We start from the raw sequence: 142470 nt of genomic DNA, 5'->3' as shown, positions 1-142470 counted from the left end.
CTTGGAGACTTGGCCACTCTTTGCCACCATCTTCAATGCACAGTTCTCATATCTGTGTCTCATTTTAGGTTTCTTTGACTTTCTCTGAAGAAAAAAGTAACCCCTGGATCCACAGTTGTTGTCCAGCTCTCTGCAGATCCAAATTCTGCATGTGCTCGGTGTGTGACCGATTCCAGCCTCCAAACCGTGAAGCCCTTTCTCTAGTTTTGGCGTGATCTAGTAAGTGGTGGGGAACCGTCTTCTCTTTGTACTAATTTAGGTTGTCATGACCATTTGGTGGGTATCCCATAGTTTCTCGAAGTTGTAGTTTGTGTGCGTTCTAACAAAGTTTTGAGCCACGGCTAACCCTACATTTTCACTCCAGCTCTACAACGTTCACAGCATCCCTTCTTACGGTTACAATGTTGCTGGATTTGATATCAAAGATCCCGAACTCCCTTGTGAGGATCCAGACAAGCTAATGTCCTACAAGGGAAGATATAAATTTTCAGTGAGCGGTGGGACAGAAGGTGATGCCTATAAAAATCTTCGGGTAAGTAGATGATTGACTAGGGTAACTTTGATTTTTTTGAACAGTTTGTGAAATTGTGACATTTCTGCTTGTTATTTTTTTGATGATATGGCGAAAAATGGATTGGAGAAGGATCTCTGCAAAGTGAAGTAGAGGAAACCTCAGCCTAAAAGGTCAAAGTTTGTATTTTGTTTTCATGTCTCAGTCAATGGGGACACATATGCCTCAAGGTAAGAAAACCTGAAGTCTGTGCTAAGAATCCTTCTCCTCCACGTATCAGTTACTTGGAGGTATAAGTAATGGTGAGTCCTTTTTTTGGCTTTATTGTAGTGTAATTTTTGATGTTTCATGGTGCAGTAATAAGCTTCTTGACTTGGGTCTTACAGATGGTAGTTTGAACTTTGGCAGCTTAGAAATGCATCCTGCAAGTTCCCTGGAGGCTCCTACATGGATTGTGGTTCCTCTTGAGTAAGTATGTTCAGTTTCATGACATGACTATCTGACTATCTATCTATCTATCTATCTATCTATCTATCTATCTATCTATCTATCTATCTATCTATCTATCTATCTTATAACATTGACAGGAATGGGTGTGATGTTTAAGTAGGAAATATACAAAGAAAATTTTATTGGTTTCCCAAATTAGTTTCGGACTTCTTGACCAATTTTGTTTCCAAATTGGATGAACTCCATAAACTTATCCATTGAATTGTGCAGGTTAATAGACTCCAAGGTTCTTCCTAGATCTTCTGGGAATCTTATCAATCACGTGACTTGTTTCTTCTGTATAATCGAACTGTTGGAAATTTATCTCCTTGTGGTTTTGACTCGACCAATCAACTGTCTTACAATTATCGCCTCTCTTTGTTTAGCGCTGAACGGCGAGCCGGTCGATCACTGAAGGTTACGGAGACGCTGAAAGTTTGGCAAGGATTTGTTTAACGCACCTCCGAAGAAATCGATGTCGGTATGATCCGGGATTTGGCTTCTTTTGCAACAACATCTCCATTCTCCATTGATCTCTTGGTGCCACGTTCTTTTCTCTGAGGATAAATCTTGGTTGCCAAAGTTGTTGTACGCCATTCATTGTAGAAGTGTGCCAAGGTGACTGTTTATTAGAGTCTCTGAGTCTTAATATTTTATTCTAAACTATTTAGCCTATGTAATATTTTAAGGTTGTATCTGGTTGTAGACTGTACGAGAGGGGAATGTTACTTAAGTAAATGTTCTTTAATAAAATATTATGTTGCAATCTGATGGTGTCTTCTAATCTAAAAACTCAATCGTAGACTTCATCCATAGTATGAGAGCGGTTCTAGCGAGATTGGACTAAAGTAGGATTTTCTTTGTAGTCTGTAACTAACTATGGGGACACGTGGGTCTGCAGAGGAGTCGTAGATTGACAAATTTCTGGGAAGATTCTTAGTTAGAGATGAGTGAATTGTATTTGAAATTCTATTTTTGAATACCTGGCTCCATAGGAATGAATGGAAGCTGCTGATGTGTGGCTGGCATTGGGCCACTTCCATTCATTCCTATGGGAGCGAGGTATTTGAAACTAGAGTTTCAAATACTATTCGCTCATCTTGGTTCTTAGTAACAAGGGAAAAAAAATGCTACCATCCAGTGTCTATATCCACTCTAAAGCAGTGCCGCTCTACCTCTTCAAGCAAAGTCCTTCCTTAATGGTAAAAAAAGTCCCAAACAAAGTAACCTGAAAGTATTTATTGATTATTTGTAATATTTTGTTCAAAACAATGCCCGGTTTTGAGCTATGGCTTCAGCTGTTATGTATCATTCCCCTCTGTTCTCAGATGTAGTTTAATGGCCCCCATAATCTGCCGAATGGCTCCTTCTCTGCATCCACATACAGTACAATGGCCCCCTGTCAGTACCTCATTGTGTAGTATTATGGCCCCTTCAGTGGCCCACATGTAATACAGAAGTGGCAAACAGAATATTGAGTAATAAACCTGTACACTGTGGTTCTAGTACTGACTTAAGGGATGATTGCACTTATACATTAAGGATGGTGCTCTTGGCTGATGGTGGGTGTTTATTGTGGGGGGCAGTACTCAGCCTGCAGTGTGTTTATTTTGTGTAGTGTTTTTCACTATCTTTTGAGATTAATTTTTATTCCTTTTTTTTTATATTTAGATATCCAAATGCTAAAAGCTTGCTTGAGAGGGGCATGGGCTAACCGCTGATGGAGTAGGGTGCACATTGCATATAATCTGTCGTGATGCTGCTTACCTGGACCTCCTGTGCTGTTTCTACCTGCACCATGGGCAAGTGACTGTGCAAGAAGATTTCCCTGGGCACTCCTGCATGTGTTGAAAGAACTGGCCAGATGATTATTGAGTCTTTTCTGGCCCCACTGTCTTCTCCACTGGGTCTGGCTGCTGTGAGGTGATGGCCATCTTTGATCTTGCTGGCTTCTTCCTCCGCAGCTGAGCCGCACATGTCACAGAGCTGCCTCTCCTTTTCTGCGCTCTCCCAGCCCACTGAAGTCACACAAAGCGCTGGCCAGTGCTCTTACTCAGCTCCTGGGAAGCTGAAGCTCTCTCCTGGCTGGATCCTGCCACAACTCCCTCCTTCTGGGATGTCTCCCCAGGCATCTTCAGTCTCCTCCAAGCCTCTGGCAGAGCAGTATCACTTGGCCTCTATTGGCCCACAGGTCAGTCCTTTTGCTTGGCCTCCTCCGGCTTCTGTGCTCTCTGCTGTGGCCATGGATTTGTTAGCTGGGACAGCCACTCTGGTGACTTTTGAACCTCTGCCTACATCCTCAGACTCGTGTGATGGTGATTTGTGTGAGGCCTGATTTTGGGGCCTCCCTGACTGGGACCACCAAGGCCTCTGATTCTTCTTCCTTCTCGCCACCAGCCCAGTCTCCCCAGGCTTGTGCCTCAGGCCCCTCTCTGAAGTACCTCCACCCTGGTCAGATCTCTTGCCTCAGCTGACCACTAAACAGGAGCTTAAGTCTTCAGTTGCAGAAGTCACAGTGTCCTTTTTGGCAGTATTTTCCACTCTACCCAACAACCTAATTGGGTGGATATGTTACAGAATGACCATGACACTACAAGGGCGTCTGTCTGGTCCATTCATGATCCTACTTCTACATACTGAGGATCTACATGTCACCTGGGAGGCTATTTCACATTCAATTCTTCAGGAACCCTCTTCACACAAGATCAGGCTTGTTAGGGGTCATTGAGCTATCTGTCCTAAGGGTTTCACTTCTGCACCCTGTGATGTGATTTGCTGTGTGCCTGACTTCTCGCTCAAAGAGGATACAATGAGCAAAGCCTGGCAACTTTGAGACTTTGCCTATACTTTGCCTTGTAATTCATGTAGCCAATTTAAAGGAGGTTCCAGTATGTTCAGGTGACCTTCAGGACCAATGAAGCTCCCTTGACTGGCCTGGAGGAGGAGGAGTTACAGGCCTCTCTAGAGGGGGGTTGGGAACCTTTTGTGTTCCTTTGTGTGAACAGATCTACACATGTGGAGTTGAAAATGGCAGCCAAGCATCAGGGCACTTCAACCAGAGATGTATTTTCCTCTGTGCTCAAGATTCTCCTCAGAGAGTGTTTTCCTCTGAAGCTTCAAGTCTGCAAGTACTAAAGTTGACTGACCCGTTATCCATCTCGTTTGGGACCTCACATGTATCTCTCTACAAGTAAGTCTTTGGGACAAATCTATATTTAAGAAGCCCATAGCTAGTCTGACAGAATTTGAGGGTCTCCTGCTGTTGACACTCCTATTTCCTCTCCTACATATGTGTACCCAGTTTGTTGAGGACTAAGCCATCTTTACCAGTATATACAAGTTTAACTCCCCAAGCGACCACTAATGAAACTATCCAAAGCATTCCTGCTCCAAGCTCCATCACCTGCTTGACTGGACACTCCTACAGGCATCACTGTATTGTATGTGAAGAATGACTCCATGTGTACATTTGTATTAACTTTTCCTGCTAGTAAAAGAGCAACGAGTACCCCCGAGACCTGGTTGTCGTCACTGTCAGGTACCATGTGGGGATGGGTAGTCGGGGACATCAAAAAGGAGGTTTTGTGCACACTTGGGGACCCAGGGACTCTCTACAAGCTGGCCACATCTGATATATTACCCATGATACCAGGCCTGGCTCTCCTGAGTGTTACAGATGTTCTTACGGTGCCTTGTTCTTGCCTGGGTGGACCTCTGTGACCTGGAGAGCTGTCACGTGCAGCGCCTTCTTCTGTATTTTCGGCAGCATTTTTTTGCAAGGTAATAATGCTCACACATTGCTGGCTAGGACACTCAGGGATCATTGGGTAATTTGTACACCACATTCTGTTTGTTACTCCTCTGGAGTCCTTCAGCGGCAGCTGGATGCTGTGGCGCAAGCATTTCATTCTTATTTCTCTAGACTCTACAACTTGTCCTCCCTGTCCTCCCCAACTCCCTGTCCTTTACTGATGGATGCTCTCAGCTTGCTGATTATTTTGCCATTTTTTTTTTTATATTATATTTTGATATTTTTCCATTTGCTGTGACTAACCCCTGATGTCCTAGCCTGCTGTCTCTAGGACTGGATGGCTTTGTGTATTACTATTACAAAGTCTCCCAGGGAGAATTGTTTGGTCACTTTCTGAAGCTTTTTTTTTTTTTTTTTTTTTTTTTCCTCTGCGGTTCTCCAATCCTCCTGAGTATGTTGCACTTCCTCCTTACATTGATTCTCAAAACAGGTGTAATCCCTGTGTGTAGTTGAAGGCAATGATGGGTTAACAGTTTGCAGACATTGTGCAGGGGGGATGAAAGCAACTGTGTTTATTTATCAAATCCTTGGAGGATGGGAGGGGCTGCTTTGCTACCAAGACCATGTGTCCGGTCAGTCTGCAGGATAGAGGAATCACAGGTGGAAGCAACTGGATGATCTCTTGATATCCCAGAGGCTGAAAGTAAGAAGAAAGAGGAGAAAAGGTTACTGGCTCTACAAGAGGATCTGCTGAAGAGACTGGGTGTTGATACCTTCCACAAAGTATGGAGGTGCCTCCCAGCTACACCTGAAGGTTCTTTCGGATGTAACTCTTTGGCAGCTGGTTTGGATGGGGTTAGTCCTGCTGGGACTGTAAGTGTCCCACCATTCTTTTTATTTAGACTGCATCCTATGATGCAGGATGCTGCTGACAGATGATTGTAAACAGTACTGGATTTTCTGCAGTGTTTAAAATCTTCTGCACTAAGGAATATGACTCTGCTAGGAATAAAGGAGCATTGTTAATTTCTGACATCCCTCATGTGCACCAATGAATGAAGATTTTCTTCGAACTGCAGCAACTGGGCTTGTAATAAGACAATATTAATGAGTTAATGAGTTTTGTGATTGTCATACACTGTCCTAGGGATTTGCCACAAAGAATTTGCATTTTCTAGATAGGTTTATTGCTTAAAGTACCCCCTGTTATTGATTTTGTGAATGTGATTGCATATTGTACTTCACTATTCTTTTGATTAAGTTCCATATAAAAGTTTCTTTGTTTATATCACAATCCTCTGGTGTGTTGGTGTGGGCGGGGCTTTCCCTTGTCAAGTTTTGGGCAGGGATCTGAAGAAAGGTGCTGTCAACCTGGAATATTACTGCCAAGGATGGGGGCAGTGTGCTAAGCAAGGTAGAATGGCAACTCATACTTACCTGAATGCCCTGCTACCTGGGGGTGTGGCCAAAGGGCTTTTTATATGGTTAAAGATCCCAAGAATTGTGCTAGCTGTTGTCCCATAGCCCTGTTAAATTCAGACTTGAAACTTTTGACCCAACTTTTGGCTAATGGGCTTAATGCTTTGCTTCCAATTCTTGTTGACAAGGACTAGGTGGTGTTTGTTTCCTGTTGGCAGGGCTGTGATAACATCAGAAGGCTCTGTGAAGTTAGAGGTGGTCAACCCTTATTCCACCCTGGTCCTCCTCCTGAGCCTGGGAGTAGAGAAGGACTTAGATGGCTTATATTGGTCATTTAGGCAGGTTCTATTGAGAGCATTTGGGTTTGTGGGCCCTTCTTTGCAGTGATTCAGGCTCTTTATTTTCTTCCTTTCGTGGTGGTTAAACTCCATCATGTGTACTTGCTCTCTTTCCCCATCTGTAATGGCACCAGGCAGGGCTGTTCTGTTTATTCCTTTTATCTTTGCTTTATGCATAGAAGCCTTGGCAGCTAAGATTTTGTGTGACCCTGATGTCAAGGGTATCAGAGTGTAATAGGGAATTGAAAGTCTCCCTCTGTGGCTGATGTGCTTTTCACTGTCATCTCTCCTCATACTACCCTTCCTAATCTATTGTGTCTGTTAGTGGCCTGTGTTCATGTTTTGACCTATACGGTAAAGCTCTTTTGTTTTGTGAGTGGATAGCCCTGTTAGATAGATGGCAGCCTTTTGGTAAATCAAATCATATCAAATTGGCTTTATTGGCATGTCTGAATAGATATTTTGCATTGGCAAAGCTAGTAAATGGGGGGGGGTGATTTGGGGTATAACAGTCCGTGGAGTCTCATCTTCCTCTTGTTTGGTGACAGCTGGACACGTATTGGGCAGCGATCTCCACAGTGGCCTCTTCTTCTCCCAGTAGGATGTAGAGTTTCCTCTTCTGGTCTGCAGATATGAAGTCTGGGATGTGGCAGAGAGTCTTTGGTAGTAGACGGCCCTCACAGCTGAGTGTTTGGTGCAGTGTAGCAGGAAGTGGGTCTGGTCTTCTAGGGCCCCCTGGTCACAGCGCTGGCACAGTCTGTTCTCCCGTGGCTTGTACGTCTGCCTGTATCGGCCCGTCTCCATCTTCAGGTTGTGGGCGCTCAGTCTGTGCCGGCTCAGGGTCTGTCTGTGCTTGGGGTGGCGTATTCTCTCCAGGTAGGTGGCCATGGTGTAGTCCCTTTGCAGTGACTGGTACACGGTGATTTTCTTGGAGTTATTTATTGCGTGTCTCCATTCCTCGATGTACCGCTCTTTGTCTCTCTCAATGACTCCTTTTATTTGAGCCTTGTTCAGGGCATGTTGGGTGTTTTGGCTTGGCAGATGGCTGATGCTTGGTTGGGTGGCATCAGGGTTTCTCAGGGCTCTGTGGCTCAGCCAGGCGTGGTGGTAAGAGCCAGGACTGCTGCCCTGTATGTGAGTCCAGAATGATAGCGCCCTCTTCTGCATGGTGAGCCATAGGGGGAGTCTGCCTAGCTCTGTCCTGCAGGCTATGTTGGAGTTGTTGCGATGGACATGGAGCAGGTATTTGCAGAACTCCAGGTGGAAGTTCTCTGTTGGGCTGGAATCCCACTTTGACTGGTCTGGGTAGGTGGCTTGGCCCCAAACCTCACTGCCATAGAGAAGGATCGGGGAGATGACAGCGTCAAATCTCTTCAGCCAGACCCTCACCGGTGGTTTGAGGTGATACAGTTGTCTTCTGATGGCGTAGAAGGTTCTGCAGGCTTTTGCTTTCAGGGTTTCTGTTGCTGCTTTGAAGCTTCCCGATTGGCTGAGCTCCAGCCCCAGGTAGGTGTAGCTGTTGGTTTTCTCCAGTGTGGAGCCGTTCAGTGTGAATTGTGGAGCGGAGGCTTTATTGTGGCCCTTTTTGTGAAATACCTTACCTTTGGTCTTCTTGTGGTTGATGGGTAGGGCCCATGTGGTGTTTTAATTTTTTTAGCACTGACAGGCTTTCTTAGGGGTTTTTCTCGGTGGGGCCAGGAGTAGGAGGTGGTCGGCGTATAGCAGGAACTTCACCTCCCGGTCGTTCAGGGTGAGGCCTCCAGGGCTGTAGCCAGTTCATTGATATAGATGTTGAAGAGCGTTGGGCTCAGGCTACAGCCTTGTCTGACCCCTCGGGCCTGTCGGAAGTATGCTGTCCTTTTCCCGTTCACCTTCACACTGCACTGGTTTCCGGTGTTGGAGCTCTTGATGATGTGATATGTTCTTCCTCCTATTCTCCTCTCTAGGAGTTTTAGGAGTAGGCCTGGGTACCATACTGAGTTGAATGACTTCTTAAAGTTTATGAAGCCGGCGAATATCTTGCCTCTTCTGGTGTTGTGGATGTGGGTCTTGATGAGGTTGTGCAGGGTGTAGATATGGTCTGTGGTGTGTTGGTTTGGCATGAACCATGCTTGGCTCTTGCTATCTTTTTTTTGGGTAGAATAGCGATGATCAAGATGGTTTTCTTCCTGAAGTTCTTGTATTATTTTGTAACTTTGTGGTTGTTGTCTCTTGGATAGATCTGTGGGACTTAAAGAAAGCTATGTTCCAGTTCATTTTGTAGCCTGTGCATCACTGTATCCTTGCTTTGTTATGCTGGTGGGGTGGGGGGGTGTGCGTTTGGCTTTCTCATATTTCTTGCATTATTACTGGTCAGTTCCTTTGTGGTGCATTCCCATTTTGGGCTGCTATAATGGCATATACTAAGTGGGGTGAGATAGTGAAACTTTGTCTGGTGTGTTTGTGTTCCATTGTGTTGGCTTTTTGTTCCTTTTCCTCATATCTGCTTGTCCCTATTATTTTTACTTGGTCTATTTAGTCTGTGTGCGGTGTTAAGTTTTCTCTCATGTCCCCATGCACCTCAATGGTATCTATACTGTGTAATCTCCATCTCCCAGATAGTCAGATTTGTTCTATGGTCAGGGTGTGGTTTAAGGTGGGTCTATTTTGGACAGTTGACATGGTTCACCCTGTGTCGTTGGCTCTCAGACCTTTAACCTTTGTTACAGGCCATTTGAAGTTCCTGCCTACTGAGTTTTTCCACCTCTCCCAGGTGGTGCACTTTGTCCACTCCCCATATGGGTTCCCTAAGATTTCCCTCCTCCTGTCTTGTGACAAGGTTTGTTGTGCAGGTACATCTATCAGGGGGCTTAACTCTTGAACGTATCGGCTGCTTGTCTTCCTGGTGTCTGGTTCCCTTGTTGTTGATTGATTGTTCTATGTTTGGATAGGAGGAGGCAGCTGGTAAATGTATTGTCCTGGGATAGTGGCGCATTGTGTGGTTTTGTACTCTGAGGTGATTTCAGTATGTGGCCTTGTGGGAGGCTCAGTATGAAGTGATGGTGTGTTGGTACCACACTGCCTAGTGTTATTCATGCTTTGCATGTGGTGATTCTCTTGTTGGTTTGGTGTTGTGGTATTGTGGAAGGCACTTGTATCATATTTTTTGTAATTGTCTTCTTATCTTGGGCTTCTGGAGAGAGGTGAAGTCTGTGATGGTATTGTGTGTCTATCTATCTATCTATCTATCTATCTATCTATGTCTTTTCTGAGCCTTCCTTCTATACATCTATGTAGATGTCCATGTTTTTCTTGTCCTTTTGCAGTGCAGTGAAGACTTTCCTTGCTAGACATTGGAGGAGTGTGAATTTTCCTTTTGGTGTAGAGTTTTTGGCTTGAATTATGGGTGTGAGGAGTCTTGACTAAGAGATGGCTTACCTTAATAATCCTGTGGATGTCTTCTTCTGATCAGGACCACCTTGGACACATATGACACTTTTTGATGTCTTTGATTCTTGATTCTCTAGTTTCTTTCTCTCATCTTTGTTATTTCCTTTTGTTTTTGGCCTTTTTTTTTGTTTTTATTAAATGCCTTTGTTTATTTGGGGTCAGGGTAGTTAGTTTGTCTTCTTCCTCTTTGTTGTTTTCTCTATGTTATAATGTGTTTACAACTTGCAAGAAAAACTTGGGTTCTAAAATGAAAATAGCTTGCTTGAGTTTATTTATAGTTGTAATTCTTGTGCGCCATAAGTGCATTTATGACTGTGTGAGCTTCAGAGCTGAAATCTGTTTATGAAACTTTATTGTCATATACATTGGAGAGGTTACACACAGTGTCTAAAATATACACACAAGCAGACAGACATAATAGTAATAGACTGACTGACACAGTGGGGTAGAGGGCCCTGCCCAGGAGGGCTTACAATCTATGAGGGAAGGGGGGGGGGGGGGGTAGAGACAGAAGGTTATGGGGTGATTGTGTTTGTAATGAAAGGGAATTGTTAATAGTGTTAAAGGAAGAGAAGGGGTGCAGGAGGAGAACGGAGGGGTCATGTTTGGCTTTGGTAGTTAGTGTTATCATAGACTTTGATGTGGCTAATTGTAGTGGAGTGATGGGGTGGGAAGTGTGATGGAAGTTTGTTAATGAGTATGATGGGTGAGGTCTAGGTGTGTAGTTTTTGGTGGCTGTTTTTGTGTGTATTTAGAGGTGTATGGGAGTGGTGAGATGGGGCCATAGTTGTGTGAAGTGGACAGGTTGAGGGATGTTTTTGTAAGTATAAGTTATGTGGTGGTGTGTGTGTTGGTGGGTGGAAAGGATGTTTGAATTTGGAGTAGGTTGTAGAGATGGGGTAAAGAAGAGTTGATTTTGTGGATGTGTTGTGTGTGGGTTGGGTGAAGTGTATAGGAGTTGAGGTTGGATTGAGTAATGTTTTAGTAATGTTCTGTTAGTGCATGGTTGAGAAAGTCTTAAAAGATGAATAGGCAAGAATGACTGGAAGTAGGGAGAGGCATGGTATAGTGGAAGTGGGAGAGTGTGTGTTTAGTGTTAGTGCTTGTTGAAGGAAGTTGTACGTTGAGAGGAGTTGTTGTGATGTGTATGTTGTATTTGTGATGTGTGTGAATATGTGCTGAATGTGTAGTATTCGAGTCAAAGTGTATTTGCGTAGCAACTTTACCTTGTGTTGTGTTAGCTGTTTGTCGTGTGGCCTTTCCCTTCTGTCCTCTTCTGTTCCAATTCTGGCCTAATTCTGGCCTCACACTTTAAACGTTGCACTTCAAAGGCTTGCACTGACCAAGGTCTGGACTGACCTTAGGACTTCGATTTATACTAGTGGAAGGCAAGGACAGGAAATTGGAAACAGGTGTGAAAATGGGAGGAGCTACAAAACCAACCAATGGCAAAACAGCCAATTACTAGGTCAGGAACTAGGGAGGAGCACCTCATTATTAACCCATTAAGATACCACTTCAATAAAGTCACACCCACACAATACCACAACTTATTAAAACAAAATTAGACACAAAGATTACAAACCAAACCCAAAACAACATTACAATACTACAGGAACCTCATCCACTTATCATATACCACAAACTCCCAGCCTCCTTCCTTTTATAAACAATAACTCTACTTAAATTTTCCACAATCCAAAGATTACTTATAAGACAAACTACTACCCATGAGGAGCACCCACAAGAACAAATTAAATATCCATACAAAGAAAATGATGTCAAAGATTTTTTGGAAGGACAACGAAGATTCACAACAAGGATCACTTGTCAATAATTTCACCATTCTAATAACATTCTCCTTTGCTTAAACAAATGACAACCACTAGAGATAGATAAAAGCCCCATAAACAAATACCCTTTACCCTGTAAACAAAACTCAATAAACATCTCACCCTCCCCTTACCACAATCACTAGAGCACCTGACACCACCACCTGAGCCCGGACCTCCTACACACAAATAGAAATCATCAAAAACACTACAACCACAACAACATTGCCACAATCTTCAACTCCATTGACATCCCCAACACAGTACATACATACAGCAATCCAACAAAAAAGGCTAACAAAACCAGAATCTCCACTGCAAAGACACTATGTACCCTATGAATACAGCAGCCCTGGTGACAACAAAGCACAGAATACAGACAGGCTCCTCTAAGCTAACACAAATACACAACATTACACCAAATCACATGACTGATACAAAAAAGCTAATACCATTTACTGCTACCACTTTAACCCCAAACTACTCTACAAAACACCAACACATTGACCACTGTACAAAAAATGACCAACACAATCCATGTATGTATGAAAACGCTAAACTCTCCTACACCTGGAAAATACAAGCCAAGGTTACCACTAAGACCAGGGAAGTCCATATCCATGTGCCAACCTACACTTGGTCAGCACCCACCTGACCATTTAGACCTACATATATCTGGTTTGATCCTCTAACCGCATGCAACCCCTACAGTGTATTCTCAAACAAATCACACTGCCAAGTCTAGCAATGGACCATTTGTGCCTTCTTCCACTCCCCTCATAGACACCATTGTGAAAACCGCCAATGTTCTGCTGACATACTTAGGACACAAAGACAATGTGCACATACAGCTGATAAGTAGTCTAACCTGCACCAACAATCTAAACCACCATATAGAGATTTCTCTACATACATTAGATTAGGTATATATACTACAATACTATTCCGACTCCAAATAGAATATAACAAAAACCCATTAAGAATAATAGATCTTGTGGCTCAGTCAGTACAGCATGACCTAATCACACTAAATGGATGAAATAAATCACTACCAAAAAAAAATTAGACAATAAAAGTTGGCTGAGGACATCACCTTACTACTCCAAAGTTTGCCAAATATTAAAGCCACAGCACACAAGTCTCCCTAAAGATAATGTAAAAAGATTTGACATTCTATTTCACAACCTGTTATAAGTCTATAAGGAGCTGACCTTAAGTCAGCTAGTCTTTGTACAAGGTCAATCATTCCCCCCACTTACACTTTCTCATCATAATTATTACTCATTTCAGCTATTACTTACCACTATATTTTTTGGCCCAGACACTTGCCTCCATATTCTTTTCATTTCCTCTCAAACTATTCCAGATGAAGATGTTCAACCACCAATCCATATAAATCTGCCACAGAACATAATGCCACACTCCAGCACTACCTATAAGAACTTCTGGGATACAGACATTTCTTACACAAACAATCAAAGTGCAATCAAACAATCAGACGTCACTTTCCTCTTAGAGTTTTGGAGTTCAAGCACAACCCAGACATCTCAGAAAAACTGCTCAGTATTAACCTTTAGCTTTATCTCCTACAAATCCACCTTGTCCATAAATACTAAACAATAGAGGAGCTTTCCCCATGTACAAACACTATTTTATTATGGAATTCATAAGACACAATTACTGGATCTAACCCACAGAATAGTGTTTGAAGGCAGATTTTGTCGAAAACTATCAACCAAATCCACAAAACCCACCCAACTGCCAACTTTGCCTTCAATGACTGTTATGGAAGATTTACAAACATATTTCTACCAAATAACACACAGAGCCAAATAGAAACTACAAATAAATTAACAAAATACAGACACAACTCACAAGGGAATCGACAGAAAATAGAGGCAAATCAAGCCACATTCACTTAATTAATAAAGTAGAGCAAACCCCCCCCCCCCCCCCCCAAAGAAAGACGATAAAGAATCAACAATCAAAAACAAGAACTAACTCGACAACAAAATCCAAACAGAAGCATCAGCCAGTGTACAGAGCGGTGCAGACTCAACAACAAAACCTTCCACACCAGTCTGTACCTAACAAACAACTCATTTACAAGAGCAATGATTCACTCACAGGAATGGCTGCTAACAAGACTTCTACTGAAGGGAAGAGGAGTTATCTCCAAGTCCAAGCAATAATTAGTTTACACGTAACCAAAATCCAACAAGCTAACTTACAAAATGACAGAGGAACCGAGCTCAACTCGAAACGTTACCATCTAAGAAATCAAAGCCATACGATACTCCACAAGCCAAGCCAATTGATCAAAATCCCCCCTCCAATAGAGGGAAAATCAACAACAACTCAAAAAGCTATGGAGCAATGATCCCACTTCAACACATAGACACTGATACAAAGAAGAAGAAATACATGAAAACATCGGCTGTATCCAAGCCAGGAGGAAAATACCACCTGACGATAACCTTATAAGTCATCCCTATCGGAAAGGCGCACACAACAAAAGTACAAAGTACACTGAAAGTATTCTGCCATTCACCAGCAAACCAGACCTTGTCAAGATCTCTTTCCAAAAAATCAAGAGAATGTGTCCTCTGGAAAAAAGACCAAGAGTCAATGGAGGATTCTATTGATCTGAGTTCACTCCATAAAATCACAATCTTAAACAAAACAAGAACATTAGAGTTACACTGTAACATGAAAGAATTACGTATGCGCAGACAATGTCACAATTGGATACATTTGTAAAAGTCATGTTTGCTCACTCCAAATTCCAAAGACAAATAGAGAGAATCCCACAGCCTACCATCATAACACATATACAATACATTGCATAAACCTTTAGCAAGCCAGCTCTCCAGACTCAAAGACAGAATCTAAAACATCACAAGTTGAAGCACAAACCTACCCAACAATCCCAGCCAAACCCAAATGGACAATTCTCCATACCGCCATAGAATACTTACTCAAAGACCAACAAGAATAACCATTACAATTAAACCAAAAGAAAGCCAAGAGAACAGCTCAGATTTCTCTGACAGATTTTTCGGTGTACATCAAGGAGAGATCCCCTTCCCTACACAAGTCCTCCACCAACAAAGACCCCAAGGTGTCAGTAGGCTATCTCTAAATATCAGGAACTCAACTCAAAATTCCACCAAACTGCTGGACCTGGTTGGAATCACACAGGATGGAGTTTTGCTGCCTGACTAAATACATTTCAGAAATAGCCCATTAACTTTCTACAAAGACAAATTGGAAACAGCAATAGGCAGGGTGCAAAAGAGACATCAAAGACAAAGGAAGGAGAAGCATCTTAAAAGCTGCGATTCGAACCAATGAACTCCAACTTACCCCTTTCTTGTGCTGAGTCAGAAATTACGAAGATGAAAAAAACCCTTTAAAAAAGTTGTCAGTTACAAACAAAATCAAAGGAGTACATAAAATAGTCAGAAGTAAATAAGATTTGACCAAAAGATCTTTATCTGTTCAGATTGGGTCAACCATTAGCCATTATCCACCAGTAGACTGATGTTTTAGCTGAGCCTGTGCACAGGGTTGCTGCTGTATTAGACAGAATACACGTCTTCCTAGACAATCCCTATACGGATATGTTCCTCTACTGCCCTACGGCAACATTTTGTCCTACCGTTAGGGTACACGCTTTGGACTTGTTGCACTAACATTGACTTAGTTATTGAGAGACTGCCCGAGATTCACAAGTAACTTACTGTCCACATCTGAGTTTACTTCACTTGTTTTCTGAGATACCATATTGATAAGATCTATAAACTGCCTAGACTTAGCCCACTGACTATAACCAAGCCCTCATGCTCCTCACCTTCACATTGGTCAAAGACCATGACCGTAGAGAAGCCGCACTCAAGAGTCTGATGACCAAAGCCAAAACCAAAGGTTCCATTACTTCACATCCTCATTCACCTAAACCTCATGTCACATAAATCAATACTGTAAACCTTTTTATTTTTCTAATGCAGATGACACAACTCACTGGGAACGTGACAACACGCTCAAGAGACCAAAAGTACTAACCTTCTCATTGCCATACCCTTTGGTCGATGAGGAGATAGCAGCTCATGTGTCGCTAAGCATGGTGGCTGCTGCCGATATTACCCGAGAACAAATGACTACAATTGTCCAGATTGCTGTGACGCTTGTTCGCCAAATGGGCCCATGTGATAGTTTTCAATCCACAAAAGTAACAACAAGAAATGATCCCATTCCCTGGTTTGAGTCGGAACCGCACCGTTAACCGTTTCATTCTATCTTACGGGGCACCGTTGTGGATCTCCAAGCTTTGATGGCCTTTGCTAAACTTCTACCGCCACATGATTCTTCTCAGCGACATATAGTGATCACAAGGGACAGTAACAAAGTGGCCACAATGGATTGAAGTCAAGAACCGGACTGGCGCTCCATAAAACGACTCTTCCAGACACCAATAAAAACTACTACATTGCCATCAGTGGGACCAGGTATCGCATCATACAGGTCACCTTCAATAAATACACTTCTCCAGCACTATAGTATTGCTACCAACAAGGTCATGAGGCAGGGACATGACTATAGGGGGTCAGAAAAGTAGTAGCGCTCAGACCCTGATACTGGAAGAGCCCTTCCGCAACTATAAAGGCAGTAGGATTACGAGTGACATCACTTGCAGGGTTCAATTGTAGTGGCTCACAACAAGTTTGTATTGGGGTGTCCCACTGCCCTCTGCCCAATCTGCTGGATGAAAATAACTACAACTGCCACAAAACATGAACATTACACTGCACCCAATACAACCGATGGCTTCTCTATATAACCCCATATATATGCTAGGGCCTCCAACTGAGAGTCAGGACTGCTGGGAAACTCCTTCGTCCTTAAGCAGAAGATTACATAACACGTTTCTTATGTTTTCTTACTTACATCTTGAGGAGAAGATTTAGGTCAGGTTTTAATGGTTTGCAAACTTTTGGAACACTACAGTTGGGTATTACCATATATACTAGAGTATAAGACTCATTTTTCTGCACAGTTCTTGTGCGTAAAAAGTAGAGATGAGCGAACACTAAAATGTTCGAGGTTCGAAATTCGATTCGAACAGCCGCTCAATGTTCGTGTGTTCGAACGGGTTTCGAACCCCATTATAGTCTATGGGGAACATATACTCGTTAAGGGGGAAACCCAAATCCGTGTCTGGAGGGTCACCAAGTCCACTATGACACCCCAGGAAATGATGCCAACACCTCTGGAATGACACTGGGACAGCAGGGGAAGCATGTCTGGGGGCATCTAACACACCAAAGACCCTCTATTACCCCAACATCACAGCCTAACAACTACACACTTTCCACATTCAAAAAAACCTCTATCAAAGTGGGAAAATACCTGGAAACCTTCTTTACTCCCCAAATGGATGGACACAAACCCCAATTTAAGCTCAACAAACAGTAACAACCACCCCTTTAAATCACGTTCCCCATGACAACCACAAATGGAATAGGCAATGGGAATTCCAAAAGCCCTCACCCTTAACTGTCATTTTGAGTGTGTGTGTGTGTGTGTGTGTGTGTGATGTGGTAAGACCTTCCAAAATTCACTTTTCTAGCCCTTAACATGAGCCCTTCCAAACAAAGTTACATGACCTTAAGCTGAGCTACCAGCAGAGATTGAGGCCCTTGGCATGAGTAGAGCCTTGCACCAGCAGTGTTTTTGGCACTTAGGGTGAGTTGAGCCTTGTACCAGCGTGTGTCCCTTAACATCAGGCGGGCCCTAAGTTCTGCGCTTTGCACAAAAGTTCCACATTAACTAGGCTGAATGGTACAAAGATTAGTAGGCCCGAGAACCAGGAACAGGTCTTGCAATGGCTGTCGGATAACGCTTAAAGCACATTGTCCACCAGCCAGTCAGCCTCTACCTCCTCTTACCCAACAGTCTTGTCCTCCTTCCACCCAAAATTCCCAATCTTCTCAGAACAATAACCCCAACTGTCCCTGCTCCCCAGAGCTGTTCTCCCTTCCTTTGACTGTACCGCAACCTGCCCCTCCATTTCGCGATTCCACGGACCTAACAGACGAGTATCTGTGTCCAGATGCTCAAACACTAGAGTCTCCTCCATTCCATCTCCGGTCGATTTGGTGGCGGATGACCAGCAACCCACCCTCATCGACGACGATGAGACGCAGTTGCTGTCAGGGCAGCCAGTTGACATGCGCATTGTGCAGGAGGAGGAGGCGAGACAGGAGTTGGAAGAGGAGGTGGTGGACGACGAGGACACCGACCCCACCTGGACAAGGCGGATGTCAAGCTGGGAAAGTAGTGTGGATGTTGAGGCGGGTGCAGCACCAAAAAGGGTAGCTAGAGGCAGAGACATGTCCAGAGGCAGAGGTCAGCTGCTTTGCCGAAGCCAGGCCAGACCCGGAATGTCCGAAGATGTTCCCTTTTGTACCCAGCCCAGAAAAACTCCCCCATCGAGGGCACGTTTCTTGAAGGTGTAGAGTTTTTTCAAGGAATGCGCCGAGGACAGATATAGTGTCGTCTACACAATTTGCCTCTCGAAATCGAGTAGGGGCCCTGAGAAGAGCAACCTGTCCACCACTTCAATGCACCGTCATTTGGAATCCAAGCAATGGAATCAGTGGCAGGCAGCAACGGCAGGACAAACGTCGCCCGCCGTTCATGCCACTGCCTCTGCTCACAGTGCTGGCGATGCACTCCAGAGGACGAGCCAGGACATCACTTCATCTGCCTCCGCCACTTTGTTGACTTCTCCCTCATCCTCCCCTGTTTCTGTCTTATCTCCTTCTCCTGCACCATCAAAGGCACCATCAGGCGCTTCTTTACAACAACCCACCATCTCTCAGACATTGGAGCGCCGGCAGAAATACACCGCTAACCACCCACCCACGCAAGCCTAGAACGCCAACATCGCTAAACTGCTGGCCCAGGAGAGGTTGGCGTTCCGGCTTGTTGAAACTCCCGCCTTCCCGGACCTGATGGCAACTGTGGCACCTCACTATGCCGTCCCTAGCCGTCTCAACTTCTCCCGGTGTGGCGTCCCCGCCTTGCACCAGCACGTGTCACTCAACATCAGGTGGGCCCTTAGTTCCGCGCTTTGCTGCAAGGTCCACTTGACCACCGACACTTGGACAAACGCCTGTGGTCAGGGATGCTGCAGTGCTTATCTTTAATGACAGGCAGGGTGAATGTGGTGGAGTCTGTTCCCCGGGTGCAAACTGGGGTGGCCTATCTCCTCTCCCAGGCCAAAATTCATGGCAGGAGTAGACTGAAACCCTACGACGCTGCAACCTCCACCACAGCTACTAGCGGCAAACGCTAAAACACTGGTGTGGGGAGACGTCAGCAGGCGGTGCTGAAGCTCATCAGCTTGGGGGACAGACGGCACAGTGCCTCCGAGGTCAGGGATGCCATCCTGGCTGAGATGGCATTTTTTTTTCCCTGCTACACCTGGGGCCTGGCATTTTTGCGCCTGTGATAATGGCTGAAACCTGGTAGCAGATCTGGAGCTTGCCAGACTCAAACACGGTCCACGCATGGCCCACGTTTTCCAACTTGTTGGTGCCATGTTTCTTTGAAACCTACACCATTGTGCCTGATATACAGGTCAAAGTGGGGCCATTTTCGTAAGTGAGAACTAGCCTCTGCTAGGCAGAAAACATTCAGAGCACACTCCTCTCATCTTCGCACCGTTGGCTGGCGGAGGAAGACGAGGGGGTTGGAGTGGCATCTGATGTCCCTATCCCACACGAGGCTAGAGGGTGCACTTCAGTGCATCCCATTGCTTCACCACAAATGGTGTGAAGGGGAGTGGAAAATGGAGGAAATGGAGAGTGACCCTTACAGTTGGGGCCAGCAAAGGCATGCCAAGTAACACACTGGCACACATGGCTGACTTCATCTTGGGTTGCTTTTCAACACATATTTCACATCATGAAGAACAAATAATACTGGATTTTTTCAAGCCTCGAACCCCGGTCTAGGTCTAATGTCTGTTCCTTTCTTATATTAGGGGAGAGGGAAAAAAAAATTACTTCAGTGATACGTTTAGCGTACATAGACTGACTATTAATGTGTATCCCACTTAGTGTTGTTAGGGTTACACACCGTCACAACCTGGCTAAAGCTTCTATAGCTGTTAATAAAGTCAACATAACTTTACGGTATCCAAAAAGACAGCTGGTACCGACAGAGAGCAAGACAAATGTCACCCAAAGCTGTGAGCTCTGAACACCCACAGTGACTTTGGCGTCATCATCATTATAAGGGAGCGGGTGGTAATAAATAACTTGGCAGTGCCTAAAACCCAAAAAGCTTATACAACTATATTTACATTAAGATACACAAATGAAACTTTTCAGTAGCATGTCATGAGACAAGCTGATAAGCTCTTCCTTTGTGCAGTGCTATTTGAAAGTTAAACGCTGCCTTTATTTTAATTCTGGAGAAGGTGCAGACATTAGATTTAGAACATGTTGTCTTCATTGTCCAAATCCTCTATATAGGTAACGTGTTTTTCGGGCCGAGCTGTCTGGGAACGAGCTGGTGCAGCACTGACAACCTGGGTGAATATGGCAAGAGCCTGAGATGTAGGGTGAATGAATCCCCAAATTATTTGTGGAATTCCCAGTGAGACAATGGCACTGTATACCAGTATTAAAAATTGTGGGTGCACATAACCCCCATATATTCTTTGAATTCCCAGTCAGACAATGGCACTGTATACCAGTAGTAAAAATTGTGGGTGCACATAACCCCCATATATTCTTTGAATTCCCAGTCAGACAATGGCACTGTATACCAGTATTAAAAATTGTGGGTGCACATAACCCCCATATATTCTTTGAATTCCCAGTCAGACAATGGCACTGTATACCAGTATTAAAAATTGTGGGTGCACGTAACCCCCATATATTCTTTGAATTCCCAGTCAGACAATGGCACTGTATAGCAGTAGCAAAAATTGTGCGTGCACGTCACCCCAATATATTCTTTGAATTCCCAGTCAGACAATGGCACTGTATACCAGTAGTAAAAATTGTGGGTGCACATAACCCCCATATATTCTTTGAATTCCCAGTCAGACAATGGCACTGTATACCAGTATTAAAAATTGTGGGTGCACGTAACCCCCATATATTCTTTGAATTCCCAGTGAGACAATGGAACTGTATAGCAGTAGCAAAAATTGTGGGTGCACGTAACCCCCATATATTCTTTGAATTCCCAGTGAGACAATGGCACTGTATAGCAGTAGCAAAAATTGTGGGTGCACATAACCCCCATATATTCTTTGAATTCCCAGTCAGACAATGGCACTGTATACCAGTAGTAAAAATTGTGGGTGCACGTAACCCCCATATATTCTTTGAATTCCCAGTCAGACAATGGCACTGTATACCAGTATTAAAAATTGTGGGTGCACGTAACCCCCATATATTCTTTGAATTCCCAGTCAGACAATGGCACTGTATACCAGTATTAAAAATTGTGGGTGCACATAACCCCCATATATTCTTTGAATTCCCAGTCAGACAATGGCACTGTATACCAGTAGCAAAAATTGTGGGTGCACGTAACCCCCATATATTCTTTGAATTCCCAGTGAGACAATGGCACTGTATAGCAGTAGCAAAAATTGTGGGTGCACATAACCCCCATATATTCTTTGAATTCCCAGTCAGACAATGGCACTGTATACCAGTATTAAAAATTGTGGGTGCACGTAACCCCCATATATTCTTTGAATTCCCAGTGAGACAATGGCACTGTATAGCAGTAGCAAAAATTGTGGGTGCACGTAACCCCAATATATTCTTTGAATTCCCAGTCAGACAATGGCACTATATGGCAGTAGCAAAAATAGTGGGTGTATATAGCCCCAATCCTATTGCTAGGGGACTTGCAGGGTATTTCTGGGGTGAAGGTGGGGGGGCACACCGTTGGAACGGGTATCGGGGGTATATATCGGGTATACGGGAATACACTGACAGTGTATTCCATTCAGGATCCTGGGAAAGCTGGGTTGCGGCGATTGAGCCCGTCAGTGCCACGTTACACTGACAAGCTTCTCCCTGGAATTTAGCTCTTACAAGAGCTGTTGGTTGTCTTCTCCTTCCTATCCTAGCCTGTCCCTGCCTACCCAGAATCTAAGCCCTAGCTAGCTGGACGGAAACCTCCGTCCTCGGTGAATTGCAAGCTCAGAATGACGCGAACCTGGGCGGCGCTGTTCTTTTAAATTAGAGGTCACATGTTTTCGGCAGCCAATGGGTTTTGCCTACTTTTTTCAACGTCACCGGTGTCGTAGTTCCTGTCCCACCTACCCTGCAAAAAAGGCGCCAGGGAAGGTGGGAGGGGAATCGAGTAATGGCGCACTTTACCACGCGGTGTTCGATTCGATTCGAACATGCCGAACAGCCTAATATCCGATCGAACATGAGTTCGATAGAACACTGTTCGCTCATCTCTAGTAAAAAGTCCACCTCCCCTTATACTCAGATCATTACGGTCATTCTGCAATATCATAGTTACAGACTCAGCATCCAGACCGGGCATCCAGACACCAGGACAGGTGCCAGCCCACAGCGTCACCACGCTCATAGCAGAAGCGTCACAATGCTGCTCATTTCTAAATGCAGAAGTACTTCTGATAGCAGGCCCAGAATACAGCCCCCCCCCCCCCCCCCCCAACACCACCACTCCATCACACACCAGGTGACATGGCTACAGCCCACACTCAGCGTGTATCTGCATTCCAGCCCTGCTAGCAAAAGTATTGTAAGTACTTTTACAGTTTCTAATTCACAGCATCACCACACTCCTGGTAAGAGCACGGCAAGGCTGCAGCCCGGCACCCACCCCAGTGTCTGTATACCGAATCCAGATGCCAGCTCTGTAACTATAATGGCACCGCTCAGCTTCAGAGCAGTCAACGTACCAACCGGCTCCTCCACTGTCACTTTTACAGCAGTAATGCCGGAGCTCCCTGCAATTAGAGATTGCAGCCGTGAGCTCTGACATCTCCACTGTAAGTGTTACAGCAGAGATGCTGTCCAACGATGTCCAGGTCCGAGGGGCCCAAGCAGGTGCCGCCAGGCTGCTGGAGGGAGCAGGTGCAACCACTCTCTCAAGGGCGACCCTGAAGAGATGAATTGCAGCGAGCCATCGGCAGAAGGACTTCTGCCAGGGATTCCCCTCGGCGCTCCTGCTTGCATCCGGCAGCAGTTCTCCTTCGGGTCCAGACAGCTGGGGTTTCCCCCCAAAGCTCCTGTAACGGCTCCCCAGCCAGCAGTGGCAGTTTCTGCAATGCATTGCATTAGTGATCAGACCCCCTGGGGTTCAACAACCCGAGGGGGTCTAAGAAATGCAAAAATTAAAAAGATTAGAAAAAAGTCACAAAATACATAAATATCAATTAAGTATTAGTAAAATAAAGTATTAAACATGCTAATCCTCCACCTTTCCCTACAACACATATAAAACTAATACCGCTAATACAAACACATACGCATTAGGTCTCCCTGTGTCCAAAAACGCCCGCTCGACAAATCTAGACATATACTTTTCAAGTACAGTAAATTCCCTAGCAGGGAAAAAAAAAGGGTGTCTAACTGCCCCTTCCCCAAGACGTAGTTTTTTTCATCCCCCGCTTGGAATTCAGCCCGACTCCAACCAGCCTAAATATAGGGGATCTGCAGTGCCCCTCTTACATCAGGAAGGGGTTAATAGGAGCACCGCAGATCCCCTATATTCAGCCAGGCTGAGTTCCAAGTGGACGGAAAAAAACAGTCCTCGAGCTCAGGGAAGGGGCAGACAGACAACCAGAACACCCCCTCCCCTTCCCCAGCACTTACTGCACCCAAAAACTCCGGCCATTTTAATTTTGGAAATTTTCCTGTAGCTGCTGCATTTCCCCCCCTTGGCTTATACTTAAGTCAAAAAATTTTCCCAGTTTTTTGGGGGGAAAAGTAGGGGTCTCAGCTTATATTCAGGTCAGCTTATACTCCAGTATATACAGTATATGCCAGTGCACAAAGAAAATATAAAGAGATACCTGTGCGTTCCTATATAGCTGCGTCTGGACATACTGTCACTAATCACAATGTCTATAGTCTCTCTGCTCATCCTTTGATTGAGTAGAGAATCCCAATGAAATCCTGTCATGAAAGATGGAAGAAATGTAAGTTGTGTTTTTTCCTTATCACAGAGTCCACCACCAATCCAGCATGGCGCTTCCCACAATAGCAACGTTATCTCGGTTACACCACCGACCCCTCCTCTCTTACCAAAGTCCGTGTTCGTGTCCTTCATTTTACCATCTCAAAGACCGTCTTTGTATCGACGCCAGAATTTTTGACCATTTTCAATCCCATTATAACCTTTGTATCAAACAACCAACCTTCTACTTTAACCCGCCAGAATAGCAGGAAGATTGTCCCGAGTCTTCTTTGGATTTCATCAAGTTTTCTTTTACTAGATCATTTGAAACCTTTCACCACCAAAACCAACATGGAAAACTCAGCCAACAAATCTCTGATCGCCGCAAAGGAAAACCACAACGTCTGTTGAATAGACAATTTCTGTTTCTTCATGAGATTTTCGAAAGAACAACAAATCAAGTAAAAAAATAACACGGTCAATATCGGTGCAGAAGACATGAGTTGTGTTTCCATTACCCCCACATAAGATATAATATATCACCAGACTTACCTTCGGGACCTTTTGGCCCCTCCTAATAACTTCGAGATTGTCCATTGCCTCATAGAATTCTCCTCTTGGGATATTTTCCTTTGCCCGTGACTTGCCAGCTTTCCCGCTCCTATAATACTAGTAACAATCGGAACATGTTACTATTTTCTTGGATTAGTCTTTGTGGCCATTTTTGCCTATACACACACTGTTGGGAATATCTGCAAACATTGGAGACATTGGTGAATTCCCTAAGACTCTGCTAAGGATTTGCTACTCGCTCTTATTGCATTGACCTGACACTTTGTGAACTAGAACAATAAATAGCTGCTACAATAAAGGAGAATCAGTTAAGAACTTGCCTAGTCTTTGCCCCCGTCCTGGACGTCCTCACCCGTCATTGACATGGACGTGATAATATCTTTAAACCTTCCAAACGTTCGGATCCCTATTGTCTCTCAGGTCACCGAGGAACCGACAAACGTTCTCTTACATCTTTGTACCAACCATCGTGTTCTGCGCCCGAAGACCAGAGCCGCTTCTGTGAACCATTACTTGCACAATGGGAACTTTGGTTTTCCTTTGGGTGGGATTCACTGTATGAATTTAATAATATCCCATTAAACCTTTATTCATAGACTGACATAGCGATGAGAAACTTGGATTTATTGAATACCACACATTGTTATTTAGTACAAACTTTTATACTTTGTTGCAAATTATCAAATCTCTTCTCTGATATGTTTTAACATTTCATTTTTTGGCCCCAGGTGCAATGGGATTTGCATACGATGCCAGGGCTTCTCGGGAGAAGACATACAAACTGAAAGATGCTGAACACGTATTTCTGGAAAATATGTATTCGACATTTCTATTTCGAAATCTATATTTTCCCCCCAAATCTTTTGGATTGGGATCAACTATCTATCAAATCAAGTCATTTACTAAATTCGGGATTCTATCGACTATATATGTTATGAATTATTAATTTTTGGATAACAATGATATGCTGGGTATGGTTGGAAACTTCTGTATGACAGGGATGAAGCCCTACAAAGCTTTTCTACAGATGTTGTAATGTATGGAATTTAGCAATTGATCCCTTTCATCTTGGACATTCACATACTGACAATCTACAACTGAAAGAAATACAAACATGTCAATAAGAAACTGAATCTCGGGAAATGGTGTCAATAGGGTGGTGAGTCAACACACATGGCTGAGATACTTTGGAATAGCATACGAAAGAAAAATGCTTCTTTCCCCCTTTATCAAAAGGCTCCAATCCCTCGGTTAGACTTGGAAAGTCTCGCCCATATACATCGCAGATTTCAGCAGATGACTTCGATTACAAATATCTCTTCAACTCCAAGGCCAGGGAAAGGGTTGTGAGCGCAAGCAGAGAGAAATAGCAACATAAAGCAACTTAGTCAGATGCTGCAGAAATATAGGAGCTTTCTTTCACGACCAAAGTGCTTCCTACATCTCAGGACTTCGCTACATACTGTATATTCTGCATGAACCTGATGTTTCTGAGCTAAACAGTTGTGGAGCAGATTCTCCTCTACTTACTGCGTCAGTGTATAACAGTCAGTCTCCAATTAGGATCTCACGCAGAACTGCAAACTGCACATACATCCATAAACATAGGATAGTAGAGGAGGCGTCTTAAAGTGGGGACCCATATATACAGTTGTGAGACCGAACACTACACGACAGACCGTGTAGGCCAATACCTGAAGTATGTTCATGGTGGTGAAATGAAGAATCTGAAAAAACAGGGGAGATCCCACGACAGGCTAATCGCATTGCATGGCACCAGTAGGAGTGGTGTTTTTTAAGAGACGTGGCCTTTACAAAAGGGTACAGCTAAATAGAATCAGTCCCTATGTAACACGATTGGACCCCAGATCGTTACTCATTACATAAAAGAAACATTTGTTCCATTTAGTGGTCACCTGAAATATTTTATTGTATCCTCGCGGCGCAGCCAAGGAAAAACCTCAAAACACTCTAGTCTTTTTCAAGCAATGTGATGTTGAACACACTGGAGCTCGAAACTATTACAATATACTAGACAATTATATGATTAAGTAACACATTCAGATTATTCAGAGACAACATCACCTTAATAGATCCCCTGGCGCTAGCAAGCACTGCTCAGCATCTCTTCACTAATTCCGCGCATGCGCAGGCACTAACGACAAAAAAAAGGAGCCAGGTCACTGCAATAGAAAGAGGAGCATGCGCACAATGAACATGACACCACAGTTCTCTTAGTAGAGAGAATGCACGTGCACATCAGCCAACAGTGGCAAGGACGGCGCAAGCTCAATAGAAGAACGGGGATCAAATCTGGACATGTTTAAATCAGTAACAAAATAACTAACAAAGCAACAATTGGACAGGCCATGTCCATGAGCACCACCGCTCTATAATACCTTCACTCTCTTCAATCTCACTCAATTTTCACTCTCAGCAGACCTCAACCCTATTAAGGGAAGCAATCCCCACCAGAAAAACAGGGCACTAGTCAATCTGGATATCAGACCAGTCAGTCAACTGTACAGTCTGAGCCTCTTTTTTTAACAATATAACCATATAAGAAGAATTGCAGAATATTTTGCCCAAACTATATATATATAGCTGTGGTCCATCTACCCCCACTAATACATGATAAACATAGAACACATCCCAACCAAGGTCTGACTACTCATCTTGTGCCAACTTATCCAACCTGACATATGAGAGGAACCCTCAGCATCAAATAGGAAAAAGATTGGACGCGATGGGACCCATAGACAGGCGTATACATAGTAGTGAATGTGGACGCCACGATTGAGCCCGTGACTGATCATTGTAATTGGATCAGAAAAGAATCACACAATATACAATTCTTCAGAGTCAGTACAACCTCAAATCAAGACAGAATCAAATATTGACAATCGGTCGTAGAATTAGAATCCTTCTAAAAGTTTGTAGCAACCTGTATCCCCCGGCCATGTTCTATCGATGTGGACAAGCTCACAACATGTTTCGAGACAAAATTCTTAGTATCTCTAGTATACGATGGGGAGCAAATAGAAAACGCTCGCAGAACCTTGTCCGATAGAATAGCTGGATATACTAAAGACAAACTCAGGACTAGAAACCAATCGCTCGCCCGGGCGGATCAACCGATGATTTAAGAATCTCCAGTAACACATATCCAACCTACAGCGCCAAGTGAGCCATTGGGGACTTGGATTACAAAAGGTCACTTACTTTGAACAAAATATTGAGGCAGCCTGATTGGTTGAAAGCACCAAGAATGATCCGTCTATGGGAACAGAATTCTGCGCCACATATGGTGCCTTTATTGGAAGAAGCAATTGTTGTTTTGGGTTTTTTTTTTTTTTGGTGTTACGCCTAGTGTGACAGAATACGAAGAAACATTTGTGGACGATTATTGAGTAGGAATAGAGAGGAGAGTGTTTGTAGTGTACGGTGAACATCATATGGCTGAACCACACGTTCCCTATATTCATTTGGGGCAAAGCTTGTGGGGTAGGGTCCTATCTAAACATGTTGGTTGATAATCAGACCAATTTGATCAAATAGGGGACCGAGAACCTCGATTTTATGTGTCTATACATAGTAGACTAGCTGGTACCCGCGACTTCGTCTGCGGTGATTGTAGCGGTGGGTATATACAGGCGCGGGTAAGGTTTTCGTACTGTGTGGGATATGAAATGTAACTTTGTATCTTGTTTTTTCTGTAATTCAGAGAATACGTGAGACTTTTGTGTTGCAGTTACTTTGTATTAGAGCTGCTATATATACGGTGTTGTGAGAAACTTTACATAGTGACTTTGGGACAGAACCATTTTTTGATTTTCGTTTTTGACTCCCCTCCCTCTAAACCCCATAACTTTTTTATTTCTCCGCTCCCAGAGCCATACGAGGTCTTAATTTTTCCTGGGACAAATTTTTCTTCATGATGCCACTATTATTTATTCGATATAATGTACTGGGAAGCAGGGAAAAAATTCAGAATTGGGTGGATTTGAAGAAAAAATGCATTTCTGCCACTTTCTTACGGGCTTTGGTTTTACGGCGTTCACTGTGCAACCAAAACGACATGTCCCCTGTATTCTGTGTTTCCTTACGATTCTGGGGATACCAAATTTATATGGTTTTATTTACATTTTGACCCCTTCAAAAAAATCCAAAACTGTGTTTAAAATTTTTTTTTTGAAAAGTCGCCATATTCCGACAGCCGTAACTTTTTTATACGTGCGTGTACGGGGATGTATAGGGCGTCTTTTTTTGCGGGGCCGGGTGTACTTTGTAGTTCTACCATTTTCGGGAAATGTTATTGCGTTGATCACTTTTTATTCAAATTTTAATCAGAATCAAAACAGCGGTTTGGCACTTTTGACCATTTTTCCCGCTACGGCGTTCACCAAACAGGAAAAATATTTGTATAGCTTTGTAGAGCGGGCGATTTCGGACGTGGGGAGACCTAACATGTATGTGTTTCGCAGTTTTTAACTACTTTTATATGTGTTTTAGGGAAAGGGGGTTGATTTGAATTTTTAATCCTTTTTATTTATTTTTTATATTTTTTTTACTTTTTTTTTAAAAAAAATTTTTTTGCATTTTTTAGACCGCCTAGGGGTATTGACATGGGTGGGGGGTGTCGCGGATTGTCAGAGCGGTGGGGGTCGGCAAACATGGCTGCTCCGGAGCGTTAAAGAGCGCCTCCTGGAGTATCGTTAAGGTGAGGGGCAAAGTGGTAAAGTCTATGTATATGTGATTGTGTGGGGTCAGGGGCGAGGCTGTAGAGGGCAATATGAATTTTGTGGCTTGCTATGGTCCAAAGTGTGTGAGATTGCAGAGATGGTGGTGTGAGTTTGGGGTTTGTGGGGGTCCCGGCACAAACGTATGTGCGCTATTGTGACGAAAAGTAGCCTATTGTTTAATCGGGTGTATTAACTATGTTTGTGGAAAATTTCAGCCAAATCGGTCGAGCGGTTTTTCCGTGATTGAGGAACAAACATCCGAACATGCAAACATCCAAACGCACAAACCCACAAACTCACAAACTTTCACATTTATAATATTAATAGGATGTAGCAGTGATGTTCTTGGTGCTGTTACAATGTTTTGGTGTTACATAATCTATTAGATTAATTCAAGTTATTAGATTTATGGACATTCCTCACACTTCAAGGTTTTTGCTGTTTTGGCCGTATGGTAGGGGCGCCAGATGTTGGACCCTCACCTATGTCATATTGATAACCCTGGAGTAAGATACTCCTTCTACTTCTGATATATACTGGTATACCTATCTCTACTGGCTATGGGCTATTACATCTGCGGTGTCACTTGCACCAATTTCTGTTCGGATTATGAATAAAGCGGATGCTGAGAGATAGGAAAGTCACAATTTCTTATCATATAGAGCACTGTGCAGGTGTGGGGAAAACCGTAAGGAAGGATGTTGTATTGCCTCACAAAGAGAAGGGGTCAAAGGTGATTTTGAGAAATTAACAAAATGAGGGATATTCGGTCTGACATTTGCCCTTGGATTCCCATCAGTTCTTCTCAGCAATTGTAGACAAATTTTTGGTAGACCTGGCCAGGGAGGTTGTCCCCGCCACCATCTTGGAGAACTAAGCACAGATCTTCAGTGGGTATAAGCTCGCTCCAATCCGTCTGTCTCTTCATGTCCTCCCAGACAGACTGGATGATGATGAGATCAGGGCTATATCTGTGGGGGCCGGATCGTCGCTCCCAGGACGTCTTCTCCAATGGGTGGTCACGTGTCACGGAAGATGCCAATCTACAGTTGTATTTTTGGATAGAACTTACATGACTTGTCTTGCGTTGTGTTTCTTTTAGTCTGATTGTGGTGTATGGACTAGAGTCTCTTCACCGTGCCAATGTCGCCCATAACAGGAGACGCCACAGACCCCAGGGTATATAATTTACCACAATGCATACCATATTACTCAATCCAAGATGAATCCAAGATTATTCTATTTGGTTAACAAATTATTTGAAATTTTAGGGTCGTATCCGGTATCAGACAAACCAACTCGCCAACTCTTCATGTTTTTAGCACTGCGTGGCCAAAATTCTCTTCACGTGTCCAATCGATCCATGCAGAACTGGTCCATCCTTCACCCCTTTGTGTCCCCAGAACTTCATAAATGTGTGTAAAATATTAAACAAAATATTGGCCACGTCCAAATCAGAGTCTGAAATCACAAAATTTGGAAGATCTTATTCATTTTGGTGCAACTGAATGTGCTAAATATGGTGCAAAGTGGTCAACGTAATAGTAAATAGCGACCTCGGTCGTTTCTTACCGTAGGCGCTGTTTAGCAGGGGAAGGTGTACAACGCGTGAGCAAAGTCATCTGTAATGGAAAGGAAGGAAAAAGATCAGAAATTATGTGGTCACTGCGATGGTCTCAGCCTGACGTCCAGACACAAAACAAATATGGACATTACATTGAGAAAATGATTTTAATAACTGTTATCAAATAGGGACAGTCCGGGTGCGATTTGACAGTATTTACTGGGATTGAAGATGGAGAAGACAAGCAACCCATAACACTACGGGGGAAGACGAGTAACCCACCAGACAAAGGGGAGAAGACGAGTAACCTGCCAGAGTAAGGGGGAAGACGAGTAACCCGCCAGACTAAGGGGGAAGACGAGTAACCTGCCAGACTAAGGGGGGAAGACGAGTAACCTGCCAGACTAAGGGGGGAAGACGAGTAACCTGCCAGAGTAAGGGGGAAGACGAGTAACCCACCAGACTAAGGGGGAAGACGAGTAACCTGCCAGACTAAGGGGGGAAGACGAGTAACCTGCCAGAGTAAGGGGGAAGACGAGTAACCCACCAGACTAAGGGGGAAGACGAGTAACCCGCCAGACTAAGGGGGGAAGATGAGTAACCCACCAGACTAAGGGGGAAGATGAGTAACCCGCCAGACTAAGGGGGAAGATGAGTAACCCGCCAGACTAAGGGGGGAAGACGAGTAACCTGCCAGAGTAAGGGGGAAGACGAGTAACCCACCAGACTAAGGGGGAAGACGAGTAACCCGCCAGACTAAGGGGGGAAGATGAGTAACCCACCAGACTAAGGGGGAAGATGAGTAACCCGCCAGACTAAGGGGGGAAGACGAGTAACCTGCCAGAGTAAGGGGGAAGACGAGTAACCTGCCAGAGTAAGGGGGAAGATGAGTAACCCACCAGACTAAGGGGGGAAGACGAGTAACCTGCCAGAGTAAGGGGGAAGACGAGTAACCCACCAGACAAAGGGGAGAAGACGAGTAACCCACCAGACTAAGGGGGAAGACGAGTAACCTGCCAGACTAAGGGGGGAAGACGAGTAACCTGCCAGACTAAGGGGGGAAGACGAGTAACCTGCCAGAGTAAGGGGGAAGATGAGTAACCCACCAGACAAAGGGGAGAAGACGAGTAACCCACCAGACTAAGGGGGAAGACGAGTAACCTGCCAGACTAAGGGGGGAAGACAAGTAACCCGCCAGACTAAGGGGAGAAGACGAGTAACCTGCCAGACTATGGGGGAAGACGAGGAACCCACCAGACTAAGGGGGAAGATGAGTAACCCACCAGACTACAGGAGAAGACAAATAACTCTAGCTCAGCCCGTACAAGTATATCTATATACATAAAACTGCAGTAACCACATAAACACATTTATCACCTATAGAATCTAGACATGTTCATACATTACCTGCATTGTAGACATCCCGTATGGTGACGCTGCTGTTCTGATAGACTACAGCCCGTCGGTTCATGTACGATGTGATGGTGAAGCAGAGCTCGCTGTCAGCTTTCATCTGTACAATAAGTACAATGGTGACATATACTAAGCAAATAGGCGACACTCATTTCATAGAAAGACAGAAGAGACGCCAAAAGTTGTCACATACTCACAGAATTCACATAGAAATACACGTGATTGTCCTGAAATCTAACAGCATGGAGCTGGCTGGACAACATCTGAAAGGAAATATAATGGCTGAGGTTGGAGTGACATACGTCCGCTGACACTTATATATTCAGAGCTCTTAAGGATCGCACAATAGTTTTTGATTTCTTTACGAAGAAAAAACATTTTTGCATTAAACAATAATAAGAGGATTTTGGTTTTGGCAGGACAAGCTGTAGCTTCTATTTACAACATACAACTCTCGGACTTTTCTATGGTCTCCATAAAGACGCCAGACCCACTAGATGTGCTTATGACATTAAATAAGATCTGAGATATGGGAACTTTGCATCAATTTGAGCATACACCAGCAAAGGTATAGGGGTCGCAGCTGCAGAAGTTGGCAGGGTCTACAGGTCTAATACACCAGGGTGGGTTAAGGTTCTTTCATCTCCTTGCTGACTTCCTTTGAGGGCTGGCAGTCTGGATATAGGTACATGCGCTCCCCCTGCCCTCTGGTGCACTGGAGTGAGAAGATTTATAATACACAGCCTTCCACTGTCAGAAAGGAGAGAAATAACCCATTCGTGGGCAGCACGGTGGCTCAGTGGTTAGCAGCGCTGGAGTCTTAGCTTCAAGTCAGAACAAGAATAACATCTGCAAGGAGTTTGTATGTTCTCTCTGTGTTTTTATAGGTTTTATCTCCCCTACTCCTGATATTGAATTTAGATTGTGAGCACTCTAGGGGACGCCGACCACAATGTCAAATAATGGGAGGTGGGTACTATGTGGGGGGCAGTGATGGGATAACAATCATGGGAAGCCGGTGTGTGCAGACATGTAAAGGAGTCATCGTGGTGATCGGGGTCAGATAGAGAAGGAAAGGGAATCTAAATGGGGGATGGGACACAGCTGACAATTACAAGGAGCCCAACTTGATCTTTTGCACCAGGGCCCACAATCCTTAAAATATACCCCCGGTAGGATATGTCTTAGCTGAGCTGTATGTGGTTTCCATTACCCTCAATCTATTGACACTCACCTTGTAGGCTAAAGTTTGGTCAGCTGAATACCCGGTGAATTCCTTGACGTCGATCAGTAACATGTTGGATTGGCTTTCGTTACCTTTATAACTACAAAAGAACATTGTGTCATTACTTCTGCATTGGCAGTGACAATCCCTCGGGACGGCAACCTCATTGTGGGAGATGTGAGGGGCTACGAGGGCGGAGATCCAGCCCCTAAATACCCAGATGCCATGATTGCTATTGATTAGGACATCTGAAGGGTTATGGCCACGGAGTTGGAGGATCTTCCAACTCTAACAACTAGTCCCGGGTCTGAACCGTTACGTCTGAACTATTATGGCACTGAGCATTAAAATGAGTCTATCGTTGGGATTTTCACATTTTAACAGACCCCAAATTGGAAAAGACTTTATCAATCTCTTGTTTTCTATGGCCGTTTTCAGTTATTCTCCTTTCTTCTATTATGTAAATGATGCTCAGGGGGCACAAGGGCGTTCCCCCGAGCACAGGCTCGTCATCCCCGCAAGGCCGCCTCAGTTCCAATATAACTACACCCCCGTATCTTCACACATCCTCCTCTTTTACCAGATCCAAATCCCGCGCATGCGCTGTCGGCTCATGCGGTCATTGAGGCAAGATAACAGTCGGAGCCTACGCTTTTAGCTCTGCCCGAGCCTGGAGAGCCATATTATGATTATCGCTACATTGTATCATCGGGTGTTTGATACAAAGTTATGTTTTTGCTGATATTAAACACCCCATAGACCATAGAAGTATCTTGGACTTCATAGTCTCCCATTACCTGGAATATGCCAGACCTCTGGACTTACCTGGCGCAGACCGTAGTGTTAATAGCTGGGGCTGCACCTTCAATACAGGTTTCTATCTGGGTAGTAACCGTCAGTGAAAATGAGCCCTCTGTATTTGTTACCCCGGTGTTGTATATTGCGGTTAACTACAGAGAGAAATTTGAGGTCATTATTTTTAGATTTTTTGGATATAGTCTTTAAAATACCATTGGTGATTGGGAGAAGAGACCTGGTGTGTAATGAGCTGGGTTTGGGACAAATTTTCTTACATATTTGGAGTTCACCATCCTCAAATCATTATATAGTCTGGACCTCTTCTGAGGGTGCATTGCCCGGTGTCAAGTCTATGACCGTATGAAGTGACTCTATTAGAAGATATTATCAGCTGGTGGTTACTCATCTGGAAGGACATTAAAGGGTCCCGGCTCTTACAAAAACATTTTGCCATGTCACAATCATTCCTCAAATGTTTTTGTTAGTTGCCACCAATTTTTCCAGAGAAAGCCATGGCAGCTGAGGACAACATGAGACTGTCTACTGGTTGTCTTCAGCTAATCCATCCAGAAGTCTCATTCTACAGTCTTACCTGAACCAAGATGTTGCCTATCCCGCTGGTGGAAATGTTGAAAGGCCCAAATTTGTCAGACAGGATCTGTCTCTGGACCGACATCTTGTTGTCTTTCTTTACACTTATGCGGGCGGCTTCATCATCTCCCCGACTCACAACGACCTGTGCATCGGGGTCCTTGACGTATATCAGCCGACTAAACTTAGTCATGGCCTCGGTGGCCACCGCTGTGTCCTAATGGAAAGAAAAAAACATCGATCTACTTTTAGGGGTTGGGAAAATAGACGCCCATAGTATTCCAGAGGGTGCGTGGGTGGCCCCCGGATTACCTGTGAAGATGTGTAACCTCCTCGGGAGTTCAGGCACAAGGACAGCCATGTTGCTATTTGGGCAATGAAATGAATATCTTGAGATACTTTCGAGCCCTTCAGCATACCTAACATAATATTAGCCGTGATGTCCACCTCTGCTGGATGGGGAACGGGGGGCCGCGAATCATTTCGGTTTCTTGGTGGTAAGTTTTCGCATTCCCAGTGTACGTTGCCATCTGCAGGCAAGATAATATCAGATATTGATAAATAACCAATTTTGAGCAATTCAATTTTACTCCCATTCAACACATTCATATCCCCAATGAATGATAAGAAATCAGTATGCCCTTTACCGAATGGTATTCCCATTGAGCCCCAGGGGTGGGCACATATTTCCGAAATCTAAACCCTAGGAGAAGACTTTTCCTCCCCATTGGTTAGGACCTTTCACCACCATCTCCAACTCTTTGCAGAACAGCCGCCTCCACCGAATCCAACTCAGTTGAAATTTGTTACAATTTGACTTTTGGAGACTGAATGCAGAGATTGCTCAGGAATGGTGGGGGCAGGAATCAGTGCAGCGGCACCTATTAAATGATGCAAAGAATTGGAGTTGGTGGAGATGGTGAACTTTCAGGTTTGGCACCCTGCTAGACCTGGTATTAAGCCAATGGACGTGTCTTGGGAGCAGACACATCTCAAAGCTCCAGGTCCCATCATAGCTGAGATGATATCACTCACGTATATTGATTTATAATCACATGAACATAATAATGCAGTAGGATTAAGATACCCTTAGTAATGGCCCGCTCTTTCACAGTGATGTACAAGCTATCCCAGATAGGTAAATGATGCACGGCTGCGGCATGGAAGACATGGGCGAGGGTGTAGGTATTCAGCGAGCTTAAATCGGCATCTCGGAGACATTTCAGACCGTTTCCTAACAATTCAGCCTGTAAGAAATAAAGCGGATATTATGGAATATCGCCAGACAATCTGGATGTGGTCAACTAGCCAAAATTACAGTTGATCGCGCAAATTTCACAATCGGCATCAGCTCCAAAATTATGGAAAATCAGATTTAAAAATCGAACCGGAAATACCAAGATTGCCTCAACCCTACCCAAATACATTATAATATTGCCATAGTACGTTGGGTTTGGTAGCTATAAGTATTTCCATAAGTGGCCTGAACTGAGATATCTGACACAACCCATCTGTCACCAATGGAGGACAGAATAAGAGCGGAATATCAAATGGACATCAATGTCCTCCATCGTTGAGCGTCTCGGAGTCCTTACATTTATGTCGACTTCATCGATGATGAATTGGCCAGAAGTCTGCGATAAGCGTATTACCATGAATGCCGTAAACCATAAATCATTTGTCTTCTGGTCCTGGAACAAAAAGATTATTGTAAAAACATTGACTATTCGACAAATCGACGAGCAATTCCATCTACAAACCAACCGGTGTCCAAGAACTGGATTAAAATTTAGTTATTATGACTCGGCTCTGGAAGAGGCCACACGCTAGAGAGAATAGATATCTACATGAATGTGGCCAACCCTCTTGACCTTGGACGGTGATTAAAGACAATTACTAATGTTCACTTGACCACCCTTTTGGCCCAAACCAACGGCCACCGCTCAACTCGTCGGCACACATAGCGTGAGCTGGTAATACCTTGTACGTGGCTGCGCCGTGTCCACGGATTCTATGTGATATTACAGGTAAACTCCATCTGTATCTACTTATATCTATGTTTGCCGCTGTTTGACACATAGATCATGTTTTTGACAATAGATCATTTTAACCATATCCAAAAGACAGCGACACATACCGGGATGGTAAAGAAAGACCCGATGGGGCTGACGCAGCCCGTTCTCCAGTTCATGTTCCTCCGCAGTAGGGACAGAGTCTCTCCTTGGATACTTTCATCCACAAAAATAATATCCTTGATCAAACTAAATGTATAGAACGTGCTCATATCCATCCTGAAACAAAAACATCACATTGTAATCACACAACTATACAAATGCTACACTAGTGGAGATACAAAGTTGATCGATCGGGATCGGAAAAGATCAGATTCCAATCGGCGATCGGGTAAATTTCACTATCGCGATTGGAATTCCAATCCCAATCTTTTCCAGCGGGTCGGAGGTTATCTCAAGATCGGCTCGACCCGAAACGTGACTTTTCCTATAGTGAAGCATTGATTAGGGTTGAGCGATAGGATTCAGATCGGCGATCGAGCACATTTTACGATCGGGATCGGCTGGAAAATGATCGGAAATCGGATTTCTCAAGATCGGCTTAACCCTAGTGTTGCCGTTACAAACCATTAGATTTACCATAGTCGCTGTTACTACCCATCATTTTTGACCTTCACCATTTTATCGGTGTGGCCCCTGACCCGTTTAGGCGGTATATAGACTCGAAATGTATCCGTCTGCCCTTACCAAGAGTTCAGCGTATCCCAATCACGGAAGACAGAATACTGGCCCCCTCGCCTTCTGCATGCAAGATGTCGAGCGTACCCTAAAAATACATAATAACCAGTCGAGACGTTGCTTGACTTGTAGTTTAACCATTGCGTTACACTTGTAAGGTCAAGCGCATATCTAGATTATTGATACAGAACTTTCAACTGGTGGTCACTTCTGAGAAGGTTGGACTTCTTTGGCCAAGAACACAACTGTATTGACCAATCCTGACTATGTCTATCTTTGACCTGGACGGGCCAATACGTGATGTTTTGGGCTCTAATAAAGAGAGTCCATTCTTTTACAAGATTCTAGCCAAGAAGTTTTTGTATTACATATCTTTAACTGTATTTTGCATACTCTTGATGACCCAGGGATAACCTCTGCAACAACGTACCAGCAGCGAGGTGATTTTTGGCTTTTTCGTAAACTTCACCGTCTAGGCATCCGGTGTCATTGAGATAGTTAACTATATAGACAATGGGAGGCATCTGTGCCAGGCTCTGTTCACAGCTTCCGTCCGGCAACGTCAGCAGATTGTGAAGATTTTCGGCAGTGAGTCCCATCGTGTCACCTGTGTGTGTATACATATAACATTAGATAATACACCACTTGGAATGAATTAAAGGGAATTTGAAGTTTGAAAGCCGGCGCCGGAAGAAGGTGCACGGAGAGGCCTTTCCGGAAGATGGAGGCGGAGCTGGAGATTTCTCTCGCAGCATTGGGGACCGCCCCCAGTGCTGCAAGAGAAATCATTTGCATACCGAAGAAAACCAAGATTTATAGCAAACGGCGGCGCGGAGAAGCCATCTAAAGGTAGGAGAAGAATAGCCTTAATTCAGGCTATTCCTAAATGTTATCGAAAAAAAAGGCGATTTTATGATAGGATCCCTTTAAAGTTAACATTCTTAAGATGATGACATTTAATTGGAGTAAAGAGATTTCTATATACGTAGAAGGTTCTGGAATAGATTGGTGCACCATGTTTGGTTCCACATGCCCTACACTAAGGTCCTTCATCTCAGTGGGCCATGGCCTCTTCCAACTTTAATTCATACTGGGAACAGACAGTGAAAAGTTACAGAATTTGGGGACCCTACACCCTGGCTGCACCCTACTCTACCCTAGAACCTTGCAGGGAGAAAAATACTCTCAACAACATAACAAGACACCAGTATTAGGGGGAGTTCACACGGAGTATTCTGGTTCGTCATTTGGTACGTAGACGCCGCGGGAGGATTTGCGGGCCGTATACGTTCCCATTGTTTTCAATGGGAGCCGGTACCGTACACGCGGCGCTATTTTGCGGCGGCCGCAAAATAGCGCCGCGTGTACGGTACCGGCTCCCATTGGGAACGTATACGGCCCGCAAATCCTCCCGCGGCGTCAACGTACCAAATGACAAACCAGAATACTCCGTGTGAACTCCCCCTTACAGACAACACATGGTAAAGTGGTAACCCCATTAGCCATATTGTATTGTGGCCCAAGAACTTCATGTTACGATTCTGGGATAGACAGAAACAAAATTAAGAAAACTGAAGATGAACTCACCTACAACCGTTAAGTGTAACTCGTACGAATCTATTACCAAGTTATCCGGACGCTCAATCGTGACTTCATTTCCAATGGTGGAGTCTTCGAAAAACAAACACAAAGAGTTGGTTACGGCCAGAGTTTGCCATCACTTCCTGACTGCTGGGACCTCCATGGTCCTCAAAATGAAGGGACCGCAGCTTCTTCAAACTGCAAATCCAGCTTCTAAACTCATTCACCGTGTTCCTACCTTTCACAATCTTCAGGTGACTGATTGTGACTTCTCTTTGGATTCCTCCAGCCTTAGAAAAAAAAGAAGACTCTGTAATGTCCCGGTATTGTTCGTCCCATTCCCTTTAATAGTCCTTGCAGACCGAGATGGTATGGACATTTGCATATAAGGTAAAGCGTTTCCTCCCCCTTCATTTCTATTTTACCAGAGCCTGCACACAGGGGGTCTATTAATGCGCCATCTTGTGGATGTTTTTGTGAACTACACCTGCCTATACTTTGGCATTGTAATTTGAGTTGTTAGTGTGAAGGTGTGTCCAGTATAATCAGGTGACCTTCAGGACTGGCCTGGAGGAGGAGTGGTTACAGCCCCCTCTAGGGGGGTTGGGGACCTTTTGCTTTGGTTTTTTGTGTAGAGCGAGAAGACAAGACATGTGGACCTAGCAGCACATGGAGAGCTGAAAATGGCAGCCAACTCTCAGATCACTTCCAACAGAGATGTTTTTCCTCTGTACTCGAGATTCTCCTCAGAGAGTGTTTTCCTCTGAAGTTCCAAGCTCACAAGCACTAAAAGCTTATGGACCTGCCTATCCAGACATCTGGGACGTCTACACGTATCTCTCTATCCAAGTAAGTCTTTGAGACAAATCTATATTTAAGAAGCCCATAGCTAGTCTGGCAGAAATCGAGGGTCTCCCGCTGCTGGCACTTCTAGTCGCTACCCTACATGCATGTACCCAGTTGTTGAGAACTAACCCCCTGGATACAGGCCATCTTTACAAGTATATACAAGTTAACTACCCAAGCAACTACTAATTAATCGATCCAAAGCATTCCTGCTCCAAGCTCCATCACCTGCTTAATTGGACACTACCTACAAAGATCGCTGTATTGTATGTGACAAATTCCTCCATATGTACATTTGTATTACTTTGTCCTGCTAGTAAAAAGAGCAACGGCTACCCCCGAGACCTGGTTGTCTGTTGTCATTGTCAGATATCAGAGTGGGGGTGGGTAGTCGGGGACATCAAAAAGGAGATTTTGTGCACAATTGGGACCCAGGGACCCCCTGAAAGCCGGCCACATCTGATATATTACCCGTGATACCAACCCTGGCTGTCCTGAGTGTTACAACTCAAGATCTCAAACCAAATAAATTTCACAAATAACTTTTTACACCTCAGGCACCCGGGCTTTACAGAAATGGATGAAATGGTCAATTTTTTATGGTAGTGAGAGCTGCTTCTGCAATGGGGAAGGTTCACCCCACATGTGTCTGGATAGAAGCTCCAGGAACAGTGTACAATGATAGTGTAATAATAGTGCAAAAACAAACCCAGAGAAAGCAGAACCCGGGCCCTGACCTGAACTCGGAGGACCTTTGTGACCGTGTCTTTACGGAGTATCTTGTTACTGTCGATGGGTCCATCACACGAGTCGGAAATGGATGTTGCTGACGCGGACGCTGTGATGTTTATATCACCTATGAGTGATAGTAGTGAGCAAGGAGTCAGGCAGGTCGATGACATCACAGAACTAGAAGTATCAATGGCAAACAAAATCTCACCCATTGAGGTAGCGTCCAGTCTCCACTGCTTTGAGGCCCTTTGTCCTTTACATAGACAGATGTCACCATCACCACTGAGGGGATTCAGCAAACAACCATCGGACGTTGCGATATTAAGCTGGACCTGAGCAAAGCAAATGCATTCAGGTAAGAAGAAAAAAAATGACATCAAAAAATTACATTGGTCGGCTCTCCTTTGTGGCGTAGTGGGAAACATTATCCCCTTCGGGGCTGAAATGACCAGGCGACATACATGAGATGGTAAAGACTTAGTTACCTTGGTGCATCGGTCTAGGTGGTTTGTAGCAGATACGTCCACGATAACCTTCTCTCCTCTCGTGCAATATGGTGGTACTGAGAGTTCCAAAACGAAAGGGGAAAATGTGGTGAGATTTGCAGTCTGATGGGTAACGCCGACACCTTCTGTCTCTGAGATGCAGAACATGTCACTACTCCACTCATTGAAAGTGCCCGGGGCGGTGGATGTTGCCGTTCCTTTTCCATCTGACCTAAGGATTGTGGAGAAACTATTAACTAGATTTACAGTTGTAGAAGATTTAGAATTAAACATGTTTGAAATATAAATGATTCAAAATTTGGCAGAATTTTATAGATTTCCTCTAACTATCTTAGTGGTGACATCTGTCATATGGATACTTTGCCCACGGGTATGATCATGATTGCAGAAACCTTCTATGGTCTGGGACTTGTCAGTAACCCATCAACGATGTCCTTATTGTGGACAGGTTATCAGGAGAGACACTACATGTATGAGAAGATAACCTGACCACAACAAGGACCATCATGGCTGGATATCAGGAGGACACTACATGTATGAGAAGATAACCCGACCACAATAAGGACATCATGGCTGGTTATCAGGAGGACACTACACGTATGAGAAGATAACCTGACCACAATAAGGACATCATGGCTGGTTATCAGGAGAGGACACTACATGTATGAGAAGATAACCTGACCACAATAAGGACATCATGGCTGGTTATCAGGAGGACACTACATGTATGAGAAGATAACCTGACCACAATAAGGACATCATGGCTGGTTATCAGGAGGGCACTACACGTATGAGAAGATAACCTGACCACAATAAGGACATCATGGCTGGTTATCAGGAGGACACTACATGTATGAGAAGATAACCCGACCACAATAAGGACATCATGGCTGGTTATCAGGAGGACACTACATGTATGAGAAGATAACCTGACCACAATAAGGACATCATGGCTGGTTATCAGGAGAGGACACTACATGTATGAGAAGATAACCTCACCACAATAAGGACATCATGGCTGGTTATCAGGAGAGGACACTACATGTATGAGAAGATAACCTGACCTGGAGAAATGAGGCAAGGACTTCTAAAGATATCAGTTTGCTCATCCCCACTATCTATCTTCTGCGGTAACATCCCATCCCCCCATCTGATAGACCACTTTTCGATGCAGTTGTGGATGGACATTTCAAAGAGATCTCACACATAAATAGTTACCCTATGATCACAGTCTGCCATGCAAAGGTTTCATTAAAATATTTAAGAAGAGTCGACCTGTCCGGTCTACGAGGTCCTAAAAAGAAAAACAATTATAGATTGGAATTAAGAGGAAGAACGTAGAGAGAGATGCGACATCATGGTGTTACAGTGTAACTATTTAGGCGTTCATTAAAGGGGTATTCACTTTAGACAATGTATTTTTATAGTAAGTGCCCCTTAGAGGCAGAGTTCGAGGTGGTGAAAGGTCGTTTCAAATTTTCGTAGCATAGGATAAAGTATAATAAATAATTCTCACCTCCCATGTGAATCCCTGCTGCGGGGAAAACTGAAATGAAGAAGCATCAGTCATAAAACGAGGAATATATATATATATATATATATATATATATATATATATATATATATATATTAGTCAATACGTCTCAATATCTTAAGTGTCAGGCTACACGTTATAATATGATAATATCAGTGTGCACTTCCTTAGGTCCACACTACAGGCTCTGAACGTCTTCACGTACACAAGATGAGGCAATATCCAATCTTTCACCTCAGGCAGCAGAACATGTAGACTCCATCTACTCTATGCCTATGCAAAGGGGCTTTGGGATTTTGGTCGGAGAAAGATTGAACGTTTGCAATATTTACAGGTATCAACAATAATATCCTGAGCGAAATGTTACGTGTATGGGAACATCAAATGAACACATCTGGGGGACGGTATAGAGAGGGATGCTTACTGTTCGTGGAGCCAAATGAGTCTGACGAGAGAAATAAAAGGAGGACATGTCAGTCATAAAGAAGAAAAGACACAATTCATTTCATTGCAGAGATGGAGACATTGTAAGCGGCAATCTGAGAACTCACAACAGAAGCCACTGAAGGCAACGGAACAAAATGCAATAACCATCAAGATAAACATCTATTGTACTGTATCTATAGCAGGTGAAAGTGGGTTTGGGCATATATATCTCTATATTATACAAATGAATTTCTGTCTGTCTGTCTGTCTGTGCTCTAATGCGAACCAAACGACTGGACCGATCTTCACCAAATTTGGTACAGAGATACTTCAGATATCCGGGAAGGTTTAAGACGAGACTCCAACTCGCTCGGACGTACCATTGCTGAGATACAGCATTCCAAACACAGTGCCCCCCCGCCCCCTAGCCAATACAAACCTGCAAGACTTTCACTGATATTCCAACTGCAATACACACGGTCACTCCACATGCACAATACAACACTGATATCCAAGCTGAGATACACGCATCAGAGGATTAGATACACAGATCAGCACACAGTATCACACACCAGAGGATTAGATACACGCGTCTGCACACAGTCCCACAAACCAGAGAATTAAATATGCGCTTCTGCACACGGTTTCACATACCGAAGGATTAGATACAGGCGTCTACACACAGTTCCACACTCCAGAGGATTAGATACGCGCGTCTGCACACATTTGTACACGCCATAGGATTAGATACACGCGTCTTCACACAGTACCACATGCAGGAGGATTAGATACGCGCATCTACACACAGTTCCACACACTGTAGGATTAGATACGCACCTCTTCACACAATACCACACAGGGGAGGATTAGATACACGTGTCTTCACACAGTTGTACACGCCATAGGATTAGATACACGCGTCTTCACACAGCACCACATGCAGTAGGATTAGATACGCGCGTCTACACACAGTTCCACACGCCGAAGGATTAGATACGCGCCTCTTCACACAATACCACACAGGGGAGGATTAGATACGTGTGTGCACACAGTACCACACTTTGGAGGATTAGATACATGCCTCTGCACACAGTACCACAAGCCAGAGAATTAGATATGCGTCTCAGCACACAGTATCACACGGGGGAGGATTAGATATGTGTCTGCACACAGTATCACACGGGGGAGGATTAGATACGGGCGTCTGCACACAGTACCACATGGGGGAGGATTAGATACGCGCGTCTACACACAGTACCACATGCCGGAGGATTGGACACGCGCGTCTACACACAGTTCCACACGCCGTAGGATTAGATACGCGCCTCTTCACACAATACCACACAGGGGAGGATTAGATACGTGCATCTGAACACAGTACCACACAGGGGAGGATTAGATACAGGCCTCTGCATACAGTACCACATGCCAGAGAATTAGAGACGCGTCTCAGCACACAGTTCCACATGCGGGGGGATTAGATACACCTGTCTGTACACAGTACCACACGCCAGAGTCATTAGATACGCGCGTCTGCACACAGTTTCACTTACTGGAGGATTAGATACGCGCCTCTTCACACAATATCACATGGGGAGGATTAGATACACGCATCTGCACAAAGTACCACACCAACAAGGATTAGACACTTGCATCTAAACACAGTACTACACGGGGAAGGATTAGATACAGCTTTACTCCAGGTATCCATAACAACTGATCACAGGTTTTTCACTGATATCCAAAATGAGATACACATAATCACATGACGCTTATGGACATACACACAAACCGCATACAAAATACATCAGTATCAAAATACATCAAAATTGGACAATTCTTATGGGGTCAGTACACAAACATAAAATGTAATATACCCGTGCGAAGCCGTGTCCTCCCTCTAGTATATATATATATAGATATATATATATATATATATATATATATATATAGATAGATATATATATATATATATATATATACACACACATGTATGTACAGCTACAGCAAGGTGTAACCTGACTTTCAACACATTAACAAAATAGCTTAACTCGATTCTTCTGTTGCCAAGTTTATCATGTGGCAGTGAGTGATCTGACTCAAGTTGAAGATGTCAACATCTGTCTCTTATCTATCTATCTATCTATCTATCTATCTATCTATCTATCTATCTATCTATCTATCTCCTATCTATCTATCTATCTATCTATCTATCTATCTATCTATCTCCTATCTATCTATCTCCTATCTATCTATCTATCTATCATTCATATTTTCTATTCCTCTATATCTAATTTATTTATTGTTAATATAATGTAATTATAATAAATGTACAGTTATATATTGTATAATACATACAATTCTTGCACGTTCCACCTATTCTATGTGAATATTACATTTACCATTCTCTTGGATTCTATCTGAGTATCAGTGACATAGTATATATAATGATGATTACCATCTGGATCGTTACCAATTCGTTCTGAGGAGAAACAGAAATGATAAAGAATCAGTCAGAAGTAATAGAAAACATTCAGAAATTCATTACAGTTTAATAGAATTTAAATTCTTGGGTTTTAAGAGTAATTCCTGTTGCCGACCTCTCCCAACTGCCGACCTCTCCCAACTGCCGACCTCTCCCAACTGCCGACCTCTCACCACTGCCGACCTCTCCCAACTGCCGACCTCTCCCAACTGCCGACCTCTCCCAACTGCCGACCTCTCCCAACTGCCGACCTCTCACCACTGCCAGCTTCTCCCCACTGCCGACCTCTCCCAACTGCCGACCTCTCCGCACTGCCGACCTCTCCCAACTGCCGACCTCTCCCAACTGCCAACCTCTTCCAACTGCCGACCTCTCCCCACTGCCGACCTCTCCCCACTGCCGACCTCTCCCCACTGCCGACCTCTCACCACTGCCGACCTCTCCCCACTGCCGACCTCTCCCAACTGCCGACCTCTCCCAACTGCCGACCTCTCCCCACTGCCGACCTCTCACCACTGCCGACCTCTCCCCACTGCCGACCTCTCCCAACTGCCGACCTCTCCCCACTGCCGACCTCTCCCAACTGCCGACCTCGCCTCACTGCCAACCTCTGCCAACTGCCGACCTCGCCTCACTGCCGACCTCTGCCAACTGCCGACCTCGCCTCACTGCCGGGACTGATTCTATGTAAATTAATTGTATGCATATGAAAACAAGTAGCGGGCACAGACTTTGGGAGGAGTCTTAGCTTGCCTAGGCTTAAGTCTCAGCTCTAAATTCTCAGGCAGAGCATAGTAATAAAAGCTCTGATGGCCAATCTATGTCTGGGGCTCGGCTGCCAGGACCCCCGCAGATCAGCCTTTTCCCTGGTGCAGTCACTTTAATAGTTGTGGTTATCCTAGTCTGGAATGGGACAACCAATGCAGTACTCACAACTACCAGTATTAAAGGTATGGCGAATGAGCACGGTCATGGGAAACCCACTGATCTGAGGGGTCCCGGCAGTCACACCCCAGCCTGATCTTATGGCTAGGACATCTATTTTGAAAACAGATCATAGGAAGTCACAATTTATTTTAGGCTTAGTGGTAAGAGTTGGAATTGTAAACTTTAGGATTTTTTAACATACAGAAGATTAAAGACATCATTGAAAATGCTTAAAAATATGTTTAATATAAAAACAACACTTTTCCTTTAAGAAACAGCAGGTGGGGGTGTTATTACTATTAATAATTACCAGTTCCACATGGCATACGGCGAGTTTCGACGTTCTTCATGGCACAGATATTTGGTTTTCTCACCCTGAGATTGCTGGAAACCATCAGTTTGAAATACTGAAATAAGGAGACGGAACAAGAAGATGAGAGATGGGTTCCAGATAAGTTCAGATATATATATATTGACCGTATACAGCGCCATGCCTACTAAGGGGTGGTTAGTGGTATTGCAGCTCAGCCTTGTTCACTTCAATAGGACTCATTGCTTTGACCACATGGGCCATGCCATAAAGATGACTAACCAAGGGACACCACATCGGTTCTACCCCCAGTATTATGGTGAGGGGTGGTATAATGTATGTTATCCGGACCGCAATAGGACGACACCAGGCTTCACGTTGCTTCCACTAAACGTGTCTCCAAGACCTTCCGCGTGTCCCGAATTTTCTCCCATTGATTGTCAATTGTAATTAATGATTTTCCCAAATGCAACACCTCTGCGTAACATTCTTCAGTAGTTTGCTACAATGTAATGTATCGGTGCGGAGTCCAGGCAGCTTAGCTCACAGAGCATTGTCTAGACGGTTACAATTGTATCCACCAAGTATCATAAAATGTTACAATTTCCCATTCCCCTGGATAATCTATTGAATTGCTTGGAGCAGTCCCTATAAGGGAGGTGTCCCGTAGACAGACTTGGCAGGACTATCTCTTACGGCCATGTTTATCCAGAAGCACATATGTCCTACATACCGTCTTGTAGATTGTGTCGCACTCACCTGGAGTATGTTGGATATGTCCCCGTCTGTCGGGCTGCTCACAGGCTGATACTTTCTCCCGTTACAGAGCACTTCTATGTTTGGATCCTCACAAGGTGCGGCTAAATCTGGCCTACCTCCATAGCGAAACATATTATATCGCAACGCGTTATATACCTGCATGTTAGACAGAAGTAGAAGTTATTAAAAGGCTAAAAAAAACAAACAATGGAGTAGAACACAGTCACCGTGAAATGCAAAAATATACACGCCCCTCTGTATGGCATTGGTAGCGCCTATTGAAGAGCCATATCCAGGAGGCCAACCCTTTAAATGTCAACTCTTTATGAAGACGCTACCATACACCCATGACAATGGCCATTGCTCTGACTAATGGATGTGCACAGGGCCATCTTAGACTAGTGCAAGCTGGACCATTGCAAAGGGCAGGGCATGGCTCTAGTCAGTGAGTACCAGGCCATGGACCCTCTGCCATATACAATATACCACTATTCTAAATGGGACAACTCAGCAGTCCCCTGAGGTTACTGTCATCACCTAGGAGGCCAAAAGACTATGGAAGATTCCCTGGAATAACCATAGGACAACATAAGGGAGCCCAGGAGGTGAGGCAAAGTGAGGGTGTGTTATTGTTCTGCTTCTCTCCTGGGCCTCCGGTTATTATCATTTGGGCTCTGAAGACATCCCAGAGTATAATAATGGCCCTTCCGGTTGCACTGATATAAAACTGGTGGATGAACCTTGCAAATAGTTGCAAAATAAAAATGACTTTGGTTCACCCTCCCCTAAGAGGGCCGGCCCTGTTATCCTCCTCTGAGACAATCTTACGCCATAACACGTAGAAAGGTTACGTAAGGCAAAGCTGTCCAGTATATATGGGGCAGATTCTGTGAGCGAGCGGACACTTGAGCCTCTTACATTCATAGCTTCCGTATTGCTAGTATATAGTAGTAAATGGAGATGGGCATAATATGCTCTCAATGCACAGAAGGACCCGGGAGCTGCTGTTAGTTCTTGGTGAACTTCAGAGCCCGGCTCTACCACTGGTTCCTTGAAGGTCAGGGAGACCTGAAAAACATTACAAATTCGACATGAATTAAAAAATACACTGCAAATCAGAAGAGTAATAATAATTTATGGAGGAAAACCCCTTTAAATAGTCTCTGTCTTTAGAAAACTTTGCATTGTAATGTATCTTAGCCAAGAAAAATGCCTCTTTCTGCTTTTGCCAGCTCACCTCCCTCTGCTAACAGGAGTTTCACTGTGAAAATCACTTGTCTACCCATCTTAACGCGGACAGCAGGTCCCATGACCCATGTCTATAGAAGTCTACGGAGAGGGGAAGGGGAGCAGTGAGCAGGAAGAGTCAGAAATAAGAGTCAGAGAAAGCTGGATAGAAACAGCCAAAGCACTTTCCTTACATGGGTACAAGTCAGTACTTCTCTATATATGTCCTGCATGGTCCTGGCGCTGCTACTGAGTGAAAGAGAAAGGTATAGAGCAGATTCTTCTCTACTTACTGTGTACAGTGTATGGGAGCTAGTCTTCACCCACTATAAATGAACCCAAGCTACAGAGGCGCTATAGAGGGATACACTATAACCCCTCTCATTCTAGATATTGTTGCTATTGCATTTCTTGGAAAACGACATAGCTATCTAATTAACTTGGCGCATAATGAGTTAAATAAATAGTTGCACCATTAACTTGCCCTTTTTAGTGCCCAGTGTTACAAGTTATCATATCCAAGTTATACTGATATGCTACAACAAGACAATATGCTATATATCCTATATATATCCCTGTGTGGCCTCCTAATGGTTGGGTTTAGATCTATGTTATAGGGGACACATCTGTACCTTATTCTTAAAGCAGTAGTCTACCATCAGGCTCATATCGGCAAAGATTATTTCGGTCTGCATTGGGGCAAACACTATGACATATGCATTGGGCGCATAGTCAGAAGTTATATACAGGTCAATCTTGAAGGATCCTTTCCAGCCTGCAAGGGTGGAATACAAAGTTATAGCAACGTATACAAACGTATAAAATAGAATGTTACTTATTTCAGACTTCCCTCGTTATTCGTCAGCTTCGATACAATGTATATATAGTATATGACAATATATCTCTATACAAGGGGTACTCACTATCCGTCAAATCGACTTTCCGTTGGCCATGGAATACAATTGCATCCCTGGCATTTACCTAAAAAAAATACAAATGGGAAAAAAAAAATGAATGCCTTGGCAAATCAAAAATTGTAGATTAAAAAAATATAAATAAAAAAATCCTACAAAATGAAGGTGTAGTTGCAGTGTAAAGTATTAAGGTGTTGAGATAGACGCCCTTGCGCTGGCCTCACCGCTTTTCCGAAAGTGAATAGAGACTTGCACATAGGCACAAGAGGCAAGCACAACTTCATCAGAAATGAAGAGCGCCCTCCTCTGGCACAAAGGACATTAAGACTGCTGTACAAGACACCATTTTTAATAGATCCCCCCCCCCCCAATATCTCCTTGGAGTTTGTAGGTTTTCCCAGTGTTTGGGTGGATTTCGTATGACAATCCAAAAAAAAATCGAAAAAGTTTAATGGGCTTGTCTTAGAGATGGAAATTACATGGTGAACCACAATGGGAAGAGAAGAGTGCCAAGGAATATCATGGATCTATTGAGGCACTAAGAGATCTTGGAGTTGACAAAATTATGGTGGCCAACCATGGAAGATTCATAAAAACCCCCCACCATATAATAATCTGTACCATACCCCAATGTGTGCATTGGATATCTACATCAAGCCTACCTCGAAGATCGGATTGACGCTTCGTAATATTAGAAGATTCTCCAGTGGGTCCACAACAATGGACACCAAAGGTCTACCAAAGGCAAACCCCATATGGAGGTGACATTGGTGAAAATAACTTGTGACTAGAGTTTATTCCTTATGAGATTATTCCTAAAGGGCTTCAAATACCCTACATAGAGTCGGTAAGGACCTTCACGAGCACCTTGGTGGGATGAGATACGTATATCTAGTGTCTTGAAAATCTCTCACCTCAAACCTACCAAGTAATAAAAAGTTGTGGATTTGGCGCCTTTCCCAACTCCGGCTTCTGTCACTTTGTATTCCACCTCTAAGCTGTAAGTCTCGTAACACGGGAGAATTTCTCGTATCTCTTTCATTTGTAGAAAACTATCTGACTCGGAGAAATAGCGGTAGGCGATAGCTTCAGTGAAAGGATAGCCAGGATGAACGCAACTGTCTGATCGTGGGGAGTGCCACAACGACTTATCTATGACATAAAGTTGGTCTTCCTTAGGATAACTGGCCTGTGGGATAGAAAACACACAACGTACAGACAACTGATGGCAAAATAATAGCTTGATACAATGTATATAACAGTATTCTATAATGAAGACATTAAAGGGGACCTTCCACCACCTCCACCAACTCCAACTCATTGCATCCTTCAACAGGCATCGCTTGACTGATTCTGACGCAGTTGGAATTTTTTTCTATCAGTACTGTTAGTTCAGCACAATTAGGCTCTCTACTGTCAGGTGGGCGGTCCCTGCCAGAACCGCCCACTTGACAGAAGAAAACATAATGGTGCTGAAAGTAACAAAAGTGATTCCTCGAGAACAATCGGGGATGGAGAAAAAATTCCAACTGTGGCAGAAATGGTGGCACATCGCCTATGGGAGGATGCAAAGCGTTGGAGTTGGTGAAAGGTTGTCTTTCAATTGATAGAAACGATAGTAAACATGTAACCATGTTTCCGTACACCATACAGCAACCATGTAAATGGATTGTAACCCTGTAAACAACACGAAAGAACAGGACGATACTGTCACGGAGCGAAGGTATACGTCCTTCCTCCGGAGGATATCTTGAATCAACAGGGACGCAAGAGGTCGGGAGACAACAGCAATTTATTGTAATCCACAAAGTTAGTAGCCGCCGGCGGTCACATCAACCGTAATAACAATAAGTCCACAGAAGTCACAATCCAATGATAGCTTTGGTTCCTTGGTCCTGTAACTAAATTCTGGCTCTCTGCAGAGCTGTGCACAGGCCGGCTAACCCATACTAACTGCTAGCTACATACTATATACTAAGACTGTCACATCCTATATCTGTGGGTGGGGAGGGCTGAGTCACAGATCCTTCCCCCCTCACCTATACCAAGGAGAGCAGACTCCCTGTCTCCTGTGGACAATGCACCATCCGACATCTTCTTGGGGACACAATCAGATTATCTCCACCCATTGTCCTCACTAGTTAGAGGCATTTGCATACAATGTGCTAACACACTAGACCCTAATCAGCCAACTACACATTGATGTATATAACAGGTTAGAGAATACATTCCACATGAAATACACACCACACATGGCCTATAGTATAGACTCCAAACACCCCGCGACAGATACGACAGGACGGACACTTTTCAAAAATGTGGCCCAGAATTGGCAGGGTTTATTATGGGTGTGGTTTATTATGGGTGTGGTTTATTATGGGTGTGGTTTTTAATGGGTGTGGTTTATAATGGGTGTGGTTTATAATGGGCGTGGTTTATTATGGACGTGGTTTATTATGGGTGTGGATTATAATGGGCGTGGTTTGTAATGGGCGTGGCTTAGAAGTTACTCACTTTATGACACATTGATGAAACAGAAAATCACAAATATGGCGCAGATTAACTAGTGCAAAGTGGACCAGGTATAACATGGTGCAAATCTCTAAATTTACAACAACTTACTTCATATGCAATAAATTGCCGTTGTGCCACATGTTGTATACTTACACGGATGGTAATGCTGGGTTTACAATATGGTGTGGTATCTATCCTACATTTCGCCCTCCCTTGGGCATCTGTCGTTACTCTCTTGAATTCTTCTCCATCGACCTCTATGACAATAACTTCATTGACCATCGGCTGGCCTCTTTCATCTGATAGTATCACCTGCAAAACAGAAATGGCGTGAAGTACGTTACGGTGAGTACAACAAATTCAATTTTCTCGCATATTTCATTGGGGGGGACAGAACCTTGGGAAAGCAGTCCTAGAGGGAGGGGAAAACAGACAGCCGTGCGAACAATCTAGCACACAGCCACTTGCAGAAGCTTATGACCCAAGCTGGCATCGGTCAAAGCCACAGAATGGATCTGGTAAAACTTTGTGAAAGTGTCAATGGAAGCCCAGATGGCAGCCTTACAGACCTGGGCAACAGAAGCCTGATGCCGAACAGCTCAGGAGGTACCAACAGCCCAAGCTGAGTGAGCCGTCACACGGAAGGGCGGATCCTTACCCTTAAGCCGGTAGGTTTCCTTAATGGTAGACCAAATCCATCAAGAGATAGAGATCTTGGAAGCAGGCAAACCCTTGCAAGAGCCCTCTGGAGGCACAACAGAGCGTCGGAAAGAGTCAGCGAGAGACAAGTAGACCCGAACCGCCTGGACAACATCCAGACAGTGAAGAGAACGCTCCCAAGGATGCTTGGGATTAGGACAAAGGACAGCAAGACCATGTCCTCATTGATGTGAAAACAAGACACCATCTTAGGCAAAAAAAAAAAAACTGTGGAGGACGAAGGACAACCTTATCCTTGTGAAGAACCAAAAAAGGAGACTAGCAAAATAGAGCAGCCAGCTCGGAGCCCCTGTGAATAGAAGTAATGGCCACCAGGAAGGCAACCTTCCAGGAAACAAGGCAAAGAGAAATTTCCCTCAGAGGCTCAAAGGGGGGAGCCTGAAGCACCTTAAGAACGAGGTTAAGATCCCAAGGATCTACTGGTGGCCAATAAGGAGGGACACAGTGGGCCACACCCTGAAAAAAAGTCTTCACCTGAGGACGTAAAGACAGGGTCTGCAAGAACAGAATAGAAAGGGCAGAAATTTGACCAAGACCCTGATCCAAGCCCGACAAAAGGAAGGCCAAGATCCTGGCCAGAGAGAAGGAGAGAGGATGACAATTGCTATCTCCCTATCAGCGGACATAAGCCTTCCAAGTGTGATGGTCAATCTTGGCCGACTGAGGTCTCCTGGCCTCAAGCATGGTCTGGATGACAGGCTCAGAAAAACCACGACGCCTCAGAACCTCAGACAAGCTGTTAAACACAGCCGATGTAAGGTGGGATGGAACACTGGCCCTTGAGAAAGAAGGTCAACTGGTAGAGGAAGAGGCCAAGGGGCATCTGCCAGAAGAAACATAAGACCCGCGTCCCAGGCCCGCCGAGGACAATGTGGAGTTACCAGGATGGCAGGAACTCCCTCAACCTTGAGCTTCTTGAGGACCCGAGGAAGAAGAGGAAGAGGAAGGAACAGGTACAGAGACAGACAGTCCAACCTTGGAATCTCGAGCACGTCGGCTGCAAGTGCTTCGTTTTCAAGCACCACAGGGTCACTCCTTGGGTGGAACCTCGCGCGCGGTAGTGGGGTAATTGGAATAACCAGCCGCTGATGCAGCAAGCAGAGGATGGGGACTGGGTGACCTGCGAGGAATTCGATTACAGAGCGCCGCGCCTGCAAGGGGTACGGCTTGTGTGGCATAAACGCTGAAGACCCCCTGCACCGGAAAGAAAAGAGGAAAAAGGCTGTGGCTGCCTTCTACGACACTAGGATCAAAACTGCCTTAGTGCACTGTCTGTGAGAGTCTAGACCGAGTAGATGGAACAGACAGTCTTCGTTATCCTAGCGTATGCCTCCTAGTGGCCGGATCTATACCCAAGGTGCTGTGTCCCCCAGTGAAATATGCAAGAAAAGTGCTGCAAAGTAAGAATGCTTTCAGAATCAGAAGGGTTAATTGTTGATCTTTGTCAATGAATGAACAATACAGAAATGTAAATCTCATCAATAGTTGCGTAAAACTTTTGCATACTACTGATGTAAAATACAAGTAACCCATCCAAAACCAACGTATAGGACACATATAGAGTAGACTTATTAATAGATCTTTGATAGATTCATATCTTCCAATTATAGGATTATTTATACTTACTGAAAATACATAATCCAGACCATGTTTGTAAAAGGAGTTGTAGGCGCCATCCAACTGCAGATAAGCCGGCGTACTTGTCAAGAAAATTTTACAAGATCTGGTATCCACGAGCCCTGTGGATTGAATACGAGTCATTGTTGTGTCATATGTTGCAAAAATGGATGGACAGGGGTGGATTTAATATAACTCAACCCAGATTTCTCTTATGGAAATTTACATTGCATTCTGGCGCAGTGACGTCCGACTCACTTTCACTGCACCACTGGGGTCATTTATTAAGATTGTCTATTCTTAGGTCGTCAGACAACCATGGCTGTCCATTCCTGGAGAAAATACCGTTCTAAATACCTACAGCATTAGGCATTTTTTTACTCCCCGCAGGATCCCATAACCCTAACTTCCACTGTACAGTTCACCATTACCTGTCCCAGCTTCTTTTACTGTGAATTCACATTGGATCTTATGCCCATTGTCTGAAACCTGCATTTTAAAGGCGTCCATGTTCAGAATTTTGGTGAAGTTACCCGACTCCAGCTGTAATAGAAGACGTATATGTGTTATCTGTAGTCAGTCGGTCCTATTTGGTGGTATCTTACCCTAAAAATATTTGCAGGTGAAAGTCAGTCTATAATACTGGGCTGTACCAAGGCAACATTCGGAGGCTCCATAATACAGTACCATAATCTGTTCATGTGCTCTAAGCCGGCCCAAAATTTTCAGAAAGAAGTTTGAGCCTAACATTTACCTGTCCAGTGAAGTTCACACAAGTATCTTCCAAATTTCTGTCCTCAATGGGACCATACCCCGTGCTCTTGCAGCACTTTGCAGCGACGGTGCCCGGCAGTGGTTTACCATTGGAATACCTGAAAGAGTTAAATTAAACAGCCAGATTATTTTACTAACTAGACATCGGAAAATTTCGAAAAATTAGTTTTAGGGCCAATTTCCAGAAATCGTTTAGCGAATTCGATACGGACCAAATAAATTTGTACTGCACGGTAAATGCATGGATTGCCCCCCAAAAAGTTGGTTATTACACTTCCAAATGGGGCACTATGGCAATATGACAGCTGTAAACTAAGAGCGCCAGCTGATAGATGTTCATGTTGGGCATTGAAAGCAGTTTCATATGCAAGAGATAGCAGTTAGCTAGCTGTCTGCCATTTTAAAGACTTCATTAAGGATAGATTACAAAAGTTTAAAATTCACCAAAATCCAAAAAATTGGGGAAAACTAGAAATTGATGCTGAATCAATACACTCATCTCTATGACTAATATTTCGATATCCCATCCTTGAGCACTTCCTCAGCGCTAGCTGGTAAGGAACCAATGACATCACTCGCAGTGGTCATGTGGGGCAACTTTTTGTTTTTGTTTCCATACAATATATTCACATCCATTAGACATAAGAGAATGGGTACAAATAAGTTCGCCAAATGGCAAATTTCCAGTTATAGAGTCTATAAGACAATGGAGAGTTGAATACAGGTCTCCAACCAAAGCCATCTATAAGTGGAGTCCTATTGTCTTCGGAACTCCAAATAAACATGACCCTTCTCCCGGTAATAAAAAAAAAAAAAAAGCTACATACTGGGAAGAAATTTTAATTTGTGCCGATTTTTCCAAGACTGTGATTCTCATCGGACATGTGACCTTGGAGAAAATCCTTGGTAATTCTGTAATAGAAGAGGAAACAATGATCAGATGATACAAAGGAAACATCGTGTCGTAGACTTGTCAGGAACTGGCATAGAGTTCCTCAATAGCTCATGCATGAGAACAAACGTAGCAGACGGAGGAAGCGGGAAATGTGAACAGTAGAGTCACCAAAACCAGGAAATGAGTAGAATAAATACATACCGTGTCTTCCCACTGAAAAATATGTGGAAAGAGGGTAAAATTTGTCCTCGAATACGAGCTTGTATGATCCAAGAGCTGCATATTCACTTAGACGGAATTCCACAGATACCACACCGTGGTCTGATGGCAGGTCTACTATTTGTGCAACACGAGCCCCGGTTGGTTCCTAAAAAAGATTTAAAGGGATCCTATCATTAAAAGTTATTTTTTGTCCCTAACTCGTAGGAATTCTTCTCCTACCTTTAGTTGTCTTCTCCGGGCCGCCGTTCGGTATATAATCCGGTTTTCGTTTGTAAGCAAATTAATTCTCTCGCAGCACTGGGGGCGGGTCCCAGCGCTCAAACAGCACTGGGGGCGTCCGCAATGCTGTGAGAGAACTCTCCAGTGCCGCCTCCATCTTCTTCGGGAACGTCCTTTTCACGCGTCTTCAAACTTCTAGTCCTCGGGCCTAAGGCAAAGCTGACTGCGCATGCCCGTCAGTCACAAGAAAATGGCCACGGGGGCCACACGGTGGCTCAGTGGCTAGCAATTCAGCCTTGCAGCGCTGGAGTCCTGGTGTTCAAATCCTGCCAAGGGCATAAAACCATCTGCAAGGAGTTTGTAAGTTCTCCCCGTGTTTGCATGGATTTCCATCCCATATTCCAAAAGACATACTGATAGGGAAAAATGTACATGTGGGGTTCACAATCTACATTTAAAAAAAATACATAAAAAACAGTATTGTAAGCGGCCATTTTCTTGTGGCCATCAGGTATGTGCAGTCGGCTGACCAAGGCCTAGAAGTTTGAAGCCACCGCTGGAAGAAGACGAAGATGGAGGCGGCGCTGGAGAGTTCTCTCGCAGCATTGGGGACGCCCCCAGTGCTGTTTGAACGCTGGAGTCCGCCCCCAGTGCTGCTAGACATCTCATTTGAATACTGCCGAAAACCAGATTATATACCGAAGGGCAGCGCGGAGAAGACATGTAAAGGTAGAAGAAGAATAGCCTTTCTTAAGGCTATTCTTACATGGTAGGCAGAAAAAAAAATAAGTTTTAATAATAGGATCCCTTTAAGCCAGTAATAAAAGTCAGCTTAAGAAAAAGGTAAATTCTCTCAGTCTCTCTCAGTCACTCACAGTATATCACAGTCTCTCTCAGTCTCTTACAGTCTCTCTCAGTCGCTCACAGTCTCTCTCCGTCTCTCTCAGTCTCTCACAGTCTCTCTCAGTCTCCCTCAGTCTCTCACAGTATATCACAGTATATCACAGTCTCTCTCAGTCTCTCACAGTCTCCCTCGGTCTCTCACAGTATATCACAGTCTCTCACAGTATATCACAGTCTCTCTCGGTCTCTAACAGTATATCACAGTCTCTCTCAGTCTCTCACAGTCTCCCTCGGTCTCTCACAGTATATCACAGTCTCTCACAGTATATCACAGTCTCCCTCGGTCTCTCACAGTATATCACAGTCTCTCACAGTATATCACAGTCTCTCTCGGTCTCTCACAGTATATCACAGTCTCTCTCAGTCTCTCACAGTCTCCCTCGGTCTCTCACAGTATATCACAGTCTCTCACAGTATATCACAGTCTCTCTCGGTCTCTCACAGTATATCACAGTCTCTCTCGGTCTCTCACAGTCTCTCACAGTCTCTCTCAGTCTCTCACAGTCACTTACAGTCTCTCACAGTCTCCCTCGGTCTCTCACAGTCTCTCACTCCCTGTATTGTGAAGTAATTCAATGAGTATGAAAAAAAATATTGAAATGTAAAAAAAAAAATTCGAAAAAAGTGGAACTATGGGTTGTAATTGTTTAGGACTGTGAAAGGGTGAAAAAAAATTTTTTTAACTCGTTTTATTGAAGGAGATATAACAGAACAAATAATGCAATCAGGAACGTACAGACACAGAAGATGACAAAATAAAATACAAAGAAAAACTCAAATAAACAAACAAAGATCTGCCACGGGGCCATCGCACCTCAGTCCAAACCCGTAACATATACGGGGAAATACAACAATGAACAAAGCATCCCGGCAACAGTGGTCACATGGTATACAGACCCCAAGGGCCGCGGATGAAACCGACAGATACTCCTTCTCAAGGCATAAAGGCGCCCAGCCGAACGCATGGAGGGGGCAGAGTATTAGGTAACAGGGGAAGCACACCACGCTCCCCAGACCTTAGTAAATTTCTGGGGGCAGCCCCTGCCCTTATATAGAATTTGATTAAATGGGAGGATTGAATTGACCAGTTTCCACCATTGAAATACCAACGGAGACTGCGGGGCCATCCACCGGAGGGCAATGGCCTTCCTGGCATAAAATAGACCCTCCCGAAGGAAAATACGGACGTGCTGTTGCCACAACTCCTCCTCCAACACGCCAAATAAACAGACCTCGGGAGAGAGCGGAACAGGACGGCCCAAGACATCGGCCAGGAGATCTACCACCCCTCTCCAGGCCTGCACAATCGGACAACTCCACATCATATGCCAGAAATCTGCACGGGGACACGGGCACCTGAGGCAGTTCGAGCCAGGCAAACGACCCATCTTATGAAGACGGGACGGGATGAAACCTACAGAGGAGAGTCCAAAACATCCTGGAACGTCTCATCCGTCAGCTCCGGAACATTGGTGAGCCAATCAAATGTGACAAAAATACCTTGCGTGTACAAATCTGATAGGGAGGACACACCATAGCGGGACCAGGACTGGGCGTCAGGCAACCCATGGACGTCAGGTAAACCAGGGTTGTCCCACAGGGGGGTCTCCGCAGGGATGTCAGAGTAGGAAGACACTTTCCGGGCCTGCTTCCAGACCTGTGCTGTTATTCTTGATACTTTTGACATTTGGATGCGAACGATCTTTGGATGAGTCACAAATATCTTCGTATTTATATCTTGCATGTTCAAAGCTAAAAATAAAAAAATTACAATGCAACGAAATCGGATCCCGCACGCATACTGGATTGATGACGTCTCAGAATCAGTATCTCCAGCGAGCTCAAGGAGTCCCATCCTAAAGCCAACCGTACACACGGTCAAAATGGCCATGTAGATCTGCTGAATAAAGGTCGGCCATGCTGGATATTTTTGGATTGACCAGTTTTGGGTCAATCAGAAGACAGTTTTCTATAGACTCGCTGCGCTTCTTTCATTGCTAAAGGTGTTGTCCAGGAACTCGCCCGTCTCCTGTGCTCCATTGTCCACCTCCAGTGTCTGTTCAGTCTCATGCCATGCCCTTGTTTCCCGAAGTCCTGAACCCTACATGATCGCTGTGACCACTGTAAGGAACCAATAACATCACTCGCAGTGGTCACGGGGGCAACGAAGACCCGGTGCAAGACCGAATGGACACCAGTGGCAGGCAATGGAGCGCTGAGAACAGAAGAGAGTATGTTGGGGGGGTTATGCTCCACCTCTCTCAGACTCCAATTCCATTAATATTAATGGTGAGATCATTCATATGAACAATCCGATCAACATGATGGTGGTGTGAGATCTGTGATGGGTATAGGGCTGTGCAGTTATCGATTTCTTACCTCCAAGTAGACTGTGGAATACTGCAAAATTTAAGAGAAAAAATAATAAGTTGTGAATGATTTATACAAAGATATGCAGATATGTATGTGAAGAATTCTATGGGTTCTTATTTGTAACCACCAGTGCACCGACAGGTTCAATTTCAAGCCCAAGAGTCACATTGTATTAGACTGGGGGCCACATATTAGCACCACGACTTACACAAAAATACCTTCTGGTCTAATTCATATCAAAGATTATTCTAATTAGGCGTAATAAATTATATCTTATATATTAGATATTCTTGTATCGGTCACATACATCTGCCAACTGGCCAATACAGAAATGCACTTCAACATTTTCACATTTTATATATTCCAGGCTATTTTATGGGGTAAACAGGACCAACATTGAAGACATTTCACTTACTTTTTGCTTAATGGGCTTCAAGTCGCTGTTCAGACAATACAACCGACATCTGACTGCAAGGAAAATATAGAAAAATGTGATGTATTGCATGTATAGTATATGTATTGTGCAAAATGTAGATTCAAGGCACGGTGACATGTGAGAGGACACTCAATGTGGCGCCACATACTGTAAGCTAGGTAAGAAGATATAAGAATGATGTGTACAGCACCATATGGCCGTACAATAGTGAGGGTGTTGGGAGAGAATAGCTCAGCCAAAATACAATGGTGAGAAGTGGAGCCATCTGGGCTGACCCTGACACCGATGGGGCTAAGGAAAATCTTTCCCCTACAAGGCTAGCCTCCTGTAGGGCTATAAGTCATTATGTGCCACTATACTGCCCTTCATCTGGTCCGGACACTACAACTGGACTGGGACCAAGTCATAGCATCCTCAAAGAGCCACTATGGGCAACTATACTGCCCTTTATCTGGCCCAGACACTACAACTGGACGGGGACCAAGTCATAGCATCCTCAAAGAGCCACTATGGGCAACTATACTGCCCTTCATCTGGTCCGGACACTACAACTGGACTGGGACCAAGTCATAGCATCCTCAAAGAGCCACTATGGGCAACTATACTGCCCTTTATCTGGCCCAGACACTACAACTGGACGGGGACCAAGTCATAGCATCCTCAGTTGTAGAATTTTGCAGTTCCATCATGTTGGAGGTTATGAAAAAATTGCCAAAAATAATACTTTGGGAATGAAGGGTAAGACTTCAAATATTGGCCAGAATTCATCCAACCAGGGCAGAGACATCTCACTTACCTGTGTCTCCTGGTCTATAGGCTGTCTTTTCCATTTGGTCAATGCAAGCTTCTGGCGCACGGGCAACCTTAACCTCGTTCCGTTCCGTTTTCTTTACCGTTTCTCCAACAGCTGAAAAGGTCACGTAAGCCTCATGATGGTCCACTGCGGGGACCTGAGAAGACATAATGGAGGCCACATTGTAATTGGAAAATCCCGTTAAACCCCTGGTGGTCTAGGGCAATGAAGTGGTCAATGAAGTGTCTGCTTTCATCTCAAGTCTCATACTTGTATATGGGCTATGCTTGGTATTGTTGAGATGAAATACCATGCACAGCCCCTGTACAAATATGTCCCTGTTGTTTTTTTTTTTTGGGGGGGGGAGTTTAATGCATTTTTACTACTTTTATAAAACCTCTTTAATAAGACTTTCTTCGATCACCACCTCCTACGATATCACTTACTAAAAATTCTTTGCATCCAAAGAACTTTGAGTCGATTGGATTGTTGAATATAGAAACGTTGCGCTGGTCCTTCAACTCCAATGTAACCTGCAGATGGACGGACTCTTGACAGTCAATGAAGATGCAGACATGTCCTGCCTTCCCACCTTGGAGCATGGTTGAGACGGTCATGATGTAACGGAATTTTGGCTCTTTGCTTGGAACACAGAGTAGAGAATATATTGTCATCACATTTGTCTTAGTGACTTACTGACACAGGTTGTTATTTTTACTGATGTAGACAATAAGAATTGAGAAAATTGGAATCAGCTCATATGACACCTGCCTATTAGGACCTGCATCCTTGCTATGCAGAGTCTAGTTGGTGCTCCACTTCTAGGAACCATCTATTGAGCCAGGGGTGGTCATGAGCCTTCTCACCTCAAGTTGAACAGTACAAGTGTTGGCCTCTGAGCAGCTATACAATCTCCATCTCCTTTCCAAGGGCAGGAACGGGCACTTAAATAACATGCCCCTTCCTGCCATAGGTAACCTAGTCATCCCCTGATGTCAAGGGGTTGCAATGCAAAGGAGCAACTTGCAACTTTTCCCACAGCAGAACTCTAGGCTCTACCTCCGAGGAACCACCTGGAGCAACGACCATGTGATAATCTGCACCAGCCAAGATGACACCACTAACCAGTACACGTCACAGAATAAGCAACACAACCTGAGCCAAACCATGTCACACCAAGCTGAGACCATGTCAAACCATAGGCACAGTGTGAACAGCGACTGAATATCTCTCCTACTACAACTCTCTCCTGTGTCTTTCTTTCACACTCACTTCTCTGCGTATTTTAACTCCCTTGGGTTCAGCCTTAGAGCATTAGGGTAAATTCACACATAGGAGGCCGCCTCAGGTTCCAGACCAAAAACCGGGTAGCCGAAACTGAAAGCCAGTGCACTGCACCGGCCTCCAGCCGCGCGCTCTGCTCTGGATTAGGGCCAAGTCCGGAGGAGAGAGTGTCTTCAGGCCGAATCGCGAGGTGACTCGACTTGGAGAATAAGCACCTCGCTTCTTTTTTCCAGGAGCCGGAAGAAACAGCTCCTGGAAAAAACACCTGAGCGGCTCCCATTGATTTCAATGGGAGCCGTCTTTTTGGTCAGGATTTTGAGGCAGATACGGCCTCAAAATCCTGACCAAAAAACTCCGTGTGAACTAAGGACCTTTCTAGTTTTTTTTCAACCCATACCCTGCCATAGGCTCAGCACGATCAGGCTACAATAACTAAACCACCCAAATCTACGCAGGGAAACCACAGCTAAATATTTATAATCAGAGATGGCCGACAATAATCCAATAGATATTGTCATACATATAGTTCTAATAACATTGGTGGAGCTCCGGAAACACTCTTGTGATACTCAGGTTATCGGTATGTGATTTGTCGGGGTCCCATACTTGGATCCCGCACAGTATAGCTCTTTAGGCAGCTTCTTCCATTGCCCAGAGGCTGCCAGAACAGCTGATCTGTATGGGTGTCCGGGTGTCCTCAGTAAGAAAAATCGATTTGGGGCCAAAAAAAACCCCTTCACCATACATAGATAAATAATGTCTCAGTACAACCCACTATTAGAGGGATTATAACTATAAAATATTTCAGGATTTAGCTCCACTACGACCACACACTATGGGTTTATAGATATCTATACATTTCAGCAGGAAACACAACAAATTCAGGTCCACACAAATCACCGCTCAAACCCCAATATGTACCGTAACGATAGAGATGATGGGATGAAGCCACCACAGCGTGCTCATGGGGTATACAAGAATATAGTGCATTAACATCACAGCACAAGTGCGCAGAACCCCAAGGAAAACCATTGAACGTTTGGAATCTTTGATACATCCGGGGATTCTTTGCACAAGAGGCTGCTACAAATTGTCCACCCGGGCGCAGTCTTCCATTCACTGACCCGGCAATAATTGGGCGCAGGGGTGGAGGGAAAACTTGGTTGTGTGGCAAGCCATGAAAAACTGCAATGGTCGGAAACTTAATTAAATGTTGCAATTTAGAAGCCGGAACGAATCCTACATTAACTCCTTCCATTCCGTAGGATCCCTGTCCAACTCCCTATAGAAGACACATCCATCCCACTCTTCATGTAAACCACTTTACCCCCTTTGTCAGCCATCTTTATAATGCTGGAATTTTTTATATAAATTTTTACAACACATTTATGTTGCAACTAAAAACCAAATCAAAACCAGCCCCAGTACCTGGAATCGATATCTTCATTTCCCGATGAAAGAGTATCACTAAAGAGGGAGAGAAAAAATAAGGAAGAAATTGTCAAAAATAATTGCAGTATGGGTTGCTTCATCCATTGGGTTACGGTTACTTGTACGTTCTATAAGTTGTCTTGGTTGGTTAGTAAATGTCTTACGTCCTTCTAGAACTTACAGCTCGGCTTTGGCTCCGTAGAGAAGACTCCTCAGGGCGAGGCTCAGAAGGATGTACGTCCTCCACATTGTGACAGATCAGATCTGCTCCCACCTTACAGAATAGTCTTCTTATACCGTAAACCTGAGTGAAGACGTCTCAACAATTTGCATGTTTTGTCACTTTGGCAGCAAGAAATTTGTTTAGCCTATTAGATCATAGGGAACCATTGTGTAGGGCGAGGTCAAGAAAGGGAAGCATCATGGCGGAGAGGTGTAATTGTTCCGTATTGTTATTAAGTAGCTTTACTGCTATTAGATTTTAATGAAGAGTTAATTGGAGAATTTTTTGTTGTATTTTACTTTACTATTAGTTTGTAGAGATATAGAATGCAGCAGAGATGTACAAAGGGATAAAATGCAGAGTGACAGATACACAAACACACACGTAGGCAGAAGCTCCTTTATATCTGGGCTCGAGTCTCCATCATTGGTTAGTTTCAACTCAACAGATCCCATGGAACTGCCATTTTAGTGGTCCACCTCTCCATCGCTCGGGTCCACGGTGGCTTGCAACAATGGAGATGCAACGTTAGTGTGAACCTTCACATTTTGGTGCAGATACGCAGCAGAAAAAAAAATCCTGCAAGAGAGCTGCAAATACTACAATGCAGCATGTTAATCTTAGCTGCGGAATCGCTTTGCCTATATATTTAATAGGGAGAGAAATGTGCAATGAAAGGCACTGAAAAAACCCTGCAAAAAAAAAAAAAATGCAATTCTAAAAGGGAGTCTGTCAGCAGTAAGGTAGTGATAAACCTAATCCCAGAACTTTATAGAGATGATTCTACAGATTCCAGATGTGCCACTTTATCATCACTACTGAAAGGGGAATCTCCTGAGATTTGATACAACAAAAATTTGACTATCCACTTAGATTCCGGGGCAAGATTGTCAAGAATCGGAAGTTCTATTATTATATTCCAGGTCTCTACACACCCCAGGGGACCCTTGTAGTGTCTGGTGGTTCTCCGGCGTCCTCTTCTGGTTGATTGGGCCTTGGCAGTCACATGGGGCACACCAACATCATGGATGCCCAGGAGACTTGTAGCAACAGATTGTTATGTTGTTACACCGCCCTTGGGTCACCACTTATTATACATTCATGAAAAATTCACTCGGCACCAGTTTGCTCATCTCTAACCAACATCTTAAAAACTGTCCATAGGTAAACAAAGAAATATTTGCACATCCTAAAACATGACCCAGGTGGGACCAGTGACCACCCCTGACGTCTCTGCCACGAGACCAGCAAACGTAACACCACCATCTACAAACCCAATAACACAGGTGAAGAGGTTACAGTCTCCATCAATAGTGTTACAGTACAGTATGGCATCTATAGGGCGACGGCCAAGAACAACATGTGCATTGCGCTTCTATGTTCTCCCTGACTTTGTGTCCTTTACCTCCCGCACTCCAAAGACATATTGATAGGGATTCAGCTGGTAAACTCTGCTATATTGTAGGTATGGAGACCATATGGTTCCTCCGCTGCAGTGCAAACAAGCACCAAGGTATAAGGCACCAGATACATAGCTCAGCTCTTATAACTTACCACTATTCGCATTGCCTACCAAACCTTGTCCCTATAGTTCCCCGTTCCTCAGTGTTTTTCCTGCAGCTCCAGATCCAGTAACCCCTCCTGTAACCCTCACATGTTTACTACGAGCCTCTTCCTTCTTGTTTCCGATTTGCACTGCTATGAGAGTTTGGCTGTGGCTTCTGGATTGCAGCCAATAATGGGAGGCTGTTACTCTGAGCATGTAAACAGTGCACACCTCCCCCTGCCTGTGCCTGCAGATCACATTGCTTTTACTCCACGTCATTGCTCGGGCTGACTGTTACCATATTATGTAATCTCTGATGCCCCATAGTGGCCCCTGCACACAGTATTATCCCCCATAGTGGCCCCTGCACACAGTATTATGTCCCATAGTGGCCCCTGCACACAGTATTATGCCTCATAGTGGCCCCTGCACACAGTATTATCCCCCATAGTGGCCCCTGCACACAGTATTATGCCTCATAGTGGCCCCTGCACACAGTATTATGTCCCATAGTGGCCCCTGCACACAGTATTATCCCCCATAGTGGCCCCTGCACAGTATTATCCCCCATAGTGGCCCCTGCACACAGTATTATGTCCCATAGTGGCCCCTGCACACAGTATTATGTCCCATAGTGGCCCCTGCTCACAGTATTATGCCCCATAGTGGCCCCTGCACACAGTATTATGTCCCATAGTGGCCCCTGCACACAGTATTATGTCCCATAGTGGCCCCTGCACACAGTATTATGTCCCATAGTGCCCCCTGCACACAGTATTATGTCCCATAGTGGCCCCTGCACACAGTATTATGTCCCATAGTGGCCCCTGCACACAGTATTATGTCCCATAGTGGCCCCTGTACACAGTATTATGTCCCATAGTGGCTCCTGCACACAGTATTATCCCCCATAGTGGCCCCTGCACACAGTATTATCCCCCATAGTGGCCCCTGCACAGTATTATCCCCCATAGTGGCCCCTGCACACAGTATTATGTCCCATAGTGGCCCCTGCACACAGCATTATGTCCCATAGTGGCCCCTGCACACAGCATTATGTCCCATAGTGGCCCCTGCACACAGTATTATGTCCCATAGTGGCCCCTGCTCACAGTATTATGCCCCATAGTGGCCCCTGCACACAGTATTATGTCCCATAGTGGCCCCTGCACACAGTATTATGTCCCATAGTGGCCCCTGCACACAGTATTATGTCCCATAGTGGCCCCTGCACACAGTATTATGTCCCATAGTGGCCCCTGCACACAGTATTATGTCCCATAGTGGCCCCTCCACACAGTATTATCCCCCATAGTGGCTCCTGCACACAGTATTATCCCCCATAGTGGCCCCTCCACACAGTATTATCCCCCATAGTGGCCCCTGCACACAGTATTATGTCCCATAGTGGCCCCTGCACACAGTATTATGTCCCATAGTGGCCCCTCCACACAGTATTATCCCCCATAGTGGCTCCTGCACACAGTATTATGTCCCATAGTGGCCCCTGCTCACAGTATTATGTCCCATAGTGCCCCCTGCACACAGTATTATGTCCCATAGTGGCCCCTGCACACAGTATTATGTCCCATAGTGGCCCCTGCACACAGTATTATGTCCCATAGTGCCCCCTGCACACAGTATTATGTCCCATAGTGGCCCCTGCACACAGTATTATGTCCCATAGTGGCCCCTGCACACAGTATTATGTCCCATAGTGGCCCCTGTACACAGTATTATGTCCCATAGTGGCTCCTGCACACAGTATTATCCCCCATAGTGGCCCCTGCACACAGTATTATCCCCCATAGTGGCCCCTGCACAGTATTATCCCCCATAGTGGCCCCTGCACACAGTATTATGTCCCATAGTGGCCCCTGCACACAGCATTATGTCCCATAGTGGCCCCTGCACACAGCATTATGTCCCATAGTGGCCCCTGCACACAGTATTATGTCCCATAGTGGCCCCTGCTCACAGTATTATGCCCCATAGTGGCCCCTGCACACAGTATTATGTCCCATAGTGGCCCCTGCACACAGTATTATGTCCCATAGTGGCCCCTGCACACAGTATTATGTCCCATAGTGCCCCCTGCACACAGTATTATGTCCCATAGTGGCCCCTGCACACAGTATTATGTCCCATAGTGGCCCCTCCACACAGTATTATCCCCCATAGTGGCTCCTGCACACAGTATTATCCCCCATAGTGGCCCCTCCACACAGTATTATCCCCCATAGTGGCCCCTGCACACAGTATTATGTCCCATAGTGGCCCCTGCACACAGTATTATGTCCCATAGTGGCCCCTGCACACAGTATTATGTCCCATAGTGGCCCCTCCACACAGTATTATGTCCCATAGTGGCCCCTGCACACAGTATTATGTCCCATAGTGGCTCCTGCACACAGTATTATCCCCCATAGTGGCTCCTGCACACAGTATTATGTCCCATAGTGGCCCCTGCACACAGTATTATGCCTCATAGTGGCCCCATAGTGGCCCCTGCACACAGTATTATGTCCCATAGTGGCCCCTGCACACAGTATTATGTCCCATAGTGGCCCCTGCACACAGTATTATGTCCCATAGTGGCCCCTGCACACAGTATTATGTCCCATTGTGGACACCCATAAACAATTATTATACTCTGGGGTCTTTTTAGACCCCAGAGTATAATAATCGGAGACACGTGGGATAAAAACATTTAAAAAAATCTCCCGGCTCCTACGCTGTCGGCCTCCACTGGTGTTCCATCTTCAATGACGTCAGATGTCACATGACCCGGGACGCAGGCCAGGGTCATGAGACGTCAGACAACTAGGCCGAAGCCTGCCTGGATCATGGAGAGGTAAGTAACATTGTTTTTTATGTTTCTTACCTCTCCCGAGCCTCCAATCAGGCTCCGAAAAGACCCCCCGAGTATAATGATAGTGTTTGTGGGGCCCTGCCAGGATCGGTAAGTAAATAGGGCCCATTACCGGCTGGAGTAACGGTAACGGCCTATTAAGAAAAAATAAAAAAAAGCAGCGGTAGCGGCTGTCACCAGACCCCTAATGTCCCCGGCCCTGTTGCACCCGCCTCCGCTGCTTCCGCGGTAGTTACGCCACTGTCCAAGACTATAAAGATGTAGCAGAGTTAACCCCGGACAAGGCTGCAGCGGAATATCTTATCACAGAAGACAACAGAAACCAATGAAAAGCCATTGGAATTTCATTGATTTTTGTTGTGATACAATGTAACCATTTGTAGCCACCCTGTAGTCCATAGATCCCTTATTATATTGTGATATATGGCATATTATTCTCTGCTAACTTTTAGGGAAGAGTATGGTGTCTCACAGAGAGGTACATGGGTAAGTGCATTACAAACTCTGCCTTGTTGGTGAATTTATGAGCCATTATATTCTTGTTAGTATGGAGTCTATGTTACGTTACATAGAAAGACCTCTTATGTATAAGATGTCTTATGTGATCTGTTATCTGCAATACTGTTTATTGATCTTTTTTAGGGCCCCAATTCCCTAGCACTGGTATACAGTATATACATGTCCCATAGGGTTGAGAAGCAAGCTGTATACCTTGCATACGGTATATACGGTAGTAGATAAACGCTATAAATATATATATACATATACATACATACATACATACATACATATATGTTATGTTTTTGTAGTGGCCTCATAAGAATTGTCCAATTTTGCACTGATGTATTTTGTATGCTGTTTGTGTGTATGTCCATAAGCGTCATGTGATTATGTGGATCTCATTTTGGATGTCAGTGAAAAACCTGTGATCAGTTGTTATGGATACCTGGAGTAAAGCTGTATCTAATCCTTCCCCGTGTAGTACTGTGTTTAGACGCAAGTATCTAATCCTTGTTGGTGTGGTACTGTGTACAGATGTGTGTATCTAATCCTCCCCCGTGTGGCATTGTGTGAAGAGGCACAAGATATCTCCCTATATTATAAAAATGAATTTCTGTCTGTCTGTCCGTCTGTCTGTCTGTACTCTAATGCGAACCAAACGACTGGATCGATCTTCACCAAATTTGGTACAGAGATACTTCAGATATCCAGGAAGGTTTAAGAAGAGACTCCAACTCACTCGGACGTACCGTTGCTGAGATACAGCATTCCAAACACAGTGCCCCCCCCCCCCCTTAGCCAATACAAACCTGCAAGACTTTCACTCATATTCCAGCTGCCATACACACGGTCACTCCACATGCACAATACAACACTGATATCCAAACTGAGATACACGCATCAGAGGATTAGATACACAGATCAGCACAAAGTATCACACGCCAGAGGATTAGATACACGGGTCTGCACACAGTCCCACAAACCAGAGAATTAAATACGCACTTCTGCACACAGTTCCACACACTGAAGGATTTGATACACGCGTCTGCACACGGTTCCACATACCGAAGGATTAGATACAGGCGTCTACACACAGTTCCACACTCCAGAGGATTAGATACGCGCGTCTGCACACATTTGTACACGCCATAGGATTAGATACACGCGTCTTCACACAGTACCACATGCAGTAGGATTAGATACGCGCATCTACACACAGTTCCACACACTGTAGGATTAGATACGCACCTCTTCACACAATACCACACAGGGGAGGATTAGATACACGTGTCTTCACAGAGTTGTACACGCCATAGGATTAGATACACGCGTCTTCACACAGTACCACATGCAGTAGGATTAGATACGCGCGTCTACACACAGTTCCACACGCCAAAGGATTAGATACGCGCCTCTTCACACAATACCACACAGGGGAGGATTAGATATGTGTGTGTGCACACAGTACCACACTTTGGAGGATTAGATACATGCCTCTGCACACAGTACCACAAGCCAGAGAATTAGATACGCGTCTCAGCACACAGTATCACACGGGGGAGGATTAGATACGCTCATCTACACACAGTACCACATGCCATAGGATTATATACGTACGTCTGCACACAGTACCACATGCCGGGGGATTGAATACATGCTTCTACACACAGTTCCACACACTGTAGGATTAGATACTCACCTCTTCACATAATACCATACAGAGGAGGATTAGATACACGTGTCTTCACACAGTTGTACACGCCATAGGATTAGATACACGCGTCTGCACACAGTACCACATGCCATAGGATTAGATACGCGCGTCTACACACAGTTCCACACTCCAGAGGATTAGATATGCGCGTCTGCACACAGTTGTACACGCCATAGGATTAGATACACACGTCTGCACAGAGTACCACATGCCGTAGGATTAGATACACACGTCTACACACAGTTCCACACTCCAGAGGATTAGATACGTGCGTCTGCACACAGTTGTACACGCCATAGAATTAGATACACGCGTCTGCACACAGTACCACATGCAGTAGGATTAGATACGCGACTCTTCACACAGTACCACACAGGGGAGGATTAGATACGTGTGTGTACACAGTATCACACTTTGGAGGATTAGATACATGCCTCTGCACACAGTACCACAAGCCAGAGAATTAGATACGCGTCTCAGCACACAGTACCACACGGGGGAGGATTAGATACGCGCATCTGCACACAGTAGCTCACGCCAGGGATTAGATACACCTGTCTGTACACAGTACCACACGCCAGAGGATTAAATACACGCGTCTGCACATAGTACCACATGCCGTAAGATTAGATATGCACGTCTGCACACAGTTTCACTTACCGGAGGATTAGATACGTGCCTCTTCACACAATGCCACACGGGGGAGGATTATATATGCACATCTGCACACAGTACCACACGCCAGAGGATTAGATATGTGCATCTGCACACAGTACCACACCAACAAGGATTAGATACTTGCATCTAAACACAGTACTACACGGGGAAGGATTAGATACAGTTTTACTCCAGGTATCCATAACAACTGATCACAGGTTTTTCACTGATATCCAAAATGAGATCCACATAATCACATGACGCTTATGGACATACACACAAACCACATACAAAATACACCAGTGCAAAATTGGACAATTCTTATGGGGCCACTACACAAACATAAAATGTAATATACCCGTGCGAAGCCGGGTCCTCCCTCTATTATATATATACATATCTCCCTATATTATAAAAATGAATTTCTGTCTGTCTGTCTGTCTGTCTGTCTGTGCTCTAATGCGAACCACACGGCTGGACCGATCTTCACCAAATTTGGTACAGAGATACTTCAGGTATCCGGGAAGGTTTAAGACGAGACTCCAACTCACTCGGACGTACCGTTGCTGAGATACAGCATTCCAAACACAGTGCCCCCCCCCCCCCCTTAGCCAATACAAACCTGCAAGTCTTTCACTCATATTCCAGCTGCCATACACACGGTCACTCCACACGCACAATACAACACTGATATCCAAACTGAGATACACGCATCAGAGGATTAGATACACAGATCAGCAAACAGTATCACACTCCAGAAGATTAGATACACGTGTCTGCACACAGTCCCACAAACCAGAGGATTAAATACGCACTTCTGCACACAGTTCCACACACTGAAGGATTTGATACGAGCGTCTGCACACAGTTCCACATGCCGAAGGATTAGATACACGCGTCTGCACAAAGTACCACACCCTGGGGGATTGGATACATGCGTCTGCACACAGTCCCACAAACCAGAGGATTACATACGCGCTTCTGCACACAGTTCCACACACTGAAGGATTTGATACATGCGTCTGCACACAGTTCCACATGCCGAAGGATTAGATACACGCGTCTGCACAAAGTACCACACCCTGGGGGATTGGATACATGTGTCTGCACACAGTACCACATGCCAAAGGATTGGAAACACGCATCTGCACACAGTTCCACGCACCAGGGCATAAGATTTGCACGTCTGCACACAGTACCACATGTCGTCGGATTAGATACGCGCGTCTACACACAGTTCCACACTCCAGAGGATTAGATACGCGCGTCTGCAGACAGTTCTACACACCATAGGATTAGATACACGTGTCTACACACAGTTCCACACACCAGAGCATAAGATATGCACATCTGCACACAGTACCACATGCCGCAGGATTAGATATGTGTGTCTACACACAGTTCCCCACGCCGTAGGATTAGATACGCGCCTCTTCACACAATACCACACAGGGGAGGATTAGATACGTGTGTCTGCACACAGTACAACACTTTGGAGGATTAGATACATGCCTCTGCACACAGTACCACAAGTCAGAGAATTAGATGTGCGTCTCAGCACACAGTACCACACGGGGGAGGATTAGATACGCTCATCTGCACATAGTACCACATGCCAGAGGATTAGATACGCGCATCTGCACACAGTACCATACAGGAGAGGATTAGATACGCACATCTGCACACAGTACCACATGCCAGAGGATTAGATACGCGCGTCTGCACACAGTACCACATGCCGTAGGATTAGATACGCGCGTCTACACACAGTTCCACACGCAATAGGATTAGATACACGCCTCTTCACACAATACCACACAGGGGAGGATTAGATACGTGTGCCTGAATACAGTACCACACTTTGGAGGATTAGATACATGCCTCTGCACACAGTACCACAAGCCAGAGAATTAGATACGCGTCTCAGCACACAGTACCACACAGGGAGGATTAGATACGTGCGTCTGCACACAGTACCCCACGCCAGAGGATTAGATATACGCGTCTGCACACAGTAACACAAGCCGCAGGATTAGATACGTGCCTCTTAACACAATACCACACAGGTGAGGATTAGATATGTGTGTCTGCACACAGTACCACAAGCCAGAGAATTAGATACGTGTCTAAGCACACAGTACAACATGGGGAGGATTAGATACGCGCGTCTGCACAAAGTACCACATGCTTCAGGATTAGATATGTGCCTCTTCACACAATACCACACAGGGGAGGATTAGATACGTGTGTCTGCACACAGTACCACACTTTGGAAGATTAGATATATGCCTCTGCACACAGTACCACAAGCCAGAGAATTAGATACGCGTCTCAGCACTCAGTACCACACGCCAGAGTCATTAGATACGTGCATCTGCACACAGTTTCACTTACTGGAGGATTAGATACGCGCCTCTTCACACAATATCACATGGGGAGGATTAAATATGTGCATCTGCACAAAGTACCACACCAACAAGGATTAGACACTTGCATCTAAACACAGTACTAGACGGGGAAGGATTAGATACAGCTTTACTCCAGGTATCCATAACAACTGATCACAGGTTTTTCACTGACATCCAAAATGAGATCCACATAATCACATGACGCTTATGGACATACACACAAACAGCATACAAAATACATCAGTGCAAAATTGGACAATTTTTATGGGGCCACTACACAAACATAAATTGTAATATACCCGTGCGAAGCCGGGTCCTCCCTCTAGTGTATATATATATATATATATATATATATATATATATATATATATACCCTTCGTGTATACTTTAAACAAAAAAACTTATATACATCAGTTTGTGCACTCCCTCATTCTACCTGTCCCATTGAGTGAGAAGAAACCTGTATACTTTCATCCGGTATATATGGCGTTTATCTACTAACGCTGGTGCAAGGCTGAACTCACCCCAAGGCCAAAATATTAAAACACTGCTGGTGCAAGGCTCAACTCACCCCAAGGGCCTAAGGGCTCTGAGAAGAGAAGACTTACTATAAAACTCCAGTCCTTAAAAATTCCAAAATTATCTTGGAAGAAAAACTTTTCTCCATGCCATTCTTCAGCAACTCTCAATAAATCCAATGCAAATCTATTGATATTCTAACTCTAATCTATTCATATTCTATTCTAACAGACTATGGGAAAACAGAACTACTGCAGTAAATCATTGACCAGTTTTCATTTTTCTAAAATTGTGACAAGATAGGAAACATAGACACGCAAGTCACAAGTAAAAGAGTCACTCAGCAAGTGACAGATGTGGTTCTTTGTGTACACTTTGTCCCACCAAAAAGGCTAACTTGTGGGCTTACTGGCACCCCCCTCGCCAAACTCGCCAAAAACTCTGCTGGTGCAAGGCTCAAATCACTATAAGGACCACAGGTCCATCTTTGACACCCAAAACATGTAGGGCGCAGAGGGATCGGAGAGGACAGGGCTGTGGTTGGCCAGGTACTCACGCAACATGCGACACTAGGCCCCTCAGTGGCGGTAGTTTGGCGAGGGGGTGTCATTAACGTGTCCCACCCCTTGGAGAGTGTTCCCCTGGTGGGTGTGGACCGGATGGCAGTTGTTAGCCTCTTGGAGGAACTCTCCTCTCTGCCATCAGCGAGGGTTGATGGAAACATTTCCATCATATTCTGCACCAGTTGCTTGTGGCAATCATTTATGCGATTGGTCCTCCCCTCTACTGGAATGAAAGACGAAATGTGATTTTTATACCGGGGTGAGAAGATTGCAAAAATTCAGTATTGTTTGCTCTCCATGATGTGTACAATGCATTTGTCACTGGAAAAGCAACCCAACATGAAGTCAGCCATGTGTGCCAGAGTGTTACTTGGCATGACTTCACTGCCCCCAACTGTAAGCGTCACTCTCCATTTCCTTCTCTTCCTCCTCCCTTTCACCCCATCCGCGCTGAAGCAATGGGACGCACTGAACTTCCCCGTTAGCCTCATGTGTGAGAATGACATAATTTGCCACTTCATCCTCCTCCTCTTCCTCCGTCATTCAACACTGAGAAGCTGACAGGAGTGTGCTCTGAGTAGCTGTGATGGGTTTGCTCCTATCCTCGACTCCTCGACCATGCCTGGGCCCAGATGCAGCGGCGCAAACCACATTGCCGTCTCCTCTAGGATGGCATCCCTCAGCTCGGGGGCAGCGTGTTTTCAGACGCACAAGCTGTTGAGCTTCAGCACGACCTGCTGACGTCTCCCGATGCCAGTGCTGCAGCGTTTCCAGCTCGCAGTTGGGGTCTATGATACGCGGAGGAGGAGGCTTTGTGAGAACCCCTGCTAGGAATCTTGGGTGGGGAGAGTAGATAGGGCTCCCCAGTTTGCGACCCGGTCACAGCCTCCACTAAATTTACCCAGCCTGAGAGATGCAGCGTCCCTGTCCGCATGTGCTTGTCCAGGTGTCGGTGGTCAAGTGGACCTTATGGCAAAGCGCGGAACTCAGGGTCTGCCTGATGTTATGGGAAATGTGCTGGGGACGCCACACCAAGAGAAGTATTGACGGCTAGTAGCAGCATAGTGAGGTGCCGCAGCTGCCATCAGGTCACGGAAGGCCTGAGTCTCCACAAGCATAAATGCCAACATCTCCAGTGCCAGCAGTTTGGATATGTCCCCGTTTAAGGCCTGGGCATGTGGCTGGGTTGCGCTGTACTTCTGCCTGCGATCAAATGCCTGGGAGATGGAGAGTTGCTGAGAAGAGGCGCATGATGGTGCAGGCAAAAGGAGCAGAGGCAGGAAAAGGGGAGGATGAGGGTGAGGTCCCCAAAGTGTCAGAGGCAGATGTGGAGGTGTCCCGGCTGATGGTCTAGACTGCAGCGCCAGCACTGGAAACAGTGGAAGAGGCAGTGTCAGCAACGCCAGCCAATGATTGTCCTGTGTTTGCTCTCTCTCACTGAGCCCAGTGCTTGCCTTACAAATGACGGTGCATGGCTGAGGTGGTCAGGTTGCTTTTCTCAGAGCCCCTATTCAGTTTTGAGTTGCACAGTGTGCAAACCGCACTCAGTTTATCCTCCGCACATATGTTGCAAAATCTACACACCATCAAGGGACGTGGCCTTGATTGGTGACTTTTGGGCGAGTGGCTAGTACAGGGAAAATCTTGGGCCTTGCTGGCTCCGGCCTGACTTCTGTGAAGCAGCTGCCCTGTACCTCTGGACATGCCTCTGCCTCTAGCCACCTTTTTTTGGTGCTGCGCTAGCCTCCAGATCTACACTGCTTTCCCCGCTAGACATCACCCCTGTCCAGGTCGGGTCGGTGTCCTTGTCGTCCACCACCTCCTCTTCCAATTGCTCACTCTGCTCCTCCTCCTGCACATCACACATAACCACAGCCTTCCCTGATGGCAACTGTGTCTTGTCATCATCACTGAGGCCGAGAAATGCTGGTTGCAGGTCCACAACCACAAAATCGGTAGGAGATGGCGGCTGCTCCAGTGTTTGGGCATCAGGACAGAGAAATTCATGTTAGCTCCTTGGATTTGGGAAATAGTTGAACAGAGTCGAAGAGTGGAAAAGGACCCGAAAACAGCTCCTGGAAGGGGGCAAGGGTGGGATGACTCTGCTGGGAAGATTGGCCATGTTGGGAGGAAGGAGGGGCAGACTCTTGGGTAGGAACACGACTGGAGGTAGTGACTGACTGGCTGGTGGAGATGCAGCTGGAAGCGTTATCCACTAGCTGTTGTAACACCTGTTCCTGGTGCTCAGGCCTCATCAGCGTTGTACCCTGCATTCCACTTAACATTGCCATCAAGTCAGGGAGTGTGATGAGCGCATGCTAATGTTTCTTTAGCTTTAAATTTGTGTTTCTGTCCATACTATTGTGGAGGAAAGAAGGTTTCCAGGTATTTTTCTACTTTCCATCGAGGTTGTAGTGAGTGTGTAAAATGTGTAGTTGTTAGGCTGTGATAGTGGGGTAATCCTAGGACTTGGTTGTGTTAGATGCCCCCAGACATGCTTCCCCTGCTGTCCCAGTGTCATTCCAGAGGTGTTGGCATCATTTCCTGGGGTGTCATTGTGGACTTGGTGACTCTCCTGAGTTGAATTTTGGTTTCCCCTGACACAAGTATTTTTTCCCCATAGACTATAATGGGATTTGATATTCGGTCGAATAGTCAAATATTGAGGGGCTACTCGAAATGAATATCGAATATTTCACTACTCGCTCATCTCTAATCATAATGAACATCAAGAAGGTGCCCATAGTTCTGCTTTATGTGCAGCATTTAATACCTGGAAAGGATGGGGTCAGAGTTGTTGACACTTTATACCATACTAACCAAAGAGTGCCACCTGCAGTCCGGGTAAGTTACTGCATCATGGTTGATGCTTCTTTGAATAGAGAAGGATTTACTATGACCCTACTTTTTCCCCTATTTTTTCCCCTATTAATATTACACTTCCAATAAACTTGTTATATCTGCTATGGCAAATCTTCAATCTATAAGGTCAATGTAAGATCTGGATTCTTTCACGTGTCATATGTGATACTGGTGAGTTATGTGTCAGAAGTAGGGCTGAGCGATTGGAAAAGATCGGATCCCGATCGGCGATTGAGCAAATTTCATAATCGGGAACGGCTGGAAAACGATTGGAAATCGGATTTTAAAAACGATCCTGAGATCTCAAGATCGGCTCAATCCTACTCCATACAAATAGTGATCGGGAAAGATCGGATTCCAATCGGCGATCGAGAAAATTTCACGATTGTGATCGGGATCGGCTGGAGAATGATCGGAACTCGGATTTTAAAAAGCGATCCTGAAATCTCAAGATCGGCTCAACCCTAGTCAGAAGGAACTTTGGGCCCCTCTAGACCCAAATCCCCGCTGTGACTGCGACCTCTGCACATGCCCAGTACATCCCTGTATGCAGAACTTCCCCGACTTCCTAAACCTGGCCATATATTTTGGGATACTGGAGCAACAACAAAAACAAAGTGGACACAATGTTGAAGACTGAAAAGATTTTACTTTTTTTTTTGCAGGAAGTGACTGAGAACAAAAGACAAGTCGATCGTAAAAGAAGATGAAATTTCTGCCATGCCCAAAATTGTAAGTTGTTGTATTGACATTTCCGGGTTCGAGTCTTCTTCGTGCTTTTTTAAGATGATTCTTCCAGTCTTTCAGTATGCAAACTAAGATCTACGATAATTCTACGTATTTCAGAACGCCTAATATTCTGAAATGTGATCCCATGTGGAAGCCACCAAAGATTACTCCTAGACAAAAATATATAGGTCCGGTTAATGTTATGGTATCCTATATTATATGTCCCATACGGCCTATTAACATATGAAATAACCATATAATACCGTACGTAATTCTGGCACCATGCATTTGTTATCGTTGATTTTTGTCTCCTTTGCGTGACGTCCTGCACTTCTTTATTCTTTCCCCTGTTTTCTGTCCTTATCTGCTATGGGTTGAACCTGTCGCTGGTTCTCACTGGTATATGGGTGCAAGGGCTCTTGTCTAATGCAAGGTATTTGAGGTTGGAGAGTTGCCTTGACCAGTTGGGTATTATAAGATGTAGAAATGTGATTCTGGTGTCATATGAAAGATGAGATTGATTTACTCGATCTGTATCATATCCAGAGATATCACAGTTGCATGTAAATCTTGACTGTGTTTTTATTTTTTGATATCTCTAGAAGTAACACAGGTCTACAAGCTTATGGTAGTTGAGCATCAGCTTTCATAGGACACCAGAACTACCGTTCTATGTTTTACAATGCCTGAGATATAACCGTTTGAAGTAAAGCCCCACTCCCTGGGCTTTAGCTTCCTTCCATTGTACAAGGACCCATACATCCCCGTTCTCCAGAAAGTGGCGGTATACAGGTTAAAGGGGTGTTCAGGACTCTTTTAAGATAAGTATTGCAATTATTTAATAGTGTTAACGGAAGTTATTTGTTTGCAATATAATGTAATTTCTATTAGCGTCCCGTTACTGGAGTTCCTGGAACAGTCACATGATCTACCTCCTTCTTCCGGTGATGTTATGTATCCCAGGCATGGTCTATATAGTCGAACCTGCGCTGTATCTTGGAGAAGGATCAATGGATCGCTCATGCGCAGTAGATACTAGTGACGTCACTATGAGTGACGTCAAGATAAGGACAGGTCCAGACCGTGTGGACTGCGGATGGAAGTGCCTGGCATATGGGACATAGATCACATGACCACTCCAGGGACCATTACAGGAATGACATTATATTACAAAAATACTTCGGTTAACACCATGAAACAACCTGGACAACCCCTTTAAAAACCCCTTTAAAACAAAGAAGAATAAAGAGACAAAAGTGGATTCCGGCAAAGGATTTCACATAAAGGATCCAAAATTCATCAAGGAAGTTTATTACGATATTTATTCATGACCCAAATGTAACCAGAACGTGGCGGAAAAGGAATTCCTCTTCATTTTCCACTTTGCCGACGTCTAGCAATGACGGGACGCCGATGCAGTGCAAGTGGAACGATCGAGCAGGACGCTTCTTTTTTTCCGCATCTCGCTGCAATCTCTTCCTTCTATTTGAAATAATGGGAGATGGATTCCGAGAGGAATCTGCTCCGAATCGGGGGGCAAAATCTGCACCCAAATTTGCACCATATTCCTCTGTGTGAACACAGGCTCTAAGGATCAGTCTAGGATGAAAATGTTAAGGCTTTTGCAGGCTGCCTACTGGCATTGAGAGCAGTTCAGAGGATACCAAAGCATTGATGTGATTTTGGATAGGCTTTACCTAACTTGGACATCTACAAGGGGTGTACAGACAGTCTGTGTTCTCTTACCTCACTTACTTTAGGGCAGGGGTAGCGGTATTCTGCATAAGCTGCATTACCTGAAAATAAAAGCAAGAACAATTATTTACCATTACCGCTCCATACTGTGCATTGGTCGCAACCTGTCTACCAGCGATATAATATATTTTACTCTATATTGCATTGTGATGGCCAAACCTCGAGGCTGCACTACTGGGAGTTTCTGAAGATGGCACGTGTCCACGTGTGCCCAGACACAAGGAATAAGTCTGGAACTTCCTTAGGCCTGGAGTTTATTGAGACCATAAGGTGAAATTAAAGGGTTTCTCTGTGATCTCTTAGGGAGTCTGTGATTTCTCCAGGAAACCCAATGGCTCTGGCTGGTTCTGACCTTGGGTCATGCAATGACAACCGCCACCCAACCCCAAGTCGTTCCGTCTTCTCCTTTATTTTCCGTTTTTACACCTGTGCTAAACACTGGTAGATGAAGATAAAGGCAGAGCATCATGGGGGTCGGAGGTTGGTTTCATTCAGTGGCGTAACTACCGTGGTAGCAGCAGTAGCAGCTGCCACAGGGCCCGGGACATTAGGGGGCCCGGTGACAGCCGCTACCGCTGCGTTTTTTGTTTTTTTTAATAGGCCGGTAACGGGCCCTATATACTTACCGATCCTGGCAGGGGCCGGGATCGGTAAGTGACACTGCGGGCCCCACAAGCACTGTTATACTCGGGGGTCTTTTTGGACCCCCGATTATAACGATCGGAGGCCCGGAGAGGTAAGAAACATAAAAAACACTGTTACTTACCTCTCCAGGCTCCGCGCAGGCTTCGGCCTACTTGCGTGACGTCATATGACCCGCGACGCAGGGCCCTGTCACATGACGTCCCGGAAAATGGCCGACGGAGAGGAGGGGAGTCGGGAGAAAGGTAAGTAAGAGAGTTTTTTATGTTTGTATCCCCCCCTTGGGTCTCCGATTATTATACTCTGGGGTCTGAAAAGACCCCAGAGTATAATAATTGTTCATGGGTGTCCACTATAGGGACATAATACTGTGTGCAGGGGCCACTATGGGGCATAATACTGTGTGCAGGGGCCACTATGGGGGATAATACTGTGTGCAGGGGCCACTATGGGGGATAATACTGTGTGCAGGGGCCACTATGGGGGATAATACTGTGTGCAGGGGCCACTATGGGACATAATAGTGTGTGAAGGGGTCACTATGGGACATAATACTGTGTGCAGGAGCCACTATGGGGGATAATACTGTGTGCAGGGGCCACTATGGGACATAATACTGTGTGCAGGGGTCACTATGGGACATAATACTGTGTGCAGGAGCCACTATGGCGGATAATACTGTGTGCAGGGGCCACTATGGGACATAATACTGTGTGCAGGGGTCACTATGGCGGATAATACTGTGTGCAGGGGCCACTATGGGGGATAATACTGTGTGCAGGGGCCACTATGGGGGATAATACTGTGTGCAGGGGCCACTATGGGGGATAATACTGTGTGCAGGGGCCACTATTGGGGATAATACTGTGTGCAGGGGCCACTATGGGGGATAATACTGTGTGCAGGGGCCACTATGGGACATAATACTGTGTGCAGGGGTCACTATGGCGGATAATACTGTGTGCAGGGGCCACTATGGGGGATAATACTGTGTGCAGGGGCCACTATGGGGGATAATACTGTGTGCAGGGGCCACTATGGGGGATAATACTGTGTGCAGGGGCCACTATTGGGGATAATACTGTGTGCAGGGGCCACTATGGGGGATAATACTGTGTGCAAGGGCCACTATGGGGGATAATACTGTGTGCAGGGGCCACTATGGGGACATAATACTGTGTGCAGGGGCCACTATGGGATATAATACTGTGTGCAGGGGCCACTAAGGGACATAATACTGTGTGCAGGGGCCACTATGGGGACATAATACTGTGTGCAGGGGCCACTATGGGATATAATACTGTGTGCAGGGGCCACTAAGGGACATAATACTGTGTGCAGGGGCCACTATGGGGACATAATACTGTGTGCAGGGGCCACTATGGGATATAATACTGTGTGCAGGGGCCACTAAGGGATATAATACTGAGTGCAGGGGCCACTAAGGGATATAATACTGAGTGCAGGGGCCACTAAGGGACATAATACTGTGTGCAGGGGCCACTAAGGGACATAATACTGAGTGCAGGGGACACTAAGGGATATAATACTGAGTGCAGGGGCCAATATAGTGTGTGCAGAAATGCGCGGGGGGGGGGGGGGGGGTGGCGGCGGTGGTAGGGGTCAGTTGGTCGAGGTCTTCAGCGTCGGTCGGGGGGGGGGGGGGGCCATGTCAAAAGTTCGCCACGGGGCCCCGCCATTCCTAGTTACGCCACTGGTTCCATTCATATAACCAGAACCTCTGGGTTTACTGCATAAAAACTCCAGTGGACGTTTTAATGGATTCCCAGGATAACCCCTTAAGTCTGAGTCCTACAGGAGAGGTCACTCCTGTACTTTGGCCATCTCTAGCCCTCCCAATAAAGTGAATGGGAACACAGATTCAGTTCTTAATTCCCCAAGGGACACACCAACATCCAGCCAGGATTGATGAGGGTCTCAGGGGTCAGACCCTCATCGATCAGCTATTTATCCTCTATCCTATGGATACTTTTCATGCCATATTCCCTTTAAATGCATCAATCGAGGGACTGACTTCTGCTATGCTTTTGGGGGTCCTGTTGTATTGGGGTCCATTACTAAGCCTGGAGCAGCTTCTTTGATGGTCCATTCCTCCCCTGTCACTATACAGTCCATTACAGCATTACATACACACTACTATGGGACATCTTACCTGGATTATCCGAATCATGAACGGTAACGGTGCTGTTCTGGATGCGTGAAGCTCGCTGTTGAAGATACGATGTGAAGGAGAAGCAACGCTTTTCACCGCGCTTCAGCTGTGAAGACAACGGTTACACATGTAGACTTGTGAAGCCTTTTCATTGTCAAGACAGAATAGAAGACATTGGAGAGGCAAATACTTACAGGTGGCAGGTAAAAATACGTGATAGGATCAGCAAATTTAACGTCACATACTTTATCGGTGGACAAGGCCTGAAATTAAAAGAAAACATCATATCTTGGAGTTTTATCTGAGCTTATAGTGATATACTTTCAAGGACACTTTTATTCTTAAGTCCTTCAAGGCGTTGTCTACGCCGTCCGCTCCCGTTTATCCCTACTTGCACTATTTGGGCGTCTCTTGTATCAGAACATCTATGGCTACCAGATACTATTCTTTAGTACACAGAAGCAAAACAGTTTGTAAACAAAGCGGGTTCATCCTGAAATTCACCAAAAAAGTTGGGTGCAAACTTTTTGCCGTTTGACTTGCACAAATAGCTAATAGAGTAGCATATGGGGTCATCTTAGGTGTTTATGGTATGAATGGGATGAGCCCTATATTACAGCATCACAGCGAGGCGCTTCCTATTGTTTGCCAATGAGTATCACCAATGTGCAAAGTGATGACTTATTCTAAAGATAAACTTTTGTTCCGTCGACTTTTCTATCACGGCAAATGCCTACTACTGCAACTACATCAATACGTTGGTCACATTTCTTAATTACTCTCACAATTGCAGCCAACATCTTGGCACCGAGGTTTACGTTCTCTGTTCACATTTGGCTTCTAATTATCTATTTTCCACAATCTACAGACACTTACCTTGTAGACTGGTCCTTGGGCAATGTAAAACCCGGTGGGGGATCGTGCGGTAACAACTAGCGGACCGCTTTGGCTTTGATTACCGTTGTAACTGAAAAAGAAAATTTTGAGATAAAAAAGTTCATTTATTTTTGGCTTTCAGATAAGGGTTGACCTATAAGGCACTGGAAATTGTGATCAAATCAAATTCATGAACTTTCGCAATCATTATCTTTTATGCCTATTTCGAAATTTTTGCAATAACCCAAAAACGCTGAAGATAAATTGTGACAAATTTGCCTTGGCGAACACGTTGACCTTTTTGTTTTTGACAACGTATTTGCCGGCAACCAAAGTCAACGTCTTGATATCATTGGCATATACATAAGAGAGCAAAAATCGCAGCCAATATCCAAACAGGCCCTTTGTTAGTCCTTTATGACGTTGGGTTTTCCCTGTAAGGACAGGAGGGCTTTCCATAACCATTGGATTATAGGCTTATATTGTTTTTTTTTCCTTGATCCCATCCTCGATACCGTATGACAGGGCCGGCTCCAGGTTTTTATGGGCCCTTGGGTGACAAAGCCTCAGTGGGCCCCCTTGTAATGGAGGCGGGGGGAGTCGAGACACTGTGCGTCGCAGATGAAGCGAGTGACGTCACGCAGGAGTGTGGCGTCACCAACGCCATACCTCCCAATTTTTAAAGAGTAGAAAGAGGGGCAAAATGTGCGGCACGCTCTGCGCGCCGCGGCAAATTTGGCTCCACCCACTTATGTTGACTCCGCCCATTCTCATTAATTTATCATGTGCTCCCACACAGTATAATCCTCCTAGTCACCCGTAAATTATATGCTCCCCCTCCATCTCTCCCCGTTTCATACACATCCTTCCTCTGCCCCCAGTTTCATGTCCCCCCTCCATCTCTGTCCCCAGTTTCATCACGTTCTCCCCCATCATCTGCCCAGTTTCATGTCCCCTGTCTCTGCCCCAGAGTCATGCTGTTCCACCCCCCCATCTTCCCCAGTGTCATGCCGTTCCCCCCCCCCTCCATTTGCCCCCCAGTTTCATTGGGCCCCCTCCATCTTTGTCCCCAGTTTCATGCCGTTCTCTCCCCACTCCCTTCATCTTCCCTAGTGTCATGTCGTTCCCCCCCCCTCCATTTGCCCCCCAGTTTCATTGGGCCCCCTCCATCTCTGTCCCCAGTTTCATGCCGTTCCCCCCCCCCTCCCCTTCACAAAGACAAACACTTACACTCACCTCCCATCGTTCCCCCGACGCTCCTCTCTCTCACTCCATTCACATACGCGATTAAAGCAGGAGCTGTGTGGCCCGGTGTGCGTGTGTAAGCGCGATGTGATGACGTCATCGCGCCTACACGCGCAAGCCGGGCTGCAGCTATAAAGCAGGAGCTGAGATCACAGCTCCTGCTTTAATCGCCTATGTATTTAATTCAGCTCATCGGCGTCCGTCGGACGCCGATGAGCTGATATCGGGACAGGCAAGTGCTGGGGCGGGCAAGTGCCGGGGGGCCCCCAGAGGCTCTGTGGGCCCCGGCACTTTCCCGACTATGCCGTGCGCTGACGCCGGCCCTGCCGTATGACTTGGAGAACAAACTTATTGTGTGACCCAAGTTCTAGACCCTATAGTAGGGTTGAGCGATCGGGATCGGAAAAGATCGGATCCCGATCGGCGATCGAATAAATTTCACGATCACGACTGGAATTCCGATCCCGATCTTTTCCGGCGGGATCAAAGTCGGAGGTTAGTTCCCACAATGCTTGGCTACTGGCCAAAAGCTAAGATCGGCATCGGCTGGAAAATGAACAAAAATCGTATTTTAAAAACGACCCTGAAAACTCAAGATGGGCTCAACCCTACCCTTTAGCCATAGAGTAGCTACAAAGAGCACATCTTACTCTGGAGCGTCCAGCACACCCGAGCATTACGGATAGCAGTTTAATTTTATACCGAACTAGATTCCGATCCAGAAGCGCTATTATTATACTCTGGGGGGGCCCATCGAAGGTTCAGAAAAAAAAATTAAACACCGATACTCTCCTCCCTCACGACATCTGGTTCTCCCTCTTGGGTCAACTTCTGGCCTCGTCCAGCCTGTTGGGTGATGACATGGCCCTGGTGGGTCTGCTAAACCCTGTGATGGACCCATTTCATCACTCAGGAGACTGGAAGAAACCAGAAGAAGACCCAACACACCCACACTGAAGAGACAGATGCCGTGAGCCTAAGAAAGATGAATAAAGGGGAGCATCAGTGTTTATTATTGTTCCATACCTTCCGTGGGCTGAAGACGGCCCGTGGTATAATAATAACAACGCTTCCAGGTCGGAATGAATAAGTTGGGTCTTCGAATATTCACAAAACAAAATCTTGCAATAATAATGATACATGGTTAGCGACAATAAGTATAATAATGATTCATGGATGGCGATCCCAAAAATCTTGGGAATGGGCAAACCTGAGATTTTTAGAACATTTTGGAAAGAACCCAGCCCATTACAAATAGGTTCAAGCATCCCAAATAGGGATCTGTGTAAAAACAACACAAAAACAGCATTGCCCCTAGTGGTCAACCCCTGTAAATGTAGCATTTCTGAATAGTAGTGTTACCTGGTACAGATTGTAGAGTTGAAAGTCCTAATTATCTCTTCAGCACAGGACGGGGCTCGTGTAACAACCGTCAGTGCGAGTGGACTCTCTTGCTTTGTTATCTCAGTGTAGAATTCATGATTTATCTATAGAGAGAAAAATATTAGATTTTTAGGTTTGTTGGGGGGTCAGATTTAGTAAGGTATTAAATGTTATTGTTCACATATTCCTTCCAAGTATGTGATGGACAATATAAAGTCGCACTCCTACAAAGGATGAGTCTCTGGGCCATGATGTAACGCTAGTTAAATGTAATCTTCTTACCGGAACTTTCATTCTCTCATGGCGATAGTTCCTCAATGTCTCTATCAATGTTCCTTTATGAGGTCTTGTTTATTGCAGAATGAAACGTTTTATCAATGGCACCAATATTGGGTAAAAACACCCCAATCCTTGTGATCGACAAGTTACTTCCTACGTTTCGGATAAGGAGTAACTCCTTTTATTGGAATGCCCTTCTAGGTTTATTGTAAGTGTCTGTGCCAATGTGGCATTATGGATTCTATAGAGATCATTTTGGTACGTTTACACATTTAATAAAATTCGGAGCGTTCACTGCAATGTGTCTTTATTTTTCTGTCCACGTAGTCGTTTGAGGACTTGTTTTTTGCAGGAGGGTATATAGCTATTTACGTCACAGGTGTAATAGGGCAGAAAGAACATTTTTTAGAGGTAAAGGGAGACCAAATCCATCATGGTTAGTGTTAAGTTTATTCTACAGGTCACTAGAATGAGATCAGATATTTTATCGTGAATTCCTTTATAGCTTAGGCCTTTTTTTTTTTTTTTTTTTTTAAACTTTATTAAATTTACTTTTTTTTGTCCCTTGGACTCCTTATGCAGTAATCTCTTGATGGCTTACGTAACAATGTGGAATAATAAACATTTAGAGATGAGCGAGTAGTGTTCGATCGAATACTACGGTATTCGAAATACTCGGACTCGATCGAACACTACTAGCTGTTCGAAGTTTAAGGTTTGATGCAGAACCAGCGTTGATTGGCAGAATGCTATACATTCTGCCAATCAACGCTGGTTCTTCTCTTACTTTTAGAAGTCTTCTCCATGCAGCGTCCCCGCGGCGTCTTCCGGCTGGAATTCACTCTGCCTAGGCATCCGGCCTAGGCAAAGCCGACTGCGCATGCGCGGGCATGCCCTTGCATGCACAGTCGGCTCTGTTCAGGCGTCGGGCCGGGCAGAGCCGACTGCGCATGCGCGGGCATGCCCTTGCATGCACAGTCGGCTCTGTTCAGGCGTCGGGCCGGGTAGAGCCGACCGCGCATGCGCAGTCGGCTCTGCCTAGGCCCCGATGCCTAGGCAGAGTGAATTCCAGCCGGAAGATGCCGCGGGGGCGCTGCGCCGGGAGAAGACTTCATGGAGAATCCAGTCCGACCGTCACTCGTGGACTTGGTAAGTATAATTTTATCGAATTTTGCGTACCCCTGAAACGAGCATTTCCCCCCATAGACTATAATGGGGTTTGAAATCCGTTCGAACAGTTGAACAGTGAGCGGCTGTTCGAATCGGATTTCGAACCTCGGACATTTTAGTGTTCGCTCATCTCTAGTAACAATATAAAGATACTATTTATCTATTATATTGTAACACGGACAAACTACGTTATTTGTAAATTACTTTATTACTTGGCGCATGGCTACGATGGTAACCCATTGATGCCCTGCCATTAGTGGCCCTGGGCTTAGAGGGAGCCACCTCTCTACATGCGTGTTGGAGTCGCTATTAATCGTGTACCATCTAAGGGCAGGATCCCATCTAGAGGCAAGGATCGTGTGCCCATGGAATCACCAATGATGTAAATTATCATCATGAAGAATTAAAGGGTTAAAGAATCACGGTGACATCATTAAATGACGTCATTTCACAACTATTTCTAGTATATGACACGTGACATCATGCTAGACTGGGAGTACAAAAACCGAAGTGAAGAAGTCATAGCTCTGACTTGAGACCTACCGAGAGTCCAACCTTGTAACTGTATGAGGCGTGGGAACGGCGGGTGGCAGGTCTATGATGTGGTAAGGGAAGTAAGAATATCCAGTTACTCGGACTGCAGTCTTACCTGAAACGTGGGGCGGCCTTTTCCCTGGAAGGAAATCCGGTAAATCCCATGTACGCCAGGCAGATTCTTACTCTGGACCAGCATCTCATTGCTTTCGTTTACTGTGAACTCAGCAACTACATTACCTCCTACAGTCACAGCAATCTTAGCATCGGGGCTTTGTAAACCATCGAAACTTCGAGCATACTCAATCATGGCCTCAATGGCCACTGGTGTGGCCTAATGGAAAGAGATAACATTGGTCTACTGTTAAATTTGATTCTTTAGAGAAGACTTGAAAATATAAATATATAGGAGACTTTGTGTAGCCCCCGCATTACCCTTGATGAAGAGTAAAAACCATTGGAGTCCTGACAGTTACTCATCCATTGTGCCCCTCGGGCAAGCAAATCTGCAAGTTCATGAATTGGATTGGGGCCCTTCAGAATGCCCATCATCATATATGCTGTGGCTACCACTGCTTCGGACGAGCACCGAGTGGAGAAATAATATTGCCTGGCTGCAGGGTGGCCATCAGGTGTCCAGCACACTGTATTACCTATAGGCAAGACATTAAGAGATGTACATTGTAAGTTACACTGACAGTGTCAAAATGTGTAGGGATCAAGCTCCATTGACAAGGAGAATTGTTACAGTAAGTTGTCAATTTATTGACATATATTTCGTGATTTAGGACTACATGATAAACATTTACAGTACCTTTAGAAATGGCCCGACCCATGGCAATGGGATAAATTTGGTTCCAAAGTGTGTTTTGTTTAGTCTTAGTTGCAGCATAGAACATATGAGCCAATACAAGTGTATCCAGAGAGTCCAAATCAGCATTCTGGATACATTTCTTAGCACCGTCTACTATTGTAGGCTACGGAAAAATAAGATGAGATTCAGCCTTATAATCGTAATGCAGGGTCAAAATAAAAAATATGATATGGTACGTGGTAGCTAACAATAATGGGGACGATCTGAACCTCATACACAGACTACGGACAACGTTTGGAAGTTCTTTCTAATCTTGGATGACGCAACGTTTCATCATAACACCAAACCTAATGATAAAAATGATCTCCTACTAGGCTCGTCTGCTTCACTTCTCGTAGCCCAGTTGTCCATAAACAATAGACAATCTATCCTGTTCCCAGTTGTATGTCTTGTGTGCCGCTGGCTGTAGATCATCGGTATGGTTTGCAGGCATGGTTTAAGACAATACCAAATAGGAAAGGCATCAGCAATGTTTCGAGGAGTGAAGGTCCCAACGAACTCAACCACAAGATCAGACCAAACAACGCTCAGAGAAAATGTACAAAATCTTAGGAGATCCATCTCAGGCCTTACAAGCCTCAATTACCATGTGACACATTCAACTTCATGACAATACAATTAGAAAAAGCCGGAACAAATATGGCTGGTGTGGAAGGGTTGTCAGTAGGGTTGAGCGATCGGGAAAGATCGGATACCGATCGGCGATCGAGCAAATTTCACGATCGGCTGGAAAATGATCGAAAATTGGATTTTAAAAACGATCCTGAAATCTAAAGATCGGCTCAACCCTACCTATGACCTTATTGCATTTGGGGTTGAGCGATCGGAATCGGGAAAGATGGGATAAGCGATTGAGCAAATTTCACGAACGCGATTGGGATCGGCTGGAAAATGATCAAAAATCGGATTTGAAAAACGATCCTGAAATCTCAAAATCGGCTCAACCCCAGTCGTCAGGAGAAAGATACTGTCTAAAAGCAAAATGGAAGCACAAAAATCGCAACTACCAACTGCCCGATACAGTAGTGGAGAGGGATGGGCATGGGATGTGGACGGGCTTTATAGCCACTGGACCTGGGCACCTTGCAGTCCTTGGGTTGACTGTGAACTTCTCTGTATACCAGAGTATTCTAGAGTCAAATGTGAGGCCATGTATCCGGCCAAAAATGGGTCAAGCGACGGGACAATGATACCGAGCATAGCAAGAAATCTACAAGACGCCTGCATAGTTCTTCAGTGCACCCAGGGCCATACATCCCGGCTTCACTACACAAGTGTCGGAGGTACGGGGCATGCACACTGAAGCTAAGGTGCGCTCCTCTGGCTACAGTGAAGAACCGCTCTGGTGCGCAGAGTATAGGCGGAGTATAAAGGTTTCTTATTTTTATTGCAGGCACAGATGGCTTTACTGCAGGACAATTTGGGACACCAGACCCCCCCGGTCCATGAAGACCTGTAGATGGTTAGTGCCCCAAATCGACCCGATAGGTTCGCTTTAACAGAATGTCCGCCACGCTCAAAGAAGAGTTGTAAAGAAGTGTGTGCTAGAAACTGTGTATGTGTGTGTTATAGCCTGAGGTCAGAGGAGTCCCACCAATGATTCATCTAAATCCCATTAATATTTGCCCCTTGGAGGAGGAGTCCTGGAAATGATGATCCGGCCCCCACAGATATAGCCCTGATCTCATCATCATCCAGTCTGTCTGGGAGGACATGAAGGACATGAAGGACTGGAGCAAGTAACATGCAAGAAGATCTGGGCTTAGACTCCGTGTACCGAAAAATGAAACAATTACGGCTAGGTGGGGAAAAGCGAAATGCATAAAACAAAAACTGGCCCCTGTCCTGAAGGGGTTAATTAACACAACTCGCCATTTCTCCGGCCGCTTTTATGGCTCCCTCAATAGACTCTAGCCAGAGAGAGCAGGTTACCCCGGGGGTGTACACTGGTCTGTGATAAAATTACTCGGCCAAGTGCACGGCAAGGTCATGTGAATACGCCCTTACACCTGCACTGCAGATTTTATTTTTGTGAATTATTTTTACAAATATTGAACAAAAGGAAAAAGAATCAAAAATCGTTTGTTTCAAAAAATCTCACGTTTACTTACCCCAATACCGTATGATGTGTAATTGTGTAACCGTGTTATGACATAACTAGTCCAGAGCATTCCAGCATTATAATTATCCTAGGAGGAGAAGACGAATATTATCAGAAAGTGACGCAGTGACTACTGTATCAGTGACAACGGCAACCCAACCAATGTCTATGTACTATGGCACAGCAGATCTGAAAGGGAAGGTGTCACCAGAAAATCACAGATGTTTTTTAATCAAGTTAAATATATTTTGATAGACACACAGATATACTGTATATATCCCTCACTGTGTGATATACTGTATACGGTGGCGTAACTAGGAATGGCGGGGCCCCGTGGCGAACTTTTGACATGGCCCCCCCCGACCGACTCCCTCCTCCGCATTCCTGCGCGCTGTCCCTTAGTGACCCCTGCACACAGTATTATATCCCTCAGTAGCCCCTGCACACAGTATTATCCCCCATAGTGGCTCCTGCACACAGTATTATATCCCTTAGTGGCCCCTGCACACAGTATTATCCCTCATAGTGGCCCCTGCACTCAGTATTATATCCCTTAGTGGCCCCTGCACTCAGTATTATGCCCCATAGTGGCCCCTGCACATAGTATTATGTCCCATAGTGGCCCCTGCACTCAGTATAATGTCCTATAGCGGTCCCTGCACACAGTATAATGTCCCACAGTGACCCCTGCACACAGTATTATGCCCCATAGTGGCCCCTGCACACAGTATTATCCCCCATAGTGGTCCCTGCACACAGTATTATCCCTCATAGTGGCCCCTGCACTCAGTATTATATCCCTTAGTGGCCCCTGCACTCAGTATTATGCCCCATAGTGGCCCCTGCACACAGTATTATGTCCCATAGTGGCCCCTGCACTCAGTATAATGTCCTATAGCGGTCCCTGCACACAGTATTATGTCCCTTAGTGGCCCCTGCACACAGTATTATATCCCTTAGTGGCCCCTGCACTCAGTATTATATCCCTTAGTGGCCCCTGCACACAGTATTATGTCCCTTAGTGGCCCCATGCACACAGTATTATATCCCTTAGTGGCCCCTGCACACAGTATTATATCCCTTAGTGGCCCCTGCACACAGTATTATGTCCCTTAGTGGCCCCATGCACACAGTATTATATCCCTTAGTGGCCCCTGCACTCAGTATTATATCCCTTAGTGGCCCCTGCACACAGTATTATATCCCTTAGTGGCCCCTGCACTCAGTATTATATCCCTTAGTGGCCCCTGCACACAGTATTATGTCCCTTAGTGGCCCCTGCACACAGTATTATATCCCTTAGTGGCCCCTGCACTCAGTATTATATCCCTTAGTGGCCCCTGCACACAGTATTATGTCCCTTAGTGGCCCCTGCACACAGTATTATATCCCTTAGTGGCCCCTGCACACAGTATTATATCCCTTAGTGGCCCCTGCACACAGTATTATGTCCCTTAGTGGCCCCTGCACACAGTATTATATCCCTTAGTGGCCCCTGCACTCAGTATTATGTCCCTTAGTGGCCCCTGCACTCAGTATTATGCCCCATAGTGGCCCCTGCTCACAGTATTATGTCCCATAGTGGCCCCTGCACACAGTATTATCCCCCATAGTGGCCCCTGCACACAGTATTATATCCCTTAGTGGCCCCTGCACTCAGTATTATGTCCCTTAGTGGCCCCTGCACTCAGTATTATGTCCCTTAGTGGCCCGATAACTGAAAAGTACCTTTATTTATTTTATTTTTTTAAACCCCCCCCCCCCCACCTCTCCCCCAGGGACTTGAACCTGCAGTCATTTGATTGCAAGTCCCATAGACGGCAATACAAGTTTATTGTTGTCTATGGGAGATTCTATACATTACTTTTGCGGATGGTCATAGAGACCAGCCGCAATAGTAATATAGCGATGACAGGCCTAGGAGCCTTCATTAGGCTCCCGGCTGTCATCTAAACAGGTCGGCTCCTGCAAGCTCGTCACGCAGGAGCCGGCCTGCAACTTTAAAAGTATGGGGCCGGTGGCTAACTTGACCCTTTTTTTTTTGGGGGGGGGGGGGGAGGACATCTCCTTAGGCCAGGGCATCTCCGCTGTTAACTCTTACAGCGGAGATGCCGAAGCTCGCTGTTACATACCCGGCATCAGGACCCTCCGATGCAGCATACAGACACCGGGGCAGGGTCCTGGCAGAGTACTGGAAAGCGAACACCCCGCAAAGACGGTCTTACAGGCTGTACCGTGGTGAATAGGTCATTAGCCTTTGCGGGGTGTTCGCTTTCCAGTACTCTGCCTCTGACTCGGAGAGTCCGGATGCCGGGTATGTAATAGCGAGCTTCGGCATCTCCGCTGTAAGAGTTAACAGCGGAGATACCCTGGCCTCAGGAGATGTCCTCTCCCCCCTCAAAAAAATGTTTCAAGTTAGCCCCCGGCCCCCCCGGGGCTGGTCCCATTCTTGCAGAAGTTAAAAAAAAATAATTTCAAATTGACACCTATCATGGTGTGATATACTGTATATATCCATCATGGTGTGATATACTGTATATATCCATCACGGTGTGATATACTGTATATATCCATCATGGTGTGATATACTGTATATACCTATCATGGTGTGATATACTGTATATACCTATCATGGTGTGATATACTGTATATACCTATCATGGTGTGATATACTGTATATATCTATCATGGTGTGATATACTGTATATACCTATCATGGTGTGATATACTGTATATACCTATCATGGTGTGATATACTGTATATACCTATCATGGTGTGATATACTGTATATACCTATCATGGTGTGATATACTGTATATACCTATCATGGTGTGATATACTGTATATACCTATCATGGTGTGATATACTGTATATACCTATCATGGTGTGATATACTGTATATATCTATCATGGTGTGATATACTGTATATACCTATCATGGTGTGATATACTGTATATACCTATCATGGTGTGATATACTGTATATACCTATCATGGTGTGATATACTGTATATACCTATCATGGTGTGATATACTGTATATACCTATCATGGTGTGATATACTGTATATACCTATCATGGTGTGATATACTGTATATACCTATCATGGTGTGATATACTGTATATACCTATCATGGTGTGATATACTGTATATATCTATCATGGTGTGATATACTGTATATATCCATCACGCTTTGATTTACTGTATATATCTATCATGGTGTGATATACTGTATATATCCATCACGCTTTGATTTACTGTATATATCTATCATGGTGTGATATACTGTATATATCTATCATGGTGTGATATACTGTATATATCCATCATGGTGTGATATACTGTATATATCCATCACGGTGTGATATACTGTATATACCTATCATGGTGTGATATACTGTATATACCTATCATGGTGTGATATACTGTATATACCTATCATGGTGTGATATACTGTATATACCTATCATGGTGTGATATACTGTATATATCTATCATGGTGTGATATACTGTATATACCTATCATGGTGTGATATACTGTATATACCTATCATGGTGTGATATACTGTATATACCTATCATGGTGTGATATACTGTATATACCTATCATGGTGTGATATACTGTATATACCTATCATGGTGTGATATACTGTATATACCTATCATGGTGTGATATACTGTATATACCTATCATGGTGTGATATACTGTATATATCTATCATGGTGTGATATACTGTATATACCTATCATGGTGTGATATACTGTATATACCTATCATGGTGTGATATACTGTATATACCTATCATGGTGTGATATACTGTATATACCTATCATGGTGTGATATACTGTATATACCTATCATGGTGTGATATACTGTATATACCTATCATGGTGTGATATACTGTATATACCTATCATGGTGTGATATACTGTATATACCTATCATGGTGTGATATACTGTATATATCTATCATGGTGTGATATACTGTATATATCCATCACGCTTTGATTTACTGTATATATCTATCATGGTGTGATATACTGTATATATCCATCACGCTTTGATTTACTGTATATATCTATCATGGTGTGATATACTGTATATATCTATCATGGTGTGATATACTGTATATATCCATCATGGTGTGATATACTGTATATATCCATCACGGTGTGATATACTGTATATATCCAGCATCGTGTGATATACTGTATATATCCATCATGGTGTGATATACTGTATATATCCATCACACTGTGATTTACTGTATATACCTATCATGGTGTGATATACTGTATATACCTATCATGGTGTGATATACTGTATATATCTATCATGGTGTGATATACTGTATATACCTATCATGGTGTGATATACTGTATATATCTATCATGGTGTGATATACTGTATATATCCATCACGCTGTGATTTACTGTATATATCTATCATGGTGTGATATACTGTATATATCTATCATGGTGTGATATACTGTATATATCTATCATGGTGTGATATACTGTATATATCCATCACGCTGTGATTTACTGTATATATCTATCATGGTGTGATATACTGTATATACCTATCATGGTGTGATATACTGTATATACCTATCATGGTGTGACATACTGTATATATCTATCATGGTGTGATATACTGTATATATCTATCATGGTGTGATATACTGTATATATCCATCACGGTGTGATATACTGTATATACCTATCATGGTGTGATATACTGTATATATCTATCATGGTGTGATATACTGTATATATCTATCATGGTGTGATATACTGTATATATCTATCATGGTGTGATATACTGTATATATCTATCATGGTGTGATATACTGTATATATCTATCATGGTGTGATATACTGTATATATCTATCATGGTGTGATATACTGTATATACCTATCATGGTGTGATATACTGTATATACCTATCATGGTGTGATATACTGTATATACCTATCATGGTGTGATATATTGTATATATCCATCACGGTGTGATATACTGTATATATCTATCATGGTGTGATACACTGTATATACCTATCACGGTGTGATATGCTGTATATGCCCATTATGGTGATATACTGTATATACCTATCACGGTGTGATATGTTGTATATGCCCATTATGGTGATATACTGTATATACCTATCATGGTGTGATATGCTGTATATGCCCATTATGGTGATATACTGTATATACCTATCATGGTGTGATATACTGTATGTATCCATCACGGTGTAATATACTGTATATATCCATCACGGTGTAATATACTGTATATATCTATCATGGTGTGATATACTGTATATATCCATCACGGTGTGATATACTGTATATGTCCATCACAGTGTAATATACTGTATATATCCATCACGGTGTAATATACTGTATATATCTATCATGGTGTGATATACTGTATGTATCCATCACGGTGTAATATACTGTATATATCTATCATGGTGTGATATGCTGTATATGCCCATTATGGTGATATACTGTATATATCTATCATGGTGTGATATGCTGTATATGCCCATTATGGTGATATACTGTATATACAGACCTGTTTACATCTCACTTTGCTTTAAGACTGTAACTTGTAATAACATCTATTTACCAGGAAGAAATACATTGGCTCATTGAAATGGAAACAGCCAGTTGTCAAGTTTTGTTGGTTCCCCACTAGTGCCAGTGTCTTTTGTTGTCTTTCCTCATTAACATAGACCATATCCTTCATCTTCTCAAATGCCCCGAACATGTCTAGAGTCGTCCTGTAACAAAGACAACGCAGCAACAAAGTCACAAGACCAAGTACAATACACAAGAGCCTTACTTACCAAAATGGCAAGTCTGGCCCTAACAACCAATCAGATCGCTGCTTCCAAACCGGTTACTACTGCTCGTTCTAGTCTTTATATGGCGCCATGCTTGTGCTCCTGTCCACACTGACATTAGGCTACATTTGTCCTTACCTCATATTCAGCGTAGGTGTATTTAAGAACCCAGAAAATCCGCCATTCAGCATGCTGCATGCAACTACCTGGTTGTAGACTGCAAATAAAAAGGCCCGAGAAAAACAGAGCGTCATATGTAATGTAGTCATTGGATTACTCCGACAACATATTGCCGATAAGATCTCACAAAGTAACAAAGACACAAAAAATTTAGCGGAGCAGAGCACAGATCTAGGGCAAGAACACTAAAGTCTTATGCACGTGGCCGTAACGTTTCTCATACGTGGCACATGGCTGCAGTAAGGAGGCGTTTGTGTAAACTACAGCATATTCATTTTAGCTGCAGAATCACAAGTGGCTTCCAGAAATATCTAATATGGGGAGAAAAAAAAAAAATCAAAGAGAAACCCACGGCAAAAAGTCAATGAAAAGCATTCTTGAGCCAGTTTTTTCTGTAAGCTGTGTTTTGCTACCTGGGGACATAGCCTTAAGAGGTCTGTCGTAGAGGCCCGTGAGCTCTCTACTCGCCTTAGAATTCCCACGGAATCCAAGAGAAAAAATCCTGACGTGTGCCATTGGATTCCGTATGGTATATAGGTAGTCAAAGAAAATGGCACAGAGGCGCAGCACCTGTACAGTATGAAACCATAAGGCTCCCTGCAGTGCCATATAGGATCTGTGCCAGCGTCCAAGACCTAGTCTAGTGCTGCCCCCCCGTCCTTATCAAACATAACTCTATAGGCATCTAAGTCTAACTTTGACTCTATCTTATTCCGTGACAATACGGGTATATTTTGCACGGGGTCTTTGAAGGTCCTACTTACCATTAGTAAGAACTTGCTGCGCTTGTAGCACAAGTGCATTACTTGCACTATCATTTACAGCTTTAAAGAATTCCAAAAATGTCTGAATACTGATCAGTTTATCCGCGTTCTGCTCGCAGGTTCCAGATGGCTGGTTCAGTAGCTTGTCCAAATTTCCAACCCCAGGTATTACTGGTCTACCTGCATGTGATGAGAACTCTATTGTAATATATGCCTTAAGAACACACACCAAAAAATATTGAAAATCGGTTTCATTATGAATTAAATGGAATGAACTGTAGGAAAATTATATGTTCTTCTAATTGGGTTTTTTATCATGAAGGTTTTTTTGTTTTTTAGATGACCAACCACCCTTACTCTTAGCTGGATACGTCCCAAGAAATGCGTCTCAAGATGACAAGTTTTTCAAAACAACAAACACTGGTTTCTAATATTCTAATACAAATTCTAATACTCAACCGGTCTCAAAATGAGACTATGGACAGGGGCGTAACTACCGGGGTAACCACAAAGCCCGAGACATTAGGGGGCCCGGCGACAGTCACTGCAGGTTTTTTTTTGTTTTTTTAAAGGCCGTTATCGGTTGGAGTTACTTCAGGAGCCGGGATCGGTAAATAACGCTGCGGGCCCCAAAAGCACTAATATACTCAGGGGTCTTTTTGGACCCCCGAGTATAATGATCGGAGGCCCAGGAGAGGTAAGGGAACATAAAAAACATTGTTACTTACTAGAGATGAGCGAAAACTGTTCGGATCGGCCGATCCGAACAGCACGCACCGATAGAAATGAATGGAAGCACCTGTGACGCTGACTTTGCCGGCGGCCGGCCGGCGTCACAGGTGCTTCCATTCATTTCTATGGGTGCGTGCTGTTCGGATCGGCTGATCTGAACAGTGCTCTCTCATCTCTATAACTTACCTCTCCGGGCAGGCTTCAGGTCTACTTGCGGCTTACGTGTGTGACGTCCCTGACATCACATGACCAAGACCTGCATCCATATGCGTCACTACGCAGGCCCCCCAGTCACATGATGTCCCGGATGTTAATGAACATGACCAACTGCGGCGGACAGTGCTGCGGAACTAGGGATAGGTAAGTAACAGTGATTTTTTTTTATTTTAAATGTTTTTATCACTCCTCGGTCTCCGATTATTATTCTCTGGGGTCTGAAAAGACACCAGAGTATAATAATTTTTCATGGGTGTCCACAGTGGAGCATAATACTGTGTGCAGGGGCCACTATGGGGTATAATACTGTGTGATGGGGCCACTATGGGGGAATAATACTGTGTGCAGGGGCCACTATGGGACATAATACTGTGTGCAGGGGCCACTATGGGGGATAATACTGTGTGCAGGGGCCACTATGGGGTATAATACTGTGTGCAGGGGCCACTATGGGACATAATACTGTGTGCAGGGGCCACTATGGGGTATAATACTGTGTGCAGGGGCCACTATGGGGTATAATACTGTGTGATGGGGCCACTATGGGGGAATAATACTGTGTGCAGTGGCCACTATGGGGTATAATACTGTGTGATGGGGCCACTATGGGGGAATAATACTGTGTGCAGGGGCCACTATGGGACATAATACTGTGTGCAGGGGCCACTATGGGGTATAATACTGTGTGCAGGGGCCACTATGGGGGATAATACTGTGTGCAGGGGCCACTATGGGGGAATAATACTGTGTGCAGGGGCCACTATGGGGTATAATACTGTGTGTAGGGGCCACTATGGGGTATAATACTGTGTGCAGGGGCCACTATGGGACATAATACTGTGTGTAGGGGCCACTATGGGGGAATAATACTGTGTGCAGGGGCCACTATGGGACATAATACTGTGTGCAGGGGCCACTATGGGACATAATACTGTGTACAGGGGCCACTATGGGACATAATACTGTGTACAGGGGTCACTATGGAGCATAATACTGTGTGCAGGGGCCACTATGGGGTATAATACTGTGTGCAGGGGCCACTATGGGACATAATACTGTGTGCAGGGGCCACTATGGGACATAATACTGTGTGCAGGGGCTACTATGGGACATAATACTGTGTGCAGGAGCCACTATGGGGGATAATACTGTGTGCAGGGGACACTATTGGACATAATACTGTGTGCAGGAGCCACTATGGGACATAATACTGTGTGCAGGGGCCACTATGGACATAATACTGTGTGCAGGGGCCACTATGGGGTATAATACTGTGTGCAGGGGCCACTATGGGGGATAATACTGTGTGCAGGGGCCACTATGGGGGAATAATACTGTGTGCAGGGGGCACTATGGGGTATAATACTGTGTGTAGGGGCCACTATGGGGTATAATACTGTGTGCAGGGGCCACTATGGGACATAATACTGTGTGTAGGGGCCACTATGGGGTATAATACTGTGTGCAAGGGCCACTATGGGGGAATAATACTGTGTGCAGGGGCCACTATGGGACATAATACTGTGTGCAGGGGCCACTATGGGGGATAATACTGTGTGCAGGGGACACTATGGGACATAATACTGTGTGCAGGGGCCACTATGGGGGAATAATACTGTGTGCAGTGGCCACTATGGGGGAATAATACTGTGTGCAGTGGCCACTATGGGGGAATAATACTGTGTGCAGGGGCCACTATGGGGGATAATACTGTGTGCAGGGGCCACTATGGGACATAATACTGTGTGCAGGGGCCACTATGGGGAATAACACTGTGTGCAGGGGCCACTATGGGGGATAATACTGTGTGCAGGGGCCACTATGGGGGATAACACTGTGTGCAGGGGCCACTATGGGGGATAATACTGTGTGCAGGGGCCACTATGGGGGATAATACTGTGTGCAGGGGCCACTATGGGGGATAATACTGTGTGCAGGGCCACTAAGGGACATAATACTGTGTACTGAGGGCCACTATGGGGTATAATACTGTGTGTACAGGGGCCACTATGGGACATAATACTGTGTGCAGGGGCCACTATGGGGGATAATACTGTGTGCAAGGGTCACTTTGGGACATAATAGTGTGCGCAGAAATGTGTGTGTGTGTGTGTGGGGGGGTCGATTGGTCGAGGTCTTTGGCATCAGTCAGGGGGCCATGTCAAAAGTTTGTGACGGGGCCCCGCCATTCCTAGTTACGCCACTGACTATGGAGGATAGTGAAAAGACAAAAACATGTTCCACATATAGGAAAATTTACCATGCCAGACCTGTGATCTTCCATTACTGGATGTCAATAGACTTTTTACTGCAGCGACTGTCAACCTGGGAACCAATCTGCTAACTCTCTGTCCATAGAAGGTGTCCATTCTAAGCTAAGTGTGTCTAACTTTATCAAGGTGTTCAACCTGAAGCTTCTGAAATTCCACCATGGGCACCATGGTCTCCAAATTCATTGAGAGACACTACCTCTGGAGGAACAAGGCTCTTCAATAAAAGTGGTTGAAGCACTCTAACCATGAACCCTACTACAGATAGTACTGTATCATCGGTAGGAGACACTTAAGAGCTGGATCTTGATGGATTATCGATGTGGTTCAGAGAGTTGCAGTAGGTTCCTAGTCTTTCTACCATTCGGGACCACCTAGCTGCTCCAGAATGCTCGAGTGGGTTTATCCACCAGGTTCAGTCCAACTAGTTCTCTTAAAACCATGCAATTCCTTGGATCTCTTGGGGCACCTTGGCTATACTTTTGAAAAAGTTCTGATTGTGGCACAAAAAAAGTAAACACAACAAAAACATCATCACAAAAGGGCTGAACTCACCTACAACAGTCACCCGTAACTCAGAGGAATCATTTACCAGTTCGCCTGGACGCTCAATATTAACTTCTATAGAACTGTCAGAATCTTTAAAAGCAAAAAAAAAATAAAGTTAGTTCTCCCTTGAGTGAGTGGGGTCAAGATGAATGGACCACATCTCCTCCAAATAAATGGGGCTTCAGATTGTAAATATTGTCCTTGGTCCCTTTTTGGTCGCAGAGGTCGTACTCCCAGGGTTCATAATCTTAAAGGGCTTTTTTTGGAATTTTGCAATTGATGACCTAACCTTAGGATGGGTCATACATTAAACATCAGCGAGAGCTCAAATTGTGTAGGATCCCCGCTGATATTCAATTTATGACCTGTATCGTAAAGTGTTCCATTCATAGCAAGTTACCCCAATTGTAAATGGATAGGGCAGAACGGACACCACACATGACTCCATTTGTTTGAATGAGACCACTGGAAATAGCCGAGACTCCCAGAAGTCCCACTGAAATGCACAATAGATAGATGATAGATAGATAGATAGATAGATAGATAGATAGATAGATAGATAGATAGATAGATAGATAGGAGATAGATAGATAGATAGATAGATAGATAGATAGATAGATAGGAGATAGATAGATAGATAGATAGATAGATAGATAGATAGATAGATAGGAGATAGATAGATAGATAGATAGATAGATAGATAGGAGATAGATAGATAGATAGATAGATAGATAGATAGATAGGAGATAGATAGATAGATAGATAGATAGATAGATAGATAGATAGATAGGAGATAGATAGATAGATAGATAGATAGATAGATAGATAGATAGATAGATAGGAGATAGATAGATAGATAGATAGATAGATAGATAGATAGATAGGAGATAGATAGATAGATAGATAGATAGATAGATAGATAGATAGGAGATAGATAGATAGATAGATAGATAGATAGATAGATAGATAGATAGATAGATAGATAGATAGATAGATAGATAGATATTAGTCATGTACTTACTGTTGGCATTGAGCAGGTGGGTGAATGCACATTCTTGTTTTATTCCGCGAGGCTTGTAACAAAATTATAGGAGAGAGTTAAAGACTGAATTAAATACAATCTAAATGTACACAATTGTCTTTACTACCTAATATGATCGGACGACTAATCCTAAAATGTTTCAGTTTTTATTCCTTATACTTCAGAGAAGAAAATGCTAATACCGTTCCCACTTAATCCTCATAGCCAAAGCAGAAGATTGTCACTTTAGAGAGTTTGGCCATTTCAGCCACTAAAAGGCCACCAAAACCTTAGGACAGGCCATAAATCTCTGATCGGTGGGGGACCCATAGTTGTACGGGGCCACTTATGAAACCTGCGCTATACACAGCAGAAACGTAAAAACACATTAGAGCTCTTTCCTGCTGCAAGTTACAGGATTCATGTCCTAAGGATGGATGTCCTAAGGATACATATTTGAGGGCACCCCCAGACTACAGATGGGCTCGAGTGCCTGATTGGTTTCAGGTTGCACAAGCTCAGAAAACACCAGAAGTGAAATTCCTATTATTAATCTCTCCAGACCCCAGAGTATAATAGATGGAGGCCTAGAGGAGGTGTAAAAAAATTATGTAAAAAATAATGTATACTCCCCTCACCTTCCCTCATCTCCTTTGGGCCTCCTTGTGGCATCTGGCGTCCATCTTGGTCCCCTCGGGGTCACTCCTGAAGGTTGTGATTTGGCCTCAGTGACGACATGGGCACACCAAGTGTCATGACATCACAATGCTCGGCCCAATCATAGGCCTCAGCGATGACCCCAGACACATGAAGTCGCCAGGAGAGCGCCGGACTCCACAAAGAAGTGATATAGAGAGTATAAAGGTTTCCTTTTCAATTTTTTTACACCTCCCTGGGTCTCCATCCATTATATTCTGGGGTCTGAAGCCACCCCAGAGTACAAGAATTTACCACAACGCGTTGCGGTGACCATTTTAGTTCCTCTGAGACCAACCTCCAATTATTCGTTTTTGTTAAAAAACAAAGAGTTTGGAACGTTCGGGTCTAAGCCAAATTGTGATGTAGCGGTTCATCCATCTTGCTTTTCGGTAGAATCACAAGTGAGAGAACTAGTGCGTGCCACGTACAGCCAGGCCGCGCCATATACTGACTCCTTAAGACTTATACTTTGACTGAAGGCAGAAGGTAATAAACCAAGTGGCTAAAAATTTTCAAAGAAACCGGTCAATCCACCTTGTCCTAAATGAGAAGCTAAACCAGTCCAAACGCAGCAGAAGACGGAGCCCTCACCTGGACGTCCATGCTCATTATGACTGTGTCGTTATAGAATGTGCCATTGACGGTGGTCGATGCCGATGCGGTGATGTTAATTTTACCTATCAATGACAATAGTAGTGAACAAGGGAGTCAGAAATATTGGTGACCTCACTGAACCAAAAACACAAAAAAGATCTCAATAGAAAAACACAAAATGTCACCTATTGTGCTAGTATACAAGATCCACTCCATAGACATCCTTCCTCCTTCAGATACGCAACCGTCATCAGCAGTACCACCCTGGCGTTCCAGACGAGAACCATCAGAAGCTCTGACTATCGTTGCAACCTAAAATAACCAAAAGGATTGACATTAATGTTAAGAGACTTGTCAATTTATTATGTTGTTTGTCAATTTAGATTTTTTTTTTCCCGCTACGGCGTTTACCGGACAGGAAAAATATTTTTGTAGATCTGAAGAGCGGGTGTTTTCAGACACAGGGAGACCTAATGTGTAGGTGTTTCACTGTATTTAACTACTTTTTATATGTGTCCTAGGGAAAGGGGGGGGGGGATTTGAATTTTTTATATTTTTCTTTTTACTTTTTTTATTTATTATTTTTGCATTTATTAGACCCCCCCTATAAGGTCTCGAACCCCAGGGGAGTCTGATCACTAATACAATGCATTACAATGCTAATGCATTGCAAAATACCAGCTCTTCTATTGCAGGCTACATAGAGTAGCCTGCAATAGCAGAGGCTCCAGAGGGGTTAATGCCCGTGGGCATTAGTGATGGGTGACTGCCATGTTCACAGGGACGATGTTAGGGGTGGGGGCAAACTGGGAAAATGCCCAGAGACCCCGGTTCCCAAGAGTCCCTGGGATCTGCAGCACCAGACGTTTGGTTTAGTTACGTTTAACCCCTTGGTGTTCAGACGATTACACGCATTCCTATCCCGGCGAGGAGTTAATAAGGAGGGATTATTATTAATGAGGAAATTATTATTTATAAGGGGGGCTATTTGTAAGAAGGATCGATTACTTATAAGGGGAAACTATTCCTGATTGGGGGGGGGGGAGTTATTATTTATAAGAACAAACTATTATTACATCACTATTGTTACATTACTATTGTTACATCATCACTATTATTACATCACTATTATTACATCACTATTATTACATCACTATTATTACATCAATATTACATCACTACTATTACATCATCACTATTGTTACATCATCACTATTATTACATCATCACTATTATTACATCACTAATATTACATCACTATTATTACATCAATAATATTACATCACTATTATTACATCACTATTATTACATCACTATTATTACATCACTATTATTACATCACTATTATTACATCACTACTATTACATCATCACTATTGTTACATCATCACTATTATTACATCACTATTATTACATCACTATTATTACATCACTACTATTACATCATCACTATTATTACATCACTATTACATCATCACTATTATTACATCACTATTATTACATCACTATTACATCATTATTACATCACTATTATTACATCACTATTATTACATCACTATTACATCATTATTACATCACTATTATTACATCACTACTATTACATCATCACTATTATTACATCACTATTATTACATCACTATTATTACATCACTATTATTACATCACTATTACATCACTATTATTACATCAATAATATTACATCACTATTATTACATCACTATTATTACATCACTATTATTACATCACTACTATTACATCATCACTATTGTTACATCATCACTATTATTACATCACTATTATTACATCAATAATATTACATCACTATTATTACATCACTATTATTACATCACTACTATTACATCATCACTATTATTACATCACTATTATTACATCACTATTACATCATTATTACATCACTATTATTACATCACTACTATTACATCATCACTATTATTACATCACTATTATTACATCACTATTACATCATTATTACATCACTATTATTACATCACTACTATTACATCATCACTATTGTTACATCATCACTATTATTACATCACTAATATTACATCACTATTATTACATCACTATTACATCACTATTATTACATCACTACTATTACATCATCACTATTATTACATCACTATTACATCATCACTATTATTACATCACTAATATTACATCACTACTATTACATCATCACTAATATTACATCACTATATTAAAAGGAGTTTTCCAGCCACAAACTGATTTTTGATACTGATGACCTGTCCACAGGATCGGACCTGAGGGTTAAGACCTCAGTATGCGATCTGTCGGGTCCAATTGTTCTAGCGGCCTCCATGTGCTGACAGCTTATAGTGGACAGGATGCAGCACTGCTACTATTCAAGTAATAGGACTGGCCCAGCAGCGCCATCCTCTGTATAGTGGTGGTTCTGGGTAATTGCAGTGTCGCTCCTATTTCTTGAATAGTAAGGGTGCATTCACACTGAGTAAACGCTAGCTTATTCTGAACGTAAAACACGTTCAGAATAAGCTAGCGTTTACTCAGTGTGAATTCACCCTAACGGTGCGGCATCCTGTCCACAAGCAGTGTCTGGCACTTGAAAGCTTTTAGTACAGCTGATCTGTGTGGGGTTCGGGTGTCGTACCTTGGCAGATTATATACGGACATACCGATGAGCAGTCCTGTGGGTAGATTATGTACTTACATACCGATGAGCAGTCCTGTGGGTAGATTATGTACTTACATACCGATGAGACGTTCTGTGGATCGGTTATCAGTATAAAAGAATCAATATGGGGAATCAATCTAAAGTTTGTTAGGTTAGGAGTCTGTGTAGTGCTTGGCTATGGTCTTTGATTCACTATACAATGTAATGGTGGCAGTCACAGTGTGAAGGTCGTGTACTATCTGGGCCTTGTATATAGATGGTGTTGGTCTATACATGATGTGTATTGTCTGGTGATTGTCTGTATAGCGGTAATAATTCTCCCCAGTATAGCGGTACATACACAGCGGTTTCACAACTACATATAGCTTAACAATTTTTGTATTCCCAATCTTTTGAGACTATATCACTGCCACTGGGAGCGCAGCCCTGACTTCTGAAATGACTGAATATGAAGGTCAGGATATGGAAGCCTCGCTTTTAATTTTGCCCAGGGCCCCACTTTGTCTAAAACCAGCCCTGCAAGTTTAAATAACCCAAAATCCACTGTACTAGTACGGTGGATGTCAGGAAGAGGTTAAAAAGGATCTGTCCTCTCTCCTGTGTGGTGTAGTATATAGAGGCGCTGTCCTGTGTGGTGTAGTATATAGAGGTTCTGTCCTGTGTGGTGTAGTATATAGAGGACCTGTCCTGTGTGGTGTAGTATATAGAGGATCTCTCCTGTGTGGTGTAGTATATAGAGGATCTGTCCTGTGTGGTGTAGTATATAGAGGACCTGTCCTGTGTGGTGTAGTATATAGAGGACCTGTCCTGTGTGGTGTAGTATATAGAGGACCTGTCCTGTGTGGTGTAGTATATAGAGGACCTCTCCTGTGTGGTGTAGTATATAGAGGACCTGTCCTGTGCGGTGTAGTATATAGAGGACCTGTCCTGTGCGGTGTAGTATATAGAGGACCTGTCCTGTGTGGTGTAGTATATAGAGGACCTGTCCTGTGTGGTGTAGTATATAGAGGACCTGTCCTGTGTGGTGTAGTATATAGAGGACCTGTGTGGTGTAGTATATAGAGGACCTGTCCTGTGTGGTGTAGTATATAGAGGACCTGTCCTGTGTGGTGTAGTATATAGAGGACCTGTCCTGTGCGGTGTAGTATATAGAGGACCTGTCCTGTGTGGTATAGTATATAGAGGATCTGTCCTGTGTGGTGTAGTATATAGAGGACCTGTCCTGTGTGGTGTAGTATATAGAGGACCTGTCCTGTGTGGTGTAGTATATAGAGGACCTGTCCTGTGTGGTGTAGTATATAGAGGACCTGTCCTGTGTGGTGTAGTATATAGAGGACCTCTCCTGTGCGTGTAGTATATAGAGGACCTGTCCTGTGTGGTGTAGTATATAGAGGACCTGTCCTGTGTGGTGTAGTATATAGAGGACCTGTCCTGTGTGGTGTAGTATATAGAGGACCTGTCCTGTGTGGTGTAGTATATAGAGGACCTGTCCTGTGTGGTGTAGTATATAGAGGACCTGTCCTGTGCGGTGTAGTATATAGAGGATCTGTCCTGTGTGGTGTAGTATATAGAGGATCTGTCCTGTGTGGTGTAGTATATAGAGGACCTGTCCTGTGTGGTGTAGTATATAGAGGATCTGTCCTGTGTGGTGTAGTATATAGAGGATCTGTCCTGTGTGGTGTAGTATATAGAGGATCTGTCCTGTGTGGTGTAGTATATAGAGGACCTCTCCTGTGTGGTGTAGTATATAGAGGACCTGTCCTGTGTGGTGTAGTATATAGAGGACCTGTCCTGTGTGGTGTAGTATATAGAGGACCTGTCCTGTGTGGTGTAGTATATAGAGGACCTGTCCTGTGTGGTGTAGTATATAGAGGACCTGTCCTGTGTGGTGTAGTATATAGAGGACCTGTCCTGTGTGGTGTAGTATATAGAAGACCTGTCCTGTGTGGTGTAGTATATAGAGGACCTGTCCTGTGTGGTGTAGTATATAGAGGACCTGTCCTGTGTGGTGTAGTATATAGAGGACCTCTCCTGTGCGTGTAGTATATAGAGGACCTGTCCTGTGTGGTGTAGTATATAGAGGACCTGTCCTGTGTGGTGTAGTATATAGAGGACCTGTCCTGTGTGGTGTAGTATATAGAGGATCTGTCCTGTGTGGTGTAGTATATAGAGGATCTGTCCTGTGTGGTGTAGTATATAGAGGACCTGTCCTGTGCGGTGTAGTATATAGAGGACCTGTCCTGTATGGTGTAGTATATAGAGGACCTGTCCTGTGCGGTGTAGTATATAGAGGATCTGTCCTGTGTGGTGTAGTATATAGAGGACCTGTCCTCTCTCCTGTGTGGTGTAGTATATAGAGGATCTGTCCTGTGTGGTGTAGTATATAGAGGATCTGTCCTGTGCGGTGTAGTATATAGAGGATCTGTCCTGTGTGGTGTAGTATATAGAGGATCTGTCCTGTGTGGTGTAGTATATAGAGGACCTGTCCTCTCTCCTGTGTGGTGTAGTATATAGAGGACCTGTCCTGTGCGGTATAGTATATAGAGGACCTGTCCTGTGTGGTATAGTATATAGAGGATTTGTCCTGTGTGGTGTAGTATATAGAGGACCTGTCCTGTGTGGTGTAGTATATAGAGGACCTGTCCTGTGTGGTGTAGTATATAGAGGACCTGTCCTGTGTGGTGTAGTATATAGAGGACCTGTCCTGTGTGGTGTAGTATATAGAGGACCTGTCCTGTGTGGTGTAGTATATAGAGGACCTGTCCTGTGTGGTGTAGTATATAGAGGATCTGTCCTGTGTGGTGTAGTATATAGAGGACCTGTCCTGTGTGGTGTAGTATATAGAGGATCTGTCCTGAGCGGTGTAGTATATAGAGGACCTGTCCTGTGTGGTGTAGTATATAGAGGACCTCTCCTGTGCGTGTAGTATATAGAGGACCTGTCCTGTGTGGTGTAGTATATAGAGGATCTGTCCTGTGCGGTATAGTATATAGAGGACCTGTCCTGTGTGGTATAGTATATAGAGGATCTGTCCTGTGTGGTGTAGTATATAGAGGATCTGTCCTGTGTGGTGTAGTATATAGAGGACCTGTCCTGTGTGGTGTAGTATATAGAGGACCTGTCCTGTGTAGTGTAGTATATAGAGGATCTTTCCTGTGTGGTGTAGTATATAGAGGACCTGTCCTGTGTGGTGTAGTATATAGAGGATCTGTCCTGTGTGGTGTAGTATATAGAGGACCTCTCCTGTGCGTGTAGTATATAGAGGACCTGTCCTGTGTGGTGTAGTATATAGAGGATCTGTCCTGTGCGGTATAGTATATAGAGGACCTGTCCTGTGTGGTATAGTATATAGAGGATCTGTCCTGTGTGGTGTAGTATATAGAGGATCTGTCCTGTGTGGTGTAGTATATAGAGGATCTGTCCTGTGTGGTGTAGTATATAGAGGACCTGTCCTGTGTGGTGTAGTATATAGAGGACCTGTCCTGTGTGGTGTAGTATATAGAGGATCTGTCCTGTGTGGTGTAGTATATAGAGGATCTGTCCTGTGTGGTGTAGTATACAGAGGACCTGTCCTGTGTGGTGTAGTATATAGAGGACCTGTCCTGTGTGGTGTAGTATATAGAGGACCTGTCCTGTGTGGTGTAGTATATAGAGGACCTGTCCTGTGTAGTGTAGTATATAGAGGACCTGTCCTGTGTGGTGTAGTATATAGAGGACCTGTCCTGTGTGGTGTAGTATATAGAGGACCTGTCCTGTCTGGTGTAGTATATAGAGGATCTGTCCTGTGTGGTGTAGTATATAGAGGACCTGTCCTGTGCGGTGTAGTATATAGAGGACCTGTCCTGAGCGGTGTAGTATATAGAGGATAATAGGACTTAATCCTAAACACATTAAAAAACAGTAACATTCTAAAACTACAAGGGGTTAACTTCATTTCTAGTATATCTTGGCATTCCTTATCTCAAGGTGTTTTTTTGTGAACTCTGCATGGTGTCATTCCTTTTACATATGAATACATGTCACCTCAGTTGTCCATTTTTTGTACATTTCCAGGTGTAATAACAGAGGAACAGTGTAATGCTGAGTCCTTATTTACAGGGAATACAAGTATTTTCTATGGCTCTATACAAGCTTTGTATTTGGACATATTGGGGTGCTCATAAACTGTGGGGCCCTTAATATTTCCCCTTAGGTCATCTTCATATTCCATATTGCTTTGTTTTTACTTGGACACCCTTTGTTCTCTATGTACAGTCAGAAATCCCCCCCCCCCCCATTGATACACATAGTACGGTAAAGAGTTACCTTGTGGCACCCGGGCATGTAGTTTACTACAGTTACGGTAATGACAGGACTTTCTCCGGAAATGCAATTATTGGGTAGCGAGGCTTCCACAAAGAACGTTAACATTGTTTGCACTTCTGCGGGCTCCATGGACAACCCCACACCTTTTGTTGGTGACAAACAAAGCACTTTACCACTCCACTTGGTGATCGCGTCCGCCATGGCGAATGTTACAGTAGCTGTTCCATTTGTCCTATGAGTTATAAAGAAATTGAGGAATACAATGTATCAATACATGACGACAGAAGAGCAGAGCTTGGTTGTAGTCTGTAACCATGTAGACACATACTTTTTTTTATTATTATTGTTTTCAAAAGGTTTTTGCTTAAAGGGTTTTTTTTGTTTTAAGAGAAGTTAAAAATTCACGGGATAGTGTAAAATAAAATTAATAAGATACCTTATATGAGGCCTCCATTTAGGGGGTGCTTCCCCCAATTCCTCTGGTGAAATTATGGGTAGCAAACATGTGATCCCAGTGGCCAGTGATTGGCCAGACTGGTCACCTGCTGGTCCAAGCCCTGCTCTCAGTTGGCACATAGGATGGACTGTGGCAGATAAGAACCCCTGTCCATGTGAGAGGAGTGATCATGCCGTAATATTGTGACTAATGGAGTTTTGAACTTTTCAGACTTTTTTTGATCCTGAGAATAAAGAGACACACATCCCTTTGGGATTGCTCCATAATGGTGGCTCTACTGGGCAAACAATGTGCAGGGAAATGCAATATTGCTGGTTCTGGTGACACTAACCTATCTATCTGCAGGGCTGGGGTGATATACTGGGTCTGGTGACAGTAACCTATCTATCTGCAGGGCTGGGGTGATATGCTGGTTCTGGTGACAGTAACCTATCTATCTGCAGGGCTGGGGTGATATGCTGGGTCTGGTGACAGTAACCTATCTATCTGCAGGGCTGGGGTGATATGCTGGTTCTGGTGACAGTAACCTATCTATCTGCAGGGCTGGGATGGTATGCTGGGTCTGGTGACACTAACCTATCTATCTGCAGGGCTGGGGTGATATGCTGGTTCTGGTGACACTAACCTATCTATCTGCAGGGCTGGGTGATATGCTGGTTCTGGTGACATTAACCTATCTATCTGCAGGGCTGGGGTGATATGCTGATTATGGTGACAGTAACCTATCTATCTGCAGGGCTGGGTGATATGCTGGTTCTGGTGACAGTAACCTATCTATCTGCAGGGCTGGGGTGATATTCTGGTTCTGGTGACAGTAACCTATCTATCTGCAGGGCTGGGGTGATATGCTGATTATGGTGACAGTAACCTATCTATCTGCAGGGCTGGGTGATATGCTGGTTCTGGTGACAGTAACCTATCTATCTGCAGGGCTGGGGTGATATTCTGGTTCTGGTGACAGTAACCTATCTATCTGCAGGGCTGGGGTGATATGCTGATTATGGTGACAGTAACCTATCTATCTGCAGGGCTGGGGTGATATGCTGGGTCTGGTGACAGTAACCTATCTATCTGCAGGGCTGGGGTGATATGCTGGTTCTGGTGACACTAACCTATCTATCTGCAGGACTGGGGTGATATGCTGGGTACTGGTGACACTAACCTATCTGTCTGCAGGGCTGGGTGATATGCTGGTTCTGGTGACATTAACCTATCTATCTGCAGGGCTGGGGTGATATGCTGATTATGGTGACAGTAACCTATCTATCTGCAGGGCTGGGTGATATGCTGGTTCTGGTGACAGTAACCTATCTATCTGCAGGGCTTGGGTGATATTCTGGTTCTGGTGACAGTAACCTATCTATCTGCAGGGCTGGGGTGATATGCTGATTATGGTGACAGTAACCTATCTATCTGCAGGGCTGGGGTGATATGCTGGGTCTGGTGACAGTAACCTATCTATCTGCAGGGCTGGGGTGATATGCTGGTTCTGGTGACACTAACCTATCTATCTGCAGGACTGGGGTGATATGCTGGTTCTGGTGACAGTAACCTATCTATCTGCAGGGATGGGGTGATATGCTGGGTCTGGTGACAGTAACCTATCTATCTGCAGAGCTGGGGTGATATGCTGGTTCTGGTGACAGTAACCTATCTATCTGCAGGACTGGGGTGATATGCTGGTTCTGGTGACAGTAACCTATCTATCTGCAGGGATGGGGTGATATGCTGGGTCTGGTGACAGTAACCTATCTATCTGCAGAGCTGGGGTGATATGCTGGTTCTGGTGACAGTAACCTATCTATCTGCAGGACTGGGGTGATATGCTGGTTCTGGTGACAGTAACCTATCTATCTGCAGGGCTGGGGTGATATGCTGGTTCTGGTGACAGTAACCTATCTATCTGCAGGGCTGGGGTGATATGCTGATTATGGTGACAGTAACCTATCTATCTGCAGGGCTGGGGTGATATGCTGGGTCTGGTGACAGTAACCTATCTATCTGCAGGGCTGGGGTGATATGCTGGTTCTGGTGACACTAACCTATCTATCTGCAGGACTGGGGTGATATGCTGGTGCTGGTGACAGTAACCTATCTATCTGCAGGGCTGGGGTGATATGCTGGTTCTGGTGACACTAACCTATCTATCTGCAGGGCTGGGGTGATATGCTGGTTCTGGTGGCAGTAACCTATCTATCTGCAGGGCTGGGGTGATATGCTGGTTCTGGTGACAGTAACCTATCTATCTGCAGGGCTGGGGTGATATGCTGATTATGGTGACAGTAACCTATCTATCTGCAGGGCTGGGGTGATATGCTGGGGTCTGGTGACAGTAACCTATCTATCTGCAGGGCTGGGGTAATATGCTGATTATGGTGACAGTAACCTATCTATCTGCTGGGCTGGGGTGATATGCTGATTATGGTGACACCCCCCTTTAAAAGATCACCTTTCAATTCAGACCAGATTTCTTGTGACCGATTTTTACTGAATCCTTTACTATGAACCCTGGCCATTTGTTGATGCGATTTTGGATGGTCATTATAAGAAGATTTTATTGTTCATTACACATTTATAGGAAAGTAGTTACCCTATGGGCACGATATCCCAACCAACCGCGTCAAGCCAATTTTTGCGAATAGTCTCTTGTGCATTACTTCCAGATGCTGAAAAGAGAAAAGCGAGCAGATTTGAAATGAATGGAGTGTCCATCTAATGCCCCAACATATCAGGGTCTCCAGAGGAGAGGGGATCTCTACTCCAGTCCAGTACTAATTGTTACTGTATTTTTTCTGTTTAATTTCTATAGCATTTAACCATTACCTTGCTTAGTTATTCCCTTCTATTTGGATCTTTCTCTTCGGCTAGGTCCCTTGGCTCTCTGGGTGCCCTGGGTGTACAGGGGCTGCAGAGATCCCTGACCTGCTCTATGTTGGACTGTTTGACACAGACTCTCCAGAGGAGAAGACAGAACTTCCATCACTAACTACTGTCACACACCTATCATGAAGGAGCTCAGCTTCCTTATCTATCTCCTATCTATCTATCTCCTATCTATCATCTATCTATCTATCTATCTATCTATCTATCTATCTATCTATCTATCTCCTATCTATCTATATCCTATCTATCTATCTATCTATCTATCTATCTATCTATCTATCTATCTATCTATCTATCTATCTATCTATCTATCTATCTATCTATCTCCTATCTATCATCTATCTATCTATCATCTATCTATCTATCTATCTATCTATCTATCTATCTATCTATCTCCTATCTATCTATCTATCTATCTATCTATCTATCTATCTATCTCCTATCTATCTATCTATCTATCTATCTATCTATCTATCTTAGAATATTTAGACAAGTATAGAGAGAAGCATAATCGCCCTGCACCAGCAGGTAGGTATGGTACAGTCTCTAGCTGCCAATGTGACGCTGTGTTGAGGAATAATAGGACTGAGAATAGAGCAAAGACAAATTGAAATATAAAAAACAAAAATGGTGTCTGATCAGGAGCAAAGGGGTGGAGAGATGAGGGCATTATACAACATTAAAAAATAGTTTTTGCTAGAGTGCTCCTTTAAGGCCTCCTTAAAGGTCAGTGCCGGAAGATCTGCCTGAAAGTCCTCATCTGTTGATATAAAACCAAGGACAATCTGGGGATTTTTTTTTTTGTGCAACGTTCTTATCCCATTAGGAATTCTTTAAAATAGAAAATTGAAAAACCCCTGTTCCCCCTTGTAAGCCAAAATTTATAGTATCACATTGGATTCGATCCCTGTCCAGGGGCCAGTCTGTGACAGAACCCCCAGAGAGTGATGGGCGAGTCTAAGTCCACCTCTCCATGGCAAAAAGACCATTCTGGATGGAACGAATAGCATGCTGGCTGGCTGTAGCCACTACTAGAGGGCGCCTCAGGACTGCCTGTAGCCACTACTAGAGGGCGCCTCTGGACTGCCTGTAGCCACTACTAGAGGGCGCCTCTGGGCTGGCTGTAGCCACCACTAGAGGGCGCCTAAGGACTGGCTGTAGCCACCACTAGAGGGTGCCTCAGGGCTGGCTGTAGCCACCACTAGAGGGCACCTCAGGGCTGGCTGTAGCCACCACTAGAGGGCACCTCAGGACTGGCTGTAGCCACCACTAGAGGGCACCTCAGGACTGGCTGTAGCCACCACTAGAGGGCGCCTCAGGGCTGGCTGTAGCCACCACTAGAGGGCACCTCAGGACTGGCTGTAGCCACCACTAGAGGGCGCCTCAGGGCTGGCTGTAGCCACCGCTAGAGGGTGCTTCAGGGCTGGCTGTAGCCACCACTAGAGGGCGCCTAAGGACTGGCTGTAGCCACCACTAGAGGGCGCCTAAGGACTGGCTGTAGCCACCACTAGAGGGCGCCTAAGGACTGGCTGTAGCCACCACTAGAGGGCGTCTATGGACTGGCTGTAGCCACCACTAGAGGGCGCCTCAGGGCTTACTGCACATCTTCCTACTCTCTGCCTATGTATTATTGCATTTAGAATTTTGGACCTAAATGGTAAATAAAGTTAAAAGTTGGACATTTATTTAACCACTTCATGACCGCACATATTTTCAGTTCTTACGGAGATTTATATGTAGATAAAACATAATTTTGTGTTCCTGGGGGGCGGGGCTCCTGAACCTTTGATGGGTTATTGACTGTGGGATTTTTTTTAATGTTAATTATTATTTTATTGTTATTTATTTTATTTATTTATTTTAATACATTATGCCCCTTCCCCCCCAAACATCTCATTGGGGGACATTTTAACATTACTTTTTTTTTTCTCAGCAGATCACATGACACGTTGGCTGGGAGGGAGCGGCATGATGGCTGCTCCCTAGCTGTATATACAGCATTCATTGAGCAGTGGGATCTTCGTACATAGAATTCGCACGTTACAGATGTAGCAAAGTTAACCTTGACTTTCTGCAGCCTAACAAAGTCATTGAGCCCCCTCCCCCCAGAAATCACTTTCCGTGTTACTAATGCATTAAGTGTAAAGGTTGACTCTGCTACATCTGTTACTGTATTTCGATATTTTGTTCTAGTTCTATTTCTTCTATACAGTGTACAATATGGAATGTAACACCTACCTCCGGCTCCTGAGTTAGATTTTCTTAAGGCAGTTGTTGCTGAAGAGAGAGATTAAGAGCTCAGGCATCATTTATAAGAAGAAATAAGACATCTCAAGTCACGATATTCATCACAATGTAGTTATGTGTATCTTTATCTGTATATGTGTTACAATTCCCATAGGCACAGATCTAGCCGGCTCCAGACATGTATAAGGTCAGTTTTTGTTTCTGTTACACCCACTTAAACCGCCCCCGACCCCTTTAAGCCCAGAACTCCCAGGGGATCAAGTTCTTAGTATAACGTTACAGATACCAGTGGGTAGTCCTGGGCATACCCTTACATATTACAGGTAGGGTTGAGCGATCGGGAAAGATCGGATCCCGATCGAGCAAATTTCATGATCGGGATCAGTTGGAAAATGATCGAAAATCGGATTTTAAATATGATCCTGAAATCTCAAGATCGGCTCAACCCTACTGTTCATATAATATACAATTAGGGTTGAGCGATCGGGATCAGGAAAGATCGGATCCCGATCGGCGATCGAGCAAATTTCACAATCGGGATCGGCTGGAAAATGATCAGATTTTAAAATCGATCCTGAAATCTCAAGATCGGCTCAACCCTACTGTATATATATATAATATACAATTAGGGTTGAGCGAACGGGAAAGATCAGATCCCGATCAGTGATCGAGCAGATTTCACGATCGGGATTGTTTGGAAAATGATCGAAAATCGGATTTTAAATACTATCCTGAAATATCAATATCGGCTCAACCCTACTGTATATATATAATATACAATTAGAGTTGAGCGATCGGGAAAGATCAGATCCCGATCGGCAATTGAGCAAATTTCATAATCGGGATCGGCTGAAAAATTATCGAAAATCGGATTTTAAAAACGATCCTGAAATCTCAAGATCGGCTCAACCCCACTGTATATATATATAATATATAATTAGGGTTGAGCGATCGGGATCAGGAAAGATCAGATCCCGATCGAGCAGATTTCACGATCGGGAGGAAAATGATCAGATTTTAACATCGATCCTGAAATCTCAAGATAGGCTCGACCTAAATTACAGGCTGGTCCTGCGGAAATCTGGGGCTTGGGATGAGATTTATGGCTAGGTTTTACAATTCAGGGTACAGAAACCCTATTCTTAAATGTTACGATATGTTATTATAGGTCTTAATAGTTACCGAAACCTGCATCTGCAAATAAAGGAACGGGACGATTGTGAGTCTCCTGTCCACAGAGTTCTGGTTTTCTCGTATTGTAACTGCCCTCAATCATCAAACCAAAGTCCTGAAATGAGATAAAACAGTAAAGAAAGGTGTAACTATGAAATACAGTACAAGGGATTGTAAAAAACATCAGTCGTTTCTATCAAACATAGCGCCACCTGTGTTTGCAGGTGGTTTACGGTATTACCCAGAGATGTAATAAAGTAGATTATGGATTTATTCCATCTACTCTATTAGAGCTCAGAGATCTATGTCTTCCCTATGGCATCCCAATGTTCTACTCCCCAGAAAATGATCACCCCTACAAAGATGACAGATTTGTGTATAGCTGTTTTATGAGGTTTTCCAGCCTAAAAATATGGATGACCTATCCTAAGGATACGTGATTAATATCAGGCTAGAACGGGGCTGACGCCCAGCACCCCAATGGCACACAGAAAATAGGGAAGGAAGCAAACAGCTCCATTCTCTGCGTAGTGGCCAGACCAGGTACTGCAGGTCAACTTACACACGTATATGGTAAGTCAAGACCCAAATATCTGATCAGTCCCTGCACCCGAGAGTCACAGAGATCAGCTGTGACAGTGGTTCTCAGGTGTGCACTGCTTAATTTGTCACATGGTCTATGACTGAGGTTGACCTGCAATATCAAACACAGTCCCTACACAAGGTATGGCACTGTACTCACCTGTAAGCTATCTCTTCCGACAGCTGATCTGTGGGTGTTCCAAGAGTTGGACTCCAACTGATCAGACATCGAGGACCTATCCTGAGGATAGCTCATACATATTTAAAGGACTAAAACTATTGATGACCAGACTGGTGGAGGTACAATATCTGCATCTGATACACAGAGAATGAAGCAGGAAGCAGACAGCACTGTTCTAGGTGCAGTGGCCAAACCCGGTACTGCAGATCAGTTCCCATTCGTATAAAGGGGTATTAGCTGCTCAGATCAGAAAATCGATGGGGGTGTTGTTTGTTAGAAACCCCCCCCCCCCCCATAGATCTGATATTAATAAAACTCTGTAAAACTCCTTTAAGGGAAATTTTTTATTTTTTTATTTTTAATGTAGATTGGGAGCCCCATATCGGGATCACAATGTACATTTTTTTCCCTATCAGTATGTCTTTGTACAAGGGGAGGAAATCCGTGCAAACACGGGGAGAACATACAAACTCCTTGCAGATGTTGTTCCTGGCGGGATTCGAACCCAGGACCCCAGCGTTGCAAGCTTGCACTGCTAACCACTGAGCCACCGTGTTGCCCCTAAAGGAAATTTATGGAGTTTTTTTTTTAACTGAATACAAAGTGTAATAAAAGTCCTGTGTTTGCACCCCGAGCCTGTGAACTAGTGCAGTCTATAGCCAGTCCTGTCTTCTGCTGAGAAGTGGATAGAATTGTATCCTACCAGCTATATTATATTGCTTAGGAATCCTGACTTGGTACACCCCATGCATTCGCTACGACGTTACACTCACCCGCAAAACACTGTATGTGTCCTTGAGAGAAGACATGGGGGCGAGCACAAAAAATTTTCCATTGCATAACTCTTCTTGGTTTGGATTTACACAAGGGGGTGGTCCTTCTTCTAGATTATAACTGTCAACTTGATAGCCATAATGACCATGCATGACAGAGTAATGAATCTGCACGATAGATACAAGCACAAGTTATTGTAAGATTCCCAAAGGTTGGACTGTAGGATAAAAAAAACATTCAAAGTGAAATTCAAAAAATGTAACAGAAAATACCCAACAGAGGTTGTGGCGTGAAAGAAACGTATTGAATGAAAGTCTAAGCATAGGCTATAAAATCCTAAATCTTGGACAACTCCTTTAACCCCTTGGCACAGCTGAGAGCAGCTACATAGAAGGCCCCTTGTCCTGTCCTATAATACACAGACTGCTCATTGATTTCAATCAGCGCAGTGTAATGCTGTATCTCACCTGTGGTGGCGCTGTAAGGAAACAGAACAGATTACCACTGACCGATGGAGATCACAACTGGGGACCTATTGTGATCAGCTTATTGTCAAGGATCTCTCTAAGTGTCCCCCCCCCCCCCCCCCCCCCGTCCATGGTAATGTGAATGACTGCTTATTACATGTACTTAATATAAAACAGTCATATCACGCTGACTAGAAATGTTAGGCCTGGCAATTAGCGGTAATCCATAGGGTTACCATGACTCGGGCACTCGTCTATGAGCACCCCATCAAGTTGGTATGGTCCAATGTGGAGAAGCTTATTACAAGTGTTTTTGTGATAGACATGTTCAATATTTAGGCAGACTTTAGGGTTCTTACAGTATCAGCGGTGATATCATTAGATGAGCTTATTAAATCTAGACTTTTATCCCGCATTCCTATTCCGCAGATTGAATCTGGAGCTGCAGATATAACTTGGTGAGCCTCAGAGCCTGGACGTACTACTGGTTCCTTGAAGTTCGACAAAACCTAAAAAATATAATATAGAGTATAATTTACTGTATATACAGAAAAATATCAACTGTAAAGGAGAGCCATAAAACACATAATAGAGCAATAAAGTGCAAGTGACTGATATGTTAACTGCTCCTACCTGACACCACTCACTTGACATTAGTTTAGTTAGTGTATCAGACACCAAAACTACCTGCACCGATTGCTCAGGGATGGTGAGGTCTAGAGAGCAAATTCCACCCATAAAACACATAATAGAGCAATAAAGTGCAAGTGACTGATATGTTAACTGCTCCTACCTGACACCACCCACTTGACATTAGTTTAGTTAGTGTATCAGACATCAAAACTACCTGCACTGATTGCTCAGGGATGGTGAGGGCTAGAGAGCAAATTCCACCCATGTTGGAATCAGTGGGAGGAGCCTAATAAAATGGGGTAGAAACAGAAAATCCCCCTCCCCCAGTGTACTTACTTTATTTTCAAAGCAACTCTCTACAGTCATTTCTATCTTGTCCGAGATGATACTGCTGTGCATTACTCCAAGAACCAGAAGTTCAGTACGAGGTACATTTTTATGATTTATAGACACAGTTATATTAAAGGTTCCTTTCATGCCTGTAAATATAGAATTGAAATGTTATAGGACCATATATAACCCTATAACATATATTGCAGCTCATCATCGACTTAAAGGGGGCCTTTCACCCCCTCCACCAATGCCAACTCTTTTCAGGCTTCAATAACCACCCCCTCCACTGATTCTAGAGCAGTCAGACTTTTTTTTCTCTCCAGCCCCCACCATTCCTGAGCTAGCAGTCGGTTTCAGGACCAAACATGTTAACAAGTCTCCCTTTTTTGCAAGAAACCGAGAAAGCAGAAAAACAGACAAATAAGGGCAGTTCCCGTCAGTTTGCCCCAATCCAGGACCGCCCATAAGAAGCATATTTGTGCCAAACTAACAACCTCGATTGCTTGGGAATGGTGGGGGTTGCAGAAAAAAATCCAAACTGTGCCAGAATCAGTGGAGCGGCGCTTATTGAAGGAGGCAAAGAGTTAGAGTTGGTGAAGGTGGTGAAAAGAACGTCCACTTATTATTTGTAATTTCCTCAATGTCCACTTCATACAGTACTTGGTGGCCCCAAAAGGCACAAAATAGGCAATGTGGATACTCGCGGTGCGTGTGTATACAGGTAACTGTATCCTATAGAGGCAACACTCACCTCTGGTCAAATCAACCGTATGTTTGCCATGGCAAACATGGCTTCCTCCTGCTTTGCACTAAAAACAAAAAAACAACAAGAAAATAAGATAAAAATGTAAGTAAACAATGACTAACGCGCCAAGGACCATGGCCGTAATCAGATTGTATTTCCCAGATAGCACACCGACCCCATTCATTTCAATGGACCTGGACATACAATTAGCCAACAGGCCAGGCCGCAAAACATAGAATAGGTCTTATTCCTGTCCCATTTGGTGGCCCTTGCTTCCGTGGCTCCTATTCATTGAATGAAACGCCCATGCATGGCACATCCATGTGTCCCCCTGTGCTTTTAATTCACGGCTAGGGTTGAGCAATTGTGTTCGGAAAAGATCGGATTCCGATCGGCGATCGAGAAAATGTCACGATCGATCGGAATTCCGAACACGATCTTTTTTTAGGTGCGTCGAGATCGGTGATTATTTCCCACAATGCTTTGCTGCTGGCCAAGCATTGTGGGAAAAGCTAACAATGTTAGCCTTCACACTAGGTATACGCTCCACTCATTCTGAGCGGAGCGTATACTCAGTGTGAAGGCTACGCTGCGGGTCCATAGGAATGAATGGAAGCAGCCGGCACATAGCCTTAACCCCCTGCGCGCCAGCTGCGTCCATTCATTCTAATGGGAGACTAGCTAACATCTCTAGTAGCTACTTACCTGCAGAGATGGCTGGTTCGGTGCCGATGTTCTTGGTCTTCTTGGCCTCGCTGACCCCGCCTCCCAGGTTAGTGTTAAAGACCTAGGAAGAAGGCGGGTCTTGTGGCTTAGGAGAGGGTGGGCGGGTACAGGGCGGGGAAACGTGACGTCTCCCCTCCCAGTACCCGCCCACACTCTCCTAACCTGGGAGGCGGGGGCAGCGAGGCGAAGAAGAACGAGAACACCGGGCACCGGACCAGCCATCTCTGCAGGTAAGTGGACACCAGGGGGAACTAAGTAGTCAGAGGATTAAAAAAAATCACTACACAGCGCGGATTCTAACAATTAAAGCGTTCGATTGTTAGATTCCATGCTGTATAGTGAATAGGAACGTTTTTAAAATCCAATCTCCGATTAGTAAAAAAAATTCCCATTGACGCATTGGGATCGGAATTGGGATCGAGATCGGGTTCGAATGAAAAATGATCGGAAATCGGATTTCAAAATCGATCCTGAAAAGTCAAGATCGGCTCAACCCTAAGTCACGGCCAAACGGCTGCAGCACAGTCATCTGCAGCCAGTGTCAGGTTCAAAACCTGGAGGTGACGGAGCTTCACCTGTTCCAGTGAAATTTATGGATAAAAATAAAGTTGCCAATTTTGGTGGATGTTGGAGATTCCTTTCTATTATTTCGGTATGGTCTTGTTGCAATGGAGTTTTGGGTTCCAATCTCGCCAAGGACGACAATTGCACAGGGTTTGTGTGTTATCCCTGATTTTTGGGGTTGGTTTTCTCCCACAATCCAAAAACATACCGATAACTTAAAAATCTCACATTAGACTGATGACCGGAAACTGATAAGTTGAGCGATCGGGATCGGAAAAGATCTGATCCCGATCGAGCAAATTTCACGATCGACTGGAAATTAATCGGAAATCGGATTTTGAAATCTCAACCCTAAAAGTGACTTTTCACATAGAGAAGCATTGACTAGGGTTGAGCGATCGGCGATCGAGCAAATTTCACAATCATGATCGGCTGGAAAATTGAATTTTAAAATCGATCCTGAAATCTCAAGATCGGCTCAACCCTAATGTCGATCTGTGTGCAGCATAAGAGAATCTGGGTAAGACGTCCTTTTGTGTCTTAGCATGGTTTCCCATCTTGTACCTACCATGTAAACGAAAGTGGCTTCGTTGGCACCTTCCCCGACTCCGTCTTGCGTCAAGCTGTAGTTCACTATTATAACCTGATCCTGGTTACAGGGGCATTTATCTTGTATCTGTTGGATCTGTACGTAGCAATCCCCCTCCGAGTATACGCCATAGACAGTCATTTCAGCAGTGGGATATTCATGGTACGAGTAAGTATACCAGTGGCGGTACTGCTCTGCCGTGTAACATTGATCTTCATTGGGGTAACTGACCTGTGAAACAGACGAAACGCGAATTATAATACAAGGAAAGACAACGCTTGACATACACTAGTCATAGGTTTGCAAATGGCAATGGAGGAGATTCAAGGGGTTATCTAGCATTTCAAAATGGACACCCAGTCCATAAAACTGCAGGGACCCCCAAAGATCACCTGTATACCCATGATAGAGCAAGCTGCTCACTTCACATACTCATAGCGCCATTTGTGAGAGCTGTAACATTTGTCCTATATCTAGTACTCACGACCGATGCCCGTACAAGTACAGCAAGTGAGCCCTGAAGCTCGCACCATCACAGGGGAAGCATCTCATTTGTGGAGCTCCCTCTCATCTACAATTGAAGTCCCATCTTGTGGACATCAGGTTTGAGAAGTTGGGTAACCTCTATACCTGCGCTTGGGTTTCCGTTCTTTGGAAACCCAATCCAATTAAAAAGCGGTTACCCATGAAAACCTGGGGACCCCATCGGGTCCACCTGGTTTCCACCCAAAAAGTTCACGCCTTCCTCTCTTCTTTGACTTCCTCCTCCTTGCAATTCACCACCTCCAGCCCAGCGGTTTCAATTGAAATCTTGAGCATGCGAAGTAGCGTTCCCTCCAGAGCACGCTCCCGCGCCATTTTTTGTGTAGAGAACTGTTCATTTCCCCAGAGAACTATCCAAGCGTGCTGCGCATGCGCAGTACGGTCGCAATGTTCTCTACCAAAAAATGGTGCTGGAGCGTGCACAGTAGCGCTCTGGAGGGAGCGCTACTGCGCATGCGTGAGATTTCAATGGAAACCGCCGGGCTGGAGGTGGTGAATTGCAAGGAGGAGGAAGTCAAAGAAGAGAGGAGGGCGTGAACAAGCTACGACGCTGTGGGGTGCACAGAACGCCCATCGTGCATGGTAGGACTCATTTACATATGCGTTTTACATCCGCCTCAAAATCCTGACCAAAAAGACGGCTCCCGTTGAAATCAATGGGAGCAGGTCAATTCTTTTTTTCCGGGAGCCGTTTGTAGCGGTTGCGGCTCCCCGAAAAAAGAAGCAACATGCTCATTCTTTCAGGCGGATTTGCCTCGCGACATCCGCCTGAAGACACTTCCTCCTCCGGACTAGGCCCATCCATTGGGCCTAATCCGGAAGCGGAGGTGCGCGACTGCACTGCAACGGCATCCAGTCACAGCTACCTGTATTTTGGTCCTCCGCCTTAGGTTCCGGACCAAAAAACCTAAGTCATTGACTTACTTTCAATGGCCAAGAGTCACCAATTTAAACCAATGATGGTAAGAATCAGCGAGTCACTGGCCTTGGCTGGACTTCATCACGTTGTCTTGGAGGATACGTCTGGTCATTGAAATTAGGTTGTTGACCTAATTTCTGAGACTAAGTGTCACCTCCCCAACCACATTTAAGGTAGTTGCAAGTTGATATCAGTTGTTTTCATCATCACTCCTGATCACTGACTCATACGTACATCAATGTGCATCCTATTAACCCTTCTCCTACGCCAAAGCCCAGATATTTGGGTATTAATATACATACACGGATGGTAATATTCTGTGTACGGAATGATGTTGTGTCTAGGGAACATTTCACCCTCCCATCTTTATCTGTTGTCGCTGTCTTCATTAATTTTCCTTCAACCTCAATGGTAAGGTTCTGACTGCCGATCGGCTGACGATTTTGATCTATTAAACGGACCTATAAAGCAAAAACGGAGCACGGGTGAAATATTCGCACTATATGTAGATGAATCTGAATAGTACACAGTGACACTAGACGAGGGGGTTAACGGATAGATCAATCATTGATACATGGGAGATACCACTGCTGACTTGGATGGTAAATGACATTATGACACCCTAATACAGTGGTCGCTATCACATTCATTGGGCCACATATACAAAGAGAAAGGGGGGGTGGGGGTTATCGGATACATGTGGAGATGGTTACATTTCTGTATCTGAGGGTTCCTTGGATATTTTGGACCATTTTACCCCAGATATACATCATTGGCCAGCCATTATTTCCTACTGTCCATTTTTAAAAAAAATTGTTGTCGTTTTTACGCATGTTGATCAAATCTATAGGGACAATTTTTACCGAGTTGAATAAAGGTTAGAATTTTATGGTAGTTGTGTTTTATTTATGTTAGAATACTACACCGTATCCAAGTCATCCTAGAAGGGGCATAACGTCTTAGATTTCTGTTACTGTAAACGTCTGCCATAGATAAGATTATTTATACTCACTGAAACCGGAAGGTCTATACCGCGCATAAAATACGGGGACATGGGGGATTCAAACAGCAGAGACGCTGGCTGTCTGGTGATGTACATATAACAGGATTTGGTTTCCGTGGCCTCTGGGAATTGAATAGGAGACAGTGTTTGGTAGATTGTAGTCACACTTTAGACAGATATCAGCATCAACTTATTTTCTTTAAAGGCAGTCACCAGAACCGGCATATTACCCCAGCCCTGCAGATAGATAGGTTACTGTCACCAGAACCAGTATATCACCCCAGCCCTGCAGATAGATAGGTTACTGTCACCAGACCCAGCATATCACCCCAGCCCTGCAGATAGATAGGTTACTGTCACCAGACCCAGCATATCACCCCAGCCCTGCAGATAGATAGGTTACTATCACCAGAACCAGAATATCACCCCAGCCCTACAGATAGATAGGTTACTATCACCAGAACCAGAATATCACCCCAGCCCTACAGATAGATAGGTTAGTGTCACCAGACCCAGCATATCACCCCAGCCCTGCAGATAGATAGGTTACTATCACCAGAACCAGAATATCACCCCAGCCCTACAGATAGATAGGTTAGTGTCACCAGACCCAGCATATCACCCCAGCCCTGCAGATAGATAGGTTACTGTCACCAGAACCAGTATATCACCCCAGCCCTGCAGATAGATAGGTTACTGTCACCAGATCCAGCATATCACCCCAGCCCTGCAGATAGATAGGTTACTGTCACCAGACCCAGTATATCACCCCAGTCCTGCAGATAGATAGGTTACTGTCACCAGACCCAGTATATCACCCCAGCCCTGCAGATAGATAGGTTACTGTCACCAAAACCCAGTATATCACCCCAGCCCTGCAGATAGATAGGTTACTGTCACCAGACCCAGTATATCACCCCAGCCCTGCAGATAGATAGGTTACTATCACCAGAACCAGAATATCACCCCAGCCATACAGATAGATAGGTTAGTGTCACCAGACCCAGCATATCACCCCAGCCCTGCAGATAGATAGGTTACTATCACCAGAACCAGAATATCACCCCAGCACTACAGATAGATAGGTTACTATCACCAGAACCAGAATATCACCCCAGCCCTACAGATAGATAGGTTAGTGTCACCAGACCCAGCATATCACCCCAGCCCTGCAGATAGATAGGTTACTGTCACCAGAACCAGCATATCACCCCAGCCCTGCAGATAGATAGGTTACTATCACCAGAACCAGAATATCACCCCAGCCCTACAGATAGATAGGTTAGTGTCACCAGACCCAGCATATCACCCCAGCCCTGCAGATAGATAGGTTACTGTCACCAGAACCAGCATATCACCCCAGCCCTGCAGATAGATAGGTTACTGTCACCAGAACCAGTATATCACCCCAGCCCTGCAGATAGATAGGTTACTGTCACCAGACCCAGCATATCACCCCAGCCCTGCAGATAGATAGGTTACTATCACCAGAACCAGAATATCACCCCAGCCCTACAGATAGATAGGTTACTATCACCAGAACCAGAATATCACCCCAGCCCTACAGATAGATAGGTTAGTGTCACCAGACCCAGCATATCACCCCAGCCCTGCAGATAGATAGGTTACTATCACCAGAACCAGAATATCACCCCAGCCCTACAGATAGATAGGTTAGTGTCACCAGACCCAGCATATCACCCCAGCCCTGCAGATAGATAGGTTACTGTCACCAGAACCAGTATATCACCCCAGCCCTGCAGATAGATAGGTTACTGTCACCAGATCCAGCATATCACCCCAGCCCTGCAGATAGATAGGTTACTGTCACCAGACCCAGTATATCACCCCAGTCCTGCAGATAGATAGGTTACTGTCACCAGACCCAGTATATCACCCCAGCCCTGCAGATAGATAGGTTACTGTCACCAAAACCCAGTATATCACCCCAGCCCTGCAGATAGATAGGTTACTGTCACCAGACCCAGTATATCACCCCAGCCCTGCAGATAGATAGGTTACTATCACCAGAACCAGAATATCACCCCAGCCATACAGATAGATAGGTTAGTGTCACCAGACCCAGCATATCACCCCAGCCCTGCAGATAGATAGGTTACTATCACCAGAACCAGAATATCACCCCAGCACTACAGATAGATAGGTTACTATCACCAGAACCAGAATATCACCCCAGCCCTACAGATAGATAGGTTAGTGTCACCAGACCCAGCATATCACCCCAGCCCTGCAGATAGATAGGTTACTATCACCAGAACCAGAATATCACCCCAGCCCTACAGATAGATAGGTTAGTGTCACCAGACCCAGCATATCACCCCAGCCCTGCAGATAGATAGGTTACTGTCACCAGAACCAGTATATCACCCCAGCCCTGCAGATAGATAGGTTACTGTCACCAGATCCAGCATATCACCCCAGCCCTGCAGATAGATAGGTTACTGTCACCAGACCCAGTATATCACCCCAGTCCTGCAGATAGATAGGTTACTGTCACCAGACCCAGTATATCACCCCAGCCCTGCAGATAGATAGGTTACTGTCACCAAAACCCAGTATATCACCCCAGCCCTGCAGATAGATAGGTTACTGTCACCAGACCCAGTATATCACCCCAGCCCTGCAGATAGATAGGTTACTATCACCAGAACCAGAATATCACCCCAGCCATACAGATAGATAGGTTAGTGTCACCAGACCCAGCATATCACCCCAGCCCTGCAGATAGATAGGTTACTATCACCAGAACCAGAATATCACCCCAGCCCTACAGATAGATAGGTTAGTGTCACCAGACCCAGCATATCACCCCAGCCCTGCAGATAGATAGGTTACTGTCACCAGAGCCAGCATATCACCCCAGCCCTGCAGTTAGATAGGTTACTGTCACCAGAACCAGCATATCACCTCAGCCCTGCAGATAGATAGGTTACTGTCACCAGACCCAGCATATCACCCCAGCCCTGCAGATAGATAGGTTACTGTCACCAGACCCAGCATATCACCCCAGCCCTGCAGATATATAGGTTACTGTCACCAGACCCAGCATATCACCCCAACCCTGCAGATATATAGGTTACTGTCACCAGACCCAGCATATCACCCCAGCCCTGCAGATATATAGGTTACTGTCACCAGACCCAGCATATCACCCCAGCCCTGCAGATATATAGGTTAGCGTCACCTGAATCAAACAGTGCTTTCCCCTTGTGAATTACTGCCTCCATTGCTTCGATATTACTTTTTTTTGTCAATATGCAAATGAGAACTTTGGAGCAATGAGGGCGCTGTTATTGATCTAAAGAGTTAATTGGTAATGCCCTTATTGCTCCAAATAGCTTATTTGTATATTGACAAGAAAAGAGATAGCACGGCAATGAAGGCAGAGATTCTCAAGAGGAAAACACTGTTTGATCCAAGTGATCCTAACTTAGCCATGTGCGGGGTTGGGTTGAAATGTTGGGCTCTAGTGATAGACTCACTTTGAACAGGTTACTACAATATCGGTGGCTGTCTGATCCTTATAATGGCAGAACCAACAACAATCCGTTAAGTAAAGAGGTCACGGCACCAGAGTATTGTTCCTTGTTTATCATGCACTTGAACTAAACCAAAACGATCAAGATGGATCTGGTAAGCATGGAAGGAGATGAGGTTTTAATTTCAATGCCCTATCGGTGCGATAGCCGTGGCGCTGTTAATACACAGTGCACAGAGCAGAGCGCAGACAGCTCCATCCACTGTATAAATGGCAGTCAGTCAATCTGCTGCAATATGCCCTTAAATTGCTAAATCTTATATTGGTGTCAGACATCCATGGGTGTTGATTTTTGGGGAAAGGAATACCCAAGTACCCACAGCTCGCCACGCCATTTGTACATACAGCAGGGGCCTTAACCCTAAATTTCCATGTTACCTGTCCCTTTTTCTTTGGTTGTGACTTCACATTGGATGCTGTCGTCATATTCCGAAAATTGCAAATAAAAATCCTTCAGGCTGAGAGCTATAGTGCAGCTGCCATTCACCAACTGTGGGAAAACACAAGGATATCGTCACACTCTAAACATTCGGTACCTATAGATAACGTAGGTAGGACATCTGATACTTGGTCTGATACTATGGTCTCGCGCTTTAAAGGGATCCTATCATTAAAACTCAATTTTTTCTCCCTAACACGTAGGAATAGCCTTTAGAAAGGCTATTCGTCTCCTATCTTTAGATGTCTTCTCCGCGCCGCCGTTCGGTAGAAATTCCGGTTTTCAACGGTATGCAAATGAGTTCTCTGGCAGCACTGGGGGCGGTCCCCTGCGCTCAAACAGCACTGGGGGCAACCATTGACTTCAAATGGAGGCGGAAAAAATGCAACTTTTTTGGTGCGGTTTTTTGCAACAACAAAAAATCGCTTCAAAAACCGCAACGTTTTTTTTTTAAAAGAGAAGTTTCCAGGTCCATAAAATGTGTCAGAAACGTGTCAGAAACTGCGACATGCTAAAAACCGCATCAAAATACCATTTTTTCCATCTGCAAAAAGACTCTGTGTGACCTGACCCTACGACTCTGTCTACCTCAGGTAAGCTTGGTCTTGCAGTTGCTGTCCAGCTGGTGCACCATTCCTCACTTTACTCTCTGCATTTTTCAAGGGGAATGAGGGACGGATTCCCAAAATGGAAAGCGAGCGCTGGTGTGAACCCAACCTCACAGGATGTTCATGGCTACTTAAGGTGCCATTTTTAGGATCGGTGGTCATGGACAAGGGATAACTTTCTTTGGTGATAAAACCCCTTTGATGTGTGGAATAAAATACTGACCTTTTCATTGAAGGTCATACAAATGTCTTCCAAACCCCATAAGCAATTTCTTTCTCTAGTAGCAGTGTATTTTACACGCCTGCAGCACTTTCCAATGACGTTGCCATCTAATGCCTTATCATACACATACCTGAAAAATAAAAAAGTTATTTTACCAATATTTTAAATATTATCTTATATTTATACATACTATACTGGTAAGCACACAAAGCTGGAGGGCACCACCTAATATAGTCCCGGGAACACAAAGCTGGAGGGCACCACCTAATATAGTCCCAGGAACACAAAGCTGGAGGGCAACACCTAATATAGTCCCAGTAACACAAAGCTGGAGAGCACCACCTAATATAGTCCCAGTAACACAAAGCTGGAGGGCAACACCTAATATAGTCCCAGTAACACAAAGCTGGAGAGCACCACCTAATATAGTCCCAGTAACACAAAGCTGGAGGGCACCACCTAATATAGTCCCAGGAACACAAAGCTGGAGGGCACCACCTAATATAGTCCCAGGAACACAAAGCTGGAGAGCACCACCTAATATAGTCCCAGGAACACAAAGCTGGAGAGCACCACCTAATATAGTCCCAGGAACACAAAGCTGGAGGGCACCACCTAATATAGTCCCAGGAACACAAAGCTGGAGGGCACCACCTAATATAGTCCCAGGAACACAAAGCTGGAGGGCACCACCTAATATAGTCCCAGGAACACAAAGCTGGAGGGCAACACCTAATATAGTCCCAGTAACACAAAGCTGGAGAGCACCACCTAATATAGTCCCAGTAACACAAAGCTGGAGAGCACCACCTAATATAGTCCCAGTAACACAAAGCTGGAGGGCACCACCTAATATAGTCCCAGTAACACAAAGCTGGAGAGCACCACCTAATATAGTCCCAGTAACACAAAGCTGGAGAGCACCACCTAATATAGTCCCAGTAACACAAAGCTGGAGGGCACCACCTAATATAGTCCCAGGAACACAAAGCTGGAGGGCACCACCCAATATAGTCCCAGGAACACAAAGCTGGAGGGCAACACCTAATATAGTCCCAGTAACACAAAGCTGGAGAGCACCACCTAATATAGTCCCAGTAACACAAAGCTGGAGAGCACCACCTAATATAGTCCCAGTAACACAAAGCTGGAAGGTAACACCTAATATAGTCCCAGTAACACAAAGCTGGAGAGCACCACCTAATATAGTCCCAGGAACACAAAGCTGGAGGGCACCACCTAATATAGTCCCAGGAACACAAAGCTGGAGGGCAACACCTAATATAGTCCCAGTAACACAAAGCTGGAGGGAACCACCTAATATAGTCCCAGTAACACAAAGCTGGAGAGCACCACCTAATATAGTCCCAGGAACACAAAGCTGGAGGGCACCACCTAATATAGTCCCAGGAACACAAAGCTGGAGGGCAACACCTAATATAGTCCCAGTAACACAAAGCTTGAGGGAACCACCTAATATAGTCCCAGTAACACAAAGCTGGAGAGCACCACCTAATATAGTCCCAGTAACACAAAGCTGGAAGGCAACACCTAATATAGTCCCAGTAACACAAAGCTGGAGAGCACCACCTAATATAGTCCCAGGAACACAAAGCTGGAGGGCAACACCTAATATAGTCCCAGGAACACAAAGCTGGAGGGCAACACCTAATATAGTCCCGGGAACACAAAGCTGGAGGGAACCACCTAATATAGTCCCAGTAACACAAAGCTGGAGGGCACCACCTAATATAGTCCCGGGAACACAAAGCTGGAGGGAACCACCTAATATAGTCCCAGGAACACAAAGCTGGAGGGCACTACCTAATATAGTCCTGGGAACACAAAGCTGGAGGGAACCACCTAATATAGTCCCGGGAACACAAAGCTAGAGGGCACCACCTAATATAGTCCCGGGAACACAAAGCTGGAGGGCACTACCTAATATAGTCCCGGGAACACAAAGCTGGAGGGCAACACCTAATATAGTCCCGGGAACACAAAGCTGGAGGGCAACACCTAATATAGTCCCAGTAACACAAAGCTGGAGGGCACCACCTAATATAGTCCCGGGAACACAAAGCTGGAGGGCAACACCTAATATAGTCCCGGGAACACAAAGCTGGAGGGTAACACCTAATATAGTCCCAGTAACACAAAGCTGGAGAGCACCACCTAATATAGTCCCAGTAACACAAAGCTGGAGGGCACCACCTAATATAGTCCCGGGAACACAAAGCTGGAGGGCAACACCTCATATAGTCCCGGGAACACAAAGCTGGAGAGCACCACCTAATATAGTCCCAGTAACACAAAGCTGGAGGGCACCACCTAATATAGTCCCGGGAACACAAAGCTGGAGGGCAACACCTCATATAGTCCCGGGAACACAAAGCTGGAGAGCACCACCTAATATAGTCCCAGTAACACAAAGCTGGAGGGCACCACCTAATATAGTCCCAGTAACACAAAGCTGGAGGGCACCACCTAATATAGTCCCGGGAACACAAAGCTGGAGGGCAACACCTAATATAGTCCCGGGAACACAAAGCTGGAGGGCACCACCTAATATAGTCCCAGGAACACAAAGCTGGAGGGCAACACCTAATATAGTCCCGGGAACACAAAGCTGGAGGGCACCACCTAATATAGTCCCGGGAACACAAAGCTGGAGGGCAACACCTAATATAGTCCCGGGAACACAAAGCTGGAGGGCACCACCTAATATAGTCCCAGTAACACAAAGCTGGAGGGCAACACCTAATATAGTCCCAGTAACACAAAGCTGGAGGGTAACACCTAATATAGTCCCAGGAACACAAAGCTGGAGAGCAACACCTAATATAGTCCCAGGAACACAAAGCTGGAGGGAACCACCTAATATAGTCCCAGTAACACAAAGCTGGAGAGCACCACCTAATATAGTCCCAGTAACACAAAGCTGGAAGGCAACACCTAATATAGTCCCAGTAACACAAAGCTGGAGAGCACCACCTAATATAGTCCCAGGAACACAAAGCTGGAGGGCAACACCTAATATAGTCCCAGTAACACAAAGCTGGAGGGAACCACCTAATATAGTCCCAGTAACACAAAGCTGGAGAGCACCACCTAATATAGTCCCAGTAACACAAAGCTGGAAGGCAACACCTAATATAGTCCCAGTAACACAAAGCTGGAGAGCACCACCTAATATAGTCCCAGGAACACAAAGCTGGAGGGCACCACCTAATATAGTCCCAGGAACACAAAGCTGGAGGGCAACACCTAATATAGTCCCAGTAACACAAAGCTGGAGGGAACCACCTAATATAGTCCCAGTAACACAAAGCTGGAGAGCACCACCTAATATAGTCCCAGGAACACAAAGCTGGAGGGCACCACCTAATATAGTCCCAGGAACACAAAGCTGGAGGGCAACACCTAATATAGTCCCAGTAACACAAAGCTGGAGGGAACCACCTAATATAGTCCCAGTAACACAAAGCTGGAGAGCACCACCTAATATAGTCCCAGGAACACAAAGCTGGAGGGCACCACCTAATATAGTCCCAGGAACACAAAGCTGGAGGGCAACACCTAATATAGTCCCAGTAACACAAAGCTGGAGGGAACCACCTAATATAGTCCCAGTAACACAAAGCTGGAGAGCACCACCTAATATAGTCCCAGTAACACAAAGCTGGAAGGCAACACCTAATATAGTCCCAGTAACACAAAGCTGGAGAGCACCACCTAATATAGTCCCAGGAACACAAAGCTGGAGGGCAACACCTAATATAGTCCCAGGAACACAAAGCTGGAGGGAACCACCTAATATAGTCCCGGGAACACAAAGCTGGAGGGAACCACCTAATATAGTCCCAGGAACACAAAGCTGGAGGGCACTACCTAATATAGTCCTGGGAACACAAAGCTGGAGGGAACCACCTAATATAGTCCCGGGAACACAAAGCTAGAGGGCACCACCTAATATAGTCCCGGGAACACAAAGCTGGAGGGCACTACCTAATATAGTCCCGGGAACACAAAGCTGGAGGGCAACACCTAATATAGTCCCGGGAACACAAAGCTGGAGGGCAACACCTAATATAGTCCCAGTAACACAAAGCTGGAGGGCACCACCTAATATAGTCCCGGGAACACAAAGCTGGAGGGCAACACCTAATATAGTCCCGGGAACACAAAGCTGGAGGGTAACACCTAATATAGTCCCAGTAACACAAAGCTGGAGAGCACCACCTAATATAGTCCCAGTAACACAAAGCTGGAGGGCACCACCTAATATAGTCCCGGGAACACAAAGCTGGAGGGCAACACCTCATATAGTCCCGGGAACACAAAGCTGGAGAGCACCACCTAATATAGTCCCAGTAACACAAAGCTGGAGGGCACCACCTAATATAGTCCCAGTAACACAAAGCTGGAGGGCAACACCTCATATAGTCCCGGGAACACAAAGCTGGAGGGCACCACCTAATATAGTCCCAGGAACACAAAGCTAGAGGGCACCAACTAATATAGTCCCGGGAACACAAAGCTGGAGGGCACCACCTAATATAGTCCCAGGAACACAAAGCTGGAGGGCACCACCTAATATAGTCCCGGGAACACAAAGCTGGAGGGCACCACCTAATATAGTCCTGGGAACACAAAGCTGGAGGGCACCACCTAATATAGTCCTGGGAACACAAAGCTGGAGGGCAACACCTAATATAGTCCCGGGAACACAAAGCTGGAGGGCACCACCTAATATAGTCCCGGGAACACAAAGCTGAAGGGCACCACTTAATATAGTCCCGGGAACACAAAGCTGGAGGGCACCACCTAATATAGTCCCAGTAACACAAAGCTGGAGGGTACCACCTAATATAGTCCCAGTAACACAAAGCTGGAGGGCACCACCTAATATAGTCCCGGGAACACAAAGCTGGAGGGCACCACCTAATATAGTCCCAGTAACACAATGCTGGAGGGCACCACCTAATATAGTCCCGGGAACACAAAGCTGGAGGGCAACACCTAATATGGTCCCAGGAACACAAAGGTGGAGGGCACCACCTAATATAGTCCCAGGAACACAAAGCTGGAGGGCACCACCTAATATAGTCCCGGGAACACAAAGGTGGAGGGCACCACCTAATATAGTCCCAGGAACACAAAGCTGGAGGGTACCACCTAATATAGTCCCAGTAACACAAAGCTGGAGGGCACCACCTAATATAGTCCCAGTAACACAAAGCTGGAAGGCAACACCTAATATAGTCCCAGTAACACAAAGCTGGAGAGCACCACCTAATATAGTCCCAGGAACACAAAGCTGGAGGGCACCACCTAATATAGTCCCAGTAACACAAAGCTGGAAGGCAACACCTAATATAGTCCCAGTAACACAAAGCTGGAGAGCACCACCTAATATAGTCCCAGTAACACAAAGCTGGAGGGCACCACCTAATATAGTCCCGGGAACACAAAGCTGCAGGGCACCACCTAATATAGTCCCAGTAACACAAAGCTGGAGGGTACCACCTAATATAGTCCCGGGAACACAAAGCTGGAGGGCACCACCTAATATAGTCCCAGTAACACAAAGCTGGAGGGCACCATCTAATATAGTCCCGGGAACACAAAGCTGGAGGGCACCACCTAATATAGTCCCGGGAACACAAAGCTGGAGGGCACCACCTAATATAGTCCCAGTAACACAAAGCTGGAGGGCACCACCTAATATAGTCCCATTAACACAAAGCTGGAGGGCACCACCTAATATAGTCCCGGGAACACAAAGCTGGAGGGCAACACCTCATATAGTCCCGGGAACACAAAGCTGGAGAGCACCACCTAATATAGTCCCAGTAACACAAAGCTGGAGGGCACCACCTAATATAGTCCCGGGAACACAAAGCTGGAGGGCAACACCTCATATAGTCCCGGGAACACAAAGCTGGAGAGCACCACCTAATATAGTCCCAGTAACACAAAGCTGGAGGGCACCACCTAATATAGTCCCAGTAACACAAAGCTGGAGGGCACCACCTAATATAGTCCCGGGAACACAAAGCTGGAGGGCAACACCTAATATAGTCCCGGGAACACAAAGCTGGAGGGCACCACCTAATATAGTCCCAGGAACACAAAGCTGGAGGGCAACACCTAATATAGTCCCGGGAACACAAAGCTGGAGGGCACCACCTAATATAGTCCCGGGAACACAAAGCTGGAGGGCAACACCTAATATAGTCCCGGGAACACAAAGCTGGAGGGCACCACCTAATATAGTCCCAGTAACACAAAGCTGGAGGGCAACACCTAATATAGTCCCAGTAACACAAAGCTGGAGGGTAACACCTAATATAGTCCCAGGAACACAAAGCTGGAGGGAACCACCTAATATAGTCCCAGTAACACAAAGCTGGAGAGCACCACCTAATATAGTCCCAGTAACACAAAGCTGGAAGGCAACACCTAATATAGTCCCAGTAACACAAAGCTGGAGAGCACCACCTAATATAGTCCCAGGAACACAAAGCTGGAGGGCAACACCTAATATAGTCCCAGTAACACAAAGCTGGAGGGAACCACCTAATATAGTCCCAGTAACACAAAGCTGGAGAGCACCACCTAATATAGTCCCAGTAACACAAAGCTGGAAGGCAACACCTAATATAGTCCCAGTAACACAAAGCTGGAGAGCACCACCTAATATAGTCCCAGGAACACAAAGCTGGAGGGCACCACCTAATATAGTCCCAGGAACACAAAGCTGGAGGGCAACACCTAATATAGTCCCAGTAACACAAAGCTGGAGGGAACCACCTAATATAGTCCCAGTAACACAAAGCTGGAGAGCACCACCTAATATAGTCCCAGGAACACAAAGCTGGAGGGCACCACCTAATATAGTCCCAGGAACACAAAGCTGGAGGGCAACACCTAATATAGTCCCAGTAACACAAAGCTGGAGGGAACCACCTAATATAGTCCCAGTAACACAAAGCTGGAGAGCACCACCTAATATAGTCCCAGGAACACAAAGCTGGAGGGCACCACCTAATATAGTCCCAGGAACACAAAGCTGGAGGGCAACACCTAATATAGTCCCAGTAACACAAAGCTGGAGGGAACCACCTAATATAGTCCCAGTAACACAAAGCTGGAGAGCACCACCTAATATAGTCCCAGTAACACAAAGCTGGAAGGCAACACCTAATATAGTCCCAGTAACACAAAGCTGGAGAGCACCACCTAATATAGTCCCAGGAACACAAAGCTGGAGGGCAACACCTAATATAGTCCCAGGAACACAAAGCTGGAGGGAACCACCTAATATAGTCCCGGGAACACAAAGCTGGAGGGAACCACCTAATATAGTCCCAGGAACACAAAGCTGGAGGGCACTACCTAATATAGTCCTGGGAACACAAAGCTGGAGGGAACCACCTAATATAGTCCCGGGAACACAAAGCTAGAGGGCACCACCTAATATAGTCCCGGGAACACAAAGCTGGAGGGCACTACCTAATATAGTCCCGGGAACACAAAGCTGGAGGGCAACACCTAATATAGTCCCGGGAACACAAAGCTGGAGGGCAACACCTAATATAGTCCCAGTAACACAAAGCTGGAGAGCACCACCTAATATAGTCCCGGGAACACAAAGCTGGAGGGCACTACCTAATATAGTCCCGGGAACACAAAGCTGGAGGGCAACACCTAATATAGTCCCGGGAACACAAAGCTGGAGGGCAACACCTAATATAGTCCCAGTAACACAAAGCTGGAGGGCACCACCTAATATAGTCCCGGGAACACAAAGCTGGAGGGCAACACCTAATATAGTCCCGGGAACACAAAGCTGGAGGGTAACACCTAATATAGTCCCAGTAACACAAAGCTGGAGAGCACCACCTAATATAGTCCCAGTAACACAAAGCTGGAGGGCACCACCTAATATAGTCCCGGGAACACAAAGCTGGAGGGCAACACCTCATATAGTCCCGGGAACACAAAGCTGGAGAGCACCACCTAATATAGTCCCAGTAACACAAAGCTGGAGGGCACCACCTAATATAGTCCCAGTAACACAAAGCTGGAGGGCAACACCTCATATAGTCCCGGGAACACAAAGCTGGAGGGCAACACCTAATATAGTCCCAGTAACACAAAGCTGGAGGGAACCACCTAATATAGTCCCAGTAACACAAAGCTGGAGAGCACCACCTAATATAGTCCCAGTAACACAAAGCTGGAAGGCAACACCTAATATAGTCCCAGTAACACAAAGCTGGAGAGCACCACCTAATATAGTCCCAGGAACACAAAGCTGGAGGGCACCACCTAATATAGTCCCAGGAACACAAAGCTGGAGGGCAACACCTAATATAGTCCCAGTAACACAAAGCTGGAGGGAACCACCTAATATAGTCCCAGTAACACAAAGCTGGAGAGCACCACCTAATATAGTCCCAGGAACACAAAGCTGGAGGGCACCACCTAATATAGTCCCAGGAACACAAAGCTGGAGGGCAACACCTAATATAGTCCCAGTAACACAAAGCTGGAGGGAACCACCTAATATAGTCCCAGTAACACAAAGCTGGAGAGCACCACCTAATATAGTCCCAGGAACACAAAGCTGGAGGGCACCACCTAATATAGTCCCAGGAACACAAAGCTGGAGGGCAACACCTAATATAGTCCCAGTAACACAAAGCTGGAGGGAACCACCTAATATAGTCCCAGTAACACAAAGCTGGAGAGCACCACCTAATATAGTCCCAGTAACACAAAGCTGGAAGGCAACACCTAATATAGTCCCAGTAACACAAAGCTGGAGAGCACCACCTAATATAGTCCCAGGAACACAAAGCTGGAGGGCAACACCTAATATAGTCCCAGGAACACAAAGCTGGAGGGAACCACCTAATATAGTCCCAGGAACACAAAGCTGGAGGGAACCACCTAATATAGTCCCAGGAACACAAAGCTGGAGGGCACTACCTAATATAGTCCTGGGAACACAAAGCTGGAGGGAACCACCTAATATAGTCCCGGGAACACAAAGCTAGAGGGCACCACCTAATATAGTCCCGGGAACACAAAGCTGGAGGGCACTACCTAATATAGTCCCGGGAACACAAAGCTGGAGGGCAACACCTAATATAGTCCCGGGAACACAAAGCTGGAGGGCAACACCTAATATAGTCCCAGTAACACAAAGCTGGAGGGCACCACCTAATATAGTCCCGGGAACACAAAGCTGGAGGGCAACACCTAATATAGTCCCGGGAACACAAAGCTGGAGGGTAACACCTAATATAGTCCCAGTAACACAAAGCTGGAGAGCACCACCTAATATAGTCCCAGTAACACAAAGCTGGAGGGCACCACCTAATATAGTCCCGGGAACACAAAGCTGGAGGGCAACACCTCATATAGTCCCGGGAACACAAAGCTGGAGAGCACCACCTAATATAGTCCCAGTAACACAAAGCTGGAGGGCACCACCTAATATAGTCCCAGTAACACAAAGCTGGAGGGCAACACCTCATATAGTCCCGGGAACACAAAGCTGGAGGGCACCACCTAATATAGTCCCAGGAACACAAAGCTAGAGGGCACCAACTAATATAGTCCCGGGAACACAAAGCTGGAGGGCACCACCTAATATAGTCCCAGGAACACAAAGCTGGAGGGCACCACCTAATATAGTCCCGGGAACACAAAGCTGGAGGGCACCACCTAATATAGTCCTGGGAACACAAAGCTGGAGGGCACCTCCTAATATAGTCCTGGGAACACAAAGCTGGAGGGCAACACCTAATATAGTCCCGGGAACACAAAGCTGGAGGGCACCACCTAATATAGTCCCGGGAACACAAAGCTGAAGGGCACCACTTAATATAGTCCCGGGAACACAAAGCTGGAGGGCACCACCTAATATAGTCCCAGTAACACAAAGCTGGAGGGTACCACCTAATATAGTCCCAGTAACACAAAGCTGGAGGGCACCACCTAATATAGTCCCGGGAACACAAAGCTGGAGGGCACCACCTAATATAGTCCCAGTAACACAATGCTGGAGGGCACCACCTAATATAGTCCCGGGAACACAAAGCTGGAGGGCAACACCTAATATGGTCCCAGGAACACAAAGGTGGAGGGCACCACCTAATATAGTCCCAGGAACACAAAGCTGGAGGGCACCACCTAATATAGTCCCGGGAACACAAAGGTGGAGGGCACCACCTAATATAGTCCCAGGAACACAAAGCTGGAGGGTACCACCTAATATAGTCCCAGTAACACAAAGCTGGAGGGCACCACCTAATATAGTCCCAGTAACACAAAGCTGGAAGGCAACACCTAATATAGTCCCAGTAACACAAAGCTGGAGAGCACCACCTAATATAGTCCCAGGAACACAAAGCTGGAGGGCACCACCTAATATAGTCCCAGTAACACAAAGCTGGAAGGCAACACCTAATATAGTCCCAGTAACACAAAGCTGGAGAGCACCACCTAATATAGTCCCAGTAACACAAAGCTGGAGGGCACCACCTAATATAGTCCCGGGAACACAAAGCTGCAGGGCACCACCTAATATAGTCCCAGTAACACAAAGCTGGAGGGTACCACCTAATATAGTCCCGGGAACACAAAGCTGGAGGGCACCACCTAATATAGTCCCAGTAACACAAAGCTGGAGGGCACCATCTAATATAGTCCCGGGAACACAAAGCTGGAGGGCACCACCTAATATAGTCCCGGGAACACAAAGCTGGAGGGCACCACCTAATATAGTCCCAGTAACACAAAGCTGGAGGGCACCACCTAATATAGTCCCAGTAACACAAAGCTGGAGGGCACCACCTAATATAGTCCCGGGAACACAAAGCTGGAGGGCACCACCTAATATAGTCCCAGTAATACAAAGCTAGAGGGCACCACCTAATATAGTCCCAGTAACACAAAGCTGGAGGGAACCACCTAATATAGTCCCAGTAACACAAAGCTGGAGGGCACTACCTAATATAGTCCCAGTAATACAAAGCTAGAGGGCACCACCTAATATAGTCCCAGTAACACAAAGCTGGAGGGAACCACCTAATATAGTCCCAGTAACACAAAGCTGGAGGGCACCACCTAATATAGTCCCGGGAACACAAAGCTGGAGGGCACCACCTAATATAGTCCCAGTAATACAAAGCTAGAGGGCACCACAGTGGGCTGTAAAACATGGCAACAAACTACTATTTCATATAATAAGAAAAATTTGTTTTG

The 142470-nt window shown here is 44.8% G+C and overlaps 2 protein-coding genes and 1 long non-coding RNA gene across 5 annotated transcripts; all 3 read right to left on the bottom strand.

The window, feature by feature from the left end:
- Positions 1-25173: 25173 nt before the first annotated feature.
- LOC142219301 (alpha-2-macroglobulin-like protein 1) lies at positions 25174-66039 on the bottom strand. 3 transcript variants are annotated; one of them, XM_075288253.1, is made up of 41 exons: positions 65826-66039; positions 64230-64416; positions 64046-64084; positions 61780-61975; positions 61337-61490; positions 60520-60572; positions 60111-60131; positions 56589-56754; positions 56320-56404; positions 55473-55590; positions 55150-55261; positions 54728-54840; positions 52535-52693; positions 50793-51056; positions 49877-49934; positions 49586-49728; positions 48645-48794; positions 47727-47882; positions 46968-47064; positions 45704-45727; positions 43244-43264; positions 42802-42831; positions 42504-42579; positions 41265-41496; positions 40988-41111; positions 40785-40903; positions 39440-39491; positions 39208-39291; positions 38051-38227; positions 37630-37708; positions 37008-37161; positions 36466-36561; positions 35958-36117; positions 35183-35400; positions 34872-35087; positions 34307-34431; positions 33491-33581; positions 32454-32519; positions 32251-32356; positions 30852-30901; positions 25174-30740 (listed from the first exon to the last, which is right to left on the bottom strand). In XM_075288253.1, exons 2-40 carry the CDS (start codon positions 64295-64297, stop codon positions 30864-30866), a joined length of 4440 nt encoding a protein of 1479 aa, XP_075144354.1. In that variant the 5' UTR covers positions 64298-64416; positions 65826-66039; the 3' UTR covers positions 25174-30740; positions 30852-30863. The 3 variants fall into 3 exon arrangements, with proteins under 3 accessions (XP_075144354.1, XP_075144355.1, XP_075144356.1); XM_075288254.1 differs by having other exon boundaries at positions 64230-64352; XM_075288255.1 differs by lacking the exons at positions 25174-30740; positions 30852-30901; positions 32251-32356; ... (1 more) ...; positions 34307-34431; positions 65826-66039 and having other exon boundaries at positions 33506-33581; positions 64230-65803.
- A 12549-nt stretch (positions 66040-78588) lies between these two features.
- Positions 78589-89248, bottom strand: LOC142183269 (murinoglobulin-2-like). Its single transcript, XM_075258297.1, has 8 exons — positions 89135-89248; positions 88815-89033; positions 86696-86820; positions 84089-84179; positions 83407-83475; positions 83213-83318; positions 80389-80438; positions 78589-78812 (listed from the first exon to the last, which is right to left on the bottom strand). Exons 1-8 carry the CDS (start codon positions 89246-89248, stop codon positions 78807-78809), a joined length of 780 nt encoding a protein of 259 aa, XP_075114398.1. The 3' UTR covers positions 78589-78806.
- Positions 89249-89613: 365 nt separating this feature from the next.
- On the bottom strand, positions 89614-97402 carry LOC142219298 (uncharacterized). The gene is made up of 3 exons (XR_012717545.1): positions 97317-97402; positions 91685-91762; positions 89614-89676 (listed from the first exon to the last, which is right to left on the bottom strand). It is a non-coding gene; the product is annotated as an uncharacterized LOC142219298 (long non-coding RNA).
- Positions 97403-142470: the final 45068 nt, after the last annotated feature.

The sequence above is a fragment of the Leptodactylus fuscus genome, chromosome 10 (assembly GCF_031893055.1).
Source record: "Leptodactylus fuscus isolate aLepFus1 chromosome 10, aLepFus1.hap2, whole genome shotgun sequence".
NCBI classification, from domain to species: domain Eukaryota; kingdom Metazoa; phylum Chordata; class Amphibia; order Anura; family Leptodactylidae; genus Leptodactylus; species Leptodactylus fuscus.
The sequence above is the reverse complement of the archived record's forward strand: the minus strand, read 5'-3'. Positions and strand labels throughout refer to the sequence as shown.

Bases quoted from the DNA above. Each gene is read 5' to 3' on its own strand.
- LOC142219301 (XM_075288253.1), bottom strand. From the start codon at position 64,297: ATGTGGAGGACGTACATCCTTCTGAGCCTCGCCCTGAGGAGTCTTCTC. The intron at 52,694-54,727 runs GTAAGTATAAAT...TCTGTTTTGCAG, and splicing joins GTCTGGATTATGTATTTTCA to GTGATACTATCAGATGAAAG. The intron at 38,228-39,207 runs GTGAGTTCATCT...ATACACACACAG, and splicing joins GTTACACTTAACGGTTGTAG to GTGACACGATGGGACTCACT.
- LOC142183269 (XM_075258297.1), bottom strand. From the start codon at position 89,248: ATGGGCATTCTGAAGGGCCCCAATCCAATTCATGAACTTGCAGATTTG. The intron at 83,476-84,088 runs GTAAGTGTCTGT...TTTTAATTTCAG, and splicing joins CCCAAGGACCAGTCTACAAG to GCCTTGTCCACCGATAAAGT. The intron at 83,319-83,406 runs GTAAGTATTTGC...TTGTCTTCACAG, and splicing joins CGTATTTTTACCTGCCACCT to CTGAAGCGCGGTGAAAAGCG.